This window comes from Salmo salar, chromosome ssa17 (assembly GCF_905237065.1).
Source record: "Salmo salar chromosome ssa17, Ssal_v3.1, whole genome shotgun sequence".
In the NCBI taxonomy this organism is placed as follows: Eukaryota; Metazoa; Chordata; class Actinopteri; order Salmoniformes; family Salmonidae; genus Salmo; species Salmo salar.
The window spans coordinates 85102073-85246251 of record NC_059458.1 but is presented as its reverse complement, the minus strand read 5'-3'; the positions used below and the strand labels follow the sequence as shown (position 1 = coordinate 85246251).

Below are 144179 nucleotides of genomic sequence, written 5' to 3'. Positions count from 1 at the left end.
GCAATGATAGGAGAAACCATGTGAGGATATGACAGAGCCAAGTGACTTGGTGTATAGCGAGAATAGGAGAGGGCCTAGAACAGAGCCCTGGGGGACACCAGTGGTGAGAGCACGTGGTGCAGAGACAGATTCTCGCCACGCCACCTGGAAGGACGCAATCCAAGCGTGGGCCGCGCCGGAGATGCCCAACTCGTAGAGGGTGGAGAGGAGGATCTGGTGGTTCACAGTATCAAAGGCAGCAGATAGGTCTAAAAGGATGAGAGCAGAGGAGAGAGAGTTAGCTTTAGCAGTGCGGAGAGCCTCCGTGACACAGAGAAGAGCAGTCTCACGGCAGTCTCACGGCAACTGGTTTGATACATTCACCTCTGAAGGTAATTAATGTACTTATATTCAGTAATCTTGCTCTGATTTGTCATCCTGAGGGTCCCAGAGATAAAATGTAGCAAAGTTTTGTTTGATCAAATCTATTTTTATGTTTAAATGTAGGAACTGGGGTCTACAGTTTGACCCCGCTGCTGTCTTTGGCTCCACACCCATCCCCGTCCGCCCATCTAGATGTGTGAAAGTTAGTGTATAAGCTAATGATCCATCATGTATGACATTCCTGGGAGTGTGTAAACTTTAATTTGTTATTACCATAGCATTTTTGTATGTTCTCTATAGTTATGTACTTGAACATGTATCGATTGACCAATTCGGCACATTTGGCCACACTCCTGGCAGAATTGATACAAAATATTGTGCAGTAATGTAATTCTTCACTGGATAAGTCTGAAACTTTGCACAGACTGCTGCCATCTGGTGCCAAAATCTAAATTACAGCTAGACTCCTATCTGTAAGTACTGCCATTCTCTTGCATTTCAGGGATGACGAAATAAAAAAATACAAAAATTGTTTTGGGGGGGGGGATGTATTATCTTTTACCAGATCCAATGTGTTATATTCTCCTACATTAATTTCACATTTCCACAAATTTCCAAGTGTTTCCTTTCAAATGGTATCATGAATATGCATATCCTTGCTTCAGTTCCTGAGCTACAGGCAGTTAGATTTGGGTATGACATTTTAGGCGATCCTTAAGAGTGCTGCCTTTAAATATTTAATTGAGTTTGATAGTGCTATCATTGTGTGATGCCTGACATTGGTGATAAGTGATTGATTGTCTGTAAATTACGCATTCTGAATTAGATTTCTTGATTCTTCACAATGGCACCCTCTTCTGGTTATCTTGAGTGACACAGGTGAGTTTTATACATAAAGAGTAGCATTCTGGTTGTGAGATGTGGCATAAGTGATGTTATGGGTATAGGCCTATGAAATGCTTTGATTAAGTTCCATTATGTGTCTTTCATATTTGATGGAAAACCATATATATTAAGGCATGAGGGAAGACAGGTCAGATGTTAGGTTCGGACTAGGGAAGGTACAGGTAGAGGAGGACAGGTGTAGACCAGGGTCAGATGTAAGGATCAGGGAGGGTACAGGAAGAGGAAGACAGGTATAGACCAGGGTCAGATGTAAGGATCAGGGAAGGTACAGGTAGAGGAGGACAGGTGTAGACCAGGGTCAGATGTAAGGATCAGGGAGGGTACAGGTAGAGGAGGACAGGTATAGAACAGGGACAGATGTAAGGATCAGGGTGGGTACAGGTAGAGGAAGACAGGTATAGAACAGGGACAGATGTAAGGATCAGGGAGGATACAGGTAGAGGAAGACAGGTATAGAACAGGGTCAGATGTAAGGATCAGGGAGGGTACAGGTAGAGGAAGACAGGTATAGAACAGGGTCAGATGTAAAGATCAGGGAGGGTTCAGGTAAAGGAGGACAGGTATAGCTCAGATGAAACTGGATCAGGGGAGGGTACAGGAAGAGGAAGACAGGTATAGAACAGGGTCAGATGTAAGGATCAGGGAGGGTACAGGTAGAGGAGGACAGGTATAGACCAGGGTCAGATGTAAGGATCAGGGAGGGTTCAGGTAGAGGAAGACAGGTATAGACCAGGGTCAGATGTAAGGATCAGGGAGGGTACAGGAAGAGGAAGACAGGTATAGAACAGGGTCAGATGTAAGGATCAGGGAGGGTACAGGTAGAGGAAGACAGGTATAGACCAGGGTCAGATGTAAGGATCAGGGAGGGTTCAGGTAAAGGAAGACAGGTAAAGCTAGATGAAACTGGATAGAGTTAATATACTGGATTATATGTTTGATGTGGGGGGGTGAGTGTACGGGGAGTGGGTGAGATTGAGGGTAAGAACACGGGTGAGGGTAAGGGGAGGGGTGAGGGTAAGGGTGAGAAGAAGGGTGAGGGTAAGGGAAGGGGGTGAGTGTAAGGGGAGGGGTGAGATTGAGGGTGAGAAGAAGGGTGAGGGTAAGGGGAGGTGTGAGGGTAAGGGGAGGGTTGAGGGTGAGAAGAAGGGTGAGGGTAAGGGGAGGGTGAGTGAGGGGAGAGGTGAGATTGAGGGTGAGAAGAAGGGTGAGGCTAAGGGGAGGGGTGAGGGTAAGAAGAAGGGTGAGGGTAAGGGGAGGGTTGAGTGTAAGGGGAGGGGTGAGATTGAGGGTGAGAAGAAGGGTGAGGGTAGGGTTGAGGGTGAGAAGAAGGGTGAGGGTAAGGGGATGAGGGGATGTTTGGGTAAGGGGAGGGGTGAGATTGAGGGTGAGAAGAAGGGTGAGGGATGAGGGTAGGGTTGAGGGTGAGAAGAAGGGTGAGGGTAAGGGAGAGGGGTGTGTGTAAGGGGAGGGCTGATTGAGGGTGAGAAGAAGGGTGAGGGTAAGGGGATGAGGGGTGTGGGTAAGGGGAGGGTTGAGGGTGAGAAGAAGGGTGAGGGTAAGGGTAGGGGTGAGGGTGAGAAGATGGTTGAGGGTAAGGGGAGAGTTGAGGGTGAGAAGAAGGGTGAGGGTAAGGGGAGGGGTGAGGGTGAGAAGAAGGGTGAGGGTAAGGGTAGGGGTGAGGGTGAGAAGAAGGGTGAGGGTAAGGGGAGGTTGAGGGTGAGAAGAAGGGTGAGGATAAGGGTAGGGTTGAGGGTGAGAAGAAGGGTGAGGGTAAGGGGAGGGTGGGTGAGGGGTAAGGGGAGGGTTGAGAGTGAGAAGAAGGGTGAGGGTAAGGGTAGGGGTGAGGGTGAGGAGAAGGTTGAGGGTAAGGGTAGGGGTGAGGGTGAGAAGATGGGTGAGGATAAGGGTAGGGGTGAGGGTGAGAAGAAGGGTGAGGGTAAGGGGATGAGGGGATGTGGTAGGGTCAGATTTATTTAGGTCAACATGACTGTTTCCCTTTCTGACTCGTGGTGGGTTGTGACTACTGTAGTAGTTATTGACTAACTGACCTGCTCCACCACTCACACCCATTGGTCACTAGTCCATCCATACAGACAGACAGAGAGGGGTATTTGACCCGTGTGTCCTCAAGGTTGGAAGACATGACAGTGTTCAGGAGCAGCGTTCCGGTACAGGTATGAAACTCTGAAGTTTTGAAAACCTTAACAGACCCAAATTGAAAGCAATTGCATAAAACTGCTATAGATTTGTTCTACTCCTGACTAGTTTGATAGTTATTATGACCCTACCATTTGTTAAACGTATGATATGTCACGAATTACAATTTCTTATTGCTAACAGCTAGGTGGCTAACACTAACTAGCTCTAGGGGTTAAGTTTAGGGGAAGGGTTAGCTAACTTTCTAACTAGTTGCAACGTAGCTAAAAAGTAGTTACAAAGTTGCTAATTAGCTAAAATTGGCCGTGAAAAGATTCAAGACATTCGTGTTATAAAGCCACCCATCCACCCCACTTTTGTTTTTGCCTAAATTAACCAGTCTTATGTAACCATACCAAACATAACATATTATACTAATTTGAGTTGTCCCAGATTTACTTTTACTTTGCATTCAGGTCAAAGAGCAACATTTTTGTCTCATCAGACCTTTTTCCAAACTTAAAGGTGGGCCTTTTCTCAGGAGTGGTTTCCATCTGGCCACTCCCATAAAGCCCAGATGGGTGAAGTCCTGTACAGACTTGTCCTTCTGGCAGGTTCTCCCATCTTAGCCAAGGAACTCTTTAGTTCTGCCAGAGTGGTCATTGGGTTCTCGGTCAGTTTCCTGACCAAGGTCCATCTTGCCCGGTTTGGTCGGACGGCCAGCTCAAGGCAGTCTGGGTAGTTTCATATTTTTTCAATTTCCCAATGATGGAGACCACTGTGCTCTAGGAAACTTTCAACACTCTTGATATACGGCCCATCACAATTCTATCTCAGAGATCTACAGACAGTTCCTTGGACTTCATGGTATAGTTTCTGCTCTGACATGCACTGTCAACTGTGGGACCTTATGTAGACAAGTATTGAGATGGCGCCGACAGAGACGGTCACCTCGCTTCAGATCCTTAGAAAACTATGCAGTTATTTGTTTTTATGTATTATTTCTTACATTGTTAGCCCAGAAAATCTCAAGTGTTATTACATACAGCCAGGAAGAACTATTGGATATAAAAGCTATGTCAACTTACCAACATTACGACCAGGAATACATCTTTCCCGAGGCAGGTCCTTTGTTCGGACCTCCACCCTGGACATGCGATCTTATCCCAGAGGCCGACCCAAAACAACGAGGTCGCCGCAGGAGAGGCAGACGGAGCGGCCTACTGGTCAGACTCAGAAGGCGAGTACACCATCCACCGCTTCCGAGCATATTACTCGCCAATGTCCAATCTCCTCAGGAGGCTGAACAAATTTGGCTTGACATCTCAAACCCTCACAAACTTTTACAGATGCACAATCGAGAGCACCCTGTCGGGCTGTATCACCGCCTGGTATGGCAATTGCACCGCCCTCAACCACAAGGCTCTCCAGAGGGTGGTGCGGTCGGCACAACGCATCACCGGGAGCAAACTCCCTGCCCTCTAGGACACCTACAGCACCCAACGTCACAGGAAGGCCAAAAAGATCATCAAGGACAACAACCACCCGAGCCACTGCCTGTTCACCATCCATCCAGAAGGCGGGGTCAGTACAGGTGCATCAAAGCTGGGACCGAGAGACTGAAAAACAGATTCCAACTCAAGGCCATCAGACTGTTAAACAGCCATCACTAACATAAAGAGGCTGCTGCCAACATACTGACTCAAATCTCTGGCCACTTAAATAAATGGACAAAATAAAGGTATCACTAGTCACTTTAAATAACGCCACTTTAATCATTTCTACATATCCTACATTACTCATCTCATATGTATATACTGTATTCTATACCATCTACTGTATCTTGCCTATGCCGCACACCATCACTCATCCATATATTAATATGTACATATTCTATTCACCCCTTTACATGTGTGTGTATATGGTAGTTGTTGTGAATTTGTTAGATATTAATGCATAGTCGGAACTTCAAGCACAAGCATTTCGCTACACTCACATTAACATCTGCTCACCATGTGTATGTGACCAATAACATTTGATTTGTTTCTTTCAAAATGATGTCCAAACAATTGAATTTGCCACAGGTCAACTCCAATCAAGTTGTAGTGACATCTCAAGGATGATCAAAGGAAATTGGATGCCCCCAAGATCAATTTGGAGCATCGGAGTGGGAATAGTTATGTAAATTAGATATTTCTAGATTTCATTTTCAATACATTTGCAAACATTTCCAAAAACATGTTTTCACTTTGTTATTATGGGGTGTGTAGATGGTTGAGAAAAAAATTATTTCATCCATTTTTAATTCAGGCTGTAACACAAAATGTAGAATAAGTCAAGAGGTATGAATTAATACTTTCTGAAGGTACTATATATTTAAGCAATAAGGCACGAGGGGGTGTGGTATATGTCCAATATACCACGGCTAAGGGCTGTTCTTACGCACGACACAATTGCTATTATAAACTGGTTACCAAAGTAATTAGAGCAGTAAAAATACATGTTTTGTCACATCCATGGTATATGGTCTGATATACCACGGCTGTCAGCCAATCAGCATTCAGGGCTCGAACCACCCAGTTTATAATAGACCTTTACTCCCTCTCACTCACACCGTTGTTGAGGAGTAACAACACACACTTCATGTTAAACGAAACACACTTTATTAAAAATATCACCACAAATTCATCAACATCCTATTATTAGTCCCCTGGGTCCTTCACGAGGGAAGATAAACTGTGCTCTTCAGACAGGGACATCAGTTATTGCTGAGTAGGTGGTGAAAATTTAAACACTACTCTATTTCTCACTTTCTCTTTCACACTCTCTCTCACACACACAATCACTCAGGTGTAGGGGTCAGCACACCAGAGTTGAGGGGTCAGGGTGAGAGGTCAGTGGACTATAGAGTTAAGGGGTTCAGCACGGATGTTCCCCAGGTCCAGCGAAGAATCTGTGTCCTCGTCAATCTCCCCAATCACAGCACTGCAAAACAGAGGAGAGCAGTTGGGCCTGGGTGTACTTCTGTGTGTTGAAGTCTGATCCCTATCCCCCCCCCCCCCCATCCAAAGTGGCCAGTTAAAGTGTCCATTCCCCTCACGGTTTCAGAAATGTTGTCGACACTCAGTCTCTTCACCAATCCAAGTCCTTGATGGGGAGTGAACGGGCACAGTGAGAGGGAGAGGTCATAAGAGGTCGTTTGGGAGAAAGGTGAGAGTTCAGCCAGAGGTCGACATGATACTTACACGTTGTCTCCTCTGACGATGTATAGTCCCAGGACCACCTGCTCCACGCCCTGAGAGGAACTGAACACACGCTCATGACTCTCATCCAGAATCAGGTTGATGGTCTGGTCAAAGCCCTTCAGGGTGCCCTGAACACACAGTCAGTTCAACGGTCCAATCAAAACAGTACACGGACAGTCAGATCAACGGTCCAATCAAAACAGTACACACACAATCAGATCAACGGTCCAATCAAAACAGTACACACACAGATCAACGGTCCAATCAAAACAGTACACACAGATCAACGGTCCAATCCAAACAGTACACACACAAAATCAGGCTTATGGTCCAGTCAAAACCATTCAGACACATACAGATGCACAGATCTGGAGCCAAGTACGGCAGTGAAGTAGCTAGAGCCATACCACTATCATCCGTCCGTCAGATGTAACGATGGCCACTGTACCTGAAACACAACAGCTAAGGAAAACATTTGGTACACTATTTCCAACCTGGTCTCAGGGGTAGACGTAACATATTAAATGTAAATCTGTAACATTCATCATTTGTATAAGTATTCATTTGTGTATGTCCTTCATCCGTCCATGGGCAGCAGGTAGCCTAGTGGTTAGAGCGTTGGACTAGTAACCGAAAGGTTGCAAGATCGAATCCCCGAGCTGACAAGGTAATAAGCTGACGTTCATTGAAAATAAGAATTTGTTCTTAACTGACTTGCCTAGTCAAATAAAGGTAAAATAAATAATTTATATATGTTACGAAATACAATAAGTATGATATGTTACTAATTCCAATTTGTTGTCGCTAGGCTTGGGGTTAAGGTTAGGTTAAAGGGTTAAGGTTAGCTAACATGCAAAGTAGCTAAAAAAAATAGTAAGTAGTTGCAAAGTTACCAACTTAGCTAAAATGCTTAAGTTGTCCGTGATGAGATTCGAACACACAACTTTTGGGTTGCTAGATGTTCGCGTTATACGACCAACCACCCTACTTTAGTTTTTACTTATTGAGTAACGTACTCTCTTATGTAACCATACTAAACGTTTTGAGTGTCCAGGATTTACGTTTACTATATTACGTCTAGTCTATCACCTCGATCAGACCGACAGCGTCAATGCGTTTTGGTGCATTCATTTCCAATGAAACGCTGCGCTTGCCTTGCAACATTGCGTGGTACATACACTGAACAAAAACAACATGTAAAGTATTGGTCCCATGTTTTATGAGCTGAAATAAAAGATCCCAGAAATGATCCATACACACAAAAAGCTTATTTCTCTCAAATATTTTGCACAAATTCGTTTACATCACTGTTAGAGAGCATCTCTCTTTTGTCAAGATATGCCTATCCTGTAAAGTGGATGGATTATCAAGAAGCTGATTAAACAGCACGATCATTACACAGGTGCCCCTAAAAGGTCACCAAAATGTGCAATTTTGTCACAACAATGCCACAGACTTCTCAAGTTTTGAGGGAGTATGTAATTAGCATGCTGACTGCAGGAATGTCCACCAGGGCTGTTGCCAGAGAATTTAATGTTCATTTCTCTACTATAATGTCGTTTTAGAGAATTTGGCAGTACTTCTAACCACAGACCATGTGTATGGCGTTGTGTCGGTGAGTGGTTTGCTGATGTCAACGTTGTGAACAGAGGGTTATGGTATGGGCAGGCATAAGCTACGGCCAACGAACACAACTGCATTTTATCGATGGCAATTTGAATGCAGAGAGATACCGTGACAAAATCCTGAGGCCCATTGTCGTGCCATTCATCTGTTTTAGCATGATAATGCCCGGCCCCATATCGCAAGGACCCGTACACAATTCCTGGAAGCTGAAAATGGCCTACATACTCAGACATGTCACCCATTGAGCATTTTATTTTACCTTTATTTAACTAGGCAAGTCAGTTAAGCGCAAATTCCTATTTTCAAAGACGGCCTAGGAACAGTGGGTTAACTGCCTTGTTCAGGGGCACAGTGGGTTAACTGCCTTGTTCAGGGGCACAGTGGGTTAACTGCCTTGTTCAGGGGCACAGTGGGTTAACTGCCTTGTTCAGGGGCACAGTGGGTTAACTGCCTTGTTCAGGGGCACAGTGGGTTAACTGCCTTGTTCAGGGGCACAGTGGGTTAACTGCCTTGTTCAGGGGCACAGTGGGTTAACTGCCTTGTTCAGGGGCACAGTGGGTTAACTGCCTTGTTCAGGGGAACAGTGGGTTAACTGCCTTGTTCAGGGGAACAGTGGGTTAACTGCCTTGTTCAGGGGCAGAGCGACAGATTTGAACCGGGGCTTCAATCTTGCAACCTTTCTAGTCCAACGCTCTAACCACTAGACTACCTGCCGCCCCAATCGAGGCATATGAGACCAGGCTGCTATTTCATGAGAAGCTGCACATGCAGCAATACTGTTGAGCTTGCACGACAAATCCATAGTTAGCTTGCTATTATAAACTTGGTGGTTCAAGCCCTGAATGCTGATTGGCTGAAAGCCGTTGTGTATCAGACTGTATACCACAGGTATGACAAAACATGTATTTTTACTGTTCTAATTAAATGTGTAAACAGTTTATAATAGCAATAAGGCACCTCGGGGGTTTGTGCTATATTGCCAATATACCACAGCTACGGGCTGTATTCAGGCACTCAGCTTTGAGTCGTGCTAAAGAACAGCGCATATATCCGTGGTATATTGGCCATATACCACACATCCTCGAGCCTTATTGCTTAAATAACACAGTTGGATGAACATGTACCCATGTTTGGCTTCCAAAATCATTTGTATTATCTTTTATCTAACTAGCGCACAGTTACATGTCATTCTACTAAAAAGCCATATGTGATGCTATTGCTAGCAAAGCTCAATCTAGCAGGCCAAAGCACCCACGCATCAATAATCACGCGATTCATCAGCAACAGTCCCATTCAGGGACTGTTCCAGAATTCATTTAGTTCAAAGGATACGGTTGATGTAGCTCTCGAGGGCAGTCGACATGATGACAAAGACTCGTTCAAATCCGCCGGGTTTATTTGGAAAACACAAACGTAGCTCCACCGTAGATCACAACATCGGCGTGCAGGAACAAACCGGAAACAGCATCAGACCAGACTAGATGATTGCAGACCCACTAATGATTTTGGTGTCCAGAAGATGGCGCCGAATCCACAGAAAATGAGTGTCGCACCGTTCTTTCTACCTCAGTGGTGTCGCCCTACCGATCCATGTTTACCAGACCGCCCTTTCTATGGATAATGGGCCTGTTTGACCTTGGATCATAATTCAAATCAAATTTATTTTTATATAGCCCTTCGTACATCAGCTGATATTCTCAAAGTGCTGTACAGAAACCCAGCCTAAAACCCCAAACAGCAAGCAAAGCATGTGAAAGAAGCACGGTGGCTAGGAAAAACTCCCTAGGAAAACTCCCTAGAAAGGCCAAAAACCTAGGAAGAAACCTAGAGAGGAACCAGGCTATGAGGGGTGGCCAGTCCTCTTCTGGCTGTGCAGGGTGGATATTATAACAGAACATGGTCAAAATGTTAAAATGTTAAAATGTTCATAAATGACCAGCATGGTCAAATAATAATAATCATAGTAGTTGTCGAGGGTGCAACAAGCACGTCCGGTGAACAGGTCAGGGTTCCATAGCCGCAGGCAGAACAGTTGAAACTGGAGCAGCAGCACGGCCAGGTGGACTGGGGACAGCAAGGAGTCATCATACCAGGTAGTCCTGAGGCATGGTCCTAGGGCTCAGGTCCTCCGAGAGAAAGACAGAAAGAGAGAATTAGAGAGAGCATATTTAAATACACACAGGACACCGGATAAGACAAGAGAAATACTCCAGATGTAACAGACTGACCCCAGCCCCCGACACATAAACTACTGCAGCATAAATACTGGAGGCTGAGACAGGAGGGATCAGAAGACACTGTGGCCCCATCCGATGATACCCGGACAGGGCCAAACAGGCAGGATATAACCCCACCCACTTTGCCAAAGCACAGCCCCCAAACCACTAGAGGGATGTCTCCAATAATTAACTCCTGATTAGTATTTGTAGATCAGTCAGTCACTATTTACCCACAATGCATCATGGATTTGATGCTCTCCAGCCAAAGGGACCAGGGTTCTGGTCTTGAAGCATGGTTTCAACTGCTCCTACAGTTTTGCTTCGGTACTGCAGTTTAACTGACATCAAAAGACAATATCCATAGACGGCCACATAGAGAAGTCAGACTAGAAAATTCCTAATAAGACACTTTAGTCATAACCTTTGTGCACAAAACAGCCATTTAATTATTTGAATTATTTTTTTGCCAGTACTCACAGCTGAAGATAGTGGTCCTGTTGGAGAGCGTCACAGCGTGATGTATCGATTGTGACTGAATGATCTACAAATAATGAGTCGTTATTTATGATGCAAGGTGATTTGTAGATCAGTCAGTCAGCAGTCACCTGCAATATCAAACAAGCCCATTAACGTTTTAATATTCATCCAATGTCTGCTATGTTTTCGGATGACGTAATCGCTACTCCCTTTGCGCATTGAGTGCTAGTGCACATGTGATGTTGGTCGTATAAATCAGATGAAACCTGATCATGAAGAATGTCAGGAGATTAAACTGTCGGACATATGGATGCAGTCTCTAGCGCTCATTATACCTCAGTGTCTCCAACACTGCTTCTGTTTCTATGGCATACTGCACCTGGGCAGGCTGCTGAGACCCACCTGGGCAGGCTGCTGAGACCCACCTGGGCAGGCTGCTGAGACCCACCTGGGCAGGCTGCTGAGACCCACCTGGGCAGGCTGCTGAGACCCACCTGGGCAGGCTGCTGAGACCCACCTGGGCAGGCTGCTGAGACCCACCTGGGCAGGCTGCTGAGACCCACTTGGCTCACTGGAGTGACTTCATCAGAATCTTTCACTCTGAAATACATTAGCATGAATGTACATGATTTGTTGTCAAAAAGGCAGTTACTGACATAAATGACATTTTCGGGATTTAAACGTTTTTATTTCTCACTTCTTTACAAATGTATATGACATTAAATAAGGTAATGTGACAGACAGGGCTGTTGTTGTTATCAAATGCACTGGACTGCTTAAAACAGCAGTGTTAAGGTCTCCTATATCTCGTCTGGTTAAAGACAACAGTCCCTGTCAGGAAGTGAGAGGGGGACCTCCTGAAATACCCATCCACACCATGTAACGTAGTGGTACTACTAGATCTCCTCCACCAGAAGACAGAAGTCTGTGCTGTCAGTCAATAGACAAATAATGTCATCTACATGAGCAGTGTCCGTTCATATAAACACATCCATCAGCCTCCAGTCGAGGTCTCTCTCCTGCCTTTAGGCCAGGAGTGGTGAGTTGATATGGAACAAGTGCTGAGCTTGTAGACAGAGGATCGGCAAAGTAAACAAAACTGGGATTAAACGGGATAGGACAGGAGTATTCAGGAATGAGAGCGGTCTATTCCAGGTTTCTGGGATACGGTGTAGTTCATTGGTAGTGGTTGTTCTTTGCCAGCTGAAGCCGCCCTAGCCTGGTCACAGATCTGTTAGAGCTGCCTTGCTCCTTGCTCAACTCCTATAGCCAATCGGCATCACAAAGACCATAGGAGTTGTCAAAAACACATCTGGGACCAGGCTACTGTTCTTCCTCCCATCTCCCCTCACTTTCCCGGCCAGGAGGCCCTGAGGTTGAGCAGGATGAGGACGTCGCAGGGGGCCAGGCGGTAGACCCCCAGCTCGTTGAGGGCTGACACAGGGCTGGGCTGCTGGCCCTCTGGGGTCCCTGGTTCCTCCTCATCTTCCTCAGCCTGCCTCAGGACGTCTCGTAGAAGAAGAGCTGAGCCCACATTCAGACACAGGATGACGCAGGCCTCCTTCACACTGAGGGAGGGAGACATGACCAATCATTTTTACCTAGAAATTATTTGACAAGGAATTCAACCCCTGTGCAGGAGATATAATAACCTAAGGAACTACAAACAAACTGGAGGTCTCTTCTAAAGATTACGGTACAGTGGACAATGTTTTCAGGTGATATTGTCGGCAGAATTGCCATTGTATGTAATGGCCCACTCACTGTTTGAAGAAGTTCTCAGGCCTCTTGCAGTAGTGTCCAAACAGAGGGAAGAGGTTTCTTGTCATGTCGAATTGGAGCTGGGCTGCACCCCCCTCGTTGAAGTGGTTATACAGAATCACCTGAGGGAGACAGGTAGCAGGTCCAGAAGTTAATAGAGATGTGATTACCCCAAAAAAACACTCTATTGCTTCATCCTATTTCTTACGTCTGTATTTTATCATTAGAATTAGTCAGTAGCCATTGTAGTTTTAATGTATTTGCGAACAGATGTGTCTAATGATGTGTGACAATCTAATTACCTTCTTTTAAGTCACTCCAGACAGTAGTATCTGCGAAATCACTAAAAGTTCAAATATTTAATGAAGTCAACTATCTGATTCATTCCTATTGTAGCAGGCCAGCAGTGTGACTCACATTCTGGTAGAGGAAGAGGTCCAGCCTCTCAGCCAGGTCCTGCCAGCCCATCTGGAAGAGAGGCAGACACAGCATCTGCTGCAGCTGGAGCAGGTGGTCCCTGAGACACTGCATCAGAGGACAGGCTAAACTGGACAGGGACATGGTGGCCTGGTCACACTGGGACGGCAGAGACAACCACCTGGGAGGACAAGGATACACGTTAGTGTCATTCTACTTTTTAACATTTTGTTGTTCAATTGGGTATATGGTGGCTGTAGCTGATGATCTGAGCTCTACTAGATTCTTTCAAGAAATCACATTTCATTCCTACTGTCCAGGCCTACTGTCAGCCTGGGCCTAAACACCAAGCAAAGCAAGGCGACAGTGGGTGCCTAGTGTTTAAAACTCCAAAGATAAGACTACATCTTGAGAGGAACTAGATTCAACAGAAAGAACCCTTCCTCTAAGTGAAGAGTGTCTCCACTGACCTGTCCCTGCAGTAGGGCTGGGCCTTCTTCTGTACGTCCCTCATGACAGCCTCCAGTAACCTGCCCAGCATGTCTCCTCTCAGCCTCTCCAGCAGCCCCAGGAGCCCCTCAAACAGAGACCCCTCCAGAGAGGCCAGACGGCCGGACTCAGTGACCCCCAGCGGCCCCAACAACTCCTCCTCCCCCAGGGCCACAGCTGACTGCTGCAGCTGCAGGAAGAACTGAGGAAGAATAGAGGAGGAGAGTAAAGAAAGTTGAACAGCCTTGAAGAAGACCTCTGGAGCAGTGCACCTGACCACACGACTGAACAGTAGTCCAGGTGCGACAAAACTAGGGCCTGTAGGACCTGCCTTGTTGATAGTGTTGTTAAGAAGGCAGAGCATCGCTTTATTATAGACAGACTTCTCCCCATCTCAGCTTCTACTGCATCAATATGTTTTGTATAGCAACAGTGTGATGACTCCGAGGGGCCACGTACCACGTTGTCTCCCCAGTCCCCCAGCACGGTGGAGATGTAGTTGGCAGCGTTGAGAATAGCACAGTATCTAGCGCCCAGCGGGTTACGGGACTCCTCCTTCATCACCTGGGTGAGGCGGATACGGAAGTCGTCCACCAGCTCTCTCTGTAGCGCCAGGAAACGCAGCTGGGCACGAGGGCAGGGGAGGGCACGGTAGCGGTCTGGTAGGGGGAGTATTAGAGATTGAGAGAGAGGAGCAGGGGGAGAAGGAGGATAGTGGGAGGTGGAGGGGGAGAAAGGGAAAGCAGAGAGAGGGAGGGAGAGAAGGGGAAAGAGAGAGAGAGAGAGATAAGTGCAGTAAGTCAGAGGCTGCCTCAACAGCAGGTCGTCCCTCTACGGCAAACAGAGGGAAGAGAAGTGGCAACCACCAAGACAGACAGAGAGAGTGAGACAGACGAGAGAGAGACAGAGAGAGACAAGAGAGAGTGACAGAGACAAGAGAGAGTGACAGAGAGAGGCAGAGAGAGAGAGTGAGACAGATGAGAGAGAGACAAGAGAGAGTGACAGAGAGAGGCAGAGAGTGAGAGGCAGAGAGAGAGAAGAGAGAGTGACAGAGAGAGGCAGAGTGAGAGGCAGAGAGAGAGAAGAGAGTGACAGAGAGAGGCAGAGAGAGAGAGGCAGAGAGAGACAAGAGAGAGTGACAGAGAGAGGCAGAGAGAGACAAGAGAGAGTGACAGAGAGAGGCAGAGAGAGAGAGGCAGCGAGAGAGAGAGAGAGAGAGACAGAGAGAGAGTGAGAGAGAGAGAGAGAGAGAGAGAGAGAGAGAGAGAGAGAGACACAGAGAAAGACAGAGAGAGAGAGAGAGAGAGAGAGAGAGAGAGAGAGAGAGAGAGAGAGAGAGAGAGAGAGAGAGATAAAGTAGTTAATAATCCTACCAGTGATGACCAGCAGTAAGGTCATGAAGGTCTCAGCGCAGTCTGGAGCCTTGAGTTCGTCCATGTCACTGATGTCTTTGTACTGGGAGCTCCAAGCCCCCTCAGCAGACAGCATGGCATCCACCTTCTCTATCGCCACTACAGAGACACACAGTTGGGATGAGCACACATCACACATTCACTAAATCACATACGCTGACATAAACAGAGTCTAACAGAGAAGTCAAATCCCACATAAAATCAATCTCTTTAGTCAGTCCCAAATGGCTTCCTACTCCTTCCCTTCACCCAAACCCTTCAATGTTTGCAGATCTGTAAGGTCGAAGCGATATGGCGGAAGCTCTGCCAGTACACTGCTTATACCTATCCAGCCCCTTCAGATCTGCAGAAATTGGAGGGTTAGGGCCACGGGGAAAGAGTAGGGAACGATGAGAGATGTTCCACTGCTGCCTCTCTCTCTCTCACTCACTCTTCCTCTCCACAGTGAGCCACTTCTGCAGCACGACCTCGTCCAGCAGGACATGCAGCGCTCCGGGCAGGGTGCTGGGGTAGGAGTGGGTGGTGCGCAGCTCCCTCTCGAACTGCAGGATCTCATCCACCAGGTGGCAGAAGAGAGCGTCGTCGTAGAGCAGCCGTGGAGCATCCGGGCTAGCTTCTCTTGGGCCAGGGTGAGTAGACCGCGACACAGCTCCACCTGGTGGGGACAGGAGGGATGACATGATACTTCAATAGCTATAACCATTAGATTTTATTATATTCATATATATATATGCTTATATCCTCTCATATGACTGTGGACATCAAGAGCTGCTACGATTGACAGATGACTGCAATGGACTCAGCTTGACATTCAGCTTTGAATCTTGGGGGTGAACAAATACTTCAATGGCACATGAAGTCAGGATTGTAGATGATCATTTAGTGGCTGATCCTCTAACCTTGGCGTTGACGTTCGCTCCATTTCTGTCCAGAATGGGCTGGATCTTCTCCTCCATGAAGTTGGAGCTGTTAGCCATCCACATCAGGACCTGGGTCAGGAACCACTCAGGCTGCATGGAGACAGATGGACGTTATTATTATTCTCACAGTCTCTCTGTCTGTGTGTCTGTGTGTGTGTGTGTGTGTGTGTGTGTGTGTGTGTGTGTGTGTGTGTGTGTGTGTGTGTGTGTGTTTGTGGTGTGTGTTGCTCTAACCTTGTTGAGTGAGTTGGTCTGACGGTTTCCAGTGAAGTGGTATCGAAACCTCTTGCTCAGAGGAAGCAACATGATCTGGACAGGAAGAGACAGGGGTGTTGTCGGGGGCAACCCTACACGGGACACAGAGGTTGGCTTCTCTGATATGAGATCATCACTGAGAAACAGGTTAAAGAATCTGGCCAGGTATTCATCTCAGTACAATGTCTCAATGTAAAATGATAACATCAATATCAGTCAATATCTTAGGAAGTGTGTGGGGAACAGTATGTCTGTGACTGGGAATGTATGAAGTATGAAGCTAGTGTATGAAGAAGTGTGCAGAGTGTATATAATGCACTGTGTCTATAACCCAGTCCTGTCTATACCCCAGTCCTGTCTACAACCCAGTCCTGTCTACAACCCAGTACTGTCTATAACCCAGTCCTGTCTATAACCAGTTAGTGTCTATAACCCAGTCCTGTCTACAACCCAGTCCTGTCTACAACCCAGTCCTGTCTCAACCCAGTACTGTCTACAACCCAGTCCTGTCTATAACCAGTTAGTGTCTATAACCCAGTCCTGTCTACAACCCAGTCCTGTCTACAAACCAGTACTGTCTACAACCCAGTCTCTTATAACCAGTTAGTGTCTATAACCTAGTCCTGTCTACAACCCAGTACTGTCTATAACCCAGTCCTGTCTATAACCAGTTAGTGTCTATAACCCAGTCCTGTCTACAACCCAGTCCTGTCTATAACCAGTTAGTGTCTATAACCCAGTCCTGTCTATAACCCAGTCCTGTCTATAACCAGTTAGTGTCTATAACCTAGTCCTGTCTACAAACCAGTACTGTCTACAACCCAGTACTGTCTATAACCCAGTCCTATCTATAACCCAGTCCTGTCTATAACCAGTTAGTGTCTATAACCTAGTCCTGTCTACAACCCATTCCTGTCTATAACCCAGTCCTGTCTATAACCAGTTAGTGTCTATAACCCAGTCCTGTCTACAACCCAGTCCTGTCTATAACCAGTTAGTGTCTATAACCCAGTCCTGTCTATAACCCAGTCCTGTCTATAACCAGTTAGTGTCTATAACCTAGTCCTGTCTACAACCCAGTACTGTCTATAACCCAGTCCTGTCTATAACCAGTTAGTGTCTATACCCAGTCCTGTCTACAACCCAGTCCTGTCTACAAACCAGTCCTGTCTACAACCCAGTACTGTCTATAACCCAGTCCTGTCTACAACCAGTTAGTGTCTATAACCCAGTCCTGTCTACAACCCATTCCTGTCTATAACCCATTCCTGTCTATAACCAGTTAGTGTCTATAACCCAGTCCTGTCTACAACCCATTCCTGTCTATAACCCATTCCTGTCTATAACCCAGTTAGTGTCTATAACCCAGTCCTGTCTATAACCCAGTCCTGTCTATAACCAGTTAGTGTCTACAACCCAGTCCTGTCTACAACCCAGTCCTGTCTATAACCCAGTCCTGTCTATAACCCAGTCCTGTCTACAACCCAGTCCTGTCTATAACCCAGTCCTGTCTACAACCAGTTAGTGTCTACAACCCAGTCCTGTCTACAACCCAGTCCTGTCTACAACCAGTTAGTGTCTATAACCCAGTCCTGTCTACAACCCAGTCCTGTCTACAACCAGTTAGTGTCTATAACCCAGTCCTGTCTACAACCCAGTCCTGTCTACAACCCAGTCCTGTCTACAACCCAGTCCTGTCTATAACCAGTTCGTGTCTATAACCCAGTCCTGTCTACAACCCAGTCCTGTCTATAACCCAGTCCGTGTCTACAACCAGTTAGTGTCTACAACCCAGTCCTGTCTACAACCCAGTCCTGTCTACAACCAGTTAGTTCTATAACCCAGTCCTGTCTACAACCCAGTCCTGTCTACAACCCAGTCCTGTCTACAACCAGTTAGTGTCTATAACCCAGTCCTGTCTACAACCCAGCCCTGTCTACAACCCAGTCCTGTCTACAACCAGTTAGTGTCTATAACCCAGTCCTGTCTACAACCCAGTCCTGTCTACAACCCAGTCCTGTCTACAACCCAGTCCTGTCTACAACCCAGTCCTGTCTATAACCAGTTAGTGTCTATAACCCAGTCCTGTCTACAACCCAGTACTGTCTATAACCAGTTAGTGTCTATAACCCAGTTAGTGTCTATAACCCAGCCCTGTCTATAACCCAGTCCTGTCTACAACCAGTTAGTGTCTATAACCCAGTCCTGTCTATAACTCAGTCCTGTCTATAACTCAGTCCTGTCTACAACCCAGTCCTGTCTACAACCCAGTCCTGTCTATAACCCAGTCCTGTCTATAACCAGTTAGTGTCTATAACCCAGTCCTGTCTATAACCCAGTACTGTCTACAACCCAGTACTGTCTACAACCCAGTACTGTCTATAACCCAGTCCTGTCTACAACCCAATACTGTCTATAACCAGTTAGTGTCTATAACCCAGTCCTGTCTATAACCCAGTCCTGTCTACAACCCAGTCCTGTCTACAACCCAGTATTGTCTATAACCAGTTAGTGTCTATAACCCAGTCCTGTCTATAACCCAGTCCTGTCTACAACCCAGTACTGTCTATAACCCAGTACTGTCTATAACCCAGTCCTGTCTATAACCCAGTCCTGTCTATAACCCAGTCCTGTCTATAACCCAGTAGTGTCTATAACCCAGTCCTGTCTATAACCCAGTCCTGTCTATAACCCAGTCCTGTCTACAACCCAGTACTCTCTATAACCAGTTAGTATCTATAACCCAGTCCTGTCTATAACCCAGTCCTGTCTACAACCCAGTACTGTCTATAACCAGTTAGTGTCTATAACCCAGTCCTGTCTATAACCCAGTCCTGTCTACAACCCAGTATTGTCTAGAACCAGTTAGTGTCTATAACCCAGTCCTGTCTATAACCCAGTCCTGTCTACAACCCAGTCCTGTCTATAACCCAGTCCTGTCTATAACCCAGTCCTGTCTATAACCCAGTCCTGTCTATAACCTAGTAGTGTCTATAACCTAGTAGTGTCTATAACCCAGTCCTGTCTATAACCCAGTCCTGTCTATAACCCAGTCCTGTCTATAACCCAGTCCGGTCTATAACCTAGTAGTGTCTATAACCTAGTAGTATCTATAACCCAGTCCTGTCTATAACCCAGTCCTGTCTATAACCCAGTCCTGTCTATAACCCAGTAGTGTCTATAACAGCGTGTGTATAACCTAGTAGTGTCTATAACAGCGTATGTATAACAGACGATAATGCTAGTGAGTATGTCTTCGACACTGATAACACTATATTGGGGTGAAGGATACGAGGTCTGTAGAGACAGGAGCTGAGCCACCAGTAATTCCAGCTGGCTGTGGAGCTCCTGAGCATTGGCAGGGGGGGAGAGAGACTGGGTGGGAGGAGAGATGAACGGCCAGTGGAGCTGGATCAGCAACTCCTCAAAATCACTGCCAGACAGAGGAGGAGGAGTTCAAAATCCCATTCAGGTCTGAGGGAGCTTGACTTGGGATCATCATAATAACTGTGAATCACCAAGCCCGGTCCTGGAGAGCTACTGGTCCAACACAAATACACCTGGTCAACTAATCATTTACAGTGAATTAGATGGGTTAGTGCCAGGCTGGAACGAAGGCCTGCATGGCTGGTTACTCTCCAGGACCAGGGTTGCTGACCACGGATCTAAATAGAGATCCTAATAACTAACACAGAGTTCTCCTTCTCCAGTCCTTCTGCTCCGGCCCGGCACGCTAACACAACAAACTGCCTGCCCTGTCTGACCCATACATACATACCCAGCCAGTCTGTCCTTAATGATCTTGTGCCAGAAGCGTAGTGTGTCTCTGAGGAAGGCCTGGAGATGAGAGCAGCCAGATTGCTTTAGGCCCACATCTAGACTGGCCATGCTGCCCACCGCCACCACTGCCTCCCATATACTGTTGGTCATCAGACACTGCTGAATGCTGTCACTGTGGGAGGAGAGAACAACATTTAGCAGAACACCTTAACATACAGTAGGATACCATTTTGTGTGTGTGTATTCCAATCAGGTTCCTATCTTTGAATACTGGCAAATATATCGTTCAACTGCAAGAAGAAGAAAATAATAATACTGTTGCTCACCTGAGTTCTTCAATGCGTGACACACACTGCAGGTATTTCATGTGTTTCTCTGTGTTGTCCAGCTGTTCCAGGGTCCGTCCCAGGCTGTCTGCCCAGGGCTGGGCGCCCTGCAGGTGCTGTATCAGGGTGTTGGACAGGACCCTCTCCCGCTGGAGCAAACCTTCCAGAGACACACGGGACTCCTCGGCTGCAGACAGCGCTGCTGCCACCCGCAGCGGCACCGAACTGGACACCGTCAGAACCTGAGAAGGTGGGTGGAGGAAGACCTGTCAACAAGGGAAATGTACGCCCTTAAACTAGCTAGCAGAGGTTAACTACCTGGATAGATCATGTTTGTATGACTTACGTTAACTAGCTGCTGTCAAGGGGCAGAATAATATTCGCATTATTAACGATTCTATTATTTTTCATGCAATAATTGATACAGCATTGAAAGCTTATTTGCGTGTGCAACATGAAGTTAACAACGCGCTTGCTAGCTACCTGCTCCTCCAGCAACTTGTTTTCCGCTGTCAGTTTCTCCAGGAGCGAGCTAACTTTCTTCAGCGACTTCAGATCCCCTCCGATTTCTTTCTCTATCAAGTCGACAACGTAGTCGGGAAGTGCTCCATCCCCCGCTCCTGTTTCGGAGTCTTCATCATTTGTCGATATAGGGCTTTGTAGATCAGATTCATCACTTTGTCCGTTTTGCTGCTCTGCAGAGGGCGCCGCCATCTTTCTTCTGCGTCTCTTCCACGTCAACAGCACGCAGATGTAAACACAGCACCAAACACAACCGTCACCGGCAATACACACCCTCTAGTGGTGACAGTTAGTACTGCGGGACATGTCACGGGTAAACACTTGGGACATTTCCAACTACTACACAATCCATGCTTCCTTCACTCCTCCGTTCATTGGCTTGGAGTAACCAGTGATATCATAAGTGGAGTGGTGAAAGTTTCAGAAGATTAACCGTAGATGTGTTATTTCAGTGATTACTAAAGGAAATTAGGATTGATGTTTTCAAAACAAGACCCTTCAGTGTTGAGTGTCATGTTGACAATCAAGACCTCACAGGAAACAACTGGACATACTGTATGTGCTCAGTTATGTAGTTGTTGAACTAATCCGTTACCCAGAAAGGAACAGTTCTATTCCAGCATCTTATTCTGTCCTATTCTACTGTATCTTAGTCTATGCTGCTCTGACATTGCTCATCCAAATATTTATATATTCTTAATTCCATTCCTTTACTTTAGATTGTGTATATTATTAGATATTACTTGTTAGATATTACTGCACTGTTGGAGCTAGAAACACAAGCATTTTCGCTACACCCGCAATAACATCTACTATACACATGTATGTGACAAATAAAATATGATTTGAACTCAAACATATTGTAGAACACGTACGATCCCTTCTCCTTCATTCGTACATCCTTTTCCTGGGAATGGGGAATATGCTTGAGTCTGTTCCATTACTATCATATGCTTGAGTCTGTTCCGTTACTATCATATGCTTGAGTCTGTTCCGTTACTATCATATGCTTGAGTCTGTTCCGTTACTATCATATGCTTGAGTCTGTTCCGTTACTATCATATGCTTGAGTCTGTTCCGTTACTATCATATGCTTGAGTCTGTTCCGTTACTATCATATGCTTGAGTCTGTTCCGTTACTATCATATTCTTGAGTCTGTTCCATTACTATCATATGCTTGAGTCTGTTCCGTTACTATCATATGCTTGAGTCTGTTCCATTACTATCATATGCTTGAGTCTGTCCCATTACTATCATATTCTTGAGTCTGTTCCATTACTATCATATGCTTGAGTCTGTTCCATTACTATCATATGCTTGAGTCTGTTCCGTTACTATCATATGCTTGAGTCTGTTCCGTTACTATCATATGCTTGAGTCTGTTCCATTACTATCATATGCTTGAGTCTGTTCCATTACTATCATATGCTTGAGTCTGTTCCGTTACTATCATATGCTTGAGTCTGTTCCGTTACTATCATATGCTTGAGTCTGTTCCGTTACTATCATATGCTTGAGTCTGTTCCATTACTATCATATGCTTGAGTCTGTTCCATTACTATCATATGCTTGAGTCTGTTCCGTTACTATCTTCCTCTGTACAAAATGTGCTCCAGATGTTTTGCGGGGGTTGCATTGACATTGACATTGTTTAACAATTGGCCCTTCTCTGGATTCCTAGGGTCCCAGTGGGGCTGCGTCTCAAATAGCATTCTATTCCCTATATAGTGCACTACTTTTGACAAGGGCCCAAAGAGCACTAGGGAATAGGGTGCCATTTTCGACGTAGTGTGGTGAGGTCATAGTTGTCCAGAAATGGCTAGTTATGTGATTTAATGTTCACTCACGCCTACTTGTGTAACAGTAAAGCTTCCATCCCTCTCCTCGCCCCAACCGGGCTCAAACCAGGGACCCTCTGCACACATCGACAACAGCCACCCTCGAAGCATCGTTACCCATCGCTCCACAAAAGCCGCGGCCCTTGCAGAGCAAGGGGAACAACTCTCTCTCGCTCTCTTTAATGGGGTGTTATTGGCATGGGAAACATATGTTTACATTGCCAAAGCAAGTGAAATAAACAATTAACAAAAGTGAGAAGAAACAAAAAACAACATCAACAACAAACTATTAGAAATAAACAGTAAACAACACAAAGGTTTCATAAAGATACAGACATTTCAAGAGTTATATTATCAGATATGTCCAGTGTTTTAACAATGAGCAAATAGTTGTAGTGCGAATAGTGGGTGAAGATAAATAAACATCAATATTTACAATGTTGTTTGTGCTCCACTGGTTGCCCTTTTCTCAGGGCAACTGGCCACAAATCTTGCTGCTGTGGTTGCACATCTCTCTCTAACTTCCGGAAGAGCCCATTTAAAGAAAATATAAGTCAAGTTCATGGGCGTTGCGTTCATGCGGGCTAGTCCCTCCCATGACACAAAACCCCATTCAGCAGCATGTCAACACACTCATGTTGAGAAGAAGAAGAAACAGTTATTAAAGGAATCGGACAATCTATTTTCTGGACTTAAAGATTCTGGGCTTCAGCTAGACCAACTCTGAAGTGAACTGCTTATCCAAACTGTTGATTAAACCTGTATAAATGTGTAAACCTATATTTTCCATAGTCTAAAACAACCACAGCACCCCCCTTGTCTGCAGGTTTAATAACCAAAGATAAATCTTTCATTAATTCAATAAGTGCCTGTTCTTCTGTTCTAGTGAGATTTTTCTGAATGTGGTTTGTTTGTCTCGTATACACTGACATGGCTTCTTGTTCGACTAACCTACAATAGGTATTAATCGAGGAGTTGTTAACTATGGGACAGAATTTGCTTTTGGGCTTAAAGTGGGTACCAGTTCGTTGATGTGTTTCTTGGCCCGAAACAGTGTTTTGTGAAAACACATGCTTAAGTTTAATCTTGCGAAAGAATTTAAACAGATCTACTTTCGTATCAAATGGTTTATCTGTACATGTAGGTACAAAAGAGAGGCCCTTAGATAAGACTGAGACTTGAGCGTAAGTAAGGTCTTTTTTGGAGAGGTTAATTACCGCGTCCCTGGTTATTAAACCTGCAGACAAGGGGGGCGCTGTGGTTGTTTTAGACTATGGAAAATATAAAGAAGAAATTCAGAGACAACTCAGTAATGAACGTTTCTATAGAAAACTGAGTGTTGATCCCACACAGGTGTTCCAAAGGGATATATGCTCTAATCTGGAGCAAGCCCTATTAAACCACCTTATCTCAAAACCTGAATATGAATATATTTGCTGTAAATGTGCCATACGTCCTTGCCTGTACATTTTACCGAAATTACACAAACCTAAAACACAACAAGGCAATTATCCATAGGCTCAATGCTAGAGCCATTGTCGAACTTTGTAGACGCTTTTATTAAAACTCATGTGCAAGCATTGCCATCTCATGTAAAAGACTCTATAGACTTCATAAACAAGATCTCACCAATAACGGGTTTAAAAGAAGACTTTATTCTGGTCACATTAGATGTGGAGAGTCTATATACCAGCATTCCCCATGTGGAGGGGCTGGCAGCACTAGCTCACTATTTGGGAGACAGAGATACTAATGAATATCCACCAACAAACTTTATTCTAGAGCTGGCAGAATATGTGTTGAAGTATAACTATTTCACGTTTGATAATGAATACTACCTCCAAACGAATGGAATATCGATGGGCTCCACATTCGCTCCGAGCTATGCTAACCTTTATGTGGGTCTTTTTGAGGAACGTTTTGTTAATAATAAAAACGAAAACCCATTTTTGAATAAAATCCTGAAGTGGTATCGATATATTGACGACATTTTTTGCATATGGGAAGGAACTGAACAAGAGCTGTCAGGTTTTATGGCACTACTCAATGACATTGACCCCAATCTCAAATTCACTATTGAAAGTGACACTCAACGTGTTTATTACCTCGATATGTGGATTGAGAAATCAAATGGAACCCTGTTTACAACTCTGTATCGAAAAGAAACAGACAGAAATACTCTATTACAGGGGGACAGCTTCCATCCTGAGCCATTAAAAAGAGGACTTCCTAGAAGCCAGTTTTTCAGACTGGGCCGTATATGCCACTCCACAGAGGTTTATCTAGAAAAAGCAGCGGATATGCGCATTAGGTTTCTAAGTTTTTCACAATGTGTGGATGAAGCTCTTCATTTGGCATTGGGAAAAACACGAGATGAATTGTTACAAAAAAGACCGCTAAAGCAAAAGAACACTCCGTAATGTTCACAACCACATATACTTTGAACTCGCGAAAAGTGGGAGGTGTGGTCAAGAAACACTGGCATGTTTTATCATCGGACCCAGCTTTGCCGGCAGAATTTAAAAAATCCACCACTTATTGTGTATAGAAGAGGTCGCAATTTACACGATAAATTGGTTCATGCCAACTGCCAGCCACGAAAGAAAATCTGCCAGGCTCTTTTACGCCCTCTACCAAATGGTAGCTATAAATGCAGAGGATGCGCACAGTGCAACAATATGATGAAGTGTGAATATTTCTGCCACCCACACACAGGAAAACGGTTTCAAATAAATGATATCATTACGTGCTCCACCACCCATGTTATTTACATTAATAAATGTCCATGTGGGCTGTGCTATGTCGGTAAAACCTCCCGCTCTCTCAAACAGAGAATTAGTGAACATAAAAGTTAAATCAGGAGAAACGACAGGGATTATCCAGTCGCAGTACATTTTAATGACCTAAAACATGACATTTCTACCTTTAGATTTTGTGGCATAGAGAAAGTTAAGATGTCAGACAGGGGAGGTGATATTAATAATACTCTGAGCAAAAGAGAATGTTTTGGGATTTTCACCCTCCAGACATTATTTCCTAAAGGTCTTAATGATGAAATGCCTATATATGTTATGTTGTGAATTTGAACATGAATTATGTGTCTATTTAAGATTACTCTGATGTTTTTCGTATGATGTACACAATGATTAATGAAAACTTGCTGTGTCCTCATTGTGGTTTTATGGATGTATTCAATGCGTCTTATTTATACACGTTTGTAGTGTTTGTGAAATGCATATTGTTATGTTTGGTAGCACTTATTTATTTTTCCTTTGCCTCCAACCCCTTTCCATGTGTGGAACGGATGTGGGTGGGGCTAGGTCTATATAGAGGTGCTGTTTTCAGAAAATTCACAAAAGCTTATTAAATATCAGTGACACTATCAAGAGCAGTGTGCGGTTTCCTTTTTCCTTCATCCTGTTTCAACTGTTGCCATGCACCTGCAATAAGATTGCTCAGATGTGCGAGTGCCTTTTGAATTTTGTTTTATCATAACCAAATATTAAAATGGAAATAATTAATATCTGCGTAAAACGGGCGTTCATTTTCGTCTGTGTCTTGATCGGGGTAAGTTATCGTCCAGTCTATTGGCCTGTTAATATTCGAGTTGATTTTTTATAGGAACAACGTTTTTTAATGTGAGCAGATTTTTTGTAATTATAGCCGGTTATTTTTGTAACTTCTGCGCACGGAGGGGTGTTCAAGCAGTGAGCGTTGCAGTTCACACGCAACTGAATAAAGAGCGGTGCCACTTTCATCAACAATAATGAGCCGATTGATCTATAGTGCAGTATTGAAAGAAACACGACAATAGAAATGTTGTATTTAATGTTGCAATTAGGCTACTGGGCTTTAATCTAACCTTTCACTGGAACACGTTTTAGCTCTGGTTTGTGGCTGTGTTCAGTTTATTTATTTATGTCGGTCTTTTAGTTCCCCTATTTGTTTATTTGCTCAGTATAATCCTCTAGCGCTGCTACATTCTTTAAAATTATGAGTTATGTTTATTCTCATCTTCAAATAGGCCTACTGACCTTAGTTATCACGTTTTATCAGAATATTAGGTTACTCAATAACTGATATTAGATTTTTATAACCAACTGACTAAGTAAATATCTCAGCTATTCATTTCTTAATAATGTATAATTTCTTAGTCTATTTATAAATGAGCTATAATATATGTAAATACAATTTACTGTCTGCTTACAAACCATTTGTAGATGGTGTTGGTCAAATGCATTATTGAAGTTATGAAGAAATAGATCCCTCAACTCTCCTCTGAAACAAATTACTGTATCAACCTTTACTGTGCAATATCAGTAGAATTCTCAGTATAATACCCTGTACATTGTAATGATTGATTGTATCATGTGTTGTATTCTCTTCAGATCATCAGCACCCTCTTGCTGGCCATCACATTATTTGGACATGGGTACTTCCACAAATCAGAAGAAGTAATTGTTATTTTTATAGCCCCTATTACATTTACTAATTATATCATACACATTTCGTTATAATAATGATGTGTCCATCTAGCCTGGTCCCAGATCTGAGACCAGGCTAGACTTCAGCAGTATCATTGTAATATTATGATTATAAACCCAGAATTGTCATATCATTAATCTGGCTTGTCTTCCTATTCACAGATAGAGATTCTGCCAGGGATAGCAATTCTTTATGTCCTAGAAGCAGCAACCCTGGTCCTGTCAATCTTTGGGGTTTATGGCGCTCGCAAGGAGAAGAAATGGGCTGTGGTTCTGGTAAGCTTGCCAAGACCTGTCCCAAAGTGTTAGCCTGATCCCAGATCTGTTTGTTTGTCTTGGATAGTTATCATAGGAGTTGGCTATACAGCACAAACAGATCTGGGATCTGGCTACTGACGAATCCTCTCCTGCAAACTGTTCCTTTCTGATAAGTAATGGCATGCCATACAATTCAACTGAAAACAATCAACGCTTTTCCCATGACCTGTTTCCAACATGTTTTCCAGAAAGTGTGATAAGGTTTGAATTAACCTTTAGTATTGATTTTGCTTTACAACCCCTATATGTGTATGTAGTTTTCAGTAGGTATGTCACTGGCCAGCCTATACCTGTTTGTGGAGTGCGTGAAAATATATCAATTCAAACACGAGGTACAGTAGTCATATATATATATATATATATATATATAACACACACACACACACACACACACACACACACACACACACACACACACACACACACACACACACACACACACACACACACACACACACACACACACACACACACAGGTAACTGCCAAAATAAAGGAAACACCAACATAAAGTGTCTTAATAGGGTGTTGGGCCACAGCGAGCCAGAACAGATTTAATGCACCTTGTCATAGATCCTACAAGTGTCTGGAACTCTATTGGAGGGATGCGAGACCATTCTTTCACGATAAATTCCATCATTTGGGGTTCTGTTGATGGTGGTAGAAAACGCTGTTTCAGGAGCTGCTTCAGAATCTCACATAGGTGTTCAATTAGGTTGAGATCTGGTGACTCATCAAACCATTCAGTGACCACTCGTGCCCTTTGGATGGTGGCATATCATCCTATGGGGGCATAGCCATGGTAGCCAAAATCATTTTCATACTGTGCATGACACTAAGCATTATGGGATATTAATTGCTTACTTAACTCAGGAACCACACCGTGTGGAAGCACCTACTTTCAATATACTCCATGTCCCTCATTTACTCAAGGGTTTCCATTATTTTGTCAGTTACCTGTTTATATCTTCATTTTCTAATTCAACCTTGAGACAATGTTTGTTTGCTGTTCTGGTGGAAAGATATTTGAGAAGTTATTGTATGATGGTGCAATACATCTGATTCTTGATAATTCAATGTACTGTATCTGTCCATTTCAAATTCAGAACTGATTCTAGGTTTCAGCTGTGAATATAACACTCAATGTTAACTTGATTCATTTCAAGATGGAGGAGTTAATCAGAGAGGAACATCTAGCTATGATGCCTCTAAGTGGAGCGAATCAAACAGATTTAAAAGGGCTATACAACATACAGACTAAGGTAAGTCACCTTTATTTAATGCTTCTTATGGTCACTGCTTGTGCCAATTCACAGCCCCAGAGTGCCAATTCAATGTATGTGTCACGGCCGTCATCGGTTAAGGAGGACCAAAATGCCGCAGGTATGTGTAAACTCATCTTCTTTATTATATGGAAAGAAGGAAAACCCAAAATAAACACGTATACAAAAGAAACACATCGCCAATAAACAGTCCTGTAAGGCTTGATGCTATACACGGAACAATCTCCCACAATTAAACAGACAAACACACCCAACTAATATAGGACTTCCAATCAAAGGCAACACCACACAGCTGCCTTCAATTGGAAGTCCACCCCAATTAACCAAACATAGACATACAACTAACTAGATCAACATAGAAATACGTAAACAAGAAGCAGTGCCCAAAAACCCCGGAATACTTAAATCAAATGCCCTTTTTAGAAAAACACCACCCCTAACCACATAAAACAAATACCCTCTGCCACGTCCTGACCAAACTACAATACCAATTAACCCTTATACTGGCCAGGACGTGACAGTATGTGTGTCTTTAGGGCCGGTTTTCCATATTATGTAAATCTAGGCCTGGACTAAAAGCACTTTCATTGGAGATTTCTCCAGGTTCTTCCAGGACTAGGCCTTAACTATACCTGGTAAATCATGTTTTTATAATGTCTGTTTCCTTCACTTTCAGTTCAAATGCTGTGGGCTCGTACAAGGCTACCAAGACTGGGGCACAGACATCCCCCTCTCCTGTCTCTGTTCTGATGAGGACTCAACAAACTTTAAATGTGTGAGTCTGCTGCGTTAAATAAGTTAACTTGTTGCTGGTGTTATGTGTATGCTGAGGAGGATGGGTTTCAATGTGTCAGTCTGTGTTAAAAATGTTATCACTCAAATATGAAAGTGTAAATCTCTCGTCTTTCGATAAGAGCAATAAAAAAATTGTATTTAAAAAGTATTTTTAAAACAAAATACAAAACAGATGAGGACAGTGATAAGACAACCATACATAAACTGAGGAAGATGTACATGACAAAACTGTAAAAGCAACAAAAACGATAGAACACATTTGGACCAGACAATTATCATGGATGACATGATGCAGCCTAATAAGAAATCATGCAGCTAAAGTAAAGCACTGTTTTAAACCATGTCACATTCTATTTCAGGTTGCTCCTGGTAACAATACAAGATTTGTTATTCACTATCCCAACAGTGATATGTCTGAGGATGATGACCACAAGGGACTAATGGATGAACACATGCTGGTATATAAAGAGGTAAAAACATGTCATTCCACTACACCGGGGATGGGCAACTGGCAGCCATTTTGAAGTCCCTTGGATCAATTAGGCCATGTCAGCTAATATTTTTAGATTGCTAAATTTGTTTACCGGCCACCTATCGAAACTTGTTATCATGGCTGAATTACCACCCATGGGGTCCCCATTGATGTTGTGTGTCAGTCTCACTCATGTCATATTAAAAACTGCATACATTTCTCACCACCCTATGGCAAAATGTGTAGAATTGCAGCAAACTTGCTTTAAAATGGCAACATTTTCTCTTCACCCAATGTCAAAATGTGTAGAATTGCACAAAATGAACTCTAAAATAAAAATAAATATCTCTCTGCTGTCAAGAAGTAAAAAGTTGATTTTAAATTTTGCGCCAAAGGTTTTGCAGTACTCATTGATACAATTGTAACGAACGTCGTTGGAAGAATGGTCAGATCAAGGCGCAGCGTGGTTTGGGTTCATCATCTTTTTTTAAGGTGAACCAGCAACAAAACAGAAACCAACGAAACGTACAGCCTTGTAGGGCTAAAAAGCAACAATACAGAATCAAGATCCCACAAACAACAGGTGGGAAAAGGCTGCCTAAATATGATCCCCAATCAGAGACAACGATAGACAGTTGCCTCTGATTGGGAACCACACTCAGGCCAACATAGAAATACAAAAAACTAGAGTAACCACCCTAGTCACACCCTGACCTAACAAAAATAGAGAATAAAAAGGCTCTCTAAGGTCAGGGCGTGACAACAATAAACTGATATTTGTTCAAGTTCTGATATAATACAGAGCTGTATACTCTTGTTTTTCACACAAAATGACAAACTCTTAATTGTTCCTTTTCAGCCATGTCTTCCCATCTTATTCTCTTTGGTGGGCTATGGAATCAGCCTGATGATAGGAACATTAGTAGCACTTCAAGCATTATGGGTATGTATTTCATATCTATGTCTGTACTATTTAACCTTTCCAGGGTTGGGGTCCATTCAGTTTTTTCAATTCAATCAATTGAAATTCAATTCCCAAATTGAAAATTGTCCATAGTTTTTCATGTGTATTTTTCAATTCAGGAAGTGAATTTCAATTGACTACCTAAATTGAAAGCTTTAGTAGTATTTGTTTCTGTCACGTCCTGACCATAGTAAGATGTTATTTTCTATGGTAGAGTTGTTCAGGGCGTGACAGGGGGTGTTTTGTGTTTTTCTATGTTTTCTATATCTATGTTTAGTTCTAGTTTTCTATTTCTATGTTGTTGTTTTTGGGATGATCTCCAATTAGAGGCAGCTGGTCCTCGTTGTCTCTAATTGGAGATCATGTTTAAGTAGTTTTTTTTCCACCTTTGTTTGTGGGTAGTTATTTTCTGTTTAGTTAGTCTGTGTACCTGACAGAACTGTTGGCTGTTTGTTATTTTGTCTTTAGTATTCTGAGTTAAAATAAATCTTCAGTATGAGCACTCAACACGCTGCGCCTTGGTCCCCTCTCTACGACAGCCGTTACAGTTTCTTATAATTATTACACACAGGCCGTACTTGGCAGCTAAAAGCTGAATTGCAGTACACAGTACATACAAGTAAACAACAACAATTAAAACATCTGAAAGTCAGGATGCTAACTGAAGGATGGATGAATTGACCCCAGCGCTGTACCATAGTGATTTTTACCGTACCTCTCGAGTGTAGGCCTATTTGATTTAACCATTATCTATCACACTCAGCACCTAGTCACCTGCTCCATTCATCCTGACTGAGCCGTTACTGTGTGTCTGGTCCTCAGGATATTGGAGTTGCCCTGGCCATCACAATACTCTGCCAGATGAGAAGAACGGTTAATGTGCCACCTGTGATCTTCACCTCTCAACCACCTCAGTACAGAGAGCTGTGTGACACAGCAGAGAGTGTCTGAAATGAAATGGTCCTCTTATGAAGGATACTCAATGCACTAGTCTGAGTGCCAGTCTGTTTGTGCCATCATGACAACTCCTGTCACTCATTTGTGTCAAGCCAAACATGACAATGAGTGACAAAGAGTTGACTTGGCAATGACAGACTGGCACGATGGCCTTTATTTAACTAGGCAAGTCAGTTACGAACAACTTCTTATTTACAATGACGGCCTACCGGGGAACAGTGGGTTAACTGCCTTGTTCAGGGGCAGAACGACAGTTGGCATTGGCCAGACCACAAACAGATCTGGGATCAGGTTAGCAATGCACTCATATTTTGTACATACTCATAACACACTTGAAAGGACAACTAGGGACATTATTAGACATCTCTGCTGTGTTGTCCAAAGTGTTACTGTTCAACTGTTCAACCATTTAACCATTGTAGTGCCTCAGTGTTGGTTACAGTGTCTTGAATAAAGGGACAAGCATCTTTTATCATTATGGTCCTTCTTTATTCAACAACCATTTCTTCCAATGACTTTTGTCCTCTCCCCATTCTTATTTCAATTTCTGCCTTTGTCTTTTCCTCCTGCTCTCTCCTCTCCCCATCCTTATTTCATTTTCTGCTTTTGTCTTTTCCTCCTGCTCTCTCCTCTCCCCATCCTTATTTCATTTTCTGCCTTTGTCTTTTCCACCTGCTCTCTCCTCTCATCCTCCTCTCTCTTCCTCTCTTCTCTCCTCCTCCTCTTTCTTCCTCTTTTCCACCTGCTCTCTCCTCTCATCCTCCTCTCTCTTCCTCTCTTCTCTCCTCCTCCTCTCTCTTCCTCTTTTCAGCCTACTTGGTTCTATCAGACCCTCCACCATTAAAACCTCGCCACTATTCCACTACTTGGCTTTATCAGACCCTACACCCATTAAAACCTCACCACTATTCCACTACTTGGCTTTATCAGACCCTACACCCATTAAAACCTCATCACTATTCCACTACTTGGCTTTATCAGACCCTACACCCATTAAAACCTCACCACTATTCCATTACTTGGCTTTATCAGACCCTACACCCATTAAAACCTCACCACTATTCCACCACTTGGCTTTATCAGACCCTACACCCATTAAAACCTCACCACTATTCCACTACTTGGCTTTATCAGACCCTACACCCATTAAAACCTCACCACTATTCCACTACTTGGCTTTATCAGATCCTACGTCCATTAAAACCTCACCACTATTCCACTACTTGGCCCTATCAGACCTTACACCCATTAAAACCTCACCACTATTCCACTACTTGGCCCTATCAGATCCTACACCCATTAAAACTTCACCACTTTTCCACTACTTGGCTTTATCAGACCCTACACCCATTAAAACCTCACCACTATTCCACTACTTGGCCCTATCAGATCTTACACCCATTAAAACCTCACCACTATTCCACTACTTGGCCCTATCAGATCTTACACCCATTAAAACCTCACCACTATTCCACTACTTGGCCCTATCAGATCCTACACCCATTAAAACCTCATCACTATTCCACTACTTGGCCCTATCAGATCTTACACCCATTAAAACCTCACCACTATTCCACTACTTGGCCCTATCAGATCTTACACCCATTAAAACCTCACCACTATTCCACTACTTGGCCCTATCAGAACCTGCACCAGGCCTCTTTTAAACAATAATAGCATACAGACGTAAACACAGCACCAGACCAATGTTTATCTATTATATTGACTATATAGTGACCGCTCTAACAATGGAAATACATCTCCTCAATGATTGAAGGCAGGCGAGATCAGGTTGTACCATTCTAGCCAATGAGAGGACAGACACACGTGTGAAAAACAGGAAAAACTAAGTTGTTTTACTTAAAGTTGCCAGAATGTCACTTGCATCCACTTATATCAGTACATTTGTAACAGCCTAAACATTACGGAACTATTAGATCAAATAAGCCTCACGTATTTGACGCTTCGCTAAGTTCCGCCTCACTTGGTTACTTTTGCAACCTCAGACATTTTCACTGAAGCCCAGTTCCCCATCCAACCACTGTGGAAATCCCCTCACAATGATCTCAAAGTGTGTTTCTAATACACAATTAAATTAAACACAGACTTCACCCTTGCTAACCAGGAAACTCTTGGGTATGTTGTGGTGGACTGTTATTATAATTGCTTCACTGGAACCTGGTCAAAGCTTCTGTCCTCCTCTGGGTACATTGACTTCAACACAAAACCTAGGAGGCTCATGGTTCTCACTCCTCTCCATAGACTTGCACAGTAATTATGAAAACTTCCGGAGGACTTCAGAGCTCTTCCAGCATGGACTGACATGTTGTCCACCCAATCAAAATATCAGAGAATGAATCTAGTACTGAAAGCATAAGCTACAGCTAGCTAGCACTGCAGTGCATAACATGTGGTGAGTAGTTGACTCAATGAGAGAAAAAGACAATAGTTGAACAGTTTTGAACAAATTCATTTCTTCCAAAATTAAGGAGAAGCAAGAGAGAGAGAGATAGCTATGTGTGTTGTATTTTTTTCTTTCACTTTTACTTAGCTAGCGAATGCAGCTAGCTAGTTTAGCCTACCCAAATACCTTGCTCAAATAGAGAAGAATGCTATTTCACCTAGCTGGCTATGGCTATCCAACACTGGAACTCCTTCAAGTCAAGGTAAGCATTTGGTTTTATAAATGTATTGCCACTGGGGCCCTCTGGTGTAACCGCTAAACTGCTTTCTAACTGTATACTGTACTACATGATTGTAACGGGTTTACTAACATGTTAGTTCTAGTAGCTATGTTGACTATGACGTGACAAAGTTATAGGCTGTGTGTAGCGGTTAGCGGTCATGATATGAAGGTTTGGCTTGTAAAGGTTTTTTCTCCTGGTCACAGACAGCTGATGTGTTGTGCACTAAAGTCCACAAGCGAATGGAAAAGGTGAGAGGATGAGAGCGAGTCGATAGTTGCAAGAAGGAATTATATATACAACGAGCAAAGTGTTCATGCTGTTTTTATGTGGCTGCTATGAAAGTGAATTTTGTTTGCGTGTGATAAGGTGTGTGTTCATTCCGCCGATTCTGTTAAAAAACTTTTCTTAAACGGAAGCAAACGGAACGAAACGGATAAATATACCTGAATTTGTCCAATAGAAACTCACATTTGCAACTGTTGGACTAATGATTACATCTTAGATCAGCTAGATGCATGCAAGAGTGTGCAAACGGCTCTGCATATCACCTATAAAGTTGTTTCATATCCTCCTAGGGAGGAGGTGGTCGTATGGTTTCTACTGGACAGGGCCTAACTATACTGGCCCAATAAGCACATGCCCTAGTGATAGCTGTTATTGGACAGTGGTTAGGGTTTGACATTGGTGCTGTTGTCCTGGGTTCAATACTGTATAGGGGAGTCAACCTACTCTCACATTCCTACCAATATATGTTAATGTCATTATTTGGCAGCAGTTAAACACCTATCTGATCTAATTCAAAATGAGTTTGTCAATGATACAAGTTTGTTGTGCGTTGTATATGTGGTGTAGATTTCAAAAAGACCATGGAGTTATTTTTGAGATGCTCAGCTATGTAGAATGAATAAATACTGATCATTTATGAGGTAGTAGCAATGTGGTCAATTATAATTCGTGCACAAGGGGAAAACGTACATATTCATATCGTTTGATGACAAACTCATTTTATATTCGATCAGATAGGTGTGTTGTAACTGATTACAAAACAATGACATTAACATATTTTTGTTCAGTGGGTCTTGAACACAGGCCTCCAAGACCAATGACAAACACCTTTATCACTGTCCCAATAAGGGATATCTCTAGGACATGTTGGCTTATTGGGCCACTATAGTTAGGCCCTGTCCTGTCCAGAACAAACCCTACTCCCTCCTCACTAGGCACTTGTGTAGGTCTGAAACAACTTGATACCTCTGTTAAAAGTACACACAAGAAAAAGGGATTCAAGAGTACCAATTAAACAGGTTAACATGCACCAGCAACATTAGACAACTGTTCTGAAAGCCCTTAAATGGATTAAATAAGTCAATCAAATCAATGACGAGAATGGTCAGATTAATCAGTACATGATATGGACATGGTGGTGTTGCAGGAAGCTAGACATACCGTGAAACAAGAGGTTATGAGTTCAAATCCCAGGTGAGAACTGTAGAATAATAATGATTGTATAAACTAACATGCACAATGTAGTCAAATATCTAATTTGAAAACATGATGTGATGTTAAAAGCATTCTGTGTGAGTATCCCTTACCAACAAAAAGAACCATGAATGGATCAGTGGTTCACCAATCAGAGCCTTGATTGGCATGACAAGGCTTGACGTGTAATGAAACTATTTCTATTTGTTTTGTTCCATCAGGCGACGTCCTGACAACTGATACACAGAAATGTTCTTGCAACGTTCCCATGAAACGTGTCTAGAACATGAATATCTTATGTTCTGAGAACATGAAGACAGCTTGTCTGTCGAAATGTTGGACATAAATATTTTTGCATCTGAGCTAATAGAGCGTGCGGCTCTCCTTTACTTCATACTTGTTTCTGAGAACATAGCAACCATGTTCTGTGTATATTTGGTGGGACGTTGATGGAATATTCTCCTAACCCTTACAAAACTGGACACATGAACATTCTTGCAACGTCCCATTAAACATCAATATTGTACACTGAACAAAAATATAAACGTGTTGATCACATGTTTCATGAGCTGAAATAAAAGATCCCAGAAATATTCAGTCTGCTCAAGTCATTATGCTTTATAGGTGGTGTGGAACGTTCCAGAGGGAGGATTGTTGGAGTCTATTTGACTTGAGCCAGTTTTAGATGCATAATGAGTCTGTTTATAATTACAAAAGCTGTTTATTAGTAGTAATAATATGTTATTGGTTAGGATGTTGTAGCTGGAGAGACAAAGGGAAGTCCAGAAAGTCACTGTATGGCCAGATATGTTATTTCTGTATATTAACATTTCTAAGGAAGTAGGTAAAGAACCACAGACGAGTCTCAGTTCCTGGTAAGATCAGGCGAGTCTCAGTTCCTGGTAAGATCAGGCGAGTTTCAGTTCCTGGTAAGATCAGGCGAGTCTCAGTTCCTGGTAAGATCAGGCGAGTCTCAGTTCCTGGTAAGATCAGGCGAGTCTCAGTTCCTGGTAAGATCAGGCGAGTCTCAGTTCCTGGTAAGATCAGGCGAGTCTCAGTTCCTGGTAAGATCAGGCGAGTCTCAGTTTCTGGTAAGATCAGGCGAGTCTCAGTTCCTGGTAAGATCAGGCGAGTCTCAGTTCCTGGTAAGATCAGGCGAGTCTCAGTTCCTGGTAAGATCAGGCGAGTTTCGGTGGAACTAGGGCTGGGAGAGACGTGGAATTAACATCGAAGTTAGGACAAAGTTGAAGAGAGAAGAAACCTCTACGAGGGAGGCTAGAGTTGCACATCCCATCAACCCTTCAACTATAGCCTTATCTCTCTCACACACACATCCCTGCCCATAAAGGTCCTGGACTCTGGCTGGGCCACGATTACACCAATAGGGGGACCTGACTCAGTTCCTGCCCAACAACAGAGACTGATTGTATTCCAGACATACAAGGAGGTGACTCCTAATCGAAAGGTATATATATATATATGCTTGTGTGAATTCTATGTGTGCTTGCAGCTGCAGCATCCAGTTTTGGGTGGAATAAATCTAGTCTGAGCTTCCTTTGGTGTCTGATTGGATTTGCACCATAACTTAGAACCTAACATAGAGATAGAAGGTTCCCCTAACTAACGGAAAACTGGACACTCTCAAACATTAGGGTAACATTACGGGTAACTTTACAAAAACTTTCTCCCTAGCAGGGGTGTCATGCACCCCAAAAATCTGAGGATGGACAAAGTACTACACTGGACTTTGTTCAAACTGGAAATCGCATATCCTGAGGCTGCATTTATTGTAGCTGGGGGCTTTAATAAAATACATCTGAGGAGTATGCTACCGAAGTTCTATCAACACATCTCCTGTGTCTACTCGGGCATCGAGAACTCTGGACCATTGTTTCTCCCCCTTCTGGGATGGCTACATGGCCCTCCCCTGCCCTCCTTTCAGAAAATCAGATCACGTCTCCATTTTGCTCCTCCCGTCCTATAGGCAGAAATTTAAACAGGAAGTACCTGTGGTAAGGACTGTTCAATGTTGGTCTGACCAATCGGAATCTATGCTTCAAGATTATTTCAATATTTGACGATCTGACTTGTAGGAAAGGTGGCATCCTATGATTGATCCACGTTGACAGTCTCTAAACTCTTCAGTAAGGCCATTCCACTGCCAATGTTTGTCTATGGAGATTGCATGGCTGTGTGCTCGATTTTATACACCTGTCAGCAGCGGGTGTGACTGAAATAGCTGAATACACATACTTTTGTACATATAGTTCAGCTCTGAGAGCTGTCTGGTTTAAAGACTTGGAACTGCTGCCTTGGGAGGAACCAATAGGGATCCATAATAAACCCCAGGAAGAGTAGCTGCTGCCTTGGCAGGAACTAATGTCCATATTAAACCCCAGGAAAGTACTCTGTCTTGGAACTATGGGATCCATAATAACCCAGAGAGTAACTGCTGCTTGGCAGGAACTAATGGGGTCCATATTACCCCAGGAAGAGTAGCTGCTGTCTTGGCAGGAACTAATGGGGATCCATATTAAACCCCAGGAAATACTCTTTCGAACTAATGTCCATAATACCCCAGGAAGAGTAGCTGCTGCCTTGGCAGGAACTAATGGGGATCCATATTAAACCCCAGGAAGAGTAGCTGCTGCCTTGACAGGAACTAATGGGGATCATTAATAAGTATAAATACAAATGCAAATACAGCACGTGGAATCAATCCCATTGTAGAGAAGCTACCCTCCAGTCTTCAAGAGAAATGGGTGTCACGGGATGAGCTACAAACAGCGACAGCGTGTGGCCTTTCCCCCCTTTTCACTTTTCTCCCTTTTCATCCGCAATGAGACAAACGTGAGGAACGACCCCAGCTTTACCCTTTCAACCTCAAGTACATCCATGACAAGACCAGAGAGACTCCAAGTAAGACATGAAGATTCAATCCCATCTCAGCACACTAAACAGAAGTTGGTAAACCTGCCTACCAGCAACATCCAGTTGAGGACGCAGACGCAGGGTGTCCTATCCACAAGCTACCACACCATCTCAAGAGCTGTAGTGAATTCAGACAAAAGCCTCTGGAAGAACGTAAACGTTTTCTAAAGGACAACTACATTTGCTTTAGATGCTGCGCCTCAACAAGCCATCATGCTGCACAGAGCGTAACAGTAACCAAAATGTTGCAGCTCTTAATGCTGGCCCAGTGCCCTTGGCTATAACAGAGGTTCCTTCATATGCCATAGAGCATGGCGGGAATGGCGACGCTCACTCTCCCATAGGTGTCGGTCATGGGCATTCCCAAGAGCCCATGTTTGTCAGCGCATACAAAAACAACCATTGCTGAAAATTGACCGCAGAGCAATCAAGCCTCCAGTCCAACCAAGCTCTACAGCCAACCAGCTTCCAGAGCCAGTCAGCGTTTAGAGTCAGCGTTCCAAAACCAACACGTCTTTACAACTAGACAGCTCTCAGAGTTAACCTATATATACAAAATTATGTGGACACCCCGTCAAATTTGTGGATTCAGCTATTTCAGGCAAACCCTTTGCTGATAGGTGTATGAGCACACAGGCATGGAATCTCCATAGACAAACATTGGCAGTAGAATGGCCTTACTGAAGAGCTCAGTGACTTTCTACGTGGCACCGTTATGGGATGCCGACTTTCCAACAAGTCAGTTCGTCAAATGTATGCCCTGCGAGAGCTGCTCCGGTCAACTGTAAGTGCTGTTATTGTGAAGTGGAAACGTCTAGGAGCAACAACGGCTCAGCCGTGAACTGGTGGGCCACACAAGCTCACAGAACGGAACCACCGAGTGCTGAAGCAATTAACATGTATAAATCATCTGTCCTCAGTTGCACCACTCACTACTGAGTTCCAGACTTCCTCTGGAAGCAACGTCAGCACAAGAACTGGTCGTCGGGAGCTTCATGAAATGGGTTTCCATGGCCGAGCAGCCACACCCAAGCCTAAGATCACCATGCGCAATGCCAAGTGTCGGCTGGAGTGACGTAAAGCTCGCCGCCATTTGACTCTGGAGCAGTGGAAACGCGTTCTTTGGGGTGATGAATCATGGCGACTGTGAGCTAGGCCTAATCGCCAATTATCAGTTCCCGAGAGATAGGATTTTTGTTGCATAGGCTGCGTCTCAATCAACATATGTGGCACTTCCGCATCTGCGGTGAAAGGTGACAGAGCTAGAACTGTGTTAGTCAGACCGTGAGACATCACGAAAATCGGTCTTCTCACAAAATTGTCTGTATTGTCTGAACGGTTTGGCCTCCAAACTATTATGACCCCTCTATGGAAAGATGAGACTTTCTCGAACATGTCAGTTGCTCAAGGACACACACAGGCCTCACAAGACTTGAAAATATGAATGGAAGTATATATGGAGATTGTTTACTTCCAAAAATAAAGGGTTAAGTACATTGCATTTGGAAAGTATTCAGACCACTTGACTTTTTCCACATTTTGTTACATTACAGTCTTGTTTTAAAATGTATTAAATTATTTTTTCCTCATAAATCTACACACAATACCCCATAATGACAAAGCGAAAACAGGCTTTAATGAAATGTTTGCTAATTTATTAAAAATAAAATACTGAAATATGACATTTACATAAGTATTCAGACCCTTGACTCAGTACCTGTTGCACCCTCGACAACCACTGTGATTATTATTATTTGACCCTGCTGGTCATCTATGAACATTTTAACATCTTGGCCATGTTCTGTTATAATCTCCACCCGGCACAGCCAGAAGAGGGCTGGCCACCCCTCATGGCCTGGTTCCTCTCTTGGTTTCTTCCTAGGTTCTGGCCTTTCTAGGGAGTTTTTCCTAGCCACCGTGCTTCTACACCTGCATTGCTTGCTGTTTGGTGTTTTAGGCTGGGTTTCTGTAAAGCACTTTAAGATATCAGCTGATGTAAGAAGGGCTTTATAAATACATTTGATTTGATTTGATACTTTGCTGAACCACCTTTGGCAGCGATTATACAGCCTCAAGTCTTCTTGGGTATGATGCTACAAGCTTGGCACACCTGTATTTGGGGAGTTTCTCCCATTGTTCTCTGCAGATCCTCTCAAGCTCTGTCAGGTTGGATGGGAGCGTCTCTGCAGTTATTTTCAAGTCTCTCCAGAGATGGTCAATCGGGTTCAAGTCTGGGCTCTGGCTGGGCCATTCAATGATATTCACAGACTTGTCACGAAGCCACTCCTGCATTGTCTTGGCTGTGTGCTTAGGGTCATTGTCCTAGTGGAAGGTGAACCTTTGCCCCAGTCTGAGGTCCTTAGTGCTCTGGAGCAGGTTTTCATCAACGATCTCTCTGTGCTTTGCTCTGTTCATCTTTCCTTCGCTCCTGACTAATCTCCCATTCCCTGCCGTTGAAAAACATCCCCACAGGATGATGCTGCCACCACCATGCTTCACCGTAGGGATGGTGCCAGGTTTCCTCCAGACGTGACCCTTGGCATTCAGGCCAAAGCGTTCAATCTTGGTTTCATCAGACCAGAGAACTTGTTTCTCATGGTCAGAGAGTCCTTTAGGGTGCCTTTTGGCAAACTCCAAGCGGGCGGTCATGTGCCTTTTACTGAGGAGTGGTTTCTGTCTGGCCACTCTACCATAAAGGCCTGATTGCAGGCAATAGAAAGAGAATTTTAAGTAATCAAGGTGACAGACAGTGACACCTTCAAAACTGCCTTGCACACTCTTGCCTGCATCTAGTCATCTAATCATTAGTCCAACAGTTGCAAATGTGAGTTTCTATTGGACAAATTCAGGTATGTTTATTTCCGTTTCGTTTGCTTCCGTTTAAGAAAAGTTTTAACAGAATCGGAGGAATGAATCAAACGCAAACACAATTCACTTTCATAGCAGCCACATAAAAACAGCATGATCCTTCTCGCAACTATCTACTCGCTCTCCTCCTCTCACCTTTTTCTTTCACTTGTGGACTTTAGTGCACAACACATCAGCTGTCTGTGACCAGGAGAAAAAACCTTTCCAAGCCAAACCTTCATATCATGACCGCTAACCGCTACACACAGCCTATAACTTTGTCACGTCATAGTCAACATAGCTACTAGAACTAACATGTTAGTAAACCCGTTACAATCATATAGTACAGTATACAGTTAGAAAGCAGTTTAGCGGTTACACCAGAGGGCCCCAGTGGCAATACATTTATAAAACCAAATGCTTACCTTGACTTGAAGGAGTTCCAGTGTTGGATAGCCATAGCCAGCTCGGTGAAATAGCATTCTTCTCTGTTTGAGCAAGGTATTTGGGTAGGCTAAACTAGCTAGCTGCATTCGCTAGCTAAGTAAAAGTGAAAGAAAAAAATACAACACATAGCTATCTCTCTCTCTCTTGCTTCTCCTTAATTTTGGAAGAAATGAATTTGTTCAAAACTGTTAAACTATTGTCTTTTTCTCTCATTGAGTCAACTACTCACCACATGCTATCAAATCAAATTTATTTTTATATAGCCCTTCGTACATCAGCTGATATTCTCAAAGTGCTGTACAGAAACCCAGCCTAAAACCCCAAACAGCAAGCAAAGCATGTGAAAGAAGCACGGTGGCTAGGAAAAACTCCCTAGGAAAAACTCCCTAGAAAGGCCAAAAACCTAGGAAGAAACCTAGAGAGGAACCAGGCTATGAGGGGTGGCCAGTCCTCTTCTGGCTGAGCAGGGTGGATATTATAACAGAACATGGTCAAGATGTTAAAATGTTAAAATGTTCATAAATGACCAGCATGGTCAAATAATAATAATCATAGTAGTTGTCGAGGGTGCAACAAGCACGTCCGGTGAACAGGTCAGGGTTCCATAGCCGCAGGCAGAACAGTTGAAACTGGAGCAGCAGCACGGCCAGGTGGACTGGGGACAGCAAGGAGTCATCATACCAGGTAGTCCTGAGGCATGGTCCTAGGGCTCAGGTCCTCCGAGAGAAAGACAGAAAGAGAGAAAGAGAGAATTAGAGAGAGCATATTTAAATACACACAGGACACCGGATAAGACAAGAGAAATACTCCAGATGTAACAGACTGACCCTAGCCCCCCGATACATAAACTACTGCAGCATAAATACTGGAGGCTGAGACAGGAGGGATCAGAAGACACTGTGGCCCCATCCGATGATACCCCGGACAGGGCCAAACAGGCAGGATATAACCCCACCCACTTTGCCAAAGCACAGCCCCCACACCACTAGAGGGATGTCTCCAACCACCAACTTACCGTCCTAAGACAAGGCCGAGTATAGCCCACAACGATCTCCGCCATGGCACAACCCAAGGGGGGGCGCCAACCCAGACAGGAAGACCACGTCAGTGACTCAACCCACTCAAGTGACGCACCCCTCCCATGGACGGCATGGAAGAACACCAGTAGGCCAGTGACTCAGCCCCTGTAAAAGGGTTAGAGGCAGAGAATCCCAGTGGAAAGAGGGGAACCGGCAAGGCAGAGACAGCAAGAGCGGTTCGTTGCTCCAGCCTTTCCGTTCACCTTCACACTCCTGGGCCAGACTATACTTAATCATAGGACCTACTGAAGAGATAAGTCTTCAGTAAAGACTTAAAGGTTGAGACTGAGTCTGCGTCTCTCACATTGGAAGGCAGACCATTCCATAAAAATGGAGCTCTATAGGAGAAAGCCCTACCTCCAGCCGTTTGCTTAGAAATTCTAGGGACAATTAGGAGGCCTGCGTCTTGTGACCGTAGCGTACGTGTAGGTATGTACGGCAGGACCAAATCGGAAAGATAGGTAGGAGCAAGCCCATGTAATGCTTTGTAGGTTAGCAGTAAAACCTTGAAATCAGCCCTTGCCTTAACAGGAAGCCAGTGTAGGGAGGCTAGCACTGGAGAAATATGATCCATTTTTTCTAGTCAGGATTCTAGCAGCCGTATTTAGCACTAACTGAAGTTTATTTAGTGCTTTATCCGGGTAGCCGGAAAGTAGAGCATTGCAGTAGTCCAGCCTAGAAGTAACAAAAGCATGGATTAATTTTTCTGCGTCATTTTTGGACAGAAAATTTCTGATTTTTGCAATGTTACGTAGATGGAAAAAAGCTGTCCTTGAAACAGTCTTGATATGTTCTTCAAAAGAGAGATCAGGGTCCAGAGTAACACCGAGGTCCTTCACAGTTTTATTTGAGACGACTGTACAACCATCCAGATTAATTGTCAGATTCAACAGAAGATCTCTTTGTTTCTTGGGACCTAGAACAAGCATCTCTGTTTTGTCCGAGTTTAAAAGTAGCAAGATTGCAGCCATCCACTTCTTTATGTCTGAAACACAGGCTTCTAGCGAGGGCAATTTTGTGGCTTCACCATGTTTCATTGAAATGTACAGCTGTGTGTCGTCCGCATAGCAGTGAAATTTAACATTATGTTTTCGAATGACATCCCCAAGAGGTAAAATATATAGTGAAAACAATAGTGGTCCTAAAACGGAACCTTGAGGAACACCGAAATTTACAATTGATTTGTCAGAGGACAAACCATTCACAGAGACAAACTGATATCTTTCCGACAGATAAGATCTAAACCAGGCCAGAACTTGTCCATGTAGACCAATTTGGGTTTCCAATCTCTCCAAAAGAATGTGGTGATCGATGGTATCAAAAGCGGCACTAAGATCTAGGAGCACGAGGACAGATGCAGAGCCTCGGTCTGACGTCATTAAAAGGTAATTTACCACCTTCACAAGTGCAGTCTCAGTGCTATGATGGGGTCTAAAACCAGACTGAAGCGTTTCGTATACATTGTTTGTCTTCAGGAAGGCAGTGAGTTGCTGTGCAACAGCTTTTTCTAAAATTTTTGAGAGGAATGGAAGATTCGATATAGGCCGATAGTTTTTTATAATTTCTGGATCAAGATTCGGCTTTTTCAAGAGAGGCTTTATTACTGCCACTTTTAGTGAGCTTGGTACACATCCGGTGGATAGAGAGCCGTTTATTATGTTCAACATAGGAGGGCCAAGCACAGGAAGCAGCTCTTTCAGTAGTTTAGTTGGAATAGGGTCCAGTATGCAGCTTGAGGGTTTGGAGGCCATGATTATTTTCATCATTGCGTCAAGAGATATAGTACTAAAACACTTTAGTATCTCCCTTGATCCTAGGTCCTGGCAGAGTTGTGTAGACTCAGGACAATGGAGCTTTGGAGGAATACCCAGATTTAAAGAGGAGTCTGTAATTTGCTTTCTAATGATCATGATCTTTTCCTCAAAGAAGTTCATAAATTTATTACTGCTGAAGTGAAAGCCATCCTCCATTTGCGAAGGCTGCTTTTTAGTTAGCTTTGCGACAGTATCAAAAATAAATTTCGGATTGTTCTTATTTTCCTCAATTAAGTTGGAAAAATAGGATGATCGAGCAGCAGTGAGGGCTCTTCGATACTGCACGGTACTGTCTTTCCAAGCTAGTCGGAAGACTTCCAGTTTGGTGTGGCGCCATTTCCGTTCCAATTTTCTGGAAGCTTGCTTCAGAGCTCGTGTATTTTCTGTATACCAGGGAGCTAGTTTCTTATGACAGATGTTTTTAGTTTTTAGGGGTGCAACTGCATCTAGGGTATTGCGCAAGGTTAAATTGAGTTCCTCGGTTAGGTGGTTAACTGATTTTTGTCCTCTGACGTCCTTGGGTAGGCAGAGGCAGTCTGGAAGGGCATCAAGGAATCTTTGGGTTGTCTGAGAATTTATAGCACGACTTTTAATGCTCCTTGGTTGGGGTCTGAGCAGATTATTTGTTGCAATTGCAAACGTAATAAAATGGTGGTCCGATAGTCCAGGATTATGAGGAAAAACATTTAGATCCACAACATTTATTCTATGGGACAAAACTAGGTCCAGAGTATGACTGTGGCAGTGAGTAGGTCCAGAGACATGTTGGACAAAACCCACTGAGTCGATGATGGCTCCGAAAGCCTTTTGGAGTGGGTCTGTGGACTTTTCCATGTGAATGTTAAAGTCACCAAAAATTAGAATATTATCTGCTATGACTACAAGATCCGATAGGAATTCAGGGAACTCAGTGAGGAACACTGCATATGGCCCAGGAGGCCTGTAAACAGTAGCTATAAAAAGTGAGTGAGTAGGCTGCATAGATTTCATGACTAGAAGCTCAAAAGACGAAAACGTCATTGTTTTTTTTTTGTAAATTGAAATTTGCTATCGTAAATGTTAGCAACACCTCCGCCTTTGCCGGATGCACGGGGGGTATGGTCACTAGTGTAACCAGGGGGTGAGGCCTCATTTAACACAGTAAATTCATCAGGCTTAAGCCATGTTTCAGTCAGGCCAATCACATGAAGATTATTATCAGTGATTAGTTCATTGACTATAACTGCCTTGGAAGTGAGGGATCTAACATTAAGTAACCCAATTTTGAGATGTGAGGTATCACAATCTCTTTCAATAATGGCAGGAAAGGAGGAGGTCTTTATACTAGTGAGATTGCTAAAGCGAACACCGCCATTTTTAATTTTGCCCAACCTAGATCGAGGCACAGACACGGTCTCAATGGGGAAAGCTGAGCTGACTACGCTGACTGTGCTAGTGGCAGACTCCACTAAGCTGGCAGGCTGGCTAACAGCCTGCTGCCTGCCCTGCACCCTATTTCATTGTGGAGCTAGAGGAGTTAGAGCCCTGTCTATGTTCGTAGATAAGATGAGAGCACCCCTCCAGCTAGGATGGAGTCCGTCACTCCTCAACAGGCCAGGCTTGGTCCTGTTTGTGGGTGAGTCCCAGAAAGAGGGCCAATTATCTACAAATTCTATCTTTTGGGAGGGGCAGAAAACAGTTTTCAACCAGCGATTGAGTTGTGAGACTCTGCTGTAGAGCTCATCACTCCCCCTAACTGGGAGGGGGCCAGAGACAATTAATCGATGCCGACACATCTTTCTAGCTGATTTACACGCTGAAGCTATGTTGCGCTTGGTGACCTCTGACTGTTTCATCCTAACATCGTTGGTGCCGACGTGGATAACAATATCTCTATACTCTCTACACTCGCCAGTTTTAGCTTTAGCCAGCACCGTCTTTAGATTAGCCTTAACGTCGGTAGCCCTGCCCCCTGGTAAACAGTGTATGATCGCTGGATGATTAGTTTTAAGTCTAATACTGCGGGTAATGGAGTCGCCAATGACTAGGGTTTTCAATTTGTCAGAGCTAATGGTGGGAACCGTCGGCGTCTCAGACCCCACAACGGGAGGAGTAGAGACCAGAGAAGTCTCGGCCTCCGACTCCGACTCGCTTAATGGGGAGAACCGGTTGAAAGTTTCTGTCGGCTGAATAAGCGACACCGGTTGAGCATTCCTACAGCGTTTCCCTCCAGAAGCCATGAGAAAGATGTCCGGCTGCGGGGACCGTGCGAGGGGGTTTATACTAACGTTACTATCTGTACTTACTGGTGGCACAGACGCTGTTTCATCCTTTCCTACACTGAAATTACCCTTGCCTAACGATCGCGTCTGAAGCTGGGCTTGCAGCACAGCTATCCTTGCCGTAAGGCGATCGTTCTCCTGTATATTATAAGTACAACGACTGCAATTAGAAGGCATCATGTTAATGTTACTTAGCTTCGGCTGTTTGAAGTCCTGACGAACCATGTCCAGATAAAACCTCCGGGGTGAAAAAGTTGAATGAAAAAAGTTGAGTGAGCGAAAAAGTAAAAATATACGGTAATGAAAAAGTAAAAAACCGTCAGGTAGCAAAGTAAGATCGGCAACAAAACGCACACAGCAGCGTAAACAAGTCTGCAAGTTGTGACCGGAAACAGGAAACAACAGTTATGCACTGCAGTGCTAGCTAGCTGTAGCTTATGCTTTCAGTACTAGATTCATTCTCTGATATTTTGATTGGGTGGACAACATGTCAGTCCATGCTGGAAGAGCTCTGACGTCCTCCGGAAGTTTTCATAATTACTGTGCAAGTCTATGGAGAGGAGTGAGAACCATGAGCCTCCTAGGTTTTGTGTTGAAGTCAATGTACCCAGAGGAGGACAGAAGCTTTGACCAGGTTCCAGTGAAGCAATTATAATAACAGTCCACCACAACATACCCAAGAGTTTCCTGGTTAGCAAGGGTGAAGTCTGTGTTTAATTTCATTGTGTATTAGAAACACACTTTGAGATCATTGTGAGGGGATTTCCACAGTGGTTGAATGGGGAACTGGGCTTCAGTGAAAATGTCTGAGGTTGCAAAAGTAACCAAGTGAGGCGGAACTTAGCGAAGCGTCAAATACGTGAGGCTTATTTGATCTAATAGTTCCGTAATGTTTAAGCTGTTACAAATGTACTGATATAAGTGGATGCAAGTGACATTCTGGCAACTTTAAGTAAAACAACTTAGTTTTTCTTGTTTTTCACACGTGTGTCTGTCCTCTCATTGGCTAGAATGGTACAACCTGATCTCGCCTGCCTTCAATCATTGAGGAGATGTACACTGCTCAAAAAAATAAAGGGAACACTTAAACAACACAATGTAACTCCAAGTCAATCACACTTCTGTGAAATCAAACTGTCCACTTAGGAAGCAACACTGATTGACAATAAATTTCACATGCTGTTGTGCAAATGGAATAGACAACAGGTGGAAATGATAGGCAATTAGCAAGACACCCCCAATAAAGGAGTGGTTCTGCAGGTGGGGACCACAGACCACTTCTCAGTTCCTTTGCTTCCTGGCTGATGTTTTGGTCACTTTTGAATGCTGGCGGTGCTTTCACTCTAGCGGTAGCATGAGACGGAGTCTACAACCCACACAAGTGGCTCAGGTAGTGCAGCTCTTCCAGGATGGCACATCAATGCGAGCTGTGGCAAGAAGGTTTGCTGTGTCTGTCAGTGTAGTGTCCAGAGCATGGAGGCGCTACCAGGAGACAGGCCAGTACATCAGGAGACGTGGAGGAGGCCGTAGGAGGGCAACAACCCAGCAGCAGGACCGCTACCTCCGCCTTTGTGCAAGGAGGAGCAGGAGAAGCACTGCCAGAGCCCTGCAAAATGACCTCCAGCAGGCCACAAATGTGCATGTGTCTGCTCAAACGGTCAGAAACAGACTCCATGAGGGTGGTATGAGGGCCCGACGTCCACAGGTGGGGGTTGTGCTTACAGCCCAACACCGTGCAGGACGTTTGGCATTTGCCATAGAACACCTAGATTGGCAAACTCGCCACTGGCGCCCTGTGCTCTTCACAGATGAAAGCAGGTTTACACTGAGCACGTGACAGACGTGACAGAGTCTGGAGACGCCGTGGAGAACGTTCTGCTGCCTGCAACATCCTCCAGCATGACCGGTTTGGCGGTGGGTCAGTCATGGTGTGGAGTGGCATTTCTTTGGGGGGCAGCACAGCCCTCCATGTGCTCGCCAGAGGTAGCCTGACTGCCATTAGGTACCGAGATGAGATCCTCAGACCCCTTGTGAGACCATATGCTGGTGCGGTTGGCCCTGGGTTCCTCCTAATGCAAGACAATGCTAGACCTCATGTGGCTGGAGTGTGTCAGCAGTTCCTGCAAGAGGAAGGCATTGATGCTATGGACTGGCCCGCCCGTTCCCCAGACCTGAATCCCATTGAGCACATCTGGGACATCATGTCTCGCTCCATCCACCAACGCCACGTTGCACCACAGACTGTCCAGGAGTTGGCGGATGCTTTAGTCCAGGTCTGGGAGGAGATCCCTCAGGAGACCATCCGCCACCTCATCAGGAGCATGCCCAGGCGTTGTTGGGAGGTCATACAGGCACGTGGAGGCCACACACACTACTGAGCCTCATTTTGACTTGTTTTAAGGACATTTCATCAAAGTTGGATCAGCCTATAGTGTGGTTTTCCACTTTAATTTTGAGTGTGACTCCAAATCCAGACCTCCATGGTTTGATAAATTGGATTTCCATTGATTATTTTTGTGTGATTTTGTTGTCAGCACATTCAACTATGTAAAGAAAAAAGTATTTAATAAGATTATTTCTTTCATTCAGATCTAGGATGTGTTGTTTAAGTGTTCCCTTTATTTTTTTGAGCAGTATATTTCCATTGTTAGAGCGGTCACTATCTAGTCAATATAATAGATAAACATTGGTCTGGTGCTGTGTTTACGTCTGCATGCTATTAACGTGGAAAAGAGGCCTGGTGTAGGATCTGATAGGGCCAAGTAGTGGAATAGTGGTGAGGTTTTAATGGGTGTAAGATCTGATAGGGCCAAGTAGTGGAATAGTGGTGAGGTTTTAATGGGTGTAAGATCTGATAAAGCCAAGTAGTGGGATAGTGGTGAGGTTTTAATGGAGGTAGGATCTGATAGAGCCAAGTAGTGGAATAGTGGTGAGGTTTGTCAGGTCGCGTCAATTCGAATCTGGTATCAGAACAAAATAGTCAGCACATAGTAACTTTTGATTTCTAGGTACTTTAATTAATGCAAACACTTGAATGGTAAATGTGTGGCTCGTATATACGGGCTCCCTGTAACACCACGCAGGGCAGACAGAGAACTGGAATGACATTACAAGTTCTTCCTTAAATACTGGACAGACTTAGTTCCCTCTCCCAGAGGGCCTGTCATAGTAGAGGCTAGAATATGGTTTAGACTTATTCCAGCCTATCGTTGGCGTGCAGGTTGGTCCCAACCTCTAGACGCACTCCTGTTTCCTGGCGTAGCTGTTGTCTCTGGCGGATGTCTCATCTTGTGACTGCATAATGCACAGTTCCCTAAAACACTTACACCCCCCCGCATATACCTTTCACCCATATCCTGTTATTGCTATTATTCTACAGAAAAGCTCTTGCAAAACCCTGTTTCTACAGCATCAGCATTCTGTCCACATGACCCACCATCACATGAGCCACTTCCTCTAACATATAGCAGTATTCAATTATCTTATAGTTAAAAACGTATCATTATAGCATCTGTGTTATATTATATAGGTTATGCAAACAGATTGTTATATTATATAGGATATGCACACAAATAGTTGGTCAAATCCTAACAGGTTTTAATGGGTGTAAGGTCTGATAGGGCCAAGTAGTGGAATAGTGGTGAGGTTTTAATGGGTGTAAGATCTGATAGGGCCAAGTAGTGGAATAGTGGTGAGGTTTTAATGGGTGCAGGATCTGATAGGGCCAAGTAGTGGAATAGTGGTGAGGTTTTAATGGGTGTAAGATCTGATAGGGCCAAGTAGTGGAATAGTGGTGAGGTTTTAATGGGTGCAGGATCTGATAGGGCCAAGTAGTGGAATAGTGGTGAGGTTTTAATGGGTGCAGGATCTGATAGGGCCAAGTAGTGGAATGTGGTGAGTTTTTTTCTTAGGGCCGTAGTGGAATAGTGGTGAGGTTTTAATGGGTGTAGGATCTGATAGGGCCAAGTAGTGGAATAGTGTAGTGAGTTTTAATGGGTGTAGGATCTGATAGGGCCAAGTAGTGGAATAGTGGTGAGTTTTAATTTATTGATACATAGTGATAGTGTGAGGTATTAATGGGCGTAGGGTTATTTTTCTTTCCTTTTCCCTTCCTTTTTCCCCTGTACTTTTTGTAGGCTAATGAATTCACACTCCAGAACAGTAGGACACGGCCCACACAGTAAGTGGCAACAAGCATCTCTAACAACTGTTTGGGGACTGCCTATGAGTATGTACCACTGGTCTAATATCATACAGTTTAGAGTCGTTCATTACGTCTTCATTATTTTAAACAACTTTTCTCCCTGAGTCAGACTGTATTTGGTCGGTCCCTCTCCTTGTTCGGGCGGCGTTCGGCGGTCGACGTCACCGGTCTTCTAGCCATCACTGATCCATCTTTCATTTGTTTACCTTGTGCCTTTGTTTTTTGAGTAAAGTATGTTGCTCACTCACCTTCTGACAGACAGACATACACTCATTCTGCTCTCCTGCGCCTGACTTCATGCACCAGCTACACTCACCTTCTGACAGACAGACAGACACTCATTCTGCTCTCCTGCGCCTGACTTCATGCACCAGCTACACTCACCTTCTGACAGAATTCAGTTGGAAGAAAGAGAAAGACAAGTTGAAGAAACAAGAGAAGGAGGAGAGGAAGAGAAAAGAAGCAGAGACAAAGACAGAGAAGGTAGAACAGAAGAGGAGAGAGAAAGAGCTGAGGGAGTGTGAAAGACAGGAGGAGAAGAGGGTGAAACAGGAAAAGAAGATGAGAGGAAGAGAGAGGAGGATGAGAGGAGAGAGCAGGAGGAAAAGACAAACGCAGAAAATGAAACGAGGATGGGGAGAGGACAAAGGTCATTGGAAGAAATGCCATTTTTGTGTCTGATTGCGACTTTCTGTGATAAAAATCGCAGGCAATTTTGATAATACTGTGATAATTATAAAACAAATTATATTTTGAGAGTTGTTGGTTGTTGTATAAAGAAAGACCATAATGTTATAATACATTTTCATTTTATTCAAGACACTGTAAACAACATTGAGCACTTCAATGTTTAAATGGTTACCAATTATTTACAGAAAAACAAACCACAGGTTTTTACAGAACCGTTGTTGAAAAATCAGTTGGGACAATAATACCAAAGACAGTGCAGTTTGAAGATAGGCAGAAACTGCCTCTCCAATAGAAATACCAATTACACCTGAAGGCGATGTCATGGTGACTAGTTAAGATAGTTAAGCTCATACACAGAAACACATCATCGGGTCTAAAGGTTGTCTCGCGCCGAACTGCGCATGTACAGGCCGTCAAATCAAAGGCACTCCTTCAACATAAAGTTGTTTTTGACTAACATGAAAACGTGTCAGTTTATCAATTTCACGAGGTTGGAGTAATAACCCATTGGAGTAATAACATTGGATCGAATCTAGGTTGTGCCTTTAGATTTTGGGAAAATGAATAACTAAGGAAGAATTTTCCACTCGACATCTCAAACCCCAAACCACAGCCTGGTCTGCTTGGTCTGTTTCACAAGCGTTTCCGGATGTCTCGTGACATTGTGCCTCTGTCAGGAGGTCTATGTGTAGCTGGTGTATAGGAGTCAGGCGCAGGACAGCAGATATGAGTAAATTAACGTATTTTACTCAACATAATATAAATGCAATACAAAAACACCCCACAATAACAGACCTTCCTACATAGAAACAATCACTCACAAACAAACATGGGGGAACAGAGGGTTAAATAATGAACAGGTAATTGGGGGATTGAAACCAGGTGTGTAAGACAAAGACAAAACAAATGGAAAATGAAAAGTGGATCGGCGATGGCTCGAAGGCCGGTCACGTCGACCGCCGAACGCCGCCCGAACAAGGAGAGGGACCGACTTGGGCGGAAGTCGTGACAGCCTCTGGGTTTAGAAACTCTGTGATAATATGTTGGACAAGACAGCAGAGATCTCCAATGTCTAATCATGTCCCATTGGCAGAAGACACGTCACTGCTAGTTGTCCTTTCAAGTATGTGTAACAACAGAAGTTGTCATGGAGAGAAGACCAAGGCGCAGCAGGTATGTGAATACTCATATTTAATTTCAAAAAAGGAGTAAAGCATCCACTTGACAAAACAATAAAGGTAGCAACAGTTCTGCAGGCTATTAAACGCAGTGCAAAAACAATTCCCCACAACCCCAAAGACAAACACACACACCTATATAGGACCTCCAATCAAAGGCAACTCAACACACCTGCCTTCAATTGGAAGTCCCAATCAACAACAGAATCATTCACATACAAAAACTGCCACGTCCTGACCCCAAAACTAATACAATAGTTCCATCTGCTGGTCAGGACGTGACAGTATGTTATGAGTATCAAGGTTGGGGAGTAACTGATTACATGTAATCCTATTAGATGTGATTTGGTTACAAAAAGCTGTAACGCAAAAATATTGTTATCAGATTACAGATACTTTAGGGGGGAAAAAAAATATTTACTGGTTTACTTTTCAATTCAGAAAGGATGTTTGAGATTTTTTTTCTTTTTCTCAATGACATTCAATGCAGCATTGAAAAAAGGCGCAAATTTAAGTTTGTTCCACCTGAGTGTCTGACCACAAGTCAGAGACCACTATGATAACACACCAAATGATGACCACCAATCAGAGACCACTATGATGACACACCAAATGCGTTTGATGGATCCTTTTTTTCTTAAACGGAAAGTAATTAGGTTATGTTACGGAGTTTGGGTAATCCAGGTAACTAGTAACTCTTAACTGATTACATTTAGAAAGTAACATACCCAACCATGATGACTATGTACACCAGGGATCATCGACTAGATTCAGCTGCAGGCCACATTTTTTCTGGAGCGGATGGTCGGGCGGGCCGGAACATAACTACAAATAATTTGTAGACAGCAAACTGACTGGTACATACCGTTTTTATACACCTGTCAGAAACGGGTGTGACTGAAATAGCCGAATACACATACTTTTGTACATATAGTTTAGCTCTGAGAGCTGTCTGGTTTAAAGACTTGTTGGTTTTTGAGGGCTGACTGCCTTAGCAGGAACTAATGTGGATCTGTAATAAACCACAGGAAGAGTAGCTGCATATTCAATTAAATGTAGATTTATTGCTGCACTTCCGCACAATGATTGCTCCTTTTTATCAATCTCATGTTATGTGTGTATCGGTTGTATGGTTGTCACTGTTTTTAATGTTGTCGTTTTGTATTGTTGAACCCTGACTGCACAACAAATCTCCCAATGGGAACAATAAAGATAAGTTGAACTTGAGGGTTTAAGAAAGGATTTTTAACAGTCTGTGATATCAGTGGGCTTAATATTGACTGTCAACATGACATGAAAACATCCTTCAATCAAGTTGTATTTGTCACATGCTTCATCAACAACAGGTATGGACTATTACTTACGAGCCCTTCCCACAATGCAGAGAGAAAGAAAAATAGAGAAATAATAGAAGAGTCAAACATGTAATAATAGATATACAATGAGGTATAGAGGTCCTGGATGGCAGGGAGCTCTGCCCCAGTGATGTACCGGGCCGTACGCGCTGCGGTCAACGTGGAGGATGTGTTGTTGCCTACACTCACCACCTGGGGGCGTCCCGTTGGGAAGTCCAAGATCCAGTTGCAGAGGGAGGTGTTCACCAGGATCCAGTTGCAGAGGGAGTGTTTTCAGTCCCTGGATCCTTAGCTTAGTGATGAGCTTGGAGGGCACTATGGTGCTGAATGCTGAACTGTAGTCAATGAACAGCATTCTCACGTAGGTGTTCCTTTTGTCCAAGTGGGAAAGGGCAGTGTGGAGTGCAATAGAGATTGCGTCATCTGTGGATCTATTGGGGCGGTATGCAAATTGGAGTGGGTCCAGGGTGTCTGGGATGAGGTGTTGATGTGATTCATGATAAGCCTTTCAAAGCTTTTCATGGCTACAGATGTGAGTGTTACGGGCCGATAGTCATTTAGGTAGGTTACCTTGGTGTCCTTGGGCATAGGGACTACGGTGGTCTGCTTGCAACATGTAGGTATTACAGACTGGGTAAGAGATTGAAAATGTCCTGGTCCTGGGGCCTTATTATTGTTAACCTGTTTAAAGGTCTTACTCACATCGGCTACGGAGAGCATGATCACACAGTCGTCCTGAACAGCTGGTGCTCTCACTTATGGTTCAGTGTTGCTTGCTCATTCCATTGTAGTAATCACTGAAATAACACATCTCCTGTAAATCTTATGATATCAGTGGTTACTCCAAGCCAAGAAATGGAGGAGGGAAGGAAGCATGGATTGTGTAGTATTTGGAAATACCATATAGTATCATATTTATTTACTGTGCGTTATCATAGTACAATGGCAGTATAATGCATTCAATAAATAAACCCCCCAAGGTCAAAAGAGGTTGGTTGGTGTTATATTGATGAATTTATATACCAGTATGGAAACTTTCTGATAAAGTCAGAGGCAGGCTACTTGTTGGTCTTAGTTTTCTGTAAAGAAAAAGGGAAATAGTTGCTGTAAAAAAGGGGTAATACTTTCTGTTTTAATAGTACCGTTTTTTGCTAATGTTTGGGTTCCTTGTGTTGCCAACCTGAAATGTGGGAGAAAGTGAGGTATATGGTAGCCACATTTTAGGCATTTTGTAATCATTTACACTATTTATAGTCAATGGGTGTTCCGCTTGTTTCGGCACTCTGAGGAAGCCGCTTGCTCTAGTAGTGGTTGCTTCATGCACTCTCTCTCTACAGTGGCTCTCGCGCTAGCCTGCCTAGTCAGTGAGTCATTTGAATGAGTGAGAAAACTGAAGAGAGAAGTAAATATTTTAAACATTATCACAGTGAGCGAGTTATAAAGCATAGGATATGAAACACCAAGTTAAGCGGAGTGTAATGATATAATTGTTATTTTTTGATGAGGTTTTGATAGTTTAATTAATTTATAAAAGTCTGTTAGCATAGAGCTAACGTTGGCTAAAGTTATCTCCAGTCAAGCTAGCCTGTCGTAGTAATGGCGACAGGACCAACGAACATTCACACAGAGTGGAAACAAAGGGAAACATTCTAATTTGCTGTTTTAAGGGATATTCTGAGCATTACATTATTAAAATGTATCTATGAGATAAAATGGTAATTTATACCTTTTTACAAATAGTGTTTTAGTACGTTGGATATTTGGAATGTATAAGACTAGCCAAGTCAGTTGAACGAGAGACAGCCAACTGAAAACTGTATTGAAGAGCGAAGCACCAGATAAACTATTTTAAATCTTTAAGGTTTCAGACTCAATTAACAGGTGTGCCTTGTTAAAAGTTAATTAGTGGAATTTCTTTCCTTCTTAATGCATTTGAGCCAATCAGTTGTGTTGTGTCAAGGTAGGGGTGATATACAGAATATATGCCTATTTGGTTAAATACCAAGTCCATATTACGGTAAGAACGACAGTCCATCATTACTTTAAGACATGAAGGTCAGTCAATGCGGAGAATTTCCAGAACTTTTGAAAGTTTCTTCAAGTGCAGTCGCAAAAACCAACAAGCGCTATGATGAAATTGGCTCTCATGAGGACCGCCACTGTAACGCGGGTCGTATGAAGGCGACCAAGGCGCAGCGTGTATAGTGCTCATATTTACTTTTTAATGAAAATACTTCAACAAAACAACAAAACGACCGACAACAGTTCTGTCAGGACACTTGCCAAAACGGAAAACAACTACCCACAAAAACCCAGGAAGAAAAACCCCTACTTAAATATGAATCAGAGGCAACGAGGACCAGCTGCGTCCAATTGGAGATCAACCCCAAACAACCCCAACATAGAAATAGAAAAACTAGAACTAAACATAGAAATAGAAAACATAGAAAGACACAAAACACCCCCTGTCACGCCCTGACCTACTCTACTTTAGAAAATGACATCTTACTAGGGTCAGGATGTGACAGCCACAGGAAAGGAAGAACCCAGAGTTAAACAGTTATACTTTGGACAACACAGCAGAGATGTCTAACAATGTCCTTAGTTGTCCTTCCAAGTGTGTTATGGGTATGTACATAATATGAGTACATTGCTAGCCTGATCCCAGATCTGTTTGTGGTCATGCCCATGTTAAATCCATGTCATTGCCAAGCCAACTCTTTGTCACCCATTGTCGTGTTTGGCTTGACACAAATGAGTGACAGGAGTTGTCATGATGGCACAAACAGACTGGCACTCAGACTAGTGCATTGAGTATCCTTCATAAGAGGACCATTTCATTTCAGACACTCTCTGCTGTGTCACACAGCTCTCTGTACTGAGGTGGTTGAGAGGTGAAGATCACAGGTGGCACATCAACCTTTCTTCTCATCTGGCAGAGTATTGTGATGGCCAGGGCAACTCCAATATCCTGAGGACCAGACACACAGTAACGGCTCAGTCAGGATTGATGGAGCAGGTGACTAGGTGCTGAGTGTGATAGATAATGGTTAAATCAAATAGGCCTACACTCGAGAGGTACGGTAAAAATCACTATGGTACAGCGCTGGGGTCAATTCATCCATCCTTCAGTTAGCATCCTGACTTTCAGATGTTTTAATTGTTGTTGTTTACTTGTATGTACTGTGTACTGCAATTCAGATTTTAGCTGCCAAGTACGGCCTGTGTGTAATAATTATAATAAACCAGTACTACTACTAATGCAAAAAAAAAGGTAGTCAATTGAAATTAATTTCCTGAATTGAAAAATCCACATCCACTACGGACAATTTTCAATTTGGGAATTGAATTTCAATTGATTTGATTGAAAAAACTGAATGGACCCCAACCCTGGAAAGGTTAAATAGTACAGACATAGATATGAAATACTTACCCATAATGCTTGAAGTGCTACTAATGGTCCTATCATCGGGCTGATTCCATAGCCCACCAAAGAGATCAGGATGGGAAGACATGGCTGAAAATGACAAATTAAGAGTTTATCATTTTGTGAGAAAAACAAGAGTATATATGTCCGTATTATATCAGAAGTTTATTGTATCAATGAGTACTGTAAATCATATTTGTGTATCAAACTAGAATTATGGCATTGTAATGGTGTAGTGGAATGACATGTTTTTACCTCTTTATATACCAGCATGTGTTCATCCATTAGTCCCTTGTGGTCATCATCCTCAGACATATCACTGTTGGGATAGTGAATAACACATCTTGTATTGTTACCACGAGCAACCTGAAATAGAATGTGACATGGGTTCATAAAAATATATCAATTGATCTTACCGAAAGACATAACAGATTTATTTAACACAGACTGACACACTGAATCTGATCCTCCTCAGCATACACACAACAACAACATCATCAACAACAACAAGTTAACTTATTTAACACAGACTGACACACTGAATCTGATCCTCCTCAGCATACACACAACAACAACATCAACAACAAGTTAACTTATTTAACACAGCAGACTCACACATTTAAAGTTTGTTGAGTCCTCATCAGAACAGAGACAGGAGAGGGGGATGTCTGTGCCCCAGTCTTGGTAGCCTTGTACGAGCCCACAGCATCTTAACTGAAAGTGAAGGAAACAGAACAACAGACATTTTAAAAACACTTAATGATTTCCAGAACTAGAAGGTGTTGAAGAACACTCCATGGAGACATGAAAGTGCTTTAAGTCCAGGACCAGGTTTACATCATCTGTGTCCGGGAAACACATTGCAGACACTTTTTATCCAAAACAACCCCATTTGTACAGTTGCTACCAGCCCTAAAGACACACACATAGAAAAACCTACATCACTGCAAAGGTGGAAGCACACACCCTGTCCTGGATTGGCCGAGACCCTAAGAAGTACTCAATGAAGGTGACTTACGTTAGCTTGAAAGTAGTACATCTTTTCTATATCGTTTTGTTTCGCTCCACTGAGAGGCACCATGGCTAGGTCTTCCTTTCTGCTTAACTCCTCCATCTTGAAATGAATGAGGTTTACATTGAATGTTATATTCACAGCTAAAACCTATACAGTAATCATCTACGACTTTGCTAGGAACAGACTGAATTATCAAGAGTCAGATATATTCCCCCATCATGCTTAATACTATAACATTTAACTATAACTTCTCTAATATATTTTCACCAGAACAGCAAATAAACATTGGCTCAAGGTTGAATTCAAAAGGTAAGATACATATAGGCTATGGACTGTACCTCGTGTTTGGCTTGATATACTTTCACACAAGCCCCAAACAGGTAAAGGCTGGCCAGTGACATACCTACTGAAAACTACACACACATATAGGGGTTGTCAAGCAAAATCAATACAAAAGGTTAATTCAAATCAAAATCACGTCAAACCATATCACACTTTCTGGGAAACATGTTGGAAACAGGTCATGGGAAAATTGTTGATTGGCTTCAGTAGAGTTCTAAGGCATGCCATGACCTGTCAGAAAAGAACCGTTTGCAGGAGAGGAAACGTCACGTCGGTAGACACTTGCCTGGTCCCAGATCTGTTTGTGTTATATAGCCAACCCCTATGGTCATTGTCCAAGACAACACCAACAGATCTGGGACCAGGGAAGCTACCACTTTAGGGCACAGGTCTTGGCAAGCTTACCAGAATCACAGCCCACTTCTTCTCCTTACAAGCTCCATAGACCCCAGAGATTGAAAGGGCCAGGGTTGCTGCTGCTAGGACATACATAACTGTTATACCTGGCAGCATCTTGTCTATCTGTGAATAGGGAGACAAGTCAAATTCATGAAATGGAAATTCTGGGTTTATAATCATAATATTACAATGATACTAATGGACTCTAGCCTGGTCTCAGATCTGTTTATGCTGTATAGCCAACTCCTATGGTTGTTGTCATGCTAAACTCTGTAGGAGTTGGAAAGACAGTACAAACAGATCTGGGACCAGGCTAGATGGACACATCATTATTATAACAAAATGTGTATGACATAATAAGGAAATGTAATAGGGGCTATAAAAATAACAATTACTTCTTTTGATTGGTGGAAGTACCCATGTCCAAATAATGTGATGGCCAGCAAGAGGGTGCTGATGATCTGAAGAGAATACAACACATGATACAATCAATCATTACAATGTACAGGGTATTATACTGAGAATTCTACTGATATTGCACAGTAAAGGTTGATACAGTAATTTGTTTCAGAGGGTGCTGATGATCTGAAGAGAATACAACACATGATACAATCAATCATTACAATGTACAGGGTATTATACTGAGAATTCTACTCAGGCTTCATCATGAGTCATGAGGGATGGAATTATTTACAGGGTTTGTGAGCAGGGGGTTCATGAGTTTACAATATATCATATGTATCATTTATAAATAGCCTATAAATGATGATATGAATAGCTGAAATGTTAATTTAGTTGGCTGTTTACTAATCAAATATACTTACAAACCCTTTGTGGTATGCCGTGTGTCTGAGTTAATAAGCATGACATAACTTTATAACGTGCTGCAGCTTAAGTACAATATGCTGAGACAATAAATAAATATGTTGAACACATCCCCACAAGCCACACCTAAAAAAAACAGATTCCAGTGAAAGTTTAAACATGACAGCTGACAGCTCAAAGGGTAACTACGTAGGCTACAAAATGTATATTTTGTTTTAGTTCTTTGTTCAGTAAACTAGATGAGAACAATCGGCGAATATTTTTTTTAATGTAAGCAGCACCTCTCACTGCTTGGGGACCCCACCGAGCTCATAAAAACTAAAAAAGCGCTGCAATAAATGTAAGAATGGAAGTGATATAACAAAACTTGTCTACTGTCATAAGTGACCGATAAAAAAAAACGAGTTCATCAACTGGAATAAAATAAGGCCAATAGACTGGAAGATCACTTACCCCTGTCAAGACACATACGAAAATGAACGCCCGTTTTACCCAGATATTAATTCTTCCCATTTTAATATTTGGTTATGATAAAAACAACATTTTGGATAAGTGGTTCACTTCAGAGAGCGGCTAACTTAAATCCAGAAAAAAGATCGTCCGATGTCTTTAACCGGTTCTTCTTCTCAGCATGAGCGTGTTGACATTGCCTGACGACTCAAACTGAATTATTCCGCTGCTCTATGTTCGCTACATACTTCGGAGAAAAACTAAGGTCCATGGGCGTGGCGTATCGTTTTGCCGGAGCAAGGAGTTTGATGTTGACATACTGCTGAATGGTGTTTTGTTACATGGGAGGGACTAGCCCACATGTTATGTTGGCCAGTGCACGATGGCTAGAGATCAGGCAGGCTAAAAGGAACTACATGGTCAATCTGCATTGGCCCTGCAGCACTTATGGTGATAGCAGCGCAGAACTGTTGACGTTTTGATCCCAGCGCGACCGAAATGAAGCGCCCCGCACGTTTGGCCTCACACGCCAGCAGTGAACACTTTGGGGAAACAACGCTGTGCTGCATATCTCACCGCTTTCTTTCATGTGCTATGCTCTCCTGAAGTCAAATAATCAACACTTCTTCATATTGATTAAATGGATTGTGGTCAGTTAACCAATGGATTAGGCTGTCAATATTACAAGTGCTATGCAACAAACTATATCGTGATTTTCCATGAAGAAACGTTATGTTTCTGCAAAATTTCGGTAGTGCAGGAATCAACCCCCGCAAAATGTTTAAGGCCAAGGCTTCATTTCAGTAGCGCAGGAACATGCAACATAGCTTTTTGTTTCTGCAAGCCTGCTATCGTTCGAGGTGTTTCTGCAAAATGTTCACTGCTATCGTTCGAGGCCAAGGCTTCATTTCGGTAGCACAGGAATCAACCCCCCTCCAGTGTTGTCAACTCCTCAGTAAGGAAAGTAGCTATTGGCTGTCCTAAAAGTCACTAGAAGTTGCTAAATGACGCCATCGCCTAATTTGCATAATTGGCCATGTGCATGTAATTGTGATGGACACTGTATAACTTGGTGGGCGAGACAAAAAGTGAGTAAAAAACACCCTAAATATGTTTAGAACTACAAATGAACTTTCTTCTGTCGATTCTTGTTTTATTTAATGTCACAATTCCAACCCTCCTCCTTTATCCGGGCTTGGGACCGGCAAAAGTGACCCAAAAGAGACACTGGCGGAGTTACTTATTTTTTTATTTATTCGTTTTTTAGCTTAGTTTTCTTAATTTTGTTTGGTTTATAACCTTATGGTCCATTTAGGAGCCTACAACAAGTCACAGTAAAACATGAACATTTTTAACCATAACATATATATATATATATATATATATATATATATATATATATATATATATACACACACAGGTAACTGCCAAAATAAAGGAAACATCAACATAATGTGGTTTAATAGGGCGTTGGGGCACCACGAGCCAAAAGGGCTTCAATGCACCTTGGCATAGATTCTAACTAGACCTTGAGACAATGTTTGTTTGCTGTTCTGGTGGAAAATATTTGAGAAGTTATTGTATGATGGTGCAATACATCTGATTCTTGATAATTCAATGTACTGTATCTGTCCATTTCAAATTCAGAACTGATTCTAGGTTTCAGCTGTGAATCTAACACTCAATGTTAACTTGATTCATTTCAAGATGGAGGAGTTAATCAGAGAGGAACATCTAGCTATGATGCCTCTAAGTGGAGCGAATCAAACAGATTTAGAAGGGCTATACAACATACAGACTAAAGTAAGTCACCTTTATTTAATGCTTCTTATGGTCACTGCTTGTGCCAATTCACAGCCCCAGAGTGCCCCAATGTGTCTTTAGGGCCGGTTTTCCATATTATGTCAATCTAGGCCTGGACTAAAAGCACTTTCATTGGAGATTTCTCCAGGTTCTTCCAGGACTAGGCCTTAACTATACCTGGTAAATCATGTTTTTATAATGTCTGTTTCCTTCACTTTCAGTTCAAATGCTGTGGGCTCGTACAAGGCTACCAAGACTGGGGCACAGACATCCCCCTCTCCTGTCTCTGTTCTGATGAGGACTCAACAAACTTTAAATGTGTGAGTCTGCTGCGTTAAATAAGTTAACTTGTTGCTGGTGTTATGTGTATGCTGAGGAGGATGGGTTTCAATGTGTCAGTCTGTGTTAAAAATGTTATCACTCAAATATGAAAGTGTAAATCTGTTGTCTTTTGGTAAGAGCAATTCATTTTTTGATTTTATTATTTCTTTCTAAAACAGACGATGAGGACAGTGATAAGACAACCATACATAAACTGAGGAAGATGTACATGACAAAACTGTAAAAGCAACAAAAACGATAGAACACATTTGGACCAGACAATTATCATGGATGACATGATGCAGCCTAATAAGAAATCATGCAGCTAAAGTAAAGCACTGTTTTAAACCATGTCACATTCTATTTCAGGTTGCTCCTGGTAACAATACAAGATTTGTTATTCACTATCCCAACAGTGATATGTCTGAGGATGATGACCACAAGGGACTAATGGATGAACACATGCTGGTATATAAAGAGGTAAAAACATGTCATTCCACTACACCATTGCATTCCCACTGGGCAAAAATTGGTTGAATGAATGTTGTTTCCACGTCATTTCAACCCCAAAAATAAATGTCATGATGTTGAATCAACGTGGAAAACTGATTGGCTATGCCAAAAGTCATCAACGTAAGGGCTTTTTTTTCGATTATTTTACCCAACTTTTAACCTTAATCTAATGACATGGTGAATTTTATGGTTGATTTCATGTTGTATCCATGTTAGATGACAACTCAACCGATTGTAAATCAAAACTAGATGCTGAACTGACGTCTGTGCCCAGTGGGTTGTCATACTTCTAGTTTGGTATAGTTACACACAACTACACAAAGTTTACATAATCATTGATACATTTAAATAACAGATACATCAATTCAATCAATGAATGTTTTTTTTTGTTCAAATTCTGATATCATTCGGACTTCTATACTCTTGTTTTTCTCACAAAATTACAAATTCTTAATTTTTCACTTTCAGCCATGCCTTCCCATCCTGATCTCTGAAGTAACATTGATAATGAACCTGTTTATAGGAATATTAATAGCACTTAGTGTTATCGGTATGTATTTCCAATCTGTCTTTACTAATTCACCATTCCAGGGTTGGGGTCAATTCAGCTTTCAATTCAATCAATTGAATTCAATTCCTGAATTGGAAAATTGTCCATTGTTTTTTTATGTGGATTTTTCCATTCAGGAAGTGAATTTCAATTGACTATACCTGAATTGAAAACTGATTTGACCCAAATGCACTACCATACTTTTTTTACCATAGGTTTTGAGTGTAGGCCTATTTGATTCAACCATTACTACCTTTCACATTCAGTGAGGCCGGCTGGACGAACCGCCAAATTCTCTAAAACGACGTTGGAGGCAACTTATGGTAGAGAAATTAACATAAAATTCTCTGGCAACAGCTCTGGTGAACATTCCTGCAGTCAGCATGCCAATTGCACGCTAGATCAAAACTTGAGACGTCTGTGGCGTTGTTGTGACAAAACTGCCTTTTAATGTCCCTAGCACAAGGTGCACCTTTGTAATGATCATGCTGTTTAATCAGCTTTTCATATGCCACACCTGTCAGGTGGATGTATTATCTTGGCAAAGGAGAAATGCTCACTATCAGAGATGTTAACAAATTTGTGCACAACATTTTAGAGAAATATGCTTTTTGTGCATATGAACAATTTCTGGGTTATTTTATTTCAGCTCATGAAACATGGGACCAACACTACATGTTGCGTTTATATTTTTCTTCAGTTTATATCAGTCGTTTTTTTGGTCCCTAGCATGGCAGGAAAATAAAATTGTTACTATTATGGCAGGAGAAATTGTGGCGGTAGTGACCAAATATATATATTTTTAAATTGTACTAGCTACTGTAAAATGTTGTACTAGCAGCACGTGGTGAAACATGAAAGCATGGTAGTTGTTTACCATGTATTATGATGGTCTGTGTCCCACCATTTTTCTGGTAAAGTGACCAAAAACGTTGTCATTTATGGTACTCACATGATGCAATATTGACTACTCGCCCTGCAACAGCAAAGCATAGGCCTAGTACTCTCTTTAACCCCTTTAGCTCATGGTGAAAAACCACAACACACGTGGTCTAGTAGTGTAGTGTACCCTCTTAAACCTAGGGAGCTGGATAGAGTATGGTGAGAAGAATGACGAAAACTTGAAGATTTAAAATAGTTTATCTGGTGCTTCTCTCTTCAATACAGTTTTCAGTTGTCTCTCTCCCGTTCAACTGACTTGGCTAGTCTTATACATTCCAAATATCCAACGTACTAAAACACTATTTGTAAAAAGGTATAAATTACCATTTTATCTCATAGATACATTTTAATGTAATTCTCAGAATATCCCTAAAAACAGCAAGTTAGAATGTTTCCCTTTGTTTCCACTTTCTGTGAATGTTCGTTGGTCCTGTCGCCATTACTACGACAGGCTAGCTTGACTGGAGATAACTTTAGCCAACGTTAGCTCTATGCTAACAGACTTTTATAAATTAATTAAACTATCAAAACCTCATCAAAAAATAACAATTATATCATTACACTCCGCTTAACTTGGTGTTTCATATCCTATGCTTTATAACTCGCTCACTGTGATAATGTTTAAAATATTTACTTCTCTCTTCAGTTTTCTCACTCATTCAAATGACTCACTGACTAGGCAGGCTAGCGCGAGAGCCACTGTAGAGAGAGAGTGCATGAAGCAACCACTACTAGAGCAAGCGGCTTCCTCAGAGTGCCGAAACAAGCGGAACACCCATTGACTATAAATAGTGTAAATGATTACAAAATGCCTAAAATGTGGCTACCATATACCTCACTTTCTCCCACATTTCAGCTTGGCAACACAAGGAACCCAAACATTAGCAAAAAACGGTACTATTAAAACAGAAAGTATTACCCCTTTTTCACAGCAACTATTTCCCTTTTTCTTTACAGAAAACTAAGACCAACAAGTAGCCTGCCTCTGACTTTATCAGAAAGTTTCCATACTGGTATATAAATTCATCAATATAACACCAACCAACCTCTTTTGACCTTGGGGGGTTTATTTATTTAATACATTATACTGCGATTGTACTATGATAAAACACAAATAAATATGGTATTTCCAAATACATGATCTCCGTAGCCGATGTGAGTAAGACCTTTAAACAGGTTAACAATAACAAGGCCCCAGGACCAGGACGTGTACTCAGAGCATGCACTGACCAGTTGGCAAGTGTCTTCATTTACATTTTCAATCTCTTACCCAGTCTGTAATACCTACATGTTACAAGCAGACCACCGTAGTCCCTGTGCCCAAGGACGCCAATATAACCTGCGTAAATGACTATCGCCCCGTAACACTCACATCTGTAGCCATGAAAAGCTTTGAAAGGCTTATCATGAATCACATCAACACCATCATCCCAGACACCCTGGACCTACTCCAATTTGCATACCGCCCCAATAGATCCACAGATGACGCAATCTCTATTGCGCTCCACACTGCCCTTTCCCACTTGGACAAAAGGAACACCTACATGAGAATGCTGTTCATTGACTACAGTTCAGCATTCAGCACCATAGTGCCCTCCAAGCTCATCCAGGGACTGAAAACACTCTCTCTGCAACTGGATCCTGGTGAACACCTCCCTCTGCAACTGGATCCTGGTGAACACCTCCCTCTGCAACTGGATCCTGGTGAACACCTCCCTCTGCAACTGGATCCTGGTGAACACCTCCCTCTGCAACTGGATCCTGGTGAACACCTCCCTCTGCAACTGGATCCTGGTGAACACCTCCCTCTGCAACTGGATCCTGGTGAACACCACCCTCTGCAACTGGATCTTGGTCCCTCGAACTTCCCTCGAACTGGACCGCCCCCAGGTGGTGAGTGTCGGCAACAACACATCCTCCACGTTGACCGCAGCGCGTACGGCCCGGTACATCACTGGGGCAGAGCTCCCTGCCATCCAGGACCTCTATACCTTATTGTGTATCTATTATTACATATTTGACTCTTCTATTATTTCTCTATTTTTCTTTCTCTCTGCATTGTGTGAAGGGCTCGTAAGTAAGCATTTCACTAATAGTCCATACCTGTTGTTGATGAAGCATGTGACAAATACAATTTGAAGGATGTTTTCATGTCATGTTGACAGTCAATATTAAGACCACTGATATCACACACTGTTAAAAATCCTTTCTTAAACCCTCAAGTTATCTTTATTGTTCCCATTGGGAGATTTGTTATGCAGTCAGGGATCAACAATACAAAATGACAACATTAAAAACAGTGACAACCATACAAACGATATGGAGCGAGTTTGGAGCGAGCAGTCGCACTACGCATCGCTCCACAGGTAATATTACACTTCACTACATTACAACGGCTTGATTTGTTTGATCTGAGCAATTCTTCTTAGCTAGCTACATAGCCGTCTTTGTATCAAAGATAATTGTGTAGTTTAGAGTAATTGAGTAATTATCGAGGCTAGCTATCTTCGTCCTCCTAACGTAGCCAACACTGCTAGCTGCTAGCTAGCTAATCATCACTGCTAGCTAGCCAACTTCTACCGACTAGCAGCACTGCAGAAACTATTACATTACAACGTAACGACTTGATTAGTGTGGTGTTAGTGTTAGTTAGCCAGCTACATAGTTGTCTTTGCTGTCTCTGTATCTAAGATAATAGTGTAGTTTGAGTAATTATCGAGGTGAGCTAGCCAGCCGCGGCGCCAGACTTAGTCAACACACCTAGTCATCATTAACCCACTGCTAGCTAGCCAACCGTTACCGACTAGCAGCGCTGTAGATACTAATACTAATACTTTACAACGGAACGATTTGACTAGTGCAGTGTTAGCTAGCTAGCTACTTAGTTGTCTTTGTCATAGCTTGATAATTGTGTAGTTTAGTAATTACCGAGGTTAGCTAGCCAGCCATCGAGGTTAGCTAGCCAGCTATTTCCGTCCCCCGCGACACCATTTTTCCTAACCCAGCCAACTATTACCGACGAGTAGCATTGTAGAAACTAAATACATTACTAGGAACGTCTTGATTAGTGTTATGTTAGCTAGCTAGCTACAAAGTTGCTTTGTATCATGACAAGGTGTAGTACTGAAACTATCGAGGTTACCTAGCCAGCTACACGTTCAAAGTCTACAACGCAGCCACTGCTAGCTAGCCTACTCCACCAGCCAGCAGTACTGTATCATTTTCGTCAATAAGATTTTTGCAACGTAAGCTTAACTTTCTGAACATTCGAGACGTGTAGTCCATTTGTCATTCCAATCTCCTTTGCATTAGCGTAGCCTCTTCTGTAGCTTGTCTACTATGTGTCTGTCTATCCCTGTTCTCTCCCCTCTGCACAGGCCATACAAACGCTCCACACCGCGTGGCCGCTGTCACTCTAACCTGGTGGTCCCAGCACGCACGACCCACGTGGAGTTCCAGGTCTCCGGCAGCCTCTGGAACTGCCGGTCTGCGGCCAACAAGGCTGAGTTCATCTCAGCCTATGCTACCCTCCAGTCCCTAGACTTCCTGGCGCTGACGGAAACATGGACTACCACAGATAACACTGCTACTCCTACTGCTCTCTCCTCGTCTGCCTACGTGTTCTCGCATACCCCTAGAGCATCGAGCCAGCGGGGTGGTGGCACTGGAATCCTCATCTCTCCCAAGTGGACATTCTCTCTTTCTCCCCTGACCCATCTGTCTATCTCCTCATTTGAATTCCATGCTGTCACAGTTACCAGCCCTTTTAAGCTTAACATCCTTATCATTTATCGCCCTCCAGGTTCCCTTGGAGAGTTCATCAATGAGCTTGACGCCTTGATAAGTTCCTTTCCTGAGGATGGCTCACCTCTCACAGTTCTGGGTGACTTTAACCTCCCCACGTCTACCTTTGACTCATTCCTCTCTGCCTCCCTCTTTCCACTCCTCTCCTCTTTTGACCTCACCCTCTCACCCTCCCCCCCTACTCACAAGGCAGGCAATACGCTTGACCTCATCTTTACTAGATGCTGTTCTTCCACTAATCTCATTGCAACTCCCCTCCAAGTCTCCGACCACTACCTTGTATCCTTTTCCCTCTCGCTCTCATCCAACACTTCTCACTCTGCCCCTACTCGGATGGTATTGCGACGTCCCAACCTTCGCTCCCTCTCTCCCGCTACTCTCTCCTCTTCCATCCCATCATCTCTTCCCTCTGCTCAAACCTTCTCCAACCTATCTCCTGATTCTGCCTCCTCAACCCTCTTCTCCTCCCTCTCTGCATCCTTTGATTTTCTCTGTCCCCTATCCTCCAGGCCGGCTCGGTCCTCCCCTCCTGCTCCGTGGCTCGACGACTCACTGCGAGCTCACAGAACAGGGCTCCGGGCAGCCGAGCGGAAATGGAGGAAAACTCGCCTCCCTGCGGACCTGGCATCCTTTCACTCCCTCCTCTCTACATTTTCCTCTTCTGTCTCTGCTGCTAAAGCCACTTTCTACCACTCTAAACTCCAAGCATCTGCCTCTAACCCTAGGAAGCTCTTTGCTACCTTCTCCTCCCTCCTGAATCCTCCTCCCCCTCCTCCCTCTCTGCGGATGACTTCGCCAACCATTTTGAAAAGAAGGTTGACGACATCCGATCCTCGTTGCTAAGTCAAACGACACCGCTGGTCCTGCTCACACTGCCCTACCCTGTGCTTTGACCTCTTTCTCCCCTCTCTCTCCAGATGAAATTTCGCGTCTTGTGACGGCCGGCCGCCCAACAACCTGCCCACTTGACCCTATCCCCTCCTCTCTTCTCCAGACCGTTTCCGGAGACCTTCTCCCCTACCTCACCTCGCTCATCAACTCATCCTTGACCGCTGGCTACGTCCCTTCCGTCTTCAAGAGAGCGAGAGTTGCACCCCTTCTGAAAAAAACCTACACTCGATCCCTCCGATGTCAACAACTACAGACCAGTATCCCTTCTTTCCTTTCTCTCCAAAACTCTTGAACGTGCCGTCCTTGGCCAGCTCTCTTGCTATCTCTCTCAGAATGACCTTCTTGATCCTAATCAGTCAGGTTTCAAGACTGGGCATTCAACTGAGACTGCTCTTCTCTGTGTCACGGAGGCTCTCCGCACTGCTAAAGCTAACTCTCTCTCCTCTGCTCTCATCCTTCTAGACCTATCTGCTGCCTTTGATACTGTGAACCATCAGATCCTCCTCTCCACCCTCTCCGAGCTGGGCATCTCCGGCGCGGCCCACGCCTGGATTGCGTCCTACCTGACAGGTCGCTCCTACCAGGTGGCGTGGCGAGAATCTGTCTCCGCACCATGTGCTCTCACCACTGGTGTCCCCCAGGGCTCTGTTCTAGGCCCTCTCCTATTCTCGCTATACACCAAGTCACTTGGCTCTGTCATATCCTCACATGGTCTCTCATATCATTGCTATGCAGATGACACACAATTAATCTTCTCCTTTCCCCCTTCTGACAACCAGGTGGCGAATCGCATCTCTGCATGTCTGGCAGACATATCAGTGTGGATGACGGATCACCACCTCAAGCTGAACCTCGGCAAGACGGAGCTGCTCTTCCTCCCGGGGAAGGACTGCCCGTTCCATGATCTCGCCATCACGGTTGACAACTCCCTTGTGTCCTCCTCCCAGAGTGCTAAGAGCCTCGGCGTGACCCTGGACAACACCCTGTCGTTCTCCACTAACATCATGGCGGTGACCCGATCCTGTAGGTTCATGCTCTACAACATTCGCAGAGTACGACCCTGCCTCACACAGGAAGCGGTGCAGGTCCTAATCCAGGCACTTGTCATCTCCCGTCTGGATTACTGTAACTCGTTGTTGGCTGGGCTCCCTGCCTGTGCCATTAAACCCCTACAACTCATCCAGAACGCCGCAGCCCGCCTGGTGTTCAAAAGTCCCAAGTTCTCTCACGTCACCCCGCTCCTCCACTCTCTCCACTGGCTTCCAGTCGAAGCTCGCATCCGCTACAAGACCATGGTGCTTGCCTACGGAGCTGTGAGGGGAACGGCACCTCCGTACCTTCAGGCTCTGATCAGGCCCTACACCCAAACAAGGGCACTGCGTTCATCCACCTCTGGCCTGCTGGCCCCCCTACCTCTGCAGAAGCACAGTTCCCGCTCAGCCCAATCAAAACTGTTCGCTGCTCTGGCACCCCAATGGTGGAACAAGCTCCCTCACGACGCCAGGACAGCGGAGTCAATCACCACCTTCCGGAGACACCTGAAACCCCACCTCTTTAAGGAATACCTGGGATAGGATAAAGTAATCCTTCTAACCCCCCCTTAAAAGATTTAGATGCACTATTGTAAGTGGTTGTTCCACTGGATATTATAAGGTGAATGCACCAATTTGTAAGTCGCTCTGGATAAGAGCGTCTGCTAAATGACTTAAATGTAAATGTAACATGAAACAATAAGATTGATATAAAGGAGCAATCATTGTGCTGAAGTGCAGCAATAAATCAACATTTAATTTAATGTGCAGATTCAGAAAGTTTATGGGCTGTGGGATAAAATAGTTATTGTATCTGTTGCTATTGAGTTTGGGAAGTCTAAAACGTCAACCTAAGGGGAGAAGTACAAAATGGTCAAGGAGGAGGTGATCAGGACAGTCTAGGATACTGTTAGCTCTCCTCACCACATGCTTTCTGAATGTCACTGAGAGCTGTGCCTGTTTCACCCTGATGACCTGTCTGGCCACCTTAACCACACTGTCTGGCCACCTTAACCACACTGTCTGGCCACCTTAACCACACTGTCTGGCCACCTTAACCACCCTGTCCAATCTAAACAGTCTCATCATTGTCTTGCTGACATTAAAACAGTTCATCTTTGTCAACAACAAAACGCCGCTGCTGTCCCTTTATACAGACGGCCTCTGTGTTCTCCTTAAACGTCAACTATTGTCCAGCACTGTTCCCAGGTACTTGTAGGTACTGACCAGCTCAATGTCCTTTCCCATGACCACAGTGGGTGTGGGGTTCAGTGGCTGCCTTCTAAAGTCAATGGCCATATCTTTAGTTTTGGAGACATTCTGTTGGAGGAAGCCGTTTTCACACCATGACACAAAGTCATCTACCAGAGGCCCATGCTCAGACTCTCCATCCTGTAGTAGACTGACGATGACAGTCATCAGCAAACTTTATGATGTGCCTGTTTTCATATTGGCTACCACAGTCATTACTGTATAGTATGTACAGGAGAGGAGAGAGCATGCAACCTTGTGGTGATCCGGTGGAGTAGGCAGAGCTGCTTTGACCTGACACCATTAACTCCCACTTGTTGGGACCGGTCATTAACTCCCACTTGTTGGGACCGGTCATTAACTCCCCACTTGTTGGGACCGGTCATTTACTCCCACTTGTTGGGACCGGTCATTAACTCCCACTTGTTGGGACCGGTCATTAACTCCCACTTGTTGGGACCGGTCATTAACTCCCACTTGTTGGGACCGGTCATTTACTCCCACTTGTTGGGACCGGTCATTTACTCCCACTTGTTGGGACCGGTCATTAACTCCCACTTGTTGGGACCGGTCATTAACTCCCACTTGTTGGGACCGGTCATTTACTCCCACTTGTTGGGACCGGTCATTTACTCCCACTTGTTGGGACCGGCCATTAACTCCCACTTGTTGGGACCGGCCATTTACTCCCACTTGTTGGGACCGGCCATTAACTCCCACTTGTTGGGACCGGCCATTAACTCCCACTTGTTGGGACCGGTCATTAACTCCCACTTGTTGGGACCGGTCATTAACTCCCACTTGTTGGGACCGGTCATTAACTCCCACTTGTTGGGACCGGTCATTAACTCCCACTTGTTGGGACCGGTCATTAACTCCCACTTGTTGGGACCGGTCATTTACTCCCACTTGTTGGGACCGGTCATTTACTCACACTTGTTGGGACCGGTCATTAACTCCCACTTGTTGGGACCGGTCATTTACTCCCACTTGTTGGGACCGGTCATTTACTCCCACTTGTTGGGACCGGTCATTAACTCCCACTTGTTGGGACCGGTCATTAACTCCCACTTGTTGGGACCGGTCATTAACTCCCACTTGTTGGGACCGGTCATTAACTCCCACTTGTTGGGACCGGTCATTAACTCCCACTTGTTGGGACCGGTCATTAACTCCCACTTGTTGGGACCGGTCATTTACTCCCACTTGTTGGGACCGGTCATTAACTCCCACTTGTTGGGACCGGTCATTAACTCCCACTTGTTGGGACCGGTCATTAACTCCCACTTGTTGGGACCGGTCATTTACTCCCACTTGTTGGGACCGGTCATTAACTCCCACTTGTTGGGACCGGTCATTAACTCCCACTTGTTGGGACCGGTCATTTACTCCCACTTGTTGGGACCGGTCATTTACTCCCACTTGTTGGGACCGGTCATTTACTCCCACTTGTTGGGACCGGTCATTAACTCCCACTTGTTGGGACCGGTCATTTACTCCCACTTGTTGGGACCGGTCATTAACTCCCACTTGTTGGGACCGGTCATTTACTCACACTTGTTGGGACCGGTCATTTACTCACACTTGTTGGGACCGGTCATTTACTCACACTTGTTGGGACCGGTCATTTACTCCCACTTGTTGGGACCGGTCATTAACTCCCACTTGTTGGGACCGGTCATTAACTCCCACTTGTTGGGACCGGTCATTTACTCCCACTTGTTGGGACCGGTCATTTACTCCCACTTGTTGGGACCGGTCATTTACTCCCACTTGTTGGGACCGGTCATTTACTCACACTTGTTGGGACCGGTCATTTACTCCCACTTGTTGGGACCGGTCATTTACTCCCACTTGTTGGGACCGGTCATTTACTCCCACTTGTTGGGACCGGTCATTTACTCCCACTTGTTGGGACCGGTCATTAACTCCCACTTGTTGGGACCGGTCATTTACTCACACTTGTTGGGACCGGTCATTTACTCACACTTGTTGGGACCGGTCATTTACTCACACTTGTTGGGACCGGTCATTAACTCCCACTTGTTGGGACCGGTCATTTACTCCCACTTGTTGGGACCGGTCATTTACTCCCACTTGTTGAGACCGGTCATTTACTCCCACTTGTTGGGACCGGTCATTTACTCCCACTTGTTGGGACCGGTCATTAACTCCCACTTGTTGGGACCGGTCTTGGCCTGGGACACAGAAGCACAAACTTTAGAACCTGAGATGGTGGGTGGAGGAAGCCCAGCTAGCAATGAAGAATCGGCCCAGAAGCGGCCCCCTGATTGAATCGACCTGGAATCGGGTGTCGGACTCAGCCCAAAATTAAAATGAATGACTGCCAAGAATCGTCCTGTTTCCGTCTACGTGAACTCAGTCGACTTTTGGCAGTATCTTACCAGAATCCCCCAGAAGCGGCCAGATGCAAATTTAAATAAACGTATACAAAATTACAGAATTTAGTAATTTTAAATATTACTAATATAGATTTTATGCATACAAATTCTACCCATCCACCCAAAAAAATGTGTGTTGGTGGAAACACCGTACACCTGGTGACCTGTCAGCATGCATGCTCCTAGCCCACCACAGGAGCCGCTACAGCGCCATGGGAGGAGGACATATCAGCCTGCCAAACCTTCCCCTAACTCGGACGACGCTAGGTCAACTGTGCAGGTCTCCTGGTCGTGGCCGGCACGGGTATCGAACTAGCATCTGTAGTAATTTGTAAATCGCTCTGGATAAGAGCGTCTGCTAAATGACTTAAATGTAATGTAAATGCAACGCAGTTTGCACTGTGATGCAGTGTCGTAGACCGCTGCGCCACTCGGGAGGCTTCATCCACCAAGATTTTAATGCTTATCAATTGCCATGCACAAAGTTTCAAAATACTAAAATACTACTTAAACAGGCCTCTCTTAAAATACTTTAATTTAAATGTTAATTGTATTTTTGATCACAGAAACAATGAGAAAATATGGAAAAATAAATAAATAATGAAATGTAAATTATATAAAGTAGTCTGTGTAATCATCTGCCAGAGAGTAGCCCCAATCGGCCCGAGACCCAAGTAATACATTTGGGACAGATAACTCTCACCGGAATCAGCGCGAGCTCAATCCCCGCATCCTAGCGAGAAGTAATAGTGCCAAAGGCATGACGTCGGCCGAGTCTAACGCTCAACCGGAATCGGCCCAGATCCACCGTGCTACCTGGGAGACCTGTCAGAAAGGGAAATGCACACCCTTAACTAGCTAGCAAAGGTTAGCTAGCTGGATAGATCATGTTTTATTACTTACATTAAATTAGCTGCTGTCAAGGGCAGATTAATACTCTCATAATTAACTATTCTATTATTTTAATTCAATAATTGATTCAGCATTGAAAGCTTATTTGAGTGTGCAACATGAAGTTAACAACGCGCTCGCTAGCTACCTGCTCCTCCAGCAACTTGTTTTCCGCTGTCAGTTTCTCCAGGAGCGAGCTAACTTTCTTCAGCGACTTCAGATCCCCTCCGATTTCTTTCTCTATCAAGTCGACAACGTAGTCGGGGAGTGCTCCATCCCCCGCTCCTGTTTCGGAGTCTTCATCATTTGTCGATATAGGGCTTTGTAGATCAGATTCATCACTTTGTCCGTTTTGCTGCTCTGCAGAGGGCGCCGCCATCTTTCTTCTGCGTCTCTTCCACGTCAACAGCACGCAGATGTAAACACAGCACCAAACACAACCGTCACCGGCAATACACACCCTCTAGTGGTGACAGTTAGTACTGCGGGACCTGTCACGGGTAAACACTTGGGACATTTCCAACTACTACACAATCCATGCTTCCTTCTCTCCTCCGTTCATTGGCTTGGAGTAACCAGTGATATCATAAGTGGAGTGGTGAACGTTTCAGAAGATTACATTTACATTTACATTTGTCATTTAGCAGACGCTCTTATCCAGAGCGACTTACAGTAGTGAATGCATACATTTCATTTCATGCATTTTTTGTATTTTTATAAAAAGCTTTCAAATGAAACAAGCAATTTTACACACGGTAAAAAGTAGTTATCTTGACAATACTGCGTTCCAAAAGAGTAGCAGATTTTAACATTAAACATGTTTGGCTTTACCTTAGGCATCCCTCTCAAGCCCTGTACACTGAGAAGGGACAATAGCAGATAAGGTCAGCTCTAGCAGAGATACAGTGAGCTCAAAGTATTGGGACAGTGTGTTTTGTTTTGGCTATGTACTCCAGCACCTTCGATGCAGACGGTCAGCTTTAATTTGAAGGTATTTTCATCCATATGAGCCGTTTAGAAATGACAGCACTTTTTGTACATGGACTCTTTCCCCCCCCATTTTAGGGGCCCAAAAGTATTGTGACAAGTTCACTTGTGTGTATCAAAGTTATCAAAAGTTTATTTGGTCCCATATTCTTAGCACACAATGATTACATCAAGAATTTGATTCATTTGCTGTTTTGTTTGTGTAATTTTGCTAGCTAGCTAATTTGTCCTATTTAGCTAGCTTGCTGTTGCTAGCTAATTTGTCCTGGGATATAAACATTGAGTTCTTATTTTACTTTAGATTAACCGTAGATGTGTTATTTCAGTGATTACTAAAGGAAATTAGGAGTGTTAGGAGTGTCAATTAGGAGTGTTGAGTGTCATGTTGACAATCAAGACCTCACAGGAAACAACTGGGCATACTGTATGTGCTCAGTTATGTAGTTGTTGAACTAATCTGTTACCCAGAAAGGAACAGTTACTTACTTACCTACTGTAAAATAACTATGCCCACCTATCCTTCCTTTGTACATCATTTTCCTGTGAATGGGGAATATTCTTGAGTCTGTTCCGTTACTATCATATGCTTGAGTCTGTTCCGTTACTATCATATGCTTGAGTCTGTTCCGTTACTATCATATGCTTGAGTCTGTTCCGTTACTATCATATGCTTGAGTCTGTTCCGTTACTATCATATGCTTGAGTCTGTTCCGTTACTATCATATGCTTGAGTCTGTTCCGTTACTATCATATGCTTGAGTCTGTTCCATTACTATCATATGCTTGAGTCTGTTCCGTTACTATCATATGCTTGAGTCTGTTCCGTTACTATCATATGCTTGAGTCTGTTCCGTTACTATCTTCCTCTGTACAAAATGTGCTCCAGATGTTTTGCGGGGGTTGCATTGACATTGTTTAACAATTGGCCCTTCTCTGGATTCCTAGGGACCCAATGGGGCTGCTTCTCAAATAGCAATTTATTCCCTATATAGTGCACTACTTTTTGACCATGGCCTATAGAGCACTAGGGAATAGGGTGCCATTTTGGACGTAAAGTGGTGAGGTCAGAGTTATCCAGAAATGATTTCATGTTCACTCAGGCCTCCTTGCTCTGGACTGGACCTCTGGATTCTGGATTCACGTAGTAGATGCTTTGTTCTGTCAAGACCACAGATAGGAGGGCAGACAATAAACACATCAATATTTACAATGTTGTTTGTGCTCCACTGGTTGCCCTTTTATCAGGGCAACTGGCCACAAATCTTGCTGCTGTGGTTGCACATCTCTCTCTAACTTCCGGAAGAGCCCATTTAAAGAAAATATAAGTCAAGTTCATGGGCGTTGCGTTCATGCGGGCTAGTCCCTCCCATGACACAAAACCCCATTCAGCAGCATGTCAACACACTCATGTTGAGAAGAAGAAGAAACAGTTATTAAAGGAATCGGACAATCTATTTTCTGGACTTAAAGATTCTGGGCTTCAGCTAGACCAACTCTGAAGTGAACTGCTTATCCAAACTGTTGTTTTTATTATAACCAAATATAGAAATGGGAAGAATTAATATCTGCGTAAAACGGGCGTTCATTTTCGTCTGTGTCTTGATCGGTGTAAGTGAAAGTTCATTCTATTGGCCTGGTCGTATTCGAGTAGATAAACCATTTTTTATAGGAGCAGGTCGCCAATTATGACTGTAGATACACGTTTTTTAATACGACATTATTTGTTTACATTATTGCTGGTTATTTTTGTAACTTCAACGCAAGCAGTGAGAGTTGCCGTTTACACGGGACGCTATAAAGAGTGGTGCCGCTTTCATCAACAATAATGAGCCGATTGTTTTATAGTGCAGTATCAAAACAAGCACTGAAATTAAATTGAAATGTTGTATTTAATGTTGCAATTAGGCTACTGGGCTTTAATCTTTCACTGGAACACGTTTTTTAGCGCTGGTTTGTGGGTGTGTTCAGCTTATTTATTTATTTTTCAGCCTTTTAATTTGTCCACTATTTGTTTTTTAGCTGCTAAATATTTTAAAGTTATGAGTTATGTTTATTCTCATCTTCAAATAGGCCTACTGACCTTAGTTATCACGTTTTTGTCAGAATATTAGGTTACTCAATAACTGATATTAGATTTTTATAAACAGCTGACTAAGTAAATATCTCAGCTATTCATTTCTTAATAATGTATAATTTCTTAGTCTATTTATAAATGAGGTATAATATATGTAAATACAATTTACTGTCTGCTTACAAACCATTTGTAGATGGTGTTGGTCAAATGCATTATTGAAGTTATGAAGAAATAGATCCCTCAACTCTCCTCTGAAACAAATTACTGTATCAACCTTTACTGTGCAATATCAGTAGAATTCTCAGTATAATACCCTGTACATTGTAATGATTGATTGTATCATGTGTTGTATTCTCTTCAGATCATCAGCACCCTCTTGCTGGCCATCACATTATTTGGACATGGGTACTTCCACCAATCAGAAGAAGTAATTGTTATTTTTATAGCCCCTATTACATTTACTAATTATATCATACACATTTCGTTATAATAATGATGTGTCCATCTAGCCTGGTCCCAGATCTGTTTGTGCTGTCTTTCCAACTCCTACAGTGTTTAGTATGACAACAACCATAGAAGTTGGCTATACAGCATAAACAGATCTGAGACCAGGCTAGACTTCAGCAGTATCATTGTAATATTATGATTATAAACCCAGAATTGTCATATCATTAATCTGGCTTGTCTTCCTATTCACAGATAGAGATTCTGCCAGGGATAGCAATTCTTTATGTCCTAGAAGCAGCAACCCTGGTCCTGTCAATCTTTGGGGTTTATGGCGCTCGCAAGGAGAAGAAATGGGCTGTGGTTCTGGTAAGCTTGCCAAGACCTGTCCCAACGTGTTAGCCTGATCCCAGATCTGTTTGTTTGTCTTGGATAGTTATCATAGGAGTTGGCTATACAGCACAAACAGATCTGGGATCTGGCTACCGACTTGACATCTCCCCTACTGCAAACTGTTCCTTTCTGATAGGTAAGGGCATGCCATACAACTCAAATGAAAACAACGCTTTTCCCATGACCTGTTTCCAACATGTTTCCCAGAAAGTGTGATAAGGTTTGAATTAACCTTTAGTATTGATTTTGCTTGACAACCCCTATATGTGTATGTAGTTTTCAGTAGGTATGTCACTGGCCAGCCTATACCTGTTTGTGGAGTCCGTGAAAACATATCAAGCCAAACCCGAGGTACAGTAGTCTGTATATATACACACACAGGTAACTGCCAAAATAAAGGAAACACCAACATAAAGTGTCTTAATAGGGTGTTGGGCCACAGCGAGCCAGAACAGATTTAATGCACCTTGTCATAGATCCTACAAGTGTCTGGAACTCTATTGGAGGGATGCGAGACCATTCTTTCACGATAAATTCCATCATTTGGGGTTCTGTTGATGGTGGTAGAAAACGCTGTTTCAGGAGCTGCTTCAGAATCTCACATAGGTGTTCAATTAGGTTGAGATCTGGTGACTGAGACGGCAATGGCATGTGGTTTACATTGATCGTTTTCATGCTCATCAAAGCATTCAGAGACCACTCGTGCCCTTTGGATGGGGGCATATCATCCTTTTTATTATATTGAACCTTTATTTAACTAGGCAAGTCAGTTAAGAACAAATGATTATTTACAATGACGGCCTAGCCCCCCCCCCCAGCCAAACCCTCCCCCCCGGCCAAACCCTCCCCTAACCCAGACGACACTGGGCCAATTGTGCGCTGCCCTATGGGACTCCCAATCACAGCCGGTTATGATACAGCCCGGGATCGAACCCGGGTCTGTAGTGATGCCCCTAGTACTGCTGTGCCTTAGACCGCTGCACCACTCGGGAGCCCTAGCCATGGGGAAATAGCCATGTCATGGTAGCCAAAATCATTTTCATACTGTGCATGACCCTAAGCATTATGGGATATTAATTGCTTAATTAACTCAGGAACCACACCTGTGTGGAAGCAGCTACTTTCAATATACTCCATGTCCCTCATTTACTCAAGGGTTTCCATTATTTTGGCAGTTACCTGTATATATCTTAACTTTCTAATTCAACCTTGAGACAATGTTTGTTTGCTGTTCTGGTTAAAAGATATTTGAGAAGTTATTGTATGATGGTGCAATACATCTGATTCTTGATAATTCAATGTACTGTATCTGTCCATTTCAAATTCAGAACTGATTCTAGGTTTCAGCTGTGAATCTAACACTCAATGTTAACTTGATTCATTTCAAGATGGAGGAGTTAATCAGAGAGGAACATCTAGCTATGATGCCTCTAAGTGGAGCGAATCAAACAGATTTAGAAGAGCTATACAACATACAGACTAAGGTAAGTCACCTTTATTTAATGCTTCTTATGGTCTCTGCTTGTGCCAATTCACAGCCCCAGAGTGCCAATTCAATGTATCTTTAGGGCCGGTTTTCCATATGATGTAAATCTAGGCCTGGACTAAAAGCACTTTCATTGGAGATTTCTCCAGGTTCTTCCAGGACTAGGCCTTAACTATACCTGGTAAATCATGTTTTTATAATGTCTGTTTCCTTCACTTTCAGTTCAAATGCTGTGGGCTCGTACAAGGCTACCAAGACTGGGGCACAGACATCCCCCTCTCCTGTCTCTGTTCTGATGAGGACTCAACAAACTTTAAATGTGTGAGTCTGCTGCGTTAAATAAGTTAACTTGTTGCTGGTGTTATGTGTATGCTGAGGAGGATGGGTTTCAATGTGTCAGTCTGTGTTAAAAATGTTATCACTCAAATATGAAAGTGTAAATCTCTTGTCTTTCGATAAGAGCAATTAAAAAATAAATATTTTTAAAACAAAATACAAAACAGATGAGGACAGTGATAAGACAACCATACATAAACTGAAGAAGATGTACATGACAAAACTGTAAAAGCAACAAAAACGATAGAACACATTTGGACCAGACAATTATCATGGATGACATGATGCAGCCTAATAAGAAATCATGCAGCTAAAGTAAAGCACTGTTTTAAACCATGTCACATTCTATTTCAGGTTGCTCCTGGTAACAATACAAGATTTGTTATTCACTATCCCAACAGTGATATGTCTGAGGATGATGACCACAAGGGACTAATGGATGAACACATGCTGGTATATAAAGAGGTAAAAACATGTCATTCCACTACACCGGGGATGGGCAACTGGCAGCCATTTTGAAGTCCCTCGGATCAATTAGGCCATGTCAGCTAATATTTTTTAGATTGCTAAATTTGTTTACCGGCCACCTATTCGAAACTTGTTATCATGGCTGAATTACCACCCATGGGGTCCCCATTGATGTTGTTTGTCAGTCTCACTCATGTCATATTAAAAACTGCATACATTTCTCACCACCCTATGGCAAAATGTGTAGAATTGCAGCAAACTTGCTTTAAAACGGCAACATTTTCTCTTCACCCCATGGCAAAATGTGTAGAATTGCAGCAAACTTGCTTTAAAACGGCAACATTTTCTCTTCACCCCATGTCAAAATGTGTAGAGTTGCACAAAATGAACTCTAAAATAAAAATAAATGTCTCTCTGCTGTCAAGAAGTAAAAAGTTGATTTTAAATTTTGCGCCAAAGGTTTTGCAGTACTCATTGATACAATTGTAACGAACGTCGTTGGAAGAATGGTCAGATCAAGGCGCAGCGTGGTTTGGGTTCATCATCTTTTTTAAGGTGAACCAGCAACAAAACAGAAACCAACGAAACGTACAGCCTTGTAGGGCTAAAAAGCAACAATACAGAATCAAGATCCCACAAACAACAGGTGGGAAAAGGCTGCCTAAATATGATCCCCAATCAGAGACAACGATAGACAGTTGCCTCTGATTGGGAACCATACTCAGGCCAACATAGAAATACAAAAAACTAGAGTACCCACCCTAGTCACACCCTGACCTATCAAAAATAGAGAATAAAAAGGCTCTCTAAGGTCAGGGCGTGACAACAATAAACTGATATTTGTTCAAGTTCTGATATAATACAGAGCTGTATACTCTTGTTTTTCACACAAAATGACAAACTCTTAATTTTTCCTTTTCAGCCATGTCTTCCCATCTTATTCTCTTTGGTGGGCTATGGAATCAGCCTGATGATAGGAACATTAGTAGCACTTCAAGCATTATGGGTATGTATTTCATATCTATGTCTGTACTATTTAACCTTTCCAGGGTTGGGTTCCATTCAGTTTTTAAGAGGCAGCTGGTCCTCGTTGTCTCTAATTGGAGATCATATTTAAGTATTTTTTTTTTCCACCTGTGTTTGTGGGCAGTTATTTTCTGTTTAGTTAGTCTGTGTACCTGACAGAACTGTTGGCTGTTTGTTATTTTGTCTTTAGTATTCTGAGTTAAAATAAATATTCAGTATGAGCACTCAACACGCTGCGCCTTGGTCCCCTCTCTACGACAGCCGTTACAGTTTATTATAATTATTACACGCAGGCCGTATGTGGCAGCTAAAAGCTGAATTGCAGTACACAGTACATACAAGTAAACAACAACAATTAAAACATCTGAAAGTCAGGATGCTAACTGAAGGATGGATGAATTGACCCCAGCGCTGTACCATAGTGATTTTTACCGTACCTCTCGAGTGTAGGCCTATTTGATTTAACCATTATCTATCACACTCAGCACCTAGTCACCTGCTCCATCAATCCTGACTGAGCCGTTGCTGTGTGTCTGGTCCTCAGGATATTGGAGTTGCCCTGGCCATCACAATACTCTGCCAGATGAGAAGAAAAGTTGATGTGCCACCTGTGATCTTCACCTCTCAACCACCTCAGTACAGAGAGCTGTGTGACACAGCAGAGAGTGTCTGAAATGAAATGGTCCTCTTATGAAGGATACTCAATGCACTAGTCTGAGTGCCAGTCTGTTTGTGCCATCATGACAACTCCTGTCACTCATTTGTGTCAAGCCAAACATGACAATGGGTGACAAAGAGTTGGCTTGGCAATGACAGCAATGGAGTTGTCATTGTCCAGACCACAAACAGATCTGGAATCAGGCTAGCAATGCATCCATATTATCTACATACTCATAACACACTTGAAATGACAACAAGGGACATTATTAGACATTAGACATCTTTGCTGTGTTGTCAAAAGTATTACTGTTCAACTGATTATCCATCTGACTGCCATCAAGAGTCTTCTTATTGGCTGTCAAGGGTTCTATAAAACCTGTGGTTTGTTTTTCTGTTGTAAATAATTGGTAACCATTTAACCATTGAAGTGCCTCAGTGTTAGTGACAGTGTCTTGAATAAAGGGAGAAGCGTCTTTTAAGATTATGTTCCTTTATTCGACAACCAACATCTTTAAAAAAAATTATATCTTTTGTTTACTAAACCCAACTGTATAATCAAAATGACTTTGCCATTATCACAGGAAGTCACAATCAGACTCGGACAAAAATGGAATTTCCTCCAATGACCTTTGTCCTCTCCCCATCCTCATTTCATTTTCTGCCTTTGTCTTTTCCTCCTGCTCTCTCCTCTCATCCTCCTCTCTAACTCTTTTCCTCCTGCTCTCTCCTCTCATCCTCTTCTCTTTAACTCTTTTCCTCCTGCTCTCTCCTCTCATCCTCCTCTCTCTTCCTATCATCTTCTTTTCCTGTTTCACCCTCTTCTCCTCCTGTCTTTCACACTCCCTCAGCTCTTTCTCTCTCCTCTTCTGTTCTACCTTCTCTGTCTTTGTCTCTGCTTCTTTTCTCTTCCTCTCCTCCTTCTCTTGTTTCTTCAACTTGTCTTTCTCTTTCTTCCAACTGAATACAGTCTGACTCAGGGGGAAAAGTTGATTAAAACAATGAAGAAGTAATGAAGGACTGTAAACTGTATGATATTAGACCAGTGGCTGTAGCCCGGGTACCAGTCGGTTTAGCTATCATTCCACTCCTTGCCACTCCTTGTCATGCTAAACATTTGGCAGTACAAGGGGTGGAATGTTAACTCAACAGACTGGTACCCAGGCTACTGTGGTACCTACTCATAATATAATTTTACGTTAATTCAATAAACTACTTTGTTCTATTTACCTGTGTGGCAGAAGCTTCCTTGGCAATGTGCTGCGCTGCTGTGGTTCCATCGTCATGGCTCCCCAAATGACCTGCATTGCACTGTAAAATCACAGGAGGGCAGTAGATATTAACTCATCAAGTTAGTTAGATGCACACATCCTAGAGAGAGAGAGAGGGGCCTAGCCTGTTCCCAGATCTGTTTGTGTTATCATGTGTTTGGCATGACAAGCAGAGGCATGATGGCACAAACAGACTGGTTCCCAGGCTAAGAAGGGCCCTTGATACTTCTACAGATACTTCTATCAGTAGCATTTCATCTGTCTACAAACCCTAACTCTAACCTTAACCCTAATCCTTATTTTAAACCTTACCCTAACCGTAACTTTAGCAAGCAGTTGCTTATGAACAGATAGTTTGTTTGTTATCCCCCGTTTTTCACAGCAGGAAAACATTTGAATTATTATGTGGGTTATAATTAATGGACATTTTTTGTAGGGGTTGATACATTTTTCATTAGGGCAAATCAAGTTGGACATTTTTTAAGTGGAAATTACAAACTTCAGAATACTTTTTTAAACCTTGAATACACTACAAGTTTGCACAGATGGACTATCCAAATAACCTAGATTAAGAAGGGTCTTTTCTACTGGTGCATGGTTCTCGCCATGTTTCCATTGCTTTTCATGCCCTGCAAGTCAATGATGGTATTAAGCACGTCAATAGTCTCCCTCAGATGCATGTTCTCTTCCTCCATTGCATTTCTCTCAGTGCTCCACCTCCCCCTCTCTCCTCCTCTTCCTCCTGTCCCACTCTCTGCTCCTCCAGTTCCCTCACCCACTCTTCTCTCTTCTTGTTCTTCTCCTCCATCTTCTCCAGTTCTCTCGCTCTCTCCATCGCTAGATCCAGGAGTTTGCTGAGTGACTCGATCTCCTCCTGCGCTGCCTTGCTCTCCTCTTTTATCCACTCTCTGTCCTCTATCTCTTTCTTTTACAATTATTTGATCATCTTACTCACACTCCTAAACCTCACCATTACCCCCAACATACTTTCCTGACGGTACTCCAGCTATAGCTGGTACTCCAGCATATCTCTCTCTAGCTGTTCCACTCTAACCAAAGCTTCTTCTGGTTAACTCTGTTATCCTCTAAATCTATCATCTCCTTTTCCTTCTTCTGGTTAACTCTGTTATCCTCTAAATTATCATCTCTCTTCTTCTGGTTAACTCTGTTATCCTCTAAATCTATCATCTCCTTTTCCTTCTTCTGGTTAACTCTGTGCACCGTTTCTCTCTCTCCTTCTCCAGCTGCAGCTCTATCTCTTCCTTCTCTTCTGCTCTCTCCATCTCCACTGTGCACCGTTTCTCTCTCTCCTTCTCCAGCTGCAGCTCTATCTCTTCCTTCTCTTCTGCTCTCTCCATCTCCACTGTGCACCGTTTCTCTCTCTCCTTCTCCAGCTCTATCTCTTCCTTCTCTTCTGCTCTCTCCATCACCACTGTGCACCGTTTCTCTCTCTCCTTCTCCAGCTGCAGCTCTATCTCTTCCTTCTCTTCTGCTCTCTCCATCTCCACATGCACCGTTTCTCTCTCTCCTTCTCCAGCTGCAGCTCTACCTCTTCCTTCTCTTCTGCTCTCTCCATCACCACTGTGCACCGTTTCTCTCTCCCCTTCTCCAGCTCTATCTCTTCCTTCTCTTCTGCTCTCTCCATCTCCACATGCACTGTTTCTCTCTCTCCTTCTCCAGCTGCAGCTCTATCTCTTCCTTCTCTTCTGCTCTCTCCATCTCCACATGCACTGTTTCTCTCTATCCTTCTCCAGCTCTACCTCCTCCTTCTCTTCTCTTGTCCTCCTCAACTCTGCCTCTAACAACCTTCTCTCTCTCCATCTTAATTAGATGCCATTCCAACTCCCCGTCTTGCTTCAGATGTCCGTCTCCGTCTCTCAGACTGCTTTATCTCTGCACTACATTCTTCCCTTTCTCTTCCTGATTCTCTCAGTCTCTTTCTGTATCACAGATCTTAATGGATCACACTCCCCCGCTGCTTGTATTGCCCGGTCTACTGCAAGCTCCAGCCTTTCTTTCTCATCCAGTTCCCCTTATTTCTTCTCTTCATCCATCTATTCCCTCTTCTTCTGAAACTAATTTTCTTCTACTTTTAAATTTTCTTTCTTTTTATTTTGATAGTTTCTTTTTCCCCCAAACTCTTTCCTAGTTTTTCCTGGAGATCCTCACTCGTCATCTCATACTCTCTGTCACTGTCCCCAAGACTCTGCAATGGTAACCAAGCCATTGCTCCACCAATCCACAAGGAGTTATGTTGTGGTGGAGAATGTTTTGATTTAAGTGTTCTGGAAGATGATATTCATTTGAATATAATGTTTCATTCAAAGCAACTGCTTTACAGTTCTGAGTTCCAACATTGAATAGAATGTGAGGCAGAGTTTCCACAAATACTGAAAGTTGTTTTTCTCAGTTAAAAACAATAATGATAACATGATATATAATTATAATATATCAAAACGGTTTATCTGTTTTTGTATCTATTTTGTTATCTATTTAATTTTGAAAGTGTTTTAACAAAGTCTTTTTAACATATTGTATCCAGGTTTTGAGAGCAATGTCAATGAGAACTGAAACACTACATTTCCCACAATACCACAGGTGGGGGCTCACGTGACGATTAGCAGGTAGGGCGGGATTAAATTGTTTGCGGTGCAGTTGGACAGTTAAGGGTGGGCGGGTAGAGAGAGACGGAAAAACATAGTGAGGGCGGGAAGGCAACAGGTGGATGGAGAAAGAGAAAGTCATCCACTAACAAAGACAATCTGGAGGAGAAAGATGGCAGCTCTTTTGACAGTGTAAAGGAGACTCAATCTGTTTCTTATTCTGTGTGGAAGAGTAGTGCTTACTATTGGCTGTTCAGTGCACTCTGTTGCCGTTGGAAATGAACTGGGGCAACACCTGAGAAGGAGGCTGGTCGGGAGCAGAAAGGGAATGATTTGAGCCGCTGTTATCCTCACCTGGTGGATGTAAGGGAGGGAGAGGGAGAGAGGCCTGATTGGAGGGAACATTCTGGGCTTGACTGAAAGACCTGTGCTCAATTCTTAACAGGTACAAGTCAACAAGAGACCCTATGTCATCAGTGATTATAACCTAGCCACAACCATAGCATTGTAAGGCAGACATCAGGCACTTGCTTATAACACTGTTGTAACATAGTCCTAGCATTGTGACGTGTGTTGGTGTGGCTCCCAGGCCCAGACAGCCCGCTCCTCTTCACGATGCAGCAGCCAACTGGAGGAGTGGAGCAGCAGGACGAATCCTTTGATTTCCTGTTCAAGATCATCCTGATTGGAGATTCCAACGTGGGCAAGACCTGCGTGGTCCAGAGCTTCAAGTCAGGACAGTTCTCAGAGAGGCAACAGAACACCATAGGCGTGGACTTCACCGTGCGGACAGTGGACATCGAGGGCAAGAAAATTAAGGTAAGGAAGTCAGCCTCAAACCTTTAGAAGAAATGGTGCTTTATAGAACTAAAAAGGGTTCAATGAAAGTCAGCCTAACCCTAAACCTAACCCTACAGTCACTGTCACTCCAGCAAGCTGTTGCATAGCAACAGAGCTGCAGTTGGTAGTTTGTTGATAGTTTGAACATCTACAACACATCTTCTGTTGTTGACTATACACATAACTTATAACTGAAATGTCAAAGTGTTGCCTCCTGATCAGATTAGTTGCTGTCTGAATACTTCAGTTTCCAGGCCATTAGAGTGGTTGGTGTAAAATACAGCTGTTGTCTTGTGATACTGCCAAGAAGGCTTTGCAGGCCTTAATTAAGTTGACACTTAATACAAGTTGGACCAGCATTTCATGAGGGACTCGCCTTTCTGGTTCTCCTACAACACATCAGTCATTCCTCTTTCTCTTCCCTGACCAAAAACGTCAGTACCTATTGAGGTCAAACTACTGTATGCTTGAATAGGAAACTCTATGAGGGGCTAGCTACACTCTTATCATTGTTTTTACTATCTAGAACCTTAAAGGCTTTTTGGTTGCAGGTAGAATGCTTTTGTGTTCCATGTAGAACCATTTCTACAGATGGTTCTACCTGAAGCCCAAAACGGTTCTAACTGGAATCAAAAAGGGTTCTCCTATGGGTCAGCAGAAGAACTCTTTTGGAACCGTTTTTTCTAAGAGTGAAGGTTTAAATACTTTCGAGATACTTTAGGTTTAAATGATTTTGTAGCTGGAGGGCACCTCCCTCCCTCCTCTACCTACACCTGCTAACTGTATTGTTCCCCAAACCTGCCAGGCAAGGTGATAGGAAGGTATTTATGGTGCGCTCTCTTCCTCTTACCAACCATAGAGAAACACTCTTAGAAAAAAGGGTTACAAAAGGATTATTCCACTGTCCCCGTAGGAGAACCTTTTTTGGTTCCATGTAGAAGCCTCTGTGGAAAGAACCAAAAAGGGTTCTATGGGGACAGCCAAATAGCCATTTTGGGTTGTAGATAGCACCTTTTTGTTTAAGAGTGGTATCTGTACATTATTACTAGAGGGGCCTACTGTGTGTCATATACCTCCTTCATTCTAGAATGGCTTCTATTTCATTCTGTGTTACTGACCGTATCCTCAACCAACTGACCTTTGACACAGGAAGGAAGGAAGAGCAGGCAAGTGGATGGCTTCAGAATGTATCTCAGTCTGGGGCTCTGTCCCAGAGCGCACCCTATTCCTAATCTAGTGCACTACTTTTGACCAGGGCCCATGTCTCTGGTCGAAAGTAGTGCACTATATAGGGAATAGGGTGCCATTTGGTTTATGGCCACTCTGTGTGAATAGGGCCTTGTTGCCTCAACTGACCGCACATCAGAACGTATGCAAATCATGCATGATGACAACACTAGACCATTGTTGCTATCCCTGTACCACACACAACTCCACGTGACGACTGTAACCACACAACGAGACAGATCAATGCAAACAGCATTTATTGAGACTGCTTGTACTATTTACTGACAGGAACATGGATATTATTCTGCTGTAAAGAGTTCTATTTACTGACAGGAACATGGATATTATTCTGCTGTAAAGAGTTCTATTTACTGACAGGAACATGGATATTATTCCGCTGTAAAGAGTTCTATTTACTCACAGGAACATGGATATTATTCTGCTGTAAAGAGTTCTATTTACTGACAGGAACATGGATATTATTCTGCTGTAAAGAGTTCTATTTACTGACAGGAACATGGATATTATTCTGCTGTAAAGAGTTCTATTTACTGACAGGAACATGGATATTATTCCGCTGTAAAGAGTTCTATTTACTGACAGGAACATGGATATTATTCTGCTGTAAAGAGTTCTATTTACTGACAGGAACATGGATATTATTCCGCTGTAAAGAGTTCTATTTACTGACAGGAACATGGATATTATTCCGCTGTAAAGAGTTCTATTTACTGACAGGAACATGGATATTATTCTGCTGTAAAGAGTTCTATTTACTGACAGGAACATGGATATTATTCCGCTGTAAAGAGTTCTATTTACTCACAGGAACATGGATATTATTCTGCTGTAAAGAGTTCTATTTACTGACAGGAACATGGATATTATTCCGCTGTAAAGAGTTCTATTTACTGACAGGAACATGGATATTATTCCGCTGTAAAGAGTTCTATTTACTGACAGGAACATGGATATTATTCCGCTGTAAAGAGTTCTATTTACTGACAGGAACATGGATATTATTCCGCTGTAAAGAGTTCTATTTACTGACAGGAACATGGATATTATTCTGCTGTAAAGAGTTCTATTTACTCACAGGAACATGGATATTATTCTGCTGTAAAGAGTTCTATTTACTGACAGGAACATGGATATTATTCCGCTGTAAAGAGTTCTATTTACTGACAGGAACATGGATATTATTTCGCTGTAAAGAGTTCTATTTACTCACAGGAACATGGATATTATTCTGAAGTAAAGAGTTCTATTTACTGACAGGAACATGGATATTATTCTGCTGTAAAGAGTTCTATTTACTCACAGGAACATGGATATTATTCTGCTGTAAAGAGTTCTATTTACTGACAGGAACATGGATATTATTCTGCTGTAAAGAGTTCTATTTACTGACAGGAACATGGATATTATTCTGCTGTAAAGAGTTCTATTTACTCACAGGAACATGGATATTATTCCGCTGTAAAGAGTTCTATTTACTGACAGGAACATGGATATTATTCCGCTGTAAAGAGTTCTATTTACTGACAGGAACATGGATATTATTCTGCTGTAAAGAGTTCTATTTACTGACAGGAACATGGATATTATTCCGCTGTAAAGAGTTCTATTTACTCACAGGAACATGGATATTATTCTGCTGTAAAGAGTTCTATTTACTGACAGGAACATGGATATTATTCCGCTGTAAAGAGTTCTATTTACTGACAGGAACATGGATATTATTCCGCTGTAAAGAGTTCTATTTACTGACAGGAACATGGATATTATTCCGCTGTAAAGAGTTCTATTTACTGACAGGAACATGGATATTATTCCGCTGTAAAGAGTTCTATTTACTGACAGGAACATGGATATTATTCTGCTGTAAAGAGTTCTATTTACTCACAGGAACATGGATATTATTCTGCTGTAAAGAGTTCTATTTACTGACAGGAACATGGATATTATTCCGCTGTAAAGAGTTCTATTTACTGACAGGAACATGGATATTATTTCGCTGTAAAGAGTTCTATTTACTCACAGGAACATGGATATTATTCTGAAGTAAAGAGTTCTATTTACTGACAGGAACATGGATATTATTCTGCTGTAAAGAGTTCTATTTACTGACAGGAACATGGATATTATTCTGCTGTAAAGAGTTCTATTTACTGACAGGAACATGGATATTATTCCGCTGTAAAGAGTTCTATTTACTGACAGGAACATGGATATTATTCTGCTGTAAAGAGTTCTATTTACTCACAGGAACATGGATATTATTCTGCTGTAAAGAGTTCTATTTACTGACAGGAACATGGATATTATTCTGCTGTAAAGAGTTCTATTTACTCACAGGAACATGGATATTATTCTGCTGTAAAGAGTTCTATTTACTGACAGGAACATGGATATTATTCCGCTGTAAAGAGTTCTAATTAGTTTCTTTAGTCACTTTGCATGAAAACGGCAGTTCTCTTGCTCCAGGCAGTTCTCTTGCTCCAGGCAGTGCTCTTGCTCCAGGCAGTGCTCTTGCTCCAGGCAGTGCTCTTGCTCCAGGCAGAAATGGAGTTGCAGGGTGTTTTGCTTCCCGCCCTATAGAGGTGTGTCATTGTTAAACACAGGAACCAGTGGAAATCCCCTGTGCATCACTGCACACATCCTGTATATAAGCTATCCCTCCCAAAGCCAGAGACATGTTTAGTACATTACAACTACAGCACATATGAATCAAGACATAGATAATCCCTACAGTAGCTTTTGGAAGCATATAAAATATGTTTTATCCAACAAGTTCTCCTGTGCTTGTGTACATGTTGTGTGGCTGATTAGGAGAAAGAGAGATGAACGGAGTTAACAGGGGTTTTAGAGGAAGACAAAGATAAAGTCTGTGAGGAGAGTGATAAAGAAACCAATGCAGGTTAAGACCAGGTGAGCATGGGAGATTAGGAACTCTGGTGCCAGGTGTGTCAGGTTGCTATGGCAGTTGTTGCTATGCTAACATGAAGAGAGGAGCAGGTCAGGCAGAGGCTGAAGGAGATGCCTCAGACGTACAGTGGCATATTGCAGCCTTTTTTTAACATTTACAGTACATCATAATTTTGTTAAGGTGCCATTTCAGTAGTGCTGCCTTCACACAGAGTATTGTTCCCTCCAGGAGTATTTTAGACTGTGAGATCATTGTTTTGTATTGTTCCCTCCAGGAGTATTTTAGACTGTGAGATCATTGTTTTGTATTGTTCCCTCCAGGAGTATATTAGACTGTGAGATCATTGTTTTGTATTGTTCCCTCCAGGAGTATATTAGACTGTGAGATCATTGTTTTGTATTGTTCCCTCCAGGAGTATTTTAGACTGTGAGATCATTGTTTTGTATTGTTCCCTCCAGGAGTATATTAGACTGTGAGATCATTGTTTTGTATTGTTCCCTCCAGGAGTATTTTAGACTGTGAGATCATTGTTTTGTATTGTTCCCTCCAGGAGTATATTAGACTGTGAGATCATTGTTTTGTATTGTTCCCTCCAGGAGTATTTTAGACTGTGAGATCATTGTTTTGTATTGTTCCCTCCAGGAGTATTTTAGACTGTGAGATCATTGTTTTGTATTGTTCCCTCCAGGAGTATTTTAGACTGTGAGATCATTGTTTTGTATTGTTCCCTCCAGGAGTATATTAGACTGTGAGATCATTGTTTTGTATTGTTCCCTCCAGGAGTATTTTAGACTGTGAGATCATTGTTTTGTATTGTTCCCTCCAGGAGTATATTAGACTGTGAGATCATTGTTTTGTATTGTTCCCTCCAGGAGTATATTAGACTGTGAGATCATTGTGTTTGTGTGTGCGATATTTATCTAATTCTGTGTGTGTCTGTGTAAAACAGATGCAGGTATGGGACACGGCTGGACAGGAGCGTTTCCGGACCATCACCCAGAGTTACTACCGCAGCGCCCACGGCGCCATGATCGCCTATGACATCACACGCCACGGAACCTTTGACTCCGTGTCCAATTGGATCAGGGAGGTGGAGCTGTACGGCGCGGCCAATGTAGTGCTCTGTCTCATTGGTGAGTGGGAGCAAAAATATTTGCTAACGCTATGTGGATGGGCCATTGTTTTTAATTGAACTGTTTGTTCTATCATTTGTATTTCTATAATTGTGATGTAAAGATTTGAAATAAAAAGGTTTCCGGGCCTCTCTCAGAAAAGAGCTTCAAACCTTTAAAATACTTTAACCCCTGACCCCTTCCTGTTCAAATAAAGGTTTTTGACAAATCAGTTCTAAAAACAAAACTTTAAACACCTATTTCTCTCCCTCCCAGGCAACAAGTCACATTTCCAACAATGTCCTTCCTCTCCCTCCCAGGTAACAAGTCTGACCTGGAGTCTGAGCGTCAGGTGTTGTTCCAGGAGGCATGCTGTATGGCTGAGGAGAGAGGCATCCTGGCAGCGTTAGAGACCTCAGCTAAGGAGGCCCAGAATGTGGACGATGCCTTCATGATGATGGCCCGCGAGCTGCTGGCACGCAACGGCATGGCCGTCCGGCAACAGGCCCCTAGCAACAATGACTCGCCCCGCGTCCTGCTCCGAGCCAACTCACGACCAATCAACGGGCCAGCGGTGATCACAGACAAGAAGACGTGTTGCTGACATAGAGAGGAGGAAGGACAACAGAGGGAGTTTAAGAATGGATACCTGGGGGGACATGTGTGTGCCACTGTGTTGCCTGGAGGAGGACAGAATAAGGCAGGGATCATCAACTAGATTCAGCCGTGGGACGATTTTTTTCTGGAACGGATGGTCGGAGGGCCGGAACACAATTACAATTCATATGTAAACCACAAATTGACCGCCAGAAGCCCAAACAGATATAGTTTGACTAAAACATAATCTTTTCAAACCTTGCTCACATTTGTATACGATCACGTATCTCTCTATTATGCGTGGGAATACTTGGGAACAGATTTCTTCAATTAAAATCACTTGGAGCTGATTTCCTGGTGTTTCTACAATCTTTAATGTCCAACAATGAAAATTACACAAAGAAATATATATATATAATATATCTTCTTCTTTTTTTTAACTTGGGGGGCCAAATAAACCCACCGGCGTGCCGCCAGCTGGGGAACCCTGGAATAGGGGAAGCTGAGACTGTTACCCAGTACACACACACCTTTTTTGTGGGTGCCTTTAGGTACTATTGACCTATGACCTATGCAGTGGTGTAACGCAGTTTCTCAAACCCCCGACCCCCCCCCCACAAGGTACGAGCAATTTAATAAAAAAATGCTCTGTAGCGTTTTATAGCTGATCTCAGGCTCTTTTCCATATTCTGCTGAGAGAACACGTTGCTGTTTTAGTTCTCGGGGATTCTTTAAAGAACTCAACTTTTTCCCACGATTGTTTCACTCTAACATTAGATTATTCAAATATGTAATACAAATCTCCAAACTTCTTTTTGATTAGTTTTCTAGATGTAGGACATAAAACAACATTTATAAAACAAACATCACCCCTACGTCTAACATAGCAAATATTACAATTCTTTAAGCATCTGTTGCAGAACAATTCAAATATTTTGTCTGAATATTGACAACAACAACAAAATCTTAAGGGGTAGTTGGCAACAGATACTGATACTGCCTCTAAAAATACGAGTTCAATAAAAAAAAAGTAAAATATGGAAAATGATTAATTTCAGCACTCGGAGTTGGCGTTAGACAAAAACCTGACAGAGTTGATGCTTAACAGAGTGGACAAAAAATGATGCTTAACAGAGTGGACAGAAATTGATGCTTAACAGAGTGGACAGAAAATGATGCTTAACAGAGTGGACAGAAATTGATGCTTAACAGAGTGGACAGAAATTGATGCTTAACAGAGTGGACAGAAATTGATGCTTAATTCAAGTGGTATACACAGTAGCAATTATGTTTTACTCAGTTGCTTTATGACTCTAAATCCTCATTTAAAGAATATTTCTCTCACAACTGAGATTTGGTGAACTACGTCAGATTATTCTAAAATCTGAAATGAATCAGGAATGAGGAGGGTCAGCTATGCCATAAGGACCCCTTGTCCATCTCCTCGTTAGATTACGATAGAATATGAATTTTGGTTCAAATATGTTACATTTAAGTCACAGAGGGCTATTGCATAAAACTACATAAGATCATGTTTCAGTTAATATCCATTATTGGGGAGTTAATTTTGGGGAGTTTGAAATTGGGATCCTTTGCTCAGGACAGGGCATTTCCAGGCATAGAGCCGACATGGAAATGAATAATATTGAAAGTATTTAGAAGATTTGAAAAAAAACTATTATTGTGGGGGTGCGTGCTATGCCAGGGGATCTATGACACTGTGACCTTGTGAGTGTCCCGGGGGGGAGTGGACTGGAGCAGTGGATGAAACACTACATTACTGCTCCACCTGCTGCTATCCATGTTGTTGCTGAAAGCCTACAGTGCCTGAACGGTGCCTGAACAGGACCTGAACAGGACCTGCACATTGCCTGTAGTGTGACTCCCAGCAGCTTCCTCACACAGAGCAAGCTATGGTATTGGATTAGAACAAACGTGCACATCAGTGACGTACTACTGACGTCTCCAGAGACATTTTCATTTGTGATGATTTATGTACAATGATGCCTAATATGTGACCGTCATTGGTCAGTGGTCATACGTTATACTATTGTTATAGACATTCAATTAGATTTTCATTTGAGGCCATGTGGCAGAAAGTGATAAGGGAAGCTAGTGGGTCTGGGAAGGTGTGATGTATTTTGTATCTTTTGTATTGTTTCTCAAAGATCAAATAAAATCAACAACAAAAGAATACATAGATTGTAAAAGATGATTTGCAGTAATTCGTTGAGGAAAAAGGTTGAGGTTCAGTTTGAACTAAGTGCTGCACTACGGGCTTTTCAAGTCGGGCCTTTGGAAAAGTACGATACCTGTGTGTCAGTAAGGAGAATAAGGACATGCGTACACTTTGGTAAGACACTGAAAACCGGTGTAACTCTCTGGATACCACTAGAGGGAGTAGTAGGTCTACATTCACTTATCCACTTCGGAGCATCAGAAGAAGAGAGAACGAAGCAGCTCCATCATTATGAGTCAAGTGAAGCATCATTGACAACAGCCACAGTATTTCTGCCTGGATACTGTAACTCCTAGACCTGCTATGACCTAACATCACAGGGCCTCTTGTTGCTAAAAAAAGTATAGACTCATTTATCCAAATACGGAAATTCTGTTGAAATGTGTATGGCCTGCCAAACCATCCTGCTTTTGACATAATACTTCTACTCTCGACAAAGAACTCGGCAACATCTGGACGAAATGTGAGTTTGGAGAATGCACATAGCTTGGCAGTGAATACCTGGAGAGAGCCTTTGATTCTGCAGCAGGTATGACAGTACCAGGAGAAAGCCTTTGATTCTGCAGCAGGTATGACAGTTAGTACCAGGAGAGAGCCTTTGATTCTGCAGCAGGTATGACAGTTAGTACCAGGAGAGATCCTTTGATTCTGCAGCAGGTATGACAGTACCAGGAGAGAGCCTTTGATTCTGCAGCAGGTATGACAGTTAGTACCAGGAGAGAGCCTTTGATTCTGCAGCAGGTATGACAGTTAGTACCAGGAGAGATCCTTTGATTCTGCAGCAGGTATGACAGTTAGTACCAGGAGAGATCCTTTGATTCTGCAGCAGGTATGACAGTAGTACCAGGAGAGATCCTTTGATTCTGCAGCAGGTATGACAGTTAGTACCTGGAGAGAGCCTTTGATTCTGCAGCAGGTATGACAGTTAGTACCAGGAGAGAGCCTTTGATTCTGCAGCAGGTATGACAGTTAGTACCAGGAGAGATCCTTTGATTCTGCAGCAGGTATGACAGTTAGTACCAGGAGAGAGCCTTTGATTCTGCAGCAGGTATGACAGTTAGTACCAGGAGAGAGCCTTTGATTCTGCAGCAGGTATGACAGTTAGTACCAGGAGAGAGCCTTTGATTCTGCAGCAGGTATGACAGTTAGTACCAGGAGAGATCCTTTGATTCTGCAGCAGGTATGACAGTTAGTACCAGGAGAGAGCCTTTGATTCTGCAGCAGGTATGACAGTTAGTACCAGGAGAGATCCTTTGATTCTGCAGCAGGTATGACAGTTAGTACCAGGAGAGATCCTTTGATTCTGCAGCAGGTATGACAGTTAGTACCAGGAGAGAGCCTTTGATTCTGCAGCAGGTATGACAGTTAGTACCAGGAGAGATCCTTTGATTCTGCAGCAGGTATGACAGTTAGTACCAGGAGAGAGCCTTTGATTCTGCAGCAGGTATGACAGTTAGTACCAGGAGAGATCCTTTGATTCTGCAGCAGGTATGACAGTTACCAGGAGAAAGCCTTTGATTCTGCAGCAGGTATGACAGTTAGGACCAGGAGAGATCCTTTGATTCTGCAGCAGGTATGACAGTTAGTACCAGGAGAGATCCTTTGATTCTTCAGCAGGTATGACAGTTAGTACCAGGAGAGAGCCTTTGATTCTGCAGCAGGTATGACAGTTAGTACCAGGAGAGATCCTTTGATTCTGCAGCAGGTATGACAGTTAGTACCAGGAGAGATCCTTTGATTCTGCAGCAGGTATGACAGTTAGTACCAGGAGAGAGCCTTTGATTCTGCAGCAGGTATGACAGTTAGTACCAGGAGAGAGCCTTTGATTCTGCAGCAGGTATGACAGTTAGTACCAGGAGAGAGCCTTTGATTCTGCAGCAGGTATGACAGTTAGTACCAGGAGAGCTCCTTTGATTCTTCAGCAGGTATGACAGTTAGTACCAGGAGAGCTCATTTGATTCTGCAGCAGGTATGACAGTTAGTACCAGGAGAGATCCTTTGATTCTGCACCAGGTATGACAGTTAGTACCAGGAGAGATCCTTTGATTCTGCAGCAGGTATGACAGTTAGTACCAGGAGAGATCCTTTGATTCTGCAGCAGGTATGACAGTTAGTACCAGGAGAGCTCCTTTGATTCTGCAGCAGGTATGACAGTTAGTACCAGGAGAGATCCTTTGATTCTGCAGCAGGTATGACAGTTAGTACCAGGAGAGATCCTTTGATTCTGCAGCAGGTATGACAGTTAGTACCAGGAGAGATCCTTTGATTCTGCAGCAGGTATGACAGTTAGTACCAGGAGAGATCCTTTGATTCTGCAGCAGGTATGACAGTGAGTACCAGGAGAGAGCCTTTGATTCTGCAGCAGGTATGACAGTTAGTACCAGGAGAGAGCCTTTGATTCTGCAGCAGGTATGACAGTTAGTACCAGGAGAGAGCCTTTGATTCTGCAGCAGGTATGACAGTTAGTACCAGGAGAGAGCCTTTGATTCTGCAGCAGGTATGACAGTTAGTACCAGGAGAGATCCTTTGATTCTGCAGCAGGTATGACAGTTAGTACCAGGAGAGAGCCTTTGATTCTGCAGCAGGTATGACAGTTAGTACCAGGAGAGATCCTTTGATTCTGCAGCAGGTATGACAGTTAGTACCAGGAGAGATCCTTTGATTCTGCAGCAGGTATGACAGTTAGTACCAGGAGAGAGCCTTTGATTCTGCAGCAGGTATGACAGTGAGTACCAGGAGAGATCCTTTGATTCTGCAGCAGGTATGACATTGTGGCATACCCACATGAGATAACATTTTCACACATTACCTGTGTAGGAGTTAGTTTGAATCACTGTTGCTTCTAGCTAAGATGATCTACTTCCTGCAGGCTTTGATCAATTAGTAAATAGGTGTTATTACTGCGCCGTTGGAGCTAGAAACACAAGCATTTCGCTGCACCTGCGATAACATTTGCAAATCTGTGTATTCGACCAATAAACTTTGATTTGATTTGAAATCATGTGATGCTGCTTTCAGCCTTACCAATGTATACTGCAATGTCCCTTGGTGGGATGAATAAAGTACTACTAACTACAACGACCATTACTACTGCTTTCAGTGTTATTATTATTATTATTATAACAACAATCAAAAGCAACATGACCATGGGTCTTTTTTTAAATGGAATTTTATGAGGCACCGACTGAAACAGATATGGTTTAAATGTATAGTTTTCAGATGCGTTGAAAAGCAACACAACTGAACCTGTCACGGGCTGGCTCGAGGAACAACAGGAGAATCTGTCGTGACAGAACCCAGGTATGTGAACCCCTGTGACCTGTAATGAGAAACACATCCAGGGACACCCAATGAATGTCCAGCAGTATTACGCCTAAAGCTATTCCAGCTTTCCTGTTCCCAGCTCCACATAACAGGGGCATTACTGTTATCTGACGCCTTAGTTGGTTCCCGCATGGATAGTGAAGTAACAAAAGAACTTGCCCTACTGAGAACTGAACGACATCGAAACAAACAATCTATCAAACTAAACAGACATCACTTTTCTGGCAACACACAACCCTCTGGAGTGGGGAAATCTCTTCTGAAACATCTGTAGCTAAACTGTCCTGTCCATTCAATGAGAATAAGGCAGGAGGAAGAGTGTTTTGTTAGGTGGATGGAATGTCTACCATGTTGAGTCTGTCAGGAAATAACAACTTTCAGCACCGACACAGTTAATGGGGGTGGCAGCAGAGCCAAGTGGTTAGAGCGCAAGATCAAATCCCCGAGCTGACAAGGTACAAATCTGTTGTTCTGCCCCTGAACAAGGCAGTTAACCCACTGTTCCCCGGTAGGCCGTCATTGAAAATAAGAATTTGTTCTTAACTGACTTTCCTAGTTCAATAAAGGGTAGGAGACTGAGAGGTGTTTGAATGGAGTTATTTAACTAGGCAAGTCAGTTAAGAACAAATTCTTATTTTCAATGACAGCCTAGGAACAGTGGGTTAACTGCCTTGTTCAGGGGAACACTGGGTTAACTGCCTTGTTCAGGGGAACAGTGGGTTAACTGCCTTGTTCAGGGGAACAGTGGGTTAACTGCCTTGTTCAGGCGCAGAACAACAGATTTTTACCTTGTCAGCTCAGGGATTCCAACTTGCAACCTTTCAGTTACTAGCCCAACACTCTAACCACAAGGCTACCCTGCTGGTTACTAGCCCAACACTCTAACCACTAGGCTACCCTGCTGGTTACTAGCCCGACACTCTAACCACAAGGCTACCCTGCTGGTTACTAGCCCAACACTCTAACCACTAGGCTACCCTGCTGGTTACTAGCCCGACACTCTAACCACTAGGCTACCCTGCTGGTTACTAGCCCAACACTCTAACCACTAGGCTACCCTGCTGGTTACTGGCCCAACACTCTAACCACTAGGCTACCCTGCTGGTTACTAGCCCAACACTCTAATCACTAGGCTACCCTGCTGGTTACTAGCCCAACACTCTAACCACTAGGCTACCCTGCTGGTTACTAGCCCAACACTCTAATCACTAGGCTACCCTGCCACCCCAATACACCACAGGGGGATATTTGATGGATAGGGGGCAAAGGAGAGAGAGAGAACACTAGAGAGAGAGAAAGAACATTAGAGAGAGAGAGAGAACATTATAGAGAGAGAGAGAACATTAGAGAGAGAGAGAACATTATAGAGAGAGAGAGAACATTAGAGAGAGAGCGAGAAATAACATTATATAGAGAGAGAGAACATTAGAGAGAGAGCGAGAAATAACATTATATAGAGAGAGAGAGAGAACATTAGAGAGAGAGAGAACACTAGAGAGAGAGAGAACATTAGAGAGAGAGAGAGAACATTAGAGAGTGAGAGCAAGAGAGAAAGAAACAACCAGAGAGAACGTGAGAGAGAAACAAAGAAAGAAAGAGAGAGAGAAAGTGAGAGAGAAACAAAGAAAGAGAGAGAGAGCGATAGAAGGAGAAAGAAAGAAAAAGTGATCACTACAGATAGAAGGAAAAGCTTTCAGTGGGGTGATCCGTCTAGAATAATTGTCCCATTGCTGGACACCATGTCTGCTGAAGACGGATGGAAGCAATTACCACAGTCTGTTTGCCAGAAGCCCAGGAACCAGAGTCTGGGTCCCTACAAAGATGCTCTATCCCTACAGAGAGGCTGACGAAATAGAAAAAGAGGCTGACGTTTACAAGGATATATAAGAAAGCATTCCTCCTCTGGGGGCCCCGGTGTTACCTCTGGTTTCATCCCAGCCACAGTCATGCCAAAGCAGCCACTTCCTCCAGGACGCTCCACGTGGGTGTGGAGCTTCCAAGACATAAGCCATTTCCGCTTTAGCTACACACACAACCTATAGAAGAGCCACGCTTCACATCTAATAGATGAGTGTACCAAACATCGATGAGGAAAGTCGCTTTGTATTCCTTTGAGAAGTTCTATTAGGACATTTTTGAGAAACCACATGACCAAAAGTATGTGGACACCTGCTCGTCAAACATCTCATTCCAAAATCAAGGGCATTAATATTGAGTTTGTCCCCCCTTTGCTGCTATAACAACCTCCACTCTTCTGGGAAGGCTTTCCACTAGAAGTTAGAACATTGCTGCGGGGACTTGCTTCCATTCAGCCACAAGAGCATTAGTGAGGTCGGGCACTGATGTTGGGCAATTAGGCTTGGTTCACAAGTCGGCGTACCAATTTATTCCAAAGGTGCCTGATGGTGTTGAGGTCAGGGCTCTGTGCAGGTCAATCAAGTTCTTTCACACCAATCTCAACAAATAATTTCTGGATGAACCTCGCTTTGTGCATAGGGGCATTGTCATGCTGAAACAGGAAAGAGCCTTCCCCAAACTGTTGCCACAAAGTCGGAAGCACAGAACTGTTTGGAATATCATTGTATGCTGTAACGTTAAGATTTCACTACAGTGGAACTAAGGGGCCTAGCCCAATTCCTCCTCCACCAAACTTTACAGTTGGCACTATATATTGGGGCAGGTTGCATTCTCCTGGCATCCACCAAACGCAGATTCGTCTGTCAGATTGCCAGATGTTCAGCAATGAAAACCCATTTCATGAAGCTCCCGACGAACAGTTCTTGTGCTGACGTTGCTTCCAGAGGCAGTTTGGAACTCGGTAGTGAGATTTGCAACCGCGGACAGACGATTTTTAAGCACTACGCTTGTGTGGCCTACCACTTCGCGGCTGAATTGTTGCTCCTAGACGTTTCCACTTCACAATAACAGCACTTACAGTTAACGGGGCAGCTCTAGCAGGGCAGAAATTTGATGAACTGACTTGTTGGAAGGGTGGCATCCTATGACTGTGCCAGCTGGAAAGTCACTGAGCTCTTCAGTAAGGCCATTCTACTGGCAATGTTTGTCTATGGAGATTGCATGTCTGTGTGCTCGATTTTATACACCTGTCAGCAACGGGTGTGGTTGAAACAGCCAAATCCACTCATTTGAAGGGGTGTCCACATACTGCTGTATATACAGTGTATGTCATGGCTCTGCGGTTAATGATAGTGTAGTTACTATGTGTATTCACTCTATAAATGTAGACTGTCATTAAATATGATGTGGAGTGGTACCCTCATGGGTTTAAAAGACCAATAATATTGAGACTGTAGATGGTAAAAATACTTTTGAAATAATAATAATAAGACAAAGTGGCCTGTTTTTGTTTTATTTTCAACCAGTGAGACTTTAGGCGTATGAATTGCTGAAAAGTAGTTAGTGTTGTTTCCTTCATGGTTATTAAACGGCATCTTGAAATAGTTTAATTCTGTTTTAATGTGAGCATTCACAACATATTTCACCATGTTTTCCTCCCACTTTGGTCAGAAACACACTGGAACACACTGTTTATATATATATATATATATGAGCTTTTTTCTGAGATACCCTGTGATTAATCGAAACCCAAAATTACAGCTTCTGAACACGCAGATCTTGGAAGGACATGGTGCGGAATAGCCCAGCCCAGAACTCAAACTATGGAAACAGACCTACAGACAACAATGACACTCAATGGAAACATCCAGAGCTCTCATCACCTAATCAAGAAAGGTGTTTACTAGCAGCCCAACAGGAGACCTCTAGAGAAACAAGCTGGCCCTCCCTTGAGCTGGTACAGTATGTGTCTGTTTGAGACTTTACAGTGACACAGTCTGCTAAGACTTTACAGTGACACGGTCTGCTGAGACTTTACAGTGACACAGTCTGCTGAGACTTTACAGAGACACGGTCTGCTGAGACTTTACAGTGACACGGTCTGCTGAGACTTTACAGTGACACGGTCTGCTGAGACTTTACAGTGACACGGTCTGCTGAGACTTTACAGAGACACGGTCTGCTGAGACTTTACAGTGACACGGTCTGCTGAGACTTTACAGTAACACGGTCTGCTGAGACTTTACAGTGACACGGTCTGCTGAGACTTTACAGTGACACGGCCTGCTGAGACTTTACAGTGACATGGTCTGCTGAGACTTTACAGTGACATGGTCTGCTGAGACTTTACAGTGACACGGTCTGCTGAGACTCTACAATGACACGGTCTGCTGAGACTTTACAGAGACACGGTCTGCTGAGACTCTACAACGACACGGTCTGCTGAGACTTTACAGAGACACGGTCTGCTGAGACTTTACAGAGACACGGTCTGCTGAGACTCTACAGTGACACGGTCTGCTGAGACTTTACAGAGACACGGTCTGCTGAGACTTTACAGAGACACGGTCTGCTGAGACTCTACAGTGACACGGTCTGCTGAGACTTTACAGAGACACGGTCTGCTGAGACTTTACAGTGACACGGTCTGCTGAGACTTTACAGAGACACGGTCTGCTGAGACTTTACGGAGACACGGTCTGCTGAGACTTTACAATGACACGGTCTGCTGAGACTTTACAGTGACACGGTCTGCTGAGACTCTACAATGACACGGTCTGCTGAGACTTTACAGAGACACGGTCTGCTGAGACTTTACAGAGACACGATCTGCTGAGACTTTACAGAGACACGGTCTGCTGAGACTTTCCAGAGACACGGTCTGCTGAGACTTTACAGTGACACGTTTGCTGAGACTTTACAGAGTCATGGTCTGCTGAGACTTTACAGTGACACGTTTGCTGAGACTTTACAGAGACACGGTCTGCTGAGACTTTACAGAGACACGGTCTGCTGAGACTTTACAGAGACACGGTCTGCTGAGACTTTACAGTGACACGGTCTGCTGAGACTTTACAGAGACATAGTCTGCTGAGACTTTACAGAGACACGTTTGCTGAGACTTTACAGAGACACGGTCTGCTGAGACTTTACAGAGACACGGTCTGCTGAGACTTTACAGAGACACGGTCTGCTGAGACTTCACAGTGACACATTTGCTGAGACTTTACAGAGACACGGTCTGCTGAGACTTTACACAGAGACACGGTCTGCTGAGACTTTACAGAGACACGGTCTGCTGAGACTTTACAGTGACACGGTCTGCTGAGACTTTACAGTGACACGGTCTGCTGAGACTTTACAGTGACACGTTTGCTGAGACTTTAAAGTGACATGTTTGCTGAGACTTTACAGTGACACGTTTGCTGAGACTTTACAGAGACACGGTCTGCTGAGACTTTACAGAGACACGGTCTGCTGAGACTTTACAGTGACACGGTCTGCTGAGACTTTACAGAGACACGGTCTGCTGAGACTTCACAGTGACACGTTTGCTGAGACTTTACAGAGACACGGTCTGCTGAGACATTACAGAGACACGGTCTGCTGAGACTTTACAGAGACACGGTCTGCTGAGACTTTACAGTGACACGGTCTGCTGAGACTTTACAGTGACACGGTCTGCTGAGACTTTACAGTGACACGGTCTGCTGAGACTTTGCAGTGACACGGTCTGCTGAGACTTTACAGAGACATGTTTGCTGAGACTTTACAGAGACACGTTTGCTGAGACTTTACAGAGACACGGTCTGCTGAGACTTTACAGAGACACGGTCTGCTGAGACTTTACATACACGTTTGCTGAGACTTTACAGAGACACGGTTTGCTGAGACTTTACAGAGACACGGTCTGCTGAGACTTTACAGAGACACGTTTGCTGAGACTTTACAGAGACACGGTCTGCTGAGAAAGACAACTGTGTGTTAGTGTGTGTGAAGGTATTTCCTTCCCAGCTGAAAGCAGGTATTGTGTTGTGTGCAGCGCTTGTATAGAGCTTGGTTGCAGTTATTTTCTGCTTCTCTGGTTTCTGCTAGGTTAGGATACAATCCCAGAGAACCCATCATGGTTCCCAGCTCAGATACAAGGCCAGCTCCAGCTGTAAATACCCAGGACCTCCCATAGGGGCAAAGCTCTGTCTGCTCTGTTTTGAATCACAAATCCCCACTGTCCAATCAGACTTCAGCGTCTGCGTCCCAAATGGCCTCCTATCCCCTATGTAGTGCACTACTTTTGACCAGGGCACACAGCAAATAGACTCTCCCATAGGTCTCCGGTCAAACGTAGTACACTATTTGGGAATAGGGTGCCATTTGGGATCGCCCAGTGTCTCAGCTTAACCCCCCCGTCGGCTCCTAAACCTCAAGATGCCATGCTTTAAAGGCCAATTCAGCAAGATCCTAAAAGCTCTTCTCAGTAAAATACGTTATGAATGTCAGTGGGGCTCACTGTTAACACAGTCAGTGAGGCTGCTGCCATATGAACTGCTGCTGGAGTTTTTTAATGGGCCTAGTCTACTACTGATTACTTGTGCAGACAACATGCAGCTTGAATGGCCATACAGGGGATTCAGTGTCTCTAAGGAGTTATTGAAGGGGGACGGTGGAGAGGAGCTGCACAGTCAGCAAGGTGGAAGTAATGGAGCAGATGGAGCATGAGACAACCCACTGTGGTCACCTATGGGCTGTTCTATTGACCTTTGACCCCAGCCAGCTGTGTGAAACTCTAGACTTCTCTGGACAGACACCAACGTCTGAAATTGCAATGTTATGTAACACATTCTGGATGTAACTTATGGTGATATGTATGTGTTTGTACATGGGTATGTGAGCCTGTGGGACAGACGCAGAGTTTAAAGGTCAAACATGCTCTAGCTTATTGAAAGTCAGAGGGAGTGATTTGTGGATACGGGGCCTTCAGGGATAATGATGTAGATGATGTCAGTAATCACAACAGAAGATGGAGTCGTGCCTACTGTTCTGATCTCATGCATCAGGTGGTTGACTGAAGAAGCATAACGGAGCATCACAGTGGGCTGGTAGTAGAGAAGCCTCCCACATCCAGGATCTGAAGACAGCAGAGACTCTGGATAGTTGATACCTCAGAACCTCCAGCTCTGTTTCCTCCTTTCACCAAGCAGACCTATCAAAGGCAGGCTGCAGCATCTGCCTTGCCAGGGAAGAGCAGGGAGTCTGTCCAGGGGAGAGCAGGGAGTCTGGCAAGGGAAGAGCAGGGAGTCTGGCAAGGGGAAAGCAGGAAGTCTGGCAAGGGGAAAGCAGGAAGTCTGGCCAGGGAAGAACAGGGAGTCTGTCCAGGGGAGAGCAGGGAGTCTGGCAAGGGCAGAGCAGGGAGTCTGGCAAGGGAAAAGCAGGAAGTCTGGCCAGGGAAGAACAGGGAGTCTGGCCAGGGGAGAGCAGGGGGTCTGGCCAGGGGAGAGCAGGGAGTCTGGACAGGGGAGAGCAGGGAGTCTGGCCAGGGGAGAGCAGGGAGTCTGGCCAGGGGAGAGCAGGGGGTCTGGCCAGGGGAGAGCAGGGAGTCTGGACATGGGAGAGTAGGGGGTCTGGCCAGGGGAGAGCAGGGAGTCTGGCCAGGGGAGAGCAGGGAGTCTGGACAGGGGAGAGCAGGGGGTCTGGCCAGGGGAGAGCAGGGAGTCTGGACTAGTGTTGGAAGGATATCCATTAGCACTATGGGGAAGCAATAAGAGAGTGACAGACGGGAACACAGACAGATGAGATCATATGGTGGAATAGACTGTGATAGTAGGAGTTGTTGGGTTGTCTCTGGTTTGACTGGAAAAGCTGAGGGAGGGAAAGCAGTGGAGAGAAGCCCAAAGAGGAAGAAAGGAAGAGAGAAAGAGAAGGAGAGAGGAACCACAGCTGAAGTGTGTGGGTGCTCTCTCTCTGTTTTCTGTCTCTGTCTGTCTCTGTCTCTCTGTCTCTGTCTCTGTCTCTCTCTCTCTGTTTTTTCTATCTCTGTCTATCTCTTACACACACAAATACACATGCACAAACATGACAAACATGGTGGGACAGAGATACAGTGCCTTGCGAAAGTATTCGGCCCCCTTGAACTTTTCGACCTTTTGCCACATTTCAGGCTTCAAACATAAATATATAAAACTGTAATTTTTTGTGAAGAATCAACAACAAGTGGGACACAATTATGAAGTGGAACGAAATTTATTGGATGTTTCAAACTTTTTTAACAAATAAAAAACTGAAAAATTGTCCGTGCAAATTTATTCAGCCCCTTTACTTTCAGTGCAGCAAACTCTCTCCAGAAGTTCAGTGAGGATCTCTGAATGATCCAATGTTGACCTAAATGACTAATGATGATAAATAGAATCCACCTGTGTGTAATCAAGTCTCCGTATAAATGCACCTGCTCTGTGATAGTCTCAGAGGTCCGTTTAAAGCGCAGAGAGCATCATGAAGAACAAGGAACACACCAGGCAGGTCCGAGATACTGTTGTGGAGAAGTTTAAAGCCGGATTTGGATACAAAAAGATTTCCCAAGCTTTAAACATCCCAAGGAGCACTGTGCAAGCGATAATATTGAAATGGAAGGAGTATCAGACCACTGCAAATCTACGAAGACCCGGCCGTCCCTCTAAACTTTCAGCTCATACAAGGAGAAGACTGATCAGAGATGCAGCCAAGAGGCCCATGATCACTCTGGATGAACTGCAGAGATCTACAGCTGAGGTGGGAGACTCTGTCCATAGGACAACAATCAGTCGTATACTGCACAAATCTGGCCTTTATGGAAGAGTGGCAAGAAGAAAGCCATTTCTTAAAGATATCCATAAAAAGTGTCGTTTAAAGTTTGCCACTAGCCACCTGGGAGACACACCAAACATGTGGAAGAAGGTGCTCTGGTCAGATGAAACCAAAATCGAACTTTTTGGCAGCAATGCAAAACGTTATGTTTGGCGTAAAAGCAACACAGCTCATCACCCTGAACACACCATCCCCACTGTCAAACATGGTGGTGGCAGCATCATGGTTTGGGCCTGCTTTTCTTCAGCAGGGGCAGGGAAGATGGTTAAAATTGATGGGAAGATGGATGGAGCCAAATACAGGACCATTCTGGAAGAAAACCTGATGGAGTCTGCAAAAGACCTGAGACTGGGACGGAGATTTGTCTTCCAACAAGACAATGATCCAAAACATAAAGCAAAATCTACAATGGAATGGTTCACAAATAAACATATCCAGGTGTTAGAATGGCCAAGTCAAAGTCCAGACCTGAATCCAATCGAGAATCTGTGGAAAGAACTGAAAACTGCTGTTCACAAACGCTCTCCATCCAACCTCACTGAGCTCGAGCTGTTTTGCAAGGAGGAATGGGCAAAAATTTCAGTCTCTCGATGTGCAAAGCTGATAGAGACATACCCCAAGCGACTTACAGCTGTAATCGCAGCAAAAGGTGGCGCTACAAAGTATTAACTTAAGGGGGCTGAATAATTTTGCACGACCAATTTTTCAGTTTTTATTTGTTAAAAAAGTTTGAAATATCCAATAAATTTCATTCCACTTCATGATTGTGTCCCACTTGTTGTTGATTCTTCACAAAAAATTACAGTTTTATATCTTTATGTTTGAAGCCTGAAATGTGGCAAAAGGTCGAAAAGTTCAAGGGGGCCGAATACTTTCGCAAGGCACTGTATCAAGTGTCTTTCTGGATGTCCATGGATGGTGTAGCGTGGAAGATCCAACATGAAGCAAAATACCGTATGTGTCTGAAGTCTATATGCCCATATGATTACACTATGTTAGTCATAAACATCATGTAGTTTGATTCCTATAACAGATGTTAGTCATAAACATCATGTAGTTTGATTCCTATAACACTATGTTAGTCATAAACATCATGTAGTTTGATTCCTATAACAGATGTTAGTCATAAACATCATGCAGTTTGATTTCTATAACACATGCAGCTCGGCCTCCCGAGTGGCGCAGAGGTCTAAGGCACTGCATCGCAGTGTTGTGGCGTCACTACAGCCTGGGGTTCGATCATTACCGGGCCGTGACCGGGAGTCCCATAGGGTGGCGCACAATTGGCCGAGCGTCGTCCAGGTTAGGGGAGGGTTTGACCGGGGGGGGGCTTTACTTGGCTCACCACGCTCTAGCGACTCCTTGTGGCGGGCCGGGCACCTGAAGGCTGACGGCGGTCGTCAGTTGAACTGTGTTTCCTCCATCACGTTGGTGCAGCTGGCTTCCGGGTTAAGTGAGCGGGGGGTTATGAAGCGTGGTTTGGCGGGTCATGTTTCGGGGGACGCATGACTCGACCTTCGCCTCTCCCGAGCTCAGACACTACCATTCTGCTGTACTCTGAGGGGACACTACCATTCTGCTGTACTCTGAGGGGACACTACCATTCTGCTGTACTCTGAGGGGGACACTACCATTCTGCTGTACTCTGAGAGGGACACTACCATTCTGCTGTACTCTGAGGGGACACTACCATTCTGCTGTACTCTGAGGGGGACACTACCATTCTGCTGTACTCTGAGGGGACACTACCATTCTGCTTTACTCTGGGGGGGACACCGCCATTCTGCTGTACTCTGAGGGGACACTACCATTCTGCTGTACTCTGAGGGCGACACTACCATTCTGCTGTACTCTGAGGGGGGACACTACCATTCTGCTGTACTCTGAGGGGGGCACTACCATTCTGCTGTACTCTGAGAGGGACACTACCATTCTGCTGTACTCTGAGGGGACACTACCATTCTGCTGTACTCTGAGGGGACACTACCATTCTGCTATACTCTGAGGGGGACACTGTCATTCTGCTGTACTCTGAGGGGACACTACCATTCTGCTGTACTCTGAGGGGGGACACCGCCATTCTGCTCTACTCTGAGGGCGACACAACCATTCTGCTGTACTCTGAGGGCGACACAACCATTCTGCTGTACTCTGAGAGGGACACTACCATTCTGCTGTTCTCTGAGGGGGACACTACCATTCTGCTGTTCTCTGAGGGGGACACTACCATTCTGCTGTTCTCTGAGGGGGACACTACCATTCTGCTGTTCTCTGAGGGGGACACTACCATTCTGCTGTTCTCTGAGGGCGACACTACCATTCTGCTGTTCTCTGAGGGGACACTACCATTCTGCTGCACTCTGAGGAGGGACACTACCATTCTGCTGTTCTCTGAGGGGACACTACCATTCTGCTGTTCTCTGAGGGCGACACAACCATTCTGCTGTTCTCTGAGTGGACACTACCATTCTGCTGTACTCTGAGGAGGGACACTACCATTCTGCTGTTCTCTGAGGGCGACACTACCATTCTGCTGTACTCTGAGGAGGGACTACCATTTTGCTGTCCCACATGTGTCAGTCCAAAATACAACCACTGGAGATCTTGGGCTGCCATGCTGGCTAAATCTGGAACAATTATTACCACCTGTACTTTGTGGGTTTTGGAGCCTGTAAGATGGATAGCACACTAAAATGGAAAGGACAGTTGGACTAAATGAAGCAGCGCTCATACAGTCACTTTGAGATCACTTCCTAGAGTTAAGAGTCTTGACGCCAAAGTGTTAAGGTTGAAGGTTTAACAGCCACTCTGTTTCTAATTGGTCTCCTGACGGTGTCCTGCTGTTAGTGATTCTGTCTGTGTTACACAGAGGCTCTTATGGTACCCTACTGCCTAACATAGACCCCTGTGGGCCCTGGTCAAAAGCAGTGCACTATGTTGGGAATAGGGTGTAATTTAGGACGCAGCCAGACTAAGTGATATAGAGGAGCAGCGTGTGGGTGCCAGTCTGTTGCTGCTGTCTTGCCAACTCCTTATGGAACACATGTTTGGCTTGACAATGACAGCAACGGAGTTGGAAAGAACACAAACAGGTCAGGATAAAACGGAGTACCATGTTGGTGGGGCACAGAACAGCAATTTGTCTCAGTAGTAACATGTTGGCCCACCCATGTCCTGGGGTATCTCAGTAGTAACATGTTGGCCCACCCACGTCCTGGGGTATCTCAGTAGTAACATGTTGGCCCACCCATGTCCTGGGGTATCTCAGTAGTAACATGTTGGCCCACCCATGTCCTGGGGTATCTCAGTAGTAACATGTTGGCCCACCCATGTCCTGGGGTATCTCAGTAGTAACATGTTGGCCCACCCATGTCCTGGGGTATCTCAGTAATAACATGTTGGCCCACCCATGTCCTGGGGTATCTCAGTAGTAACATGTTGGCCCACCCATGTCCTGGGGTATCTCAGTAGTAACATGTTGGCCTACCCATGTCCTGGGGTATCTCAGTAGTAACATGTTGGCCCACCCATGTCCTGGGGTATCTCAGTAGTAACATGTTGGCCCACCCATGTCCTGGGGTATCTCAGTAGTAACATGTTGGCCCACCCATGTCCTGGGGTATCTCAGTAGTAACATGTTGGCCTACCCATGTCCTGGGGTATCTCAGTAGTAACATGTTGGCCCACCCATGTCCTGGGGTATCTCAGTAGTAACATGTTGGCCCACCCATGTCCTGGGGTATCTCAGTAGTAACATGTTGGCCCACCCATGTCCTGGGGTATCTCAGTAGTCATAATGCCAGTGGTAATATAGTCATACTAATGGATTGACTTGATATATTTTCCGGGTGCTCAAAGCGCATGACATTGTACAGTGCCAAACCCCACTAGAATGAGTGCAGCAATATTGATGCAGTAGATAAGTACAGAAGATATTAACTAGAGGTCAGAACCAGGTCCACCTTCTTCTGACAGATATTTGATCCAGTCTAGGGACCTGGATGAGAATACATCTGTTCTGACAGATATTTGATCCAGTCTAGGGACATTGATGAGAATACATCTGTTCTGACAGATATTTGATCCAGTCTAGGGACATTGATGAGAATACATCTGTTCTGACAGATATTTGATCCAGTCTAGGGACATTGATGAGAATACATCTGTTCTGACAGATATTTGATCCAGTCTAGGGACATTGATGAGAATACATCTGTTCTGACAGATATTTGATCCAGTCTAGGGACATGGATGAGAATGCATCTATTCTGACAGCACACAGGCCATAGATGAAGTACACCCACAGCACAGTACATAACCATTTGGAGCCCAGTTTTCACAGATACAGTGTCAGGCACTGTGTTGTCCTGTCTACCACCCGTCTATGGTTGGAAAATGAACTAACGTGTACTCCTTAACATCTCTCCAGCAGACTGGACATTCATTAAGTCTTTCCAGTGACATGGCGATGGAAGTATTTATTTTCATTCGCCATCTCTCTATCAACACAATCGGTCGTCATGGAAACCGGTGTGTCATGGCGAACTTTGACTGATCAGCAGAGCTCCTGTGGTGTCATCAGTACAGCTCATTGGTACAGCTCATCGGTACAGCTCATCGGTACAGCTCATCGGTAAAGCTCACTAGTGCAGCTCACTAGTACAGCTCATCGGTACAGCTCATCGGTACAGCTCATTGGTACAGCTCACTAGTGCAGCTCACTAGTACAGCTCATCGGTACAGCTCATCAGTACAGCTCATCGGTACAGCTCATCGGTGCAGCTCGTCGGTGCAGCTCACTGGTGCAGCTCATTTGTACAGCTCATCGGTGCAGCTCACTCGTGCAGCTCACTAGTACAGCTCATCGGTGCAGCTTGTCGGTGCAGCTCACTAGTGCAGCTCACTTGATTCCTGCTCATCGGTACAGCTCATCGGTACAGCTCATCTGTGCAGCTCATCGGTACAGCTCATCTGCGCAGCTCATCGGTACAGCTCGTCGATATAGTTCATCGGTGCAGCTCACTAGTGCAGCTCATCGGTACAGCTCATCAGTAGAACTCATCGATGCAGCTCATCGGTGCAGCTCATCGGTACAGCTCATCGGTGCAGCTCATCGGTACAGCTCATCGGTACAGCTCATCGGTGCAGCTCATCAGTACAGCTCATCGGTACAGCTCATCAGTAGAACTCATCGATGCAGCTCATCGGTTCAGCTCATCAGTTGAACTCATCGATGCAGCGCATCAGTACAGCTCATCGGTGCAGCTCATCGGTACAGCTCATCGCTGCAGCTCATCGGTACAGCTCATCGGTGCAGCTCATCGGTACAGCTCATTGGTGCAGCTCATCAATAGAACTCATCGTTACAGCTCATCGGTACAGCTCATTGGTGCAGCTCATCAGTAGAACTTATCGGTACAGCTCATCGGTACAGCTCATTGGTGCAGCTCATCAGTAGAACTTATCGGTACAGCTCATCGGTACAGCTCATCGCTGCAGCTCACACACAAGTGGAGGTGAAGCAGAATGAAGCTATGGCCAATAGAACTTTGTGGGGTTTTCTCACTGACCTCAAGGCCCTTTTCCTTTTGTAAATCTCAGGAGATTTACAAATCCAAGACGTGTCCTGGATAGTTCTGTAATCAACCTACTTTCCATGTCACCTTTCTTAACGTTACTGAGAAGTTTTTAGGGCTTAATGCTCCATTTAAAGAAAACAGATGCTGAATGTAGTTAGAAAGCCTGGTATTAGAGAAAAAGTGAGTGAGATACATTCATATATTATCCTCACTGACTTTAGGACCTCTGAAAGAGAGGAGTTATGATGACCCAAATACCTCATGGTCATTGACCATACCTCTCCCCTGTCTCTCCCTATCCCTCCCTTCCTCCATCTTTCTCCCCCACCAACATCCCCCACCAACATATTTTTCCCCCATCCTGCTCTTCCCCCCTCTCTTCCTCCTCTCAACAGAAGATGACATTCCACTGGTGAGCAGCAGAGTGAAGAGGTCTGGATTGGGGTGTAGGGGTGTAAGTCTGAGAGCCTGGTGAGTCAGTCAATCATATTTCAGAACAGACAGAGAACCACACCACTGGCGCCACATCAGTACAGAGCAGAGAGGCTAGAGAGGGGAGGGTTACACACAGACAGACAAACACACACACACACACACACACAGTACCCTGTCCGCATCACACTGGAGAGCAGATGTCAGAGTGAATGGTTTATGCTCCATGGTAAACTGCCTGGAGTCACACAGCAATCCTTTTCCATTCTTCAGTCTGTGTTTACTCTACACACAACATGTACCATCCTTCATACATCTAACAGACATCCAACCAGAAAAAGGGTTGGCAAAGAGACAAAGCAGAACGTTTCCTTTTAGCCAGCATGAAACAAAGAGAGAGGATGAATGGGTGTTAGATTAGATCCTCCATGTTTTGTGGAGATTCATAACTATCCTGGGGTTTGTTTATAGCTGGATCAGAGAGAGAGAGAGACAGAGAGAGAGAGGGGGAAAGAGAGAGAGAGGGGGAGAGAGAGAGAGGGGGAGAGCGAGCAAGAGAGGACAGAGAGAGAGGGAGCGAGAGAGAGGGGGGGACTGTCTGTGTGTTCTTTAGAGGTGTTTTGAACAATGGTACAGGATATTTATTTATGGAGTGAGGACACCAAGGTGGTCATGGGATAAGACAGATGTTCTAAAATAATAATTAAGATGACACATAATCCTTCTAACACTCTGATACCTGTGATCCCATTCCTCTTGTCTAAACCCTGGTTCTCTGCCAAAGAGGAAAGAGAAAGGGGGATTCCTAGTCAGTTGATACCTAGTCAGTTGCACAACTGAATGCATTCAATCAAAATGTGTCTTCCGGATTTAACCCAACCCCTCTGAATCAGACTGTCAGGCTCGGTAACAGAAGGGGTTCAAGCCCTGTGAGTCTTAAACATTTCATGATAATCTCTCCTGTTGACTGGTGAAGAGAAAGAGACAGGTGTGTTGTATCTCAATGATGACCCAGGCCCACACAGACACAGCCACTCACTGACAGACACACAGACGGCCCTACATTCCTGCTGGAGACTTAAAGTACATTGTGAATGACAGGGAATAACACAGGGATAACTAGCCTTCTGGTCCAGGCTGTGGAGAGGAGAGAATGAAATGGAATGTATTCCGTATGGGGGGGCTGGAAAGAGGGAATTCATTAGTTCCAGAATCTTCTAGGGGAGAGTGGGGTAGGATGAGCCAAAGGGGTAAGTTGAGCCACCCTTGTTTCTAGGAAACCATAGACAAAATTAATTATTTGAGCAAATATTTAGGAAATATATATATATATTTTTGGTAGTTTTTTATCCCCTTTTTCGTGATATCCAATTGCGATCTTGTCTCATCGCTGCAACTCCCCAATGGGCTCAGGAGAGTCATGAGGTCAAGTCATGAGTCCTCCGCCAAACCCAGTTTCTTAACACCTGCCCGCATAACCCAGGAGGGCAGCCGCACCGATGTGCTCGAGGACACACAGTTCAACCGACGACCGAAGTCAGCCTGCAGGCGCTCGGCCCGCCACAAGGAGTCGCTAGAGCGTGATGAGCCAAGTAAAGCCCCCCCCCCGACCAAACCCTCCCCTAACCCGGACGACGCTCGGCCAATTGTGCGCCGCCCTATGGGACTCCAGGTCACGGCTGGTTGTGACACAGGATCGAACCCAGGTCTGTAGTGACGCCTCAAGCGTGGGCTAATATAGTCAAAATGTTTGCCTTGGGGTAGGTTGTGTCAATGGTTGAGCCAATGGCAAGTTGAGCAAGTGTTGTCTTCCCAGGCATAACGCAAGGCATTATCTCTAGGATATGAGGTAAAAACAAGGCCTGGCCTGTGTTAAAAGTGTAACAAAAAGTACAATGTGTTTGTTAGGTGTTAAGCCTGTGTTGAAAGATACTTAAAATAGGCCTCCCGAGTGGCGCAGCGGTCTAAGGCACTGCATCGCAGTGCTAGAGGCATCACTACAAATCCGGGTTTGATCCCGGGGTGTGTCGCGACCGGGAGACCCATGAGGCACTGCACAATTGGCCTAGCGTTGTACGGGTTAGGGGAGGGTTTGGCTTGCCTGGATGTCCTTGTCCTATCGTGCTCTAGCAACTCCTTGTGCCGGGTGCATGCACACTGACTTTGGTCGGCCGCTGTACAGTGTTTCCTCTGAAACACTGTGTTTGGGAAATAAAGATAGACAATATTCCATTCAGTTGTGCCGGGTAATGTCAGGAAAAGAGGTCCTTCTGCATTCCTTCGATATTTTCAGTAGAGGTTGTGCATCAATATTGAATTTTAAAAGCCTGTTATATTAAAATGACAAAATTCGATTTTTATTTGCTAAAGTGCCCAAATTCTTGATGTTGACATGTCGCTCTGTGCACCCTCTGTGACTTCTAGGAAGATTTTAACCCATTTAAACCCCGCATTTCTCCACATTCTCATCATCATTGTAAAGCCCTAGTTATTTTGTTGCTTTGACAATGTCATTTTGGGGCAGCAGGTAGCCTGGTGGTTAGAGCATTGGGACAGTAACCAAAAGGTTGCTAGAGCGGATCCCCGAGCTGACAAGATAAAAATATGTCGTTCTGCCGCTGAACAAGGCAGTTAACCCACTGTTCCTAAGCCGTCATTGTAAATAAGAATTTGTTCTTAACTGACTTGCCTAGTTAAATGAAGGTTAACTAATTCTGAAGATTATTATTCATGTCATGTGATCAATGATTTATCTAATCACATGAAATGTCTGTCTCCCCGTTTCTTGAACTGAGCGGGTCGGGCATAACACGTCAACCCTGTTAGCCATAGATAGACAGGCTAGAAATGTTTTTACAATAAATAACAAATGTGAAGCATTCAATTGCCCCTCCCTGTTGTACACAACAAGCTTCAATTCCCTCTGTCACAAGGGGATTTGTGGCTGATTTAAGAAGAAATCATCAACCCTGTTAAGGTTAACCCTGTTACGGTCAACCCTGTTACGGTCAACCCTGTTAAGGTTAACCCTGTTACGGTCAACCCTGTTACGGTCAACCCTGTTACGGTCAACCCTGTTACGGTCAACCCTGTTACGGTCAACACTGTTAAGGTCAACCCTGTTACGGTCAACCCTGTCACGGTCAACCCTGTTAAGGTTAACCCTGTTACGGTCAACCCTGTTACGGTCAACCCTGTCACGGTCAACCCTGTTAAGGTTAACCCTGTTACGGTCAACCCTGTTACGGTCAACCCTGTTACGGTCAACACTGTTAAGGTCAACCCTGTTATGGTCAACCCTGTTAAGGTCAATCCTGTTACGGTCAACCCTGTTAAGGTCAACCCTGTTACGGTTAACCCTGTTACGGTCAACCCTGTTAAGGTCAACCCTGTTAAGGTCAACCCTGTTACGGTTAACCCTGTTACGGTCAACCCTGTTACAGTCAACCTTGTTCAGGTCAACCCTGTTACTGTCAACCCTATTACTTTATTTGGCACTTAATAGGCACTTACGTATTTTTTTTATTTAACCTTGAGATGGGAGAATGTGTTGCTCGTTCTGAAATTTTTTGAAAATCAGGTGAAATAAAACTTTTTTTTAATGAAGTTACACTGTACCTTAATGTACTCATTTGGTGGAACGACCCAGCTCCCAGCCACTGATAGGCTGTGAGGCTAAAGACCACACCCAGCTCCCAGCCACTGATAGGCTGTTAGGCTAATGGAGTGTGTGAGGCTAAATATTAAGGGTTTTGTTTTTGTTTTCATTCAGGAAGAAGGGAAGATCCATTTCACTTTTCATCTCAAGTGCTAGTCATGAGTGGTGCCAAACTAGCAAATGTATAAACACTACCACGACTTATTATAGTATTATTCCACACACATGCTTGTGATACTGTAACAACATTATCCTAGGTTAGTAATACAACTTGAAGGAGTGTGTACTGGACTGTTGGAATGTCCCAAAGAGGAAGGTTGTGTGTGTGTGTGTGTGTGTGTGTGTGATTGTGTGTGTGTGTGTGTGTGTGTGTGTGTGTGTGTGTGTGTGTGTGTGTGTGTGTGTGTGTGTGTGTGTGTGTGTGTGTGTGTGTGTGTGTGTGTGTGTGTGTGTGTGTGTGTGTGTGTGTGTGTGTGTGTGTGTTTCCATGATTCAGGGTGTGCTGTATACACTGAGCTACACAGTTAGAGTTAAACAATGCTTCTGTTTGATTTACAGTGACAGCACAAATACAACAAATCTCTCTCACACTGATCCCTCTACTTTGAGCTTTCCTTTTTCTCCCTCTCTCTCTCTCTGGGAGTAGAGTGGCTGTCTTTTTCCATGGTTGTGGTCAGAAAGCTCTCAGTGAAGTGTGGAGGAATGGCTACAATCACTTCCTTCACTCTTTCACAGCGTCTCTTGACTGTCTGTGAGTGTGACTGTCTGTGAATGTGTGTGTGTGTGTGTGTGTGTGTGTGTGTGTGTGTGTGTGTGTGTGTGTGTGTGTGTGTGTGTGTGTGTGTGTGTGTGTGTGTGTGTGTGTGTGTGACTGCACAGAGTCATAAACAGCTGACAACATTAATAAAGCCACTGTACAACGTGCCACGGTGCTACAACACTGTAATTCACCACAGACTTATTTCTTCTGATTTTTATTGAGCATTTATTTTTAAATAAGAGCTAAAACTCCATAAAATATACAATTAAAGAAACAAATAGTAAAAACTTAATTGACTTGTAACATCAGGGTCATGGCAACACTGAAAACGAATCATCAGGCAGTGAGGTCACCCTCCAATGATAGACAAGGGGGAGGTGTTGACAGTGTGGTCACCCTCCAATGATAGACAAGGGGGAGGTGTTGACAGTGAAGTCACCCTCCAATGATAGACAGGGGGAGGTGTTGACAGTGGGGTCACCCTCCAATGATAGACAAGGGGGAGATGTTGACAGTAGGGTCACCCTCCAATGATAGACAAGGGGGAGGTGTTGGTAGTTGGTCTTTTATGCTTTTGACATTAAAGTGAATGAATAGGTTTAGATTGTTTAATTAAAAGCTGAGCTTAAATGTCAACAGAGGTATGTCATTCAAGATTAAATCTGGGATATTTTATCAATGGAAAGATAACTAATAAAGTACATCTGAAGTGGTCCATTACATCTTTCTGTTTCAATCACGTTGAATGGTAGATCTATCCAATGGTGACTTCACTGTTTCATGTTTTCATGTTTTCAGGACATAAGAACAACCCATGCCTCTGAGGAGGACAACGACTTTCTCCCAGGAGCCTGTAGAACTGCAGTACACGCACAGACACAGACACACCATAACATACACACACAGTGCCATGCCATCTCAACACCAGAGAAACTAAGCAGCCATGTATCACATTCATGCAGACTGGGGCACATTAAGAGAGAGTTATTTGAAAGCCGGTAATAGGAACCAGATTGCTCCTTTAATTAGCGTGTCTCAGTGTGACACTATGCCCCATTATCCTGCTGCCTACAGCTACAACATGTGGAAACAAGCCCAGCAATAGGAAGTGATGTTGGAGGAACCGGTCTAGACGGACGGACATGGATGTCGAGAGGACCACGGGGGTCTAGGCTGGGCTGTGGAGGGAGGAGAATCAATAGCACCACTCACACAGTTCTCAACTTGTCACAGAAGGAGACAGAGACGTTTTGAACAGGTTTTCACCAGGATTAGGGCAAGATTTCCTCATCATGGAGAAAACTATCAGACTCCTACTGCGCCTTGCATGGCCAGTCAACAGATTGTCATAACTTGTTGTAATGGGATATATTATACTGTTGTTATGACAACGTTATGGCTTGATGATGATGGTTGTTACAATGACCTACAGAATCTCCCACCACCAAAGGACCAAGCAGCGTGGAATGGACCAGTGGACTTGGGAGGAGATACTGGGCGGGAAAGGACCCTGAAGGCGGGCTGGGGAGTATCGCCATCCTAAAGAGGAGATTGAGGCAGCGAAAGCGGAGCGGCGATATTGCGAGGCACTATACCAACCATGAGGCAGGTGCGAGAGGCAGCTGCCAAAAATCTTTGGGGGGGGGGGCACACGGGGAGATTGGCAGAGTCAGGGTGGAGACCTGAGCCAACTCCCAGTGCTTACCGTGGGGAGCGAGTGACTAAGCAAGCACCGTGTTATGCGGTGATGCGCACTGTGTCACCAGTGAGCATTCACAGCCCGGTGCGATCTGTGCCCGCGCCCCGCATTTACCGAGCTAGGTTCAGCATTCAGCCAGGAAGGGTGGTGCCAGCTCAGCACTCCTGGTCTCCAGTTTGCCTTCTCGGTCCAGGATATCCTGCGCTGGCTCTGCGCACTGTGTCGCCAGTGCGTATTCACAGCCCAGTGCGTCCTGTGCCAGCGCCCCGCATTTGCCGGGCGAAAGTAAGCATCCAGCCAGGACGGGTTGTGCGAGCCCTACGCTCAAGACCTCCAGTGCGCCTCCATGGCCCAGTATATCCTGTGCCTGCTCTTCACACTTGCCCTGAGGTGCGTGTTACCAGTCTGGCGCCACCTGTGCCAGCCCCACGCATCAGGCCTCCAGTGCGCTTTCCCAGTCCAGAGCTTCCGGTGACAGTTCCCAGTCCAGAGCTTCCGGCGACAGTTCCCAGTCCAGAGCTTCCGGCGACAGTTCCCAGTCCAGAGCTTCCGGCGACAGTTCCCAGTCCAGAGCTTCCGGCGACGTTTTACAGTCCAGAGCTTCCGGCGACGTTTTACAGTCCGGAACCTCCTGAGACGGCCTACAGTCCAGAACCTCCTGAGACGGCCTACAGTCCGGAACCTCCTGAGACGGCCCACCATCCGGAACCTCCTGAGACGGCCCACAGTCCGGAACCTCCTGAGATGGCCCACAGTCCGGAATCTCCTGAGACAGCTCACAGTCCGGAACCTCCTGAGAAGGCCCACAGTCCGGAATCTCCTGAGACGGCCCACAGTCCGGAATTTCCTGAGACGGCCCACAGTCCCGAACCTCCTGAGACGGCCCACAGTCCGGAATCTCCTGAGACGGCCCACAGTCCGGAACCTCCTGAGAAGGCCCACAGTCCGGAATCTCCTGAGACGGCCCACAGTCCGGAATCTCCTGAGACGGCCCACAGTCCGGAACCTCCTGAGAGTGTCCACAGTCCGGAACCTCCTGAGAGGGCCCACCGTCCGGAACCTCCTGAGAGGGCCCACCGTCCGGAACCTCCTGAGAGGGCCCACCGTCCGGAACCTCCTGAGAGGGCCCACAGTCCGGAGCCTCCAGCGACGTCCTCCAGTCTGGAGCCTCCAGCGACGTCCTCCAGTCCGGAGCCCCCAGCGACGTCCTCCAGTCCGGAGCCTCCAGCGACGTCCTCCAGTCTGGAGCCTCCAGCGACGTCCTCCAGTCCGGAGCCCCCAGCGACGTCCTCCAGTCTGGAGCCTCCAGCGACGTCCTCCAGTCTGGAGCCTCCAGCGACGTCCTCCAGTCCGGAGCCCCCAGCGACGTCCTCCAGTCCGGAGCCCCCAGCGACGTCCTCCAGTCCGGAGCCCCCAGCGACGTCCTCCAGTCCGGAGTCTTCAGCGACGGTCTGCAGTCCGGAGTCTTCAGTGACGGTCTGCAGTCCGGAGTCTTCATCGGCGGTCTGCAGTCCGGAGTCTCCAGCAGTGGTCTGCAGTCCGGAGTCTCCAGCGGCGGTCTGCAGTCCAGAGTCTCCAGCGGCGGTCTGCAGTCCAGAACCTCCAGCTGCGGTCTGCAGTCCAGAACCTCCGGTGATGATCCACGGTCCAGGTCCTTCGGCGACGATCCATGGTCCGGTGACACAAAAGCGGAGGGATCAGCAGGCGGAGCGGGGGTTACGCCCCGAATCGGAGCCGCCTCCTCTGCTGGAGGATCCGCGGGATGAGAAGGTTTTTCATACTGCACCAGAGCCGCCATAGACATTAGTCACCCACCCTAACCCTAACCCTCCCTTTTTTTCTTTTTTTGTTGTTGTTGTTGTTTTAGGTGCATTCGGAGTCCGCACCTTTGGGGAGGGGGTACTGTCATGTCCTGACCATAGAAAGCTGTTATTTTCTATGGTAGAGTAGGTCAGGGCGTGACAGGGTTTTTTTCTAGTTTATGTTCTAGTTTTGTATTTCTATGTTGGGTTTTGTTTGGGATGATCTCCAATTAGAGGCAGCTGGTCATCGTTGTCTCTAATTGGAGATCATACTTAAGTAGGTGTTTTTCCCACCTGGGTTTGTGGGAGATTGATTTTGAGTAGGTGTATTTTGTAACTCTTCGTCACGGTTTGTTGTTTTGTTCTTTCAGTTTATATGTATGTATTGCATAGTTTCACAGTTTAATAAAGAAAATGTGGAACGATACACACGCTGCGCTTTGGTCCGCTCCTTCATCCTACGACTGTCACGTTTGTCGTATGGATTGGACCAAAATGCAGCGGGAATATGTATTCTCATCTTCTTTTTATTTTGAAGAAGGAGAAACAACTAAATACGTATACAAAAAAGAACAAACCGAAACAGTCCTGTCAGGTGCAACAAACACTAAACAAGGAACAACTACCCACAAAATCCCATAGAAAAACACCCCTCTTAAATAGGACCTTCAGTTAGAAGCAACGAGGAGCAGCTGCTTCCAATTGAAGGTCCACCCAATAAACATTACATAGAAATAGACATACTAGAACTAACATAGAAATAGACTAATAAAGAACATAGCCCAACAAATCCCGAAACACTCTAAACAAACACCCCTCTTAAATATGAACATAGCCCAACAAACCCCGAAACACTCTAAACAAACACCCCCTGCCACGTCCTGACCAAACTACAATAACAAATTACCCCTTAACAGGTCAGGACGTGACAACGACGACCGTGACAGCTGTAGGATACAGCCGATAAAATAGGAGTGTGTCTTTGTTTAAGCATGGCCCCATCTCATTGCTTTGGTGCATTTACACAAAGCTCATTTAGGACAATATTGACATCCTGACCCGTAGTACTAGACAGGGGAGGACGTTAGCCTAGCGGTTAAGAGCATTGGGCTAGTAACCAGAAGGTTGAATTGTTATCCACGTCGGCACCAACGATGTTAGGATGAAACAGTCAGAGGTCACCAAGCGCAACATAGCTTCAGCGTGTAAATCAGCTAGAAAGATGTGTCGGCATCGATTAATTGTCTCTGGCCCCCTCCCAGTTAGGGGGAGTGATGAGCTCTACAGCAGAGTCTCACAACTCAATCGCTGGTTGAAAACTGTTTTCTGCCCCTCCCAAAAGATAGAATTTGTAGATAATTGGCCCTCTTGCTGGGACTCACCCACAAACAGGACAAAGCCTGGCCTGTTGAGGAGTGACGGACTCCATCCTAGCTGGAGGGGTGCTCTCATCTTATCTACGAACATAGACAGGGCTCTAACTCCTCTAGCTCCACAATGAAATAGGGTGCAGGCCAGGCAGCAGGCTGTTAGCCAGCCTGCCAGCTTAGTGGAGTCTGCCACTAGCACAGTGTCGTGTCTTTGGGGTACCATTAAACTGAAGACATGTTTATCAATTAACTCCCTGTAATTATTATCACGCGATTAAACTGATTAATCGTTTAATTGTAATTAACTAGGAGATCGGGGCACCAAGGAGAATATTCAGATTACAAAGCTATGATTTTCCTAATATAACTTTTCTATATTATAATATTATATTCTATTATAGTATAGGCCGATTATCTTCTGGTTTAAATGGTGTATTTTACCTCGAGTTCAGTCTCATTCCAAACGTCGTAAATTGTTGTATCCTCACGAACCCAGTCTTTACTAAAATCATCCATACATCAATTGTCTTAAAACCTGTTAGGGCTAGGGGGCAGTATTGACACGGCTGGATAAAAAACGTACCCGATTTAATCTGGTTACCACTCCTACCCAGTAACTAGAATATGCATATACTTATTACATATGGATAGAAAACACCCTAAAGTTTCTAAAACTGTTTGAATGGTGTCTGTGAGTATAACAGAACTCAAATGGCAGGTCAAAACCTGAGAGATTCCTTTACAGGAAGTGGCCTGTCTGACCATTTCTGGAACTTCTTTGCCATCTCTATCTTTTACTAAGGATCTCTGCTCTAACGTGACACTTCCTACGTCGTCCATAGGCGCTCAGAGCCCGAGAAAAACCTGAATGTCGTCATCCCAGCCCCAGGCTGAAACACATTATCGCCTTTCTCAAGTGGCCGATCAAGGGACTCTGGGCTTAGGCGCGTGACCTGACCGCCCCCGTCTTTGTGATTTTTTCCTCTGTTTGCCGAAAAGGAGATTCCCGGTCGGAATATTATCGCTTTTCTACGAGAAAAATGGCATAAAAATTGATTTTAAACAGCGGTTGACATGCTTCGAAGTACGGTAATGGAATATTTAGAATTTTTTTGTCACGAATTGCGCCATGCGCGCGACCCTTCTTTATCATTTCGGATAGTGTCTGGAACGCACGAACAAAACGCCGCCATTCGGATATAACGATGGATTATTTTGGACCAAACCAACATTTGTTATTGAAGTAGCAGTCCTGGGAGTGCATTCTGACGAAGACAACAAAAGGTAATCAAACTTTTATAATAGTAAATATCATTATGGTGAGTGCTAAACTTGCCGGGTGTCTAAATAGCTAGCCCGTGATGCCTGGGCGATGTACTTAGAATATTGCAAAATGTGCTTTCACCAAAAAGCTATTTTAAAATCGGACATATCGAGTGCATAGAGGAGGTCTGTATCTATAATTCTTAAAATAATTGTTATGCTTTTTGTGAACGTTTATCGTGAGTAATTTAGTAAAATGTTAGCGAATTCCCCGGAAGTTTGCGGGGGGTATGCTAGTTCTGAACGTCACATGCTAATGTAAAAAGCTGGTTTTTGATATAAATATGAACTTGATTGAACAAAACATGCATGTATTGTATAACATAATGTCCTAGGGTTGTCATCTGATGAAGATCATCAAAGGTTAGTACTGCATTTAGCTGTCTTCTGGGTTTTTGTGACATTATATGCTAGCTTGAAAAATGGGTGTCTGATTATTTCTGGCTTGGTACTCTGCTGACATAATCTAATGTTTTGCTTTCGTTGTAAAGCCTTTTTGAAATCGGACAGTGTGGTTAGATTAACGAGAGTCTTGTCTTTAAATAGCTGTAAAATAGTCATATGTTTGAGAAATTGAAGTAATAGGATTTTTAAGGTTTTGAAAATCGCGCCACAGGCTTCAAGTGGCTGTTACGTAGGTGGGACGAATTCGTCCCGCCTAGCCCATAGAGGTTAAAATCATTTATTTACTACACTAAGTAATTAACAGAAAACATACAAACGGTAATTATCGTCACAAAGGATTTGTAGGGTAATGTGCCCTAATGGCTAACAGGCATGGCTGGTCTGTTAGACAATGGGTCATAAACGGTCAGCTGAGGAGGTACACAGAGTTCATTAATATTAACAATTGACAATTGAACGCTCACTCATTCGGGAACAATTGCAATCAATATATATTTACGCTCAGTGTGTCGTCGGGATCCTTGTTCGAGCGTCGTTCTGATGGAGAGTTCTCTCTCTCTCTCTCTCTTTTAGAATGGTACTTTCAAAGCGACATTCATTAATGTCGTTATAGAATGGATGTTTCGTTGGTCCTCGCGTTCAATGATATAATTTACTTAGCTGTAGACTAATAATTAATATCAAAGACTTGTTCTTATTCTGTCGCTATCAATAGTCTAAAAGTTAACCACGTGGTATAGTTCACTTTCAGTAGAGGAATTGGATGGTAAAACCTATTGGCCATGGAGTGGAGGCCTGGTCTGGAGAAATGTAGCTCAGGGTATAGTTTTATAGTGACCCTTGAACAGGCTTGTCAAATGACGCCTGGTCCTGTCTGTGTCCCTTGGGGGCGTGCCGATGGCTGAGTGAAGCTTGGTACAGAAATCCAATTCTATCACATTAACATCAGTACATAGCATCTCAATGTATTACAAATAGCTTTATCCTTATTAATACATTTTATACAACCATTATGATTCAAGTCTCAAGCTGAGGCTATTATATAAACAGTGTTATGGTAATATGGCTATATTGTCTCTTCTGAGTATCACAAAATTGTACCAAGCGGACCAGTTCGTAGCTGGATTCTTCACCAATCTTCCATACCTTCTCCAGAACACAAATGTCGCTTGGCTCCCCAATTCTGTGAGTTGGAAGAATTTCCTGTGTCTCTCTATGGGCCATGTGGCCAGAGACTTCTCCTGGAATTTTACCACTCCTTCACACAGGGACTGGGTGGGGGAAGGTAGGTTGGGGGATGGTGCAAAAGGGAGGGGGTCAACTGTCCTCCCTGTACCAAAAGAGGCCAACGTCATGACAACAGTCAGCGTAGTCAGCTCAGCTTTCCCCATTGAGACCGTGTCTGTGCCTCGATCTAGGTTGGGCAAAATTAAAAATGGCGGTGTTCGCTTTAGCAATCTCACTAGTATAAAGACCTCCTCCATTCCTGCCATTATTGAAAGAGATTGTGATACCTCACATCTCAAAATTGGGTTACTTAATGTTAGATACCTCACTTCCAAGGCAGTTATAGTCAATGAACTAATCACTGATCATAATCTTGATGTGATTGGCCTGACTGAAACATGGCTTAAGCCTGATGAATTTACTGTGTTAAATGAGGCCTCACCCCCTGGTTACACTAGTGACCATACCCCCCGTGCATCCGGCAAAGGCGGAGGTGTTGCTAACATTTACGATAGCAAATTTCAATTTACAAAAAAAAACACTGACGTTTTCGTCTTTTGAGCTTCTAGTCATGAAATCTATGCAGCCTACTCACTTTTTATAGCTACTGTTTACAGGCCTCCTGGGCCATATGCAGTGTTCCTCACTGAGTTCCCTGAATTCCTATCGGATCTTGTAGTCATAGCAGATAATATTCTAATTTTTGGTGACTTTAACATTCACATGGAAAAGTCCACAGACCCACTCCAAAAGGCTTTCGGAGCCATCATCGACTCAGTGGGTTTTGTCGAACATGTCTCTGGACCTACTCACTGCCACAGTCATACTCTGGACCTAGTTTTGTCCCATGGAATAAATGTTGTGGATCTTAATGTTTTTCCCCATAATCCTGGATTATCGGACCACCATTTTATTGTGTTTGCAATTGCAACAAATAATCTGCTCAGACCCCAACCAAGGAGCATTAAAAGTCGTGCTATAAATTCTCAGACAACCCAAAGATTCCTTGATGCCCTTCCAGACTCCCTCTGCCTACCCAAGGACGTCAGAGGACAAAAATCAGTTAACCACCTAACCGAGGAACTCAATTTAACCTTGCGCAATACCCTAGATGCAGTTGCACCCCTAAAAATGTAAAACATCTGTCATAAGAAACTAGCTCCCTGGTATACAGAAAATACAAGAGCTCTGAAGCAAGCTTCCAGAAAGTTGGAACGGAAATGGCGCCACACCAAACTGGAAGTCTTCCGACTAGCTTGGAAAGACAGTACCGTGCAGTATCGAAGAGCCCTCACTGCTGCTCGATCATCCTATTTTTCCAACTTAATTGAGGAAAATAAGAACAATCCGAAATTTCTTTTTGATACTGTCGCAAAGCTAACTAAAAAGCAGCATTCGCAAATGGAGGATGGCTTTCACTTCAGCAGTAATACATTTAGGAACTTCTTTGAGGAAAAGATCATGATCATTAGAAAGCAAATTACGTACTCCTCTTTAAATCTGGGTATTCCTCCAAAGCTCCATTGTCCTGAGTCTGCACAACTCTGCCAGGACCTAGGATCAAGGGAGATACTAAATTGTTTTAGTACTATATCTCTTGACCTCCAAACCCTCAAGCTGCATACTGGACCCTATTCCAACTAAACTACTGAAAGAGCTGCTTCCTGTGCTTGGCCCTCCTATGTTGAACATAATAAACGGCTCTCTATCCACCGGATGTGTACCAAGCTCACTAAAAGTGGCAGTAATAAAGCCTCTCTTGAAAAAGCCGAATCTTGACCCAGAAATTATAAAAAACTATCGGCCTATATCGAATCTTCCATTCCTCTCAAATATTTTAGAAAAAGCTGTTGCACAGCAACTCACTGCCTTCCTGAAGACAAACAATGTATACGAAACGCTTCAGTCTGGTTTTAGACCCCATCATAGCACTGAGACTGCACTTGTGAAGGTGGTAAATGACCTTTTAATGACGTCAGACCGAGGCTCTGCATCTGTCCTCGTGCTCCTAGATCTTAGTGCCGCTTTTGATACCATCGATCACCACATTCTTTTGGAGAGATTGGAAACCCAAATTGGTCTACATGGACAAGTTCTGGCCTGGTTTAGATCTTATCTGTCGGAAAGATATCAGTTTGTCTCTGTGAATGGTTTGTCCTCTGACAAATCAATTGTACATTTCGGTGTTCCTCAAGGTTCCGTTTTAGGACCACTATTGTTTTCACTATATATTTTACCTCTTGGGGATGTCATTCGAAAACATAATGTTAAATTTCACTGCTATGCGGACGACACACAGCTGTACATTTCAATGAAACATGGTGAAGCCCCAAAATTGCTCTCGCTAGAAGCCTGTGTTTCAAACATAAAGAAGTGGATGGCTGCAAACTTTCTACTTTTAAACTCGGACAAAACAGAGATGCTTGTTCTAGGTCCCAAGAAACAAAGAGATCTTCTGTTGAATCTGACAATTAATCTGGATGGTTGTACAGTCGTCTCAAATAAAACTGTGAAGGACCTCGGCGTTACTCTGGACCCTGATCTCTCTTTTGAAGAACATATCAAGACTGTTTCAAGGACAGCTTTTTTCCATCTACGTAACATTGCAAAAATCAGAAACTTTCTGTCCAAAAATGATGCAGAAAAATGAATCCATGCTTTTGTTACTTCTAGGCTGGACTACTGCAATGCTCTACTTTCTGGCTACCCGGATAAAGCACTAAACAAACTTCAGTTAGTGCTAAATACGGCTGCTAGAATCCTGACTAGAACCAAAAAAATTGATCATATTACTCCAGTGCTAGCCTCCCTACACTGGAGTCCTGTTAAGGCAAGGGCTGATTTCAAGGTTTTACTGCTAACCTACAAAGCATTACATGGGTTTGCTCCTACCTATCTTTCCAAGTTGGTCCTGCCGTACATACCTACACGTACGCTACGGTCACAAGACGCAGGCCTCCTAATTGTCCCTAGAATTTCTAAGCAAACGGCTGGAGGTAGGGCTTTCTCCTATAGACCTCCATTTTTATGGAATGGTCTGCCTACCCATGTGAGAGACGCAGACTCAGTCTCAACCTTTAAGTCTTTACTGAAGACTTATCTCTTCAGTAGGTCCTATGATTAAGTATAGTCTGGCCCAGGAGTGTGAAGGTGAACGGAAAGGCTGGAGCAACGAACCGCCCTTGCTGTCTCTGCCTTGCCGGTTCCCCTCTTTCCACTGGGATTCTCTGCCTCTAACCCTATTACAGGGGCTGAGTCACTGGCTTACTGGTGTTCTTCCATGCCGTCCATGGGAGGGGTGCGTCACTTGAGTGGGTTGAGTCACTGACGTGGTCTTCCTGTCTGGGTTGGCGCCCCCCCCTTGGGTTGTGCCATGGCGGAGATCTTTGTGGGCTATACTCGGCCTTGTCTTAGGACGGTAAGTTGGTGGTTGTAGACATCCCTCTAGTGGTGTGGGGGTTGTGCTTTGGCAAAGTGGGTGGGGTTATATCCTGCCTGTTTGGCCCTGTCCGGGGGTATCATCGGATGGGGCCACAGTGTCTCCTGATCCCTCCTGTCTCAGCCTCCAGTATTTATGCTGCAGTAGTTTATGTGTCGGGGGGCTAGGGTCAGTCTGTTACATCTGGAGTATTTATCTTGTCTTAACCGGTGTCCTGTGTGAATTTAAATATGCTCTCTCTAATTCTCTCTTTCTTTCTCTCTCTCGAAGGATCTGAGCCCTAGGACCATGCCTCAGGTCTACCTGGCATGGTGACTCCTTGCTGTCCCCAGTCCACCTGGCCGTGCTGCTGCTCCAGTTTCAACTGTTCTGCCTGCGGCTATGGAACCCTGACCTGTTCACCGGACGTGCTTGTTGCACCTTCGACAACTACTATGATTATTATTATTTGACCATGCTGGTCATTTATGAACATTTTAACATCTTGACCATGTTCTGTTATAATATCCACCCGGCACAGCCAGAAGAGGACTGGCCACCCCTCATAGCCTGGTTCCTCTCTTTTTCTTCCTAGGTTTTTGCCTTTCTAGGGAGTTTTTCCTAGGGAGTTTTTCCTAGCCACCGTGCTTCTTTCACATGCATTGCTTGCTGTTTGGGGTTTTAGGCTGGGTTTCTGTACAGCACTTTGAGATATCAGCTGATGTACGAAGGGCTATATAAATACATTTGATTTGATTTGATTTGATCAACGAGCTGGCAAAGTGGAAAAATCTACCGTTCTGCTCCATGGGCGCCGATGACGTGGATGTCCATTAAGGCAGTCCCCCCTCACCTCTCTGATTCAGAGGGGTTGGGTTAAATGAGGAAGACACATTTCAGTAGAATACATTCAGTTGTACAACTGACCTGGTATCCCCATTCCCTCCTACAAGGGGGTTAGAATATGTAACATGAACATCCACATCATCCACCTCTCTCCACCAGTCAATGGTTTGGAATGTAATGAAATAGGGGTCGAGGTAAAGGGTTTGTCATGTCACATTGCTTCATCAACATCCTGGAGAGCACCACTCAAATCCCACACAGCTGTGTCAACACCACAGTAGAATAAGCATTCAGAAAGAGATACCTAAATGAATCATTAATGCAAGGCAGTAACATTTTTCCACACTGTGTGTCGTCATTGTATGGCTGTTTCGGGTTTGGGAATATTCGTGTCTAGCCGCCGTGGTAACAAACGTGATTTTCTTGTAACAGTGACACAAGCTAGAGTGGATTCTTTACCTTAAACACACACAGACAAAGACCTTGAAAAGTGCCTCCCGAGTGGGCAGTGGTCTAAGGAACTGTATCGCAGTGGTCTAAGGAACTGCATCACAGTGGTCTAAGGAACTGCATCACAGTGGTCTAAGGAACTGCATCCCAGTGGTCTAAGGAACTGCATCACAGTGGTCTAAGGAACTGCATCACAGTGGTCTAAGGAACTGCATCACAGTGGTCTAAGGAACTGCATCCCAGTGGTCTAAGGAACTGCATCACAGTGGTCTAAGGAACTGCATCGAGGTGGTCTAAGGAACTGCATCGAGGTGGTCTAAGGAACTGCATCACAGTGGTCTAAGGAACTGCATCGAGGTGGTCTAAGGAACTACATCGAGGTGGTCTAAGGAACTGGATCGAGGTGGTCTAAGGAACTGCTTCACAGTACTAGCGGCGTCACTACAGATCCGGGAGATCCATGAGGCGGCGCACACTTGGCCCAGCGTCGTCCGGGTTAGGGGAGGGTTTGGCCGGCTGGGATGTCCTTGTCCCATCGCGCTCTAATGACTCCTTGTGGCACGCTGACTTTGGTCGCCAGTCAGGATGAGGTGCGGCTTGGCGGGTTGTGTTTCGGAGGATGCATGGCTCTCGACCTTCGCCTCTCACAAGTCTGTACGGGAGTTGCAGCGATGGGACAAGACTGTAACTACCAATTGGGGAGAAAAAGGGGTAAAAAGTACAAACAAAAAATACAAAAAAATGTTTTCATTAAAACGATGTTTAAAATGTAGACTAGATTACCAGTTCAGACAGTTGGTTGTGTAGACCAGATTACCAGTTCAGACAGTTGGTTGTGTTGACTAGATTACCAGTTCAGACAGTTGGTTGTGTAGACTAGATTACCAGTTCAGACAGTTGGTTGTGTAGACTAGATTACCAGTTCAGACAGTTGGTTGTGTAGACTGGTTGGTTGTCTGACATCAGTGTTTGGAGAACGGTTTTCTTTGTTCCTCACAGGCATGTAATCTGAGAGAGACTTCCATCTGTCGAGAGCAGGCCAGGACACGCACATGCATGCCCACAACCTCCTGTATCTACCACCTCCTGTCTCTACAATCTCCTGTCTCTAAAACCTCCTGTCTCTACAACCTCCTGTCTCTACCACCTCCTGTCTCAACAACCTCCTGTATCTACCACCTCCTGTCTCAACAACCTCCTGTCTCTACAACCTCCTGTCTCAACAACCTCCTGTCTCTACAACCACCTGTCTCTACAACCTCCTGTCTCTACAACCTCCTGTCTCTACCACCTCCTCTCTTTACAACCTCCTGTCTCTACAACCTCCTGTCTCTACAACCACCTGTCTCTACAACCTCCTGTCTCAACAACCTCCTGTCTCTACAACCTCCTGTATCTACCACCTCCTGTATCTACCACCTCCTGTCTCTACAACCTCCTGTCTCTACAACCTCCTGTATCTACCACCTCCTGTCTCTACAATCTCCTGTCTCTAAAACCTCCTGTCTCTACAACCTCCTGTATCTACAACCTCCTCTCTCTACAACCTCCTGTCTCAACAACCTCCTGTCTCAACAACCTCCTGTCTCAACAACCACCTGTCTCAACAACCACCTGTCTCTACAACCTCCTCTCTCTACAACCACCTGTCTCTACAACCTCCTGTCTGTACAACCTCCTGTCTCTACAACCTCCTGTCTCTACAACCTCCTGTCTGTACAACCTCCTGTCTCTACAACCTCCTGTCTCTACAACCTCCTCTCTCTACAACCTCCTGTCTGTAAAACCTCCTGTCTCTACAACCTCCTGTCTCTACAACCTCCTGTCTCTACAACCTCCTGTCTCTACAACCTCCTGTCTCAACAACCACCTGTCTGTAAAACCTCCTGTCTCTACAACCTCCTGTCTCTAAATCCTCCTGTCTCTACAACCTCCTCTCTCTACAACCTCCTGTCTCTACAACCTCCTGTCTCTACAACCTCCTGTCTCTACAACCTCCTGTCTGTAAAACCTCCTGTCTGTAAAACCTCCTGTCTCTACAACCTCCTGTCTCTACAACCTCCTGTCTCTAAATCCTCCTGTCTCTACAACCTCCTCTCTCTACAACCTCCTGTCTCTACAACCTCCTGTCTCTACAACCTCCTGTCTCTACAACCTCCTGTCTGTAAAACCTCCTGTCTGTACAACCTCCTGTCTCTACAACCTCCTGTCTCTACAACCTCCTGTCTGTACAACCTCCTGTCTCTACAACCACCTGTCTGTAAAACCTCCTGTCTGTAAAACCTCCTGTCTCTACAACCTCCTGTCTCTACAACCTCCTGTCTCAACAACCACCTGTCTGTACAACCTCCTGTCTGTACAACCTCCTGTCTCAACAACCACCTGTCTGTAAAACCTCCTGTCTCTACAACCTCCTGTCTCTAAATCCTCCTGTCTCTACAACCTCCTGTCTCTACAACCTCCTGTCTCTACAACCTCCTGTCTCTACAACCTCCTGTCTGTAAAACCTCCTGTCTGTAAAACCTCCTGTCTCTACAACCTCCTGTCTCTACAACCTCCTGTCTCAACAACCACCTGTCTGTAAAACCTCCTGTCTCTACAACCTCCTGTATCTACCACCTCCTGTATCTACCACCTCCTGTCTCTACAACCTCCTGTCTCTACAACCTCCTGTATCTACCACCTCCTGTCTCTACAATCTCCTGTCTCTAAAACCTCCTGTCTCTACAACCTCCTGTATCTACAACCTCCTCTCTCTACAACCTCCTGTCTCAACAACCTCCTGTCTCAACAACCTCCTGTCTCAACAACCACCTGTCTCAACAACCACCTGTCTCTACAACCTCCTCTCTCTACAACCACCTGTCTCTACAACCTCCTGTCTGTACAACCTCCTGCCTCTACAACCACCTGTCTGTACCACCTCCTGTCTCTACAACCTCCTGTCTCTACAACCTCCTGTCTCTACAACCTCCTGTCTCTACAACCTCCTCTCTCTACAACCTCCTGTCTGTAAAACCTCCTGTCTCTACAACCTCCTGTCTCTACAACCTCCTGTCTCTACAACCTCCTGTCTCTACAACCTCCTGTCTCAACAACCACCTGTCTGTAAAACCTCCTGTCTCTACAACCTCCTGTCTCTACAACCTCCTGTCTCAACAACCACCTGTCTGTAAAACCTCCTGTCTCTACAACCTCCTGTCTCTAAATCCTCCTGTCTCTACAACCTCCTGTCTGTAAAACCTCCTGTCTGTAAAACCTCCTGTCTCTACAACCTCCTGTCTCTACAACCTCCTGTCTCTACAACCACCTGTCTCTACAACCTCCTGTCTCTACAACCTCCTGTCTCTACAACCTCCTGTCTGTACAACCTCCTGTCTCTACAACCACCTGTCTGTAAAACCTCCTGTCTGTAAAACCTCCTGTCTCTACAACCTCCTGTCTCTACAACCTCCTGTCTCAACAACCACCTGTCTGTACAACCTCCTGTCTGTACAACCTCCTGTCTCAACAACCACCTGTCTGTAAAACCTCCTGTCTCTACAACCACCTGTCTCTAATCCTCCTGTCTCTACAACCTCCTGTCTCTACAACCTCCTGTCTCTACAACCTCCTGTCTCTACAACCTCCTGTCTCTACAACCTCCTGTCTGTAAAACCTCCTGTCTGTAAAACCTCCTGTCTCTACAACCTCCTGTCTCTACAACCACCTGTCTCTAAATCCTCCTGTCTCTACAACCACCTGTCTCTACAACCTCCTGTCTCTACAACCTCCTGTGTCATTCCACATTAGTGCCTGCTGGTCTATCTGAAGAAACCAGAAGGTTTATGTCAAGTGTGGTTGTGCTCAGCCTTGGTCCTGAGGGCATCTTAAAAAAGTAAAAACAAGTTATGGGTAATAATAATAATAGCACCAGAAAGAGGCCCTGGTGGTTGTGAGTTAAATGAAAGACATTCTGTCTCTTGTGGGGCAAGATTTTCCTCACATCCATTATGACATCATCCCCCTGTCCCGTTGATGGCAGGGTGTTGTCTTGGTGATAGATTCCATGTTGGCCAAAAGGTTCTGCAGCCGCGAGAATTTGGGAGCAGAGTGGAACAGACAGAGTAGAATGGAACAGCCGTGGAATTTCTGATTTCTCCCTGGAAACAGTCTAACCTGGTACTGATTCCAGGCCTGTCTGAACGGCCATCTGACCTCAGAGGAAGAGACAGCTGTGATAGGTCTATGCCCTCCAGGAGGGCCCAAATACTGTTTGAATGCGTCTCCTAAACCACAGCAATATACACAGGGAGGGGGGCAATGATGTGAAGGAAACTGCAGCTAGAGACTTCAGCCAGGGAAAAGGAGGGAGATAAATTACATGCTACCCTTCTTTGGGTTCTTGTGTTTCTTCTCTGTTAGCAGTTTTGGATGTGATTTGCTTTGTAATGTAATTTTCTGTTTCTTTCGATTTATTTATCTAATGTTCTCATGTATTATACTGTAGTGTTACCAACAATATGGTACCATTTACTATATTGTAGTGTTACCAACAATATGGTACCATTTACTATACAGTAGTGTTACCAATAATATGGCAAAAAATAAATAACTAAATAAATACATTCTTTTTTTATTTTTTTTAGATGTATGAAATGTATGCATTCACTACTGTAAGTCGCTCTGGATAAGAGCGTCTGCTAAATGACTAAAATGTAATGTAAAACGTTACCATTTACTATACTGTAGTGTCATCAACAGGTAGAACCCAAAAAGGTTCTACCTGGAATCAAAAGAGTTCTACCTGGAACCAAAAAGTTTTCTTTAATTGGTTTTCCTATGGGGACAGCCAAGAACCCTTTAAGGTTCTAGATAGCACCTTTTTTTTCTATGAGTGTATGGCTCTTGTCAAAGGTAGTGCACTATAAAGGGAATAGGGTTCCATTTGGGACATAAGCCAAATGACTTTGATTGACTACTACTGACTGGGAATGTTGTTTTCTTTATGGGAGACATTCTATAACATGTCTTTGCTGTCATCTGTCTGTGTAAGGGGGGGAGGAATAGACAGACATGTGTAGGACAGTGAAATAACAGATGTTGCCTTGCTCTTTTTCCCAGAGGTCTGCGGTGCTGATAGAGGCAACTCTAGCCAGCACAGGCGGCTGGTGGCACCTTGATCATTTCATAAATGTATCTCCTCAGGATGTGACTGATGTAGTGGTGGAAGGTTGTCAAGGTTGTGCTGAACTCATCTTCAAGGGAGAAATGTGTCCGCCCAAGCAAGCTTCCATGATTACATCACCCCTCTCGACCTCCTCTTGAGATAAGAGAGAAATGTCATTGTTAATTAAAGGCTTCAAACCTGCCTGAACCCAGGAGTATCCTGTTGTAGTGGCAGAGTCAGCTATCATTGTATTAATTGTTTGTTTCATAGTCATATAACAGATGGTTATATAACACAGGCAGTTTGTCTGAGTTGATTGTGTCCCCATGTCAGTCCTGCATCTTTTCCAACATTACAGAAACAATGTATTTCCAATCCGCTGTATGTGGAAGAAAGCCAAGTGAAAAAGCCTGAGAAACTGGGAGGAAAGCTAACACAAAAAACATGTTTTGGCAAAAATACAGTCTAATATCCATATACTAACACAAAAGCATCATATCTCAAACAATGGACTGTTTAAGTGTTCTGGTAAGGACATATTTTTCTTAGGGAAAGCTGTGGAACCTGTGAGATGTGACATACTGCTAATTTAAACGCATATCTCTTATAGGTTGGGATTTTAAACGATCAAATCAATGTAAATTCCACTCAAGCAAAAAAACAACAGAGGATTGTAAAACTCAAGATAAACCATTAGGTTCTCATCTTGATCTTCTTAAATCAATGTCAAGACACCTTCCCTAAAAATAAAAGCTCTGACTCTGCTGACTTATTAAAGTAAAAATGTACTTACTGTGACTGAGATATGTGGTTGTTCCACCTAGCTATCTTAAGATGACTGCACTAACTAAGTAACTCTGGATAAGAGTGTCTGCTAAATGACTAAAATGTCAAATGTAAATGTCTTCTTTCCCAAACCTACAACAGATTCCACAAGACCTGTGTCCAAGGAATCTCAGTATATCTCAGCTTATACTTCCCCCTCTCCACCCTACATTACCTTGAAATGGTTTGAAGTGTTTAATGAGAGGCACATCCATTCACCCATGGCTAACCATGGCGATGTGCTCTAATCCACCAAGAGCTTTAGTATTGTTATCTGGAGAGAGAGAGAGAGAGAGAGAGAGAGAGAGAGAGAGAGAGAGAGAGAGACAGAGAGAGAGAGACTATGCGCCGACAAGCTAAGCGTCAGTATAGAGACAAAGTGGAGTCGAAAACACGGACTACAAAAGATAAACCAGCCCCGTCGCGGATCACGATGCCTTGCTCCCAGACAGACTGAACAACTTCTTTACTCGCTTTGAGGACAATACAGTGCCACTGACACGGCCCGCTGCCAAAACCTGCGGGCTCTCCTTCACTGCAGCCAACGTGAGTAAAACATTTAAACGTGTTAACCCTCGCAAGGCTGCAGGCCCAGACGACATCCCCGGCTGCGTCCTCAGAGCATGCGCAGACCAGCTGAATGGTGTGTTTACGGACATATTCAATCAATCCTTATTCCAGTCTGCTGTGCCCACATGCCTCAAGAGGGCCACCATTGTTCCTGTTCCCAAGAAAGCTAAGGTAACTGAGCTAAATGACTACCGCCCTGTAGCACTCACTTCTGTCATCATGAAGTGCTTTGAGAAACTAGTCAAGGATCATTTCACCTCCACCCTACCTGTCACACTAGACCCACTCTATTTTGCTTACCGCCCCAATAGGTCCACAGACGATGCAATCACCATCACACTGCACACTGCACACTGCCCTAACCCATCTGGACAAGAGGAATACCTATGTAAGAATGCTGTTCATCGATTACAGCTCAGCATTCAACGCCATAGTACCCTCCAAACTCGTCATTAAGCTCGAGACCCTGGGTCTTGACCCCGCCCTGTGCAACTGGGTCCTAGACTTCCTGACGGGCCGCCCCCAGGTGGTGAGGGTAGGTAACAATATCTCCACCCCGCTGATCCTCAACACTGGGGCCCCACAAGGATGCGTTCTCAGCCCTCTCCTGTACTCCCTGTTCACCCACGACTGCGTGGCCATGCACGCCTCCAACTCAATCATCAAGTTTGCAGACGACACTACAGTGGTAGGCTTGATTACCAACAACGACGACGGCCTATAGGGAGGAGGTGAGGGCCCTCGGAGTGTGATGTCAGGAAAATAACTTCACACTCAATGTCAACAAAACAAAGGAGATGATCGTGGACTTCAGGAAATAGCAGAGGGAGCAGCTCCCTATCTACATTGACGGGACAGTAGTGGAGAGGGTGGAGAGTTTTAAGTTCCTCGGCGTACACATCACGGACAAACTGAAATGGTCCACCCACACAGACAGCGTGGTGAAGAAGGCGCAGCAGCGCCTCTTCAACCTCAGGAGGCTGAAGAAATTCGGCTTGTCACCAAAAACACTCACAAACTTGTACAGATGCACAATTGAGAGCATCCTGTCGGGCAGGTATCACCGCCTGGTACGGCAGCTGCTCCGCCCATAACCGGAAGGCTCTCCAGAGGGTAGTGAGGTCTGCACAACGCATCACCGGGGGAAAACTACCTGCCCTCCAGGACACCTACACCACCCGATGTCACAGCAAGTCCAAAAAGATCATCAAGGACAACAACCACCTGAGCCACTGCCTGTTCACCCCGCTATCATCCAGAAGGCGAGGTCAGTACAGGTGCATCAAAGCGGGGACCGAGAGACTGAAAAACAGTTTCTATCTCAAGGCCATCAGACTGTTAAACAGCCATCACTAACACAGAGAGGCTGCTGCCAACATACTGACTCAACTCCAGCCACTTTAATAATGGAAACATTTATGTAATCAATTTATCACTAGTCACTTTATATAATGTTTACATACCCTACATTACTCATCACATATGTATATACTGTACGCTATACCATCTACTGCATCTTGATGTAATGTATCACTAGCCACTTTAAACAATGCTGCTTTATATGTTTCATACCCTACATTACTCATCTCATATGTATATACTGTACTCCATACCATCTACTGCATCTTGCCTATGCCGTTCGGCCATCACTCATTTATATATTTTTATGTACATATTCGTATTCATTCCTTTACACTTGTGTGTATAAGGTAGTTGTTGTGGAATTGGTAGATTACTTGTTAGATATTACTGTATGGTCGGAACTAGAAGCACAAGCATTTCGCTACAATTGCATTGACATCTGCTAACCATGTGTATGTGACAAATAAATTTGATTTGATTTGCCTATCTCTGTGGTCTTACCAGGGGCAAAAATCTGATATCAACTTTGGAGGGGACAATTACATGAAATTTTCTCAAGAGCAATTCCTGAGGGGGACACCAAAAGTAGTGCTGTAACACATAGCCTACAGTGTAATATGGTAAATGTATATTGAGGAACCAAAGAAATAAGGTGTTTGCCGTACTCCTAACTACCGGTACCCAAAACTACACAACTAATCACAACAGCAATACCATTGCCTTTAACAAATCTTAGTTCAGTCACCAGTTTAAGTTGAGAGTGGGGGTATCCATGGCATTTTCCAATTATGTTCCTATTTTACAAGTAAAAAAAATTGAGAACCTTTCATAATGTTGCCAAACAAAGACTCAACAAACTTACCTGAGACTCCCTGTCTCTGCCAGTCTGTCCCTGCATATCTGTCCCCAACTCTGCTGTCTGTGTGCCATCTGTTGCCTGCTCTGCCTAATGACATCATTGTGAAACATTTCCATTAGAATTTCATTTCTTTCTTATGAACATTTTATCAAGTAGTCTTTGAGATATTAGGCTACTAGGGTTCTTACTTTGCGTTTTGGTGTACTGAAAAATACTCTGATGTCCGTCTTTTATTTTTCTGCCATTTTTCTACCTGGCTGGCTGGCTGGCTACACACACACATTGTGTAGGTTATTTACAGTAGGAGATGGGCTTCTATCATCTTATCTTCTATCATTCTATTTGGGCTTCGATCTAAAAGGTAGCTAGCAAATGTGAAACGGATTAAAATGACAAGAGTTGACAGCTGTATGAGTTCACCATTTACACAACATATGCTGCAACCTTTTGTAATTTTAATAGTTTGTTTCATATTGGCTGGCTTCCAACAATAGCTGAATTTGCAAAGCTAGCGAGCACCAATTCCATTTCAGTGGTGTTTGCTATAATCTTTGCTACCCAGGTTAAATAAAGGTGAAATAAAATAAATAAATAAAAGTTCCCTTGCGACAATTTAGCTTCTGCAACGAGACCATTAAATATATTTAAGACAATGGTAGAAGAGAGTGTAGTTCTGTTCAGTTTGGACTTCAGTTTATCGCTAACCTTATCACAGGGACTTTGAAGCACTAACTTACATCATCTGCATGCTGATCTTGGAATAAATTGACGATAGCATCTTTGACGATGCCACATAAATGGAATAGGTACTAGCTAGCTTAATACTTAATATTTGCGCGCTAGCTCTGCATATTCAGCTAGTGTGTGTGCGTGATTGACTGGATTAACCTCACGTCAGTTACGTTCATTGAGTGCCTTTCAGACAGTAGATACGACCTCTCTGTTACCCAGCAAGCTAAGGAACTGGCAGTGGATCAAACCATTGTGAGGCAAAGGGTGGGGGGGGGGGTCGCAATCTTTTGAAACTTAAAAACGTGCTATTAAGTGTCTATAATCAGCACAATTGCTTTCATTGCGTATTATTAATATTATTTAAATTACATAGTTATGTTTCAGTGATATATTGGGGTGGACAAATCATATTTTTCCCAGGATGGGGGGGTCGTGTCCCCCCCGTCCCCCCCGGGGATTTTCGCCTCTGGATCTTAAAGAACACTCCACAACAAATTTTAATGATGGCCGGTGTGTTTGTGTGTGTGTGTTTGTGTGTGTGTCATGTGTTCATTAGCAGCCGACTCATGTTATCCATAAAACTATACCTGAAGGAGACTGCCAGCCTCCTCTGTTTCTGTTTCGGGAGATATACATGTGGGCTTATACAGTCATACATTCCAACGATTTGATGCAGCCTGGTCTGAGTAATCATTAACATTCAGTAGTAATTACTATATCTGTTGTTTGTGAGCCTCTTCCTCCTCCTCCTCCTCTTCCTCCTCCTCCTCTTCCTCCTCCTCCTCCTCCTCCTGCTCTTCCTCCTCCTCCTCCTCCTCTTCCTCCTCCTCCTCCTCCTCTTCCTCCTCCTCCTCCAACAGCCTGACACTCTATGAGGACAGGACAGGCTAGGAGCTGGGCTGGAGGCGGGCCAGTTACTCAACACTGGAGAGACGGGTTTCTCCCCTCCTCGCCTGCCTGCCTGTCTGCACAGAACAGAGCAGAGGAACTGTGTCATGTGTAATTTAATACCAGACGCAGGCTGACTGAGCCTCACTGCACACAGAGAGCCCCCTCAAAGCCTGAGAGGCAGGCAGGAGAGGCAGGCAGGAGAGGCAGGCAGGCTAAGCAGGCAGACTTCCAGGGTCCGGCTCAGCCCTCCATGACAGGACAAAGAGCAGGGGATGAGGGACCGACCAGAGCCCTAGTGGAGGACCGACCAGAGCCCTAGTGGACCCATCAACCGCTCCCTCTCCCCTTGGCCAGGTACCAGAACCCCCCCCTCTCTCTCTCTCTGTTCTGTTTCCTCTGTTACAGTAGTACAGTCACAGTGTTGAAGGCAGCCAATAGTGTAATGGAGATTTACTGTACTAGAATGGGCAGTAGCAGCACTTTCCTAAAGTGAACAGAACAGCACAGAATTCTGCACTGTAAGAGGTTTTAGACATGCCACTGTAAGAGGTTTTAGACATGCCACTGTAAGATATTTTAGACATGCATGCTTGCACTCATTGCCTATTGATTATTTTGTCCAGGACATATTGCAATTTAAGCTGTTGCCTTTTTTTCTTAAGTGGAACATTTTCTCTTGTAAGAAGAGAAGTGTATGTGCTGTTTGTGCACTTGAGGTGTAAATGTCTCTGGCCGTGTTCCAACGCAATCCCCGTACCCTCTCCCTCTGGGAATGCTGTGAAGAACAGGGCTCTGGTAAACATCCCCTGTCACGGTTTCTTTCTCTAGATAACACTGGGTTCAAGGCTTCAGGGCACTTTCTGAAACGCCAGCTTTCTGAAACAGGAGCAACTGAGAGGAAGTGTGTGGTAAAGGATCATACTGAAGGTTTTTAAGGATTAGTGCTCAGTGCTGTATGTTTCTGTTTGAGTGTTCTCTCTGGGAGTCGGAATGCCACCCTAAAGGCAAGAGGGGATACACCACATGAAGCACTGCAACCCTAAAGCCAAGAGGGGATACACCACATGAAGCACTGCCACCCTAAAGCCAAGAGGGGATACACCACATGAAGCACTGCAACCCTAAAGCCAAGAGGGGATACACCACATGAAGCACTGCAACCCTAAAGCCAAGAGGGGTTACACCACATGAAGCACTGTATCACTTCATCAGTGAGGGAATCAACTGGCTTGTCTTACTTCTTCTCGTTTATGTTTTTAAGCTCCTTCTCTCCCTATTTTTTCACTTATCTCTGGAAGAGCAAGAATAACATGGCGCTTTCAATGATCCCTGTGATAAATACAATTTCACATGTATTTATTTGATAAACTTTCCCCCTGCCTGCATGCCTGTGAGAGAGAGTTCAAGTGTTGTAATTAGTGCTCCGTGCTGTGTAAGCGTTCTCTGAGGATTGTGCTGTGGGGAACACATACAGACTCTGTCTGCCTCCCAAATGCCCATAGGGCTCTGGTCAGAAGTAGTGCACTACGTGGGGAATGGGGTGCCATTTTGGACACACTGACTGAACACCTCAGGCAACCTGAAAGGAAACTCAGTCAGATCAGGTCACGGTGGGGAATGAGCTTGGTTTGGGTGGCAGCATTGTCGACGGGGAAATGAAAATAAAAACTCCAGTACAGTACAGTCCTTGTGTTCTGCACCACTTCTTATGGACGTTCTTTCTTCTCTGTTTCCATCCCCAGTGCCCTATTCTGTGTTAGTGAAGCACTGAGAGACAGGCTGTGTAGGCAGCCACCCTGCGCTGTAGCTTTAAGGCTGGCTGCTGCTATAATGAGGCTGTTCACTGATCCGTCCAGGTCCTGCTAGGGGAACTACCTACACTGGTTTAGCATTAGAACACTCCCCTGGGGTGTTTCACTTGCACAACATCCATTGTCCAAGAATTACAGTCTAGAATAGACCAACAACTTGGAGTCAATGTTGAGACAACGTTGTGTGGTGGTTGTGTGTTTGCTGTTCTTTCACATCAACTGAGTTCCTCAGTTCAAGCACTTTGGTTGGACAGCGAGGAACCGACAGCGTACAGTATGCTTTCCTTTGCATTACTAAACAGCTCAGCACACACAGCCCAGTCTGCCTCCTATTGGTCAGTGCTGTGTGTGTTGTGTTGAAGCCTGTGTGACCCCAGCTGTCTCTGTTAAATCTATCAGCAGCATCACACTGGGTTCTCCAGCCCCCGCGAGCCCCCGCCGAGCCCCCGAGAGCCCCCGCCGAGCCCCCGCTCTCTAGCTGTACAGAGCATTAGTCTCACTCCCCACGGCC

The 144179-nt window shown here is 44.1% G+C and overlaps 7 protein-coding genes across 13 annotated transcripts in view; 4 read left to right on the top strand and 3 right to left on the bottom strand.

Moving 5' to 3' along the window:
- Nucleotides 1–6211: 6211 nt before the first annotated feature.
- Nucleotides 6212–9912, bottom strand: LOC106589648 (U6 snRNA-associated Sm-like protein LSm8). Its single transcript, XM_045700294.1, has 4 exons — nucleotides 9609–9912; nucleotides 7058–7098; nucleotides 6651–6778; nucleotides 6212–6390 (listed from the first exon to the last, which is right to left on the bottom strand). Exons 1-4 carry the CDS (start codon nucleotides 9637–9639, stop codon nucleotides 6300–6302), a joined length of 291 nt encoding a protein of 96 aa, XP_045556250.1. The 5' UTR covers nucleotides 9640–9912; the 3' UTR covers nucleotides 6212–6299.
- A 1726-nt stretch (nucleotides 9913–11638) lies between these two features.
- On the bottom strand, nucleotides 11639–21090 carry LOC106594700 (RAD50-interacting protein 1-like). Its single transcript, XM_045700291.1, is given in 14 exon segments — nucleotides 11639–12540; nucleotides 12737–12855; nucleotides 13151–13331; nucleotides 13621–13841; nucleotides 14099–14298; nucleotides 15013–15150; nucleotides 15482–15658; nucleotides 15661–15706; nucleotides 15951–16061; nucleotides 16206–16362; nucleotides 19519–19659; nucleotides 20005–20178; nucleotides 20333–20574; nucleotides 20816–21090. Coding segments are annotated over 14 exon segments (2358 nt in total). The 5' UTR covers nucleotides 21047–21090; the 3' UTR covers nucleotides 11639–12320.
- Nucleotides 21091–26058: 4968 nt separating this feature from the next.
- On the top strand, nucleotides 26059–32436 carry LOC106597683 (tetraspanin-8). Of its 2 annotated transcripts, XM_045700292.1 has the most exons (9): nucleotides 26059–26260; nucleotides 27082–27147; nucleotides 27340–27453; nucleotides 27753–27827; nucleotides 28660–28755; nucleotides 29453–29551; nucleotides 29931–30041; nucleotides 30903–30986; nucleotides 31830–32436. In XM_045700292.1, the coding sequence occupies exons 1-9, from the start codon at nucleotides 26201–26203 to the stop codon at nucleotides 31956–31958; spliced, it is 834 nt and encodes a 277-aa protein (XP_045556248.1). In that variant the 5' UTR covers nucleotides 26059–26200; the 3' UTR covers nucleotides 31959–32436. The 2 variants fall into 2 exon arrangements, with proteins under 2 accessions (XP_045556248.1, XP_045556249.1); XM_045700293.1 differs by lacking the exon at nucleotides 27753–27827.
- Nucleotides 32437–57165: 24729 nt separating this feature from the next.
- LOC106609823 (tetraspanin-8) lies at nucleotides 57166–76231 on the bottom strand. Of its 3 annotated transcripts, XM_045700289.1 has the most exons (10): nucleotides 75942–76192; nucleotides 75606–75727; nucleotides 60515–60580; nucleotides 60126–60242; nucleotides 59717–59791; nucleotides 59382–59477; nucleotides 58979–59077; nucleotides 58619–58729; nucleotides 58370–58453; nucleotides 57166–57907 (listed from the first exon to the last, which is right to left on the bottom strand). In XM_045700289.1, the coding sequence occupies exons 4-10, from the start codon at nucleotides 60231–60233 to the stop codon at nucleotides 57779–57781; spliced, it is 702 nt and encodes a 233-aa protein (XP_045556245.1). In that variant the 5' UTR covers nucleotides 60234–60242; nucleotides 60515–60580; nucleotides 75606–75727; nucleotides 75942–76192; the 3' UTR covers nucleotides 57166–57778. The 3 variants fall into 3 exon arrangements, with proteins under 3 accessions (XP_045556245.1, XP_045556243.1, XP_045556244.1); XM_045700287.1 differs by lacking the exon at nucleotides 75606–75727 and having other exon boundaries at nucleotides 75942–76231; XM_045700288.1 differs by lacking the exons at nucleotides 75606–75727; nucleotides 75942–76192 and adding an exon at nucleotides 61398–62623.
- A 1895-nt stretch (nucleotides 76232–78126) lies between these two features.
- LOC123728293 (tetraspanin-8) lies at nucleotides 78127–84891 on the top strand. 3 transcript variants are annotated; one of them, XM_045700284.1, is made up of 9 exons: nucleotides 78128–78388; nucleotides 79216–79281; nucleotides 79554–79667; nucleotides 79968–80042; nucleotides 81080–81175; nucleotides 81400–81498; nucleotides 81868–81978; nucleotides 82904–82987; nucleotides 83552–84891. In XM_045700284.1, exons 1-9 carry the CDS (start codon nucleotides 78329–78331, stop codon nucleotides 83678–83680), a joined length of 834 nt encoding a protein of 277 aa, XP_045556240.1. In that variant the 5' UTR covers nucleotides 78128–78328; the 3' UTR covers nucleotides 83681–84891. The 3 variants fall into 3 exon arrangements, with proteins under 3 accessions (XP_045556242.1, XP_045556240.1, XP_045556241.1); XM_045700286.1 differs by lacking the exon at nucleotides 82904–82987 and having other exon boundaries at nucleotides 78127–78388; XM_045700285.1 differs by lacking the exon at nucleotides 79968–80042.
- Nucleotides 84892–87503: 2612 nt separating this feature from the next.
- Nucleotides 87504–96439, top strand: LOC106596871 (ras-related protein Rab-19). Of its 2 annotated transcripts, none has more exons than XM_045700282.1 (4): nucleotides 87504–87983; nucleotides 88128–88357; nucleotides 93484–93667; nucleotides 93967–96439. In XM_045700282.1, exons 2-4 carry the CDS (start codon nucleotides 88154–88156, stop codon nucleotides 94248–94250), a joined length of 672 nt encoding a protein of 223 aa, XP_045556238.1. In that variant the 5' UTR covers nucleotides 87504–87983; nucleotides 88128–88153; the 3' UTR covers nucleotides 94251–96439. The 2 variants fall into 2 exon arrangements, with proteins under 2 accessions (XP_045556238.1, XP_045556239.1); XM_045700283.1 differs by having other exon boundaries at nucleotides 88098–88357.
- A 45422-nt stretch (nucleotides 96440–141861) lies between these two features.
- Nucleotides 141862–144179, top strand: part of LOC106591571 (leucine-rich repeat-containing protein 17-like) — an 18962-nt gene continuing 16644 nt past the window's right edge. Inside the window, exon 1 of the mRNA XM_045700280.1 lies at nucleotides 141862–142211. The gene's annotated coding sequence lies outside the window, so the exon portion shown is untranslated. The remainder of the gene's footprint in view (nucleotides 142212–144179) is intronic.

Bases quoted from the DNA above. Each gene is read 5' to 3' on its own strand.
- LOC106609823 (XM_045700287.1), bottom strand. From the start codon at position 76,172: ATGGCGGCGCCCTCTGCAGAGCAGCAAAACGGACAAAGTGATGAATCT. The intron at 59,478-59,716 runs GTACAGTCCATA...ATTCATTTCAAG, and splicing joins TATATCAAGCCAAACACGAG to ATGGAGGAGTTAAGCAGAAA. The intron at 58,454-58,618 runs GTAAAAACATGT...TGTCATTTTCAG, and splicing joins ACATGCTGGTATATAAAGAG to CCATGTCTTCCCATCCTGAT.
- LOC123728293 (XM_045700284.1), top strand. From the start codon at position 78,329: ATGGGAAGAATTAATATCTGCGTAAAACGGGCGTTCATTTTCGTCTGT. The intron at 78,389-79,215 runs GTAAGTGAAAGT...TATTCTCTTCAG, and splicing joins TCGTCTGTGTCTTGATCGGT to ATCATCAGCACCCTCTTGCT. The intron at 82,988-83,551 runs GTATGTATTTCA...TCTGGTCCTCAG, and splicing joins TAGCACTTCAAGCATTATGG to GATATTGGAGTTGCCCTGGC.
- LOC106596871 (XM_045700282.1), top strand. From the start codon at position 88,154: ATGCAGCAGCCAACTGGAGGAGTGGAGCAGCAGGACGAATCCTTTGAT. The intron at 88,358-93,483 runs GTAAGGAAGTCA...TGTGTAAAACAG, and splicing joins TCGAGGGCAAGAAAATTAAG to ATGCAGGTATGGGACACGGC. The intron at 93,668-93,966 runs GTGAGTGGGAGC...TCTCCCTCCCAG, and splicing joins TGTAGTGCTCTGTCTCATTG to GTAACAAGTCTGACCTGGAG.
- LOC106597683 (XM_045700292.1), top strand. From the start codon at position 26,201: ATGGAAATAATTAATATCTGCGTAAAACGGGCGTTCATTTTCGTCTGT. The intron at 27,148-27,339 runs GTAATTGTTATT...TCCTATTCACAG, and splicing joins ACTTCCACAAATCAGAAGAA to ATAGAGATTCTGCCAGGGAT. The intron at 30,987-31,829 runs GTATGTATTTCA...TCTGGTCCTCAG, and splicing joins TAGCACTTCAAGCATTATGG to GATATTGGAGTTGCCCTGGC.
- LOC106589648 (XM_045700294.1), bottom strand. From the start codon at position 9,639: ATGTCGACTGCCCTCGAGAGCTACATCAACC. The intron at 7,099-9,608 runs GTATCCTTTGAA...GTTGTGTTTCAG, and splicing joins CCTCGAGAGCTACATCAACC to GTACAGTGGCCATCGTTACA. The intron at 6,391-6,650 runs GTAAGTATCATG...TCTGTTTTGCAG, and splicing joins ATCGTCAGAGGAGACAACGT to TGCTGTGATTGGGGAGATTG.